Source organism: Juglans microcarpa x Juglans regia, chromosome 7S (assembly GCF_004785595.1).
Source record: "Juglans microcarpa x Juglans regia isolate MS1-56 chromosome 7S, Jm3101_v1.0, whole genome shotgun sequence".
In the NCBI taxonomy this organism is placed as follows: Eukaryota; Viridiplantae; Streptophyta; class Magnoliopsida; order Fagales; family Juglandaceae; genus Juglans; species Juglans microcarpa x Juglans regia.
In genome coordinates, this window is record NC_054607.1 from 20791428 (window position 1) to 20935606 (window position 144179).

Consider the following 144179-nt stretch of genomic DNA (forward strand, 5'->3'; position numbering starts at 1 on the left):
CATTCCAAAAAGGATTCTTGTTGAGAGTGCAACGTGCAGCATAGACAGCTGCAGCGGCAATCATTGATGGGCAGTACAAAATGGTTGTTGGATAATTCATGAGACCCAATTCAGCTAGAAAATAGACCATATTCTCCATCTACATCAGTAGAAAAACATCAGCAATTAGTCTGCCACTCAACCAGACTAAATGGGGGGAATTCACGAAATTGCAAAAAAAAAAACAGTACCTCCTGATCAGGTGCAATAGAAGCTTTGATGTAACGAACCAGAAAAACATACGGTGTAGGAACTGTCAAATACCACTCCAAATTCTCCAAAATTGATTTCTCCATGACAAGTATCTGATTACTTGTATAAGCATAGTCTGATATGCAAACCAGGTTATAAACCTGCAAATTCCAAAACTACCTATCAGAGTGAAGTTTTAAAACATGAGCAGTGGGAAGACAATTCCAACATATTATGAGAGAATACTGCTAGCTACCTGTAGACAGTAACTTTCTTCGTACTTGCAGGCTAAGAGCATGGAACTTATGCCAACCAGTTGAAGGTCTCTCCTTGATACAATCTTCATGGAAAGGTACCGGTCGATTAAATTTATGGTGAGGTAGAGGGTTTCAGGCATGAGTTCAAATCTTCTATGAACCTCAATCAGCCAATCAATGAGAATAGCCCGCATCTTGACATTGATTTCAGGCTGCGAGTCCATGTAATCGTGCACTCCACTGTCATCCTAGATAAAAATAAAAACTTCAAATCATTATTATAGAGAGAGAGAGAGAGAGAGCATGAAATCAAAAGGAGGAGATGATTTCATTAGTAGAAAAAGTACTTCTGTGAGCTTGTAAAACTTGTAGATGTCATCTACATATTCGACTGCTGCCAAATCATTATTTACATCTCCTGCATCGATATTCACAATCAGACTTTCTGGCTTAAGCACAACCCCACAAGCAGCCTGAGGGAAATTAAGAATGGTACATTATTAAAACAAGGCAAGAAACTTTCAAACATGCTAGGACAAACGGCCAATCTACCTTGCTTCGAGCAGTGAGGATTGAAGTAAGAGTCTTGATCTCCTTCCTTGAGGACCTTTCTCTTGACTTTCTTCCATTGAGAGGTTTAACCTTTTCATCTTCATCGAAACTAACCACAACTTTAGTCTCAAGTTTGGGCCTATCAATTGCCTGCTTTTGAGCTTCCTTAACCTTTTTAGGGCCGCTCTTTCTTTGAATAGCTGCCTTATCATCTGGTACAACTGGGTTCTGCAATAATACATGATTCAGTGCATCGAGTATGTGCATTTCCAGTTTTAAGTATTCGTTCATATTGAAATGAGTGCCAAGGTCCACTACCTCGTTTTTCTCAGCTTCGGCTTGTGCATTTTTCAATAGTTGTGCGTGGAAACTCCTGCAAGGGCAAAAAACTCCCAATGTGAGTGTGTTTGTGTGTGGGGGGGGGGGGGGGGGGTTGTGCTGGGGGTTGAGAGAGAGAGAGATATACCTTGTAATGGGGCGCGAAATTTGCTTGCCATCCGCAATAGGAAACACCTCTAGATTACCAATGTCTCCAAGAACTCTCCGATTCCTTCTTTGTCCTTGCTGATTATTCACCTTACCTCCCCCTAACAAACAAGAAAATCTTGGATTTCAACTGGATGCATTGGAGATGTGCGAACAAGATTAAACAAAAAAAAAAAAAAAAAAAAAAGGATGAATAGATTTTTTCCAAAAAAAAAAAAAAAAAGCCCCAGAAAGCGTCGTGAAGTGTGAAACAAGTAGATTGAAACAATGGAACTTGGAAATCAAATTCCGAAATGTATTTACACAAAGCAAAGGAACTGTGAAGTTTTTCTATACAGACAGAGCCCACACAACTAATCCAAGTTCACCCACAAATATCATAGAATAAATGAATAAGATATCTAGAAAGAGAAGTACCCATAAAAACCATTCCATCCGGATTTCAATAATATAATTAAAGAAGTGGAAGATCCATATGCAAATTAATCACCCTACCCAGATGATCAGAACCAGTTGAGACGGATATATTAGAAGGACCCAAAACCCAAAAAATATCATCTACTGATGAGAACCGCAGTTCCAAGACTGCATGAATCACCGTCACCCATGAACTTGAAGAAACAAACAACATGAAAGAAGTCTGAAAAAGAGACTCTTGCTCCAGTTACCCAGCATTTAAAGGACGTATTAGACACCCTTATAAACCCAGATTGAAAATCACACAAATATATATAAAAATGATCTTTCAGAAAAACTAAATCTATGTTACTCAAAAGTTACACAACCAACCAAGTAAACCCACATAACTTTATAAAGAAGTGTTTTATAAGAACCAGACCCATTTCAATATTGAATAAATTTAAGACAGAAAGAAATCGAAGCTAATATGGGTCCAAACAAGACCAATCAAGAAAACCAACATGATTTTCATAGAAGAAATGAGTAGAACTTGCCCAAAAATGAAATCGGTTATTAATATAAAGGCAATGGCAAAACCTCTGGGTTTCTGCGGAAGATCGGCTCTAGCTTCCATCGCTTCTTGGTGATTGTGTCTGAAAAACTGATCTGGGTTTTGCTCTTTCTCTTTATTAGTTGTTAGTGCATAGTTGCTTGCTTTCTCATAAGCCTAATAAGGAAGCCGCCGAATCGACGCAATAAGCCTCAACGGTCATATTCTCTTTAATTTGAAAGCTGACCGGTGGATTTTCTAAGAGCATCCTACGGCGCAGAAGAACATCCAATGGATTAGGGTTACGAGAAGAATCTCAAATATACAAATTTTATTGTAAAAGCCTCAAAATGTACCAATTTATAGCTTTGAATTTACTTAGTAATAAGCCCCCCCAAAAAGTTTAAAAAAAAATCATTTATTTTCATGGAATTTACTTTTTTTTTTCGAATTGTCTAATGAAGGCTTGTCCACCTAAATTTTATAGCTAGTATTAATTCCATGAAAATTCATGATGCAGTAGATAGCCCAAATTAAGACCGTGCTTTGAAAAACACTCCAAGATTTGAAGATATTATTAGTCTTTTTATGCTTTTGCCATCAAAACCATTAACAATGCATTATGTGAAAAAACAATTAAACAAATAAATAACTAGAAACTGAAAAATAGTTTAAAAAATAAAAAGAAAAATATTAAATATGCTTAAAAAACTTTCTTGAAAATCATAAAAATTAAATACTATCAAAGTCTAGAATATTTATTTTGAACTCGCAACTTTTGTTTTCGAGTATTGGCCTCTTGTGCTTGTCACAATGGAAGGAGTAGCATTTAATTGTATTTCCAGCGGTGAGAAAAAAATTCAGAGATCTTTTCCGACTTAAAACAGCCGAAATATAAAGCAAAATTAGGCATAAATATTCAGAAAAGAGAAAGCGCACCAATTTGTTTGATCAGAAATACAAATTACTTGAATTAGCACTAGATTGATTAATGCAACACGTAGAGAGCTAAACAAACCCAACGAAATTCATCAAAAGGCGAAAAGATTTCTAATTAGCCATTAGAAATCCGCAGATTTACAGATCTAGATAAGAGAAACAGATAACCAGATTTAAAAATCTTAAAATGCAAGTAATTTCTCTACGCCCTCTCGCCCCTAATCCTACGAGCAAGCTGAATATCCTTGGGCATGATTGTGACCCTCTTGGCATGAATAGCGCACAGGTTGGTGTCCTCGAATAGCCCAACTAAGTAAGCCTCGGCCGCTTCCTGTAGAGCCGAAACGGCACTGCTCTGGAAGCGGAGATCGGTCTTGAAGTCCTGGGCAATCTCTCTCACCAGCCTCTGGAACGGAAGTTTCCGGATAAGAAGCTCCGTGCTCTTCTGGTACTTCCTGATCTCCCTCAGTGCCACCGTCCCGGGCCTGAACCTGTGTGGCTTTTTCACTCCTCCGGTAGCCGGAGCCGACTTCCGAGCAGCCTTGGTCGCCAGCTGCTTCCTCGGAGCCTTCCCTCCAGTAGACTTGCGAGCCGTCTGCTTGGTACGAGCCATTTGGAAATGGTAAAAGAGTTTTGAAGGATTGTTTGTTTTTTCTCGAGAAAGTGTAGAAAATCTCAGTGGTAGATAGAATACTGTGGTTTAAGGGAGTATTTATAGTGTGAAAAGGAGGAGGGAAACTGACGCCGCGGGAGGGAACTTGTAAAAATTTTGTGCGCTTCTTTTCAAATTTTTGGAGGAGTGAGTGTAGACCGTTGATAAGTGGGGTGATCGACGGCCTTAGATCTCCTAAAGAGTGTGACACGGATCACGATCCGTGGCAGTGCGAAACCACCCAATAAGCTTTTAGTTTCAGTTCTTAAAACTTTCGGTGAGATCTGATTGATGGGTTGTTTCAACTTTCATAGTTACCGCCAATTTGACCAAAAATTTTGAATATTATTCCTTACAAAATATTTATCCTTCTTATTTTTAATGCCTAGTGTTTTTTATTACTCTAATTTTCAAAGTTCTAGCAAAATTTCAAAAAATTATAATTCGTTCTTTTATCAAATTTATTTTTTAATAAAAAATTACTAAATCCTTATTTGGTTATACAGATAAGATGAAATGAAAGTTGAATATAATTATATTGTTAGAATATAATTTTTATTTTAAGATTTGAAAAAATTAAATTATTTATTATATTTTATGTTAGAATTTGATAAAATTGTAATGATTAAATAAAATGAGATGATTTATGTAACTAAACGAAGCATAAACGAGAATGTGTTATGCAATACCATTGGTATATTTTATTTTAATAAATAAATAAACTTGCTCCAAGAAAAGTAATGGGTTGAAATTAGCAAAGTTTAATTTCGTTTTGTTTTTGTTAAAATTAAAATTGTATCTAACATTTTTGTTTGTAATTTTGACGTATAAGTTGTGCAATTCATTTCTTTGCTCTTTATAAATCTCTACTTATTCCAACAAATTTGATAAGATTTTGCATTTCGAGAATTGCTAAAGGGACATTTGAGCACATTATTGAGAATTACCAAAGTAGGGAGATGGATTTTTTTTTTTTATAAGTAAAAATATTATATATATATATATATATCAATAGAAACTAAGTACACGAGATGTATACAAAAAAATCTCTAATCCATACTAGAGAGTTCCTACTATCCCAAAAAGCTATCGAAAAACTACCAAAAATACATCAAGTCCAAATTATAAAACACCACCTCCCCAACCCCAACCCCAACCCAATGTTTCCCATAGCCCAACCTTCACTCGAAACACCCTCTATGAGAAACAACCTCTATGCCCTCGACTCAAACTATCGCCCTTAGTGTCATAGTTGATTGTACGAAAAAGACGCTTCAATTACCTACTTTTCTTAAAGCTTGATTTAGTATTACGCGAGTAGCTCGCCTCAATCGTAATGAATAGTATTTTAAATTGGTCTTCACATCCTACACATGAGATTCTCATAATATATGCTGAATCTCATTAGCCTCTTGCAAAACCTAATCCGAAGATGATCCAACTATATTGTTTAATGGAAGAAGAAATATCAAGGGGACAACATCTTCCCCTGACATAGTTCCCAACATAGTTCCAAATGACACCAACAATAATTATTCAAATATCGTGCCTCCTCAACAACTCTATTGGTACTCTCTATTGATGATTTTGGATTGGCAGCAAGTCTATTCCTCTCTGTCGTGAACTTCTTAGATACCCAACGTGTCGCCTTCTCTGCCTTAATGATTGGGGGCAGTCTAGATATTGTCAACGACTTAGTCTGTGGCCCCCCAAGGTCATAAACCTCCCCCAAGTGTTCTGTAAAAGCTTGCGTACATTTCTTCGCTAGAGCTGTTGTCACTAACGAAGGATTGTCGGTATAGGGGTCATTGGGATTGACGATGAACGTTGATGGTGCCAAGATAAGGGTCTCCTTTGGCCAGTGTAATAGAAGTGGGTCCATAAGCCTAGGATTTCTGTTGAACCGTGAAACTGGCCTAGAAGTGAAGTCATTCTCAAACACGGGCCATGGAGCTTCAGCCTCCATTTCAGGTTTGGGAGGCGAAAGGATCTTATGCGGGCTAGCCCAAGAGGGATGGATTTTTGTAAAAACTCAAATGCCTACTTTTTTTTTTTTTTTTTAATTTTATTAAAACCCTCACCTATAATGGAAGAAAACAATGATAACAACCGAACATCTAAGGGTTATTCCAAACCCAAGCATCAAAATAAAAACAAACACTATTTTGTACAACCCAAAGAAAAAAAAAATACTATCGTCGTCGAATATAATGTAAGCCCCATTTATTAATACGTAGAAGTCCATGAAACCGTCCCTGTCCAAAACTATCCCCAAGAAAATCCAAAGAACATCCCTTGGCCCCTCCCTCTGCCAAAATATCTGCCACCATATTAACTTCTCTAAACACATGTTGCACTTGAACATTAAGAGTTTGAATGAGCCCTTATCCTTCCTCCCAAAAGTCCCATAATTACCTTTGTATTCCAATGATTTATGCCTTAAGCGTACAGCTTTTATGCGATTGCTGTGAAGAAAAGTGCCTGTTATCTTTGTATTCCAATGGTTGGTGCGCAGAGGAAGAAATCATGAGCATGTCGCGATGCAAATATGGTTGTCAAATGGGGGCCAAGTAGCAATATTACCCATATCATAATATATATGACCTTTTGCTGTTAGATTAGGACGACTTTACATCTTATCATGATATTTCTTTAAGATGATCACCACTTTTGACTGTGGAATGTTTTTTTCATTTTTTAGAACACTTTATTGAAAACACTCTCATTTAAGGTAAAGAAATATCGTAAATACAATCCAAACAGTTTTGGGACTAATTATGACCCCAAAACCAAAATACAAAAGAAAAATACTAAATGTACTTAAAAAAAACTTAAAACTTACTTCTCCATATGTCAGTTAATGATATGTTGAAAATCATGAAATTTGAAATTTAAATTTTGAATTTTAAAAGAAAACTAATAAAATGAGTCTTGTAAATAAAACAGTAAGTACATGTAGCACTACTCAATACAAAAACATTAACCAACAATATAAATCATTTACGTTGGAATGTGGAATGTAATTGGGAGGCCAACACTACATAAATCAATCAGTTAAAAGTTAAAATTGGAATGCGGAATGTAATTGGGAGGCCAACACTACAGAGATCAATCAATTAAAAGTTAAAACACTACTTCATATTACTCAAATGTACATCCTATTTGGCATGTACCTATTTTTTTCTTTTCTTCGGACCTTACATGTTCGTCTTTCTTTGTTTTCAAGGAAAAAATTCATACAGTACGATGATCAAATTAAAGTTCAAAGCATGGGAAACCTAGAAATTATTACTTGCTAGGACTTTACATATATAATGGGATTCAAACCGATGCATGTTTGAAAAGACACGACAGTGTGCAGCCCACTGATATCATTGCTTGCGACATGAAACCACAAAGCATTCTAAAGAGCATGGAAAGCAATGATTCGGAGGATTTTGTGTTGGCAGTGCAGTGAAATATAGTGGAACTAATTATAGTACTCACAGTGATCATGTTGACAAATGGTTGCTTTTGGAAACTTTAGCCATTTTGGTGAACTTGAGCTTTGGCTATATTACAGTCAAAAGCTACTCTTTTTCTTTGACAACAAAGACAAAAGATCATTAATTTGGTTTGAGATACCCTCTCTCTCTCTCTCTCTCTCTCTCTCTCTCTCTCTCTCTCCGGCCCAATTTTCTGGTTCTCTTATATTCTGCACTAGATATGATCTTCTTCTCTGCAAGTGCGATCCAATCGTTGGATACCCACATGTCAACCTCTCTTCTTCATTTTGGGTTTCATATGTTCTGAACTTTGTATCATAGTTATTGTTTTCTTTTGGTTTTACATGAATTGCTGTGTTTTGTTCTGGTTCATTCATGGCTGCTGCTACTACTGCCTCCCAGATCTTTGAGAACCATAACATCAGCAGCAGCAGCAACACCGACCATGAAATCAGCAAGCAAGAAATCCAAGCTGCCATTGCCAAAGTAGTGGAGCTGAGAGCTCTTCATGCTGCGTTAATGCAAGGGAATAGCCTCACCAATGTGAGATTCCCGTCTCCTTTCCCTGCTTCACTCCCTGGTACTCAGTTTTCGGCCAAAGATTACCCTGTTTTCACACCTACTGTGAGTATAAATCTTATTAATCTTGTCCACAAGTTTTTTCTTTCTTTTGTTTCTGTTGACTGCATCTTGTGTGGTTAATTTACTTGGTATTTGTTTTTTGTTTTGAAGTTAAAAACAAATTTTCAGATTTTGTCGACAATTTAAGTTGTTAGCTTTCGCCTGAAATAATATAAGTAATATCATCTTGTGTGTAACCCATGAAGAATTTTTCTATGTTCTTGAAAATTTACATTGTTCAAGAATGATGTAGAGTTTCTGAATTTGGAATATATTGACAGAGCTATGAAGAGGAACCTCTGTCAGGGTATCAAGAAATTCAACTAGAAGAAGGAACATTATCAGAAAGTTGGGATGAGTACGGGCTTGAAGGAAATGACAACGAAACTTTTTTATCAGATTATAAGGAAAATTCATCCTCAAGAAAGGTATTGCCTTTTGGTTTGGCCAGCTTAGAATCCCATATTTGCCCAGCTGAGGATCACAACTCTGTCACTGGTTCTGGTGCAAACCACACTGCTGTGCTTCAAACGTCACCCGGGAATGACTATTTCAAGTTAAGCAGAAGAATTAATGGTATGGGGTACTTCGAATCGGTGTCAACCTGCAATAGGTGCAAGCCTGCAATTATCACTACCGAATCTAAAAATGCAACAAGGAAGAGCAAGAATTCTAATACTGTTTTCCCATTAAAATCACAACCGAAGAATCGGGGACGGGGAGTGATTGCATGGCTGTTTCCTAAGTTAAAGAAGAAGCATAAGAACAAGAATTCCTCGAATCGAATAGAATCCGAGGAAGTGTCCCGGATCTTTAAAGACTTGGGGATAGTGTCAATTGATATATTGAAGAAAGAGCTCATAGAAGCAAATGAAAATGGAGACGCGGCCTTAATGGAAGTTGCTGACATGAAATCTTCAATGGAGGAGCTTAAACAGAAGCTAGAGTATTTGGAGACTTACTGTGAAGAGCTGAAGGAAGCTTTGAGACAAGCTACGCAGGCGAAGGATTCCCAAGTTCCTGAAAATTTTGAAACTTCTGGTTATAGAGGGAAATCCTTAGATGGAAATGGAGAAAATTGGATGTCTGTGAGCAAGGAAGTAATGGAGGAAGGTTTCTTGCAGATGGTATTAGAAGCAAGATTGTCTGTAAAGCAATTCTGCAAGACCCTTGTTGGCCAGATTGAAGAAGCTGAGCACAGTTTAATAAACAACTTGAATAAGCTTCTTCAACCGTATGAACTGTGTTTAAATTCCAAATACTCAGAGGCAGTGTCATACCATTTGGAAGCTTTCATAAACCAGGCATTCTACCAAGACTTCGAGAACTGTGTATATCAGAAGAATGGGACGCCAAAGTTCTTAGATCCCAAACAAGATCGGCAAAAGCAATTCTCATCATTTGTTGCACTGAAGAACCTAAGTTGGAATGAGGTATTGAGGAAGGGGACTCGGTATTACAGTGAAGAATTCAGTAAATTTTGTGACCAGAAAATGAGTTGCATTGTTGCCATGCTGAATTGGACAAGAATATGGCCTGAACAGCTGCTTCAAGCATTCTTTGTTGCAGCCAAGTGCATATGGTTGCTTCATTTGCTTGCCTTTTCCTTCAACCCTCCATTGGGAATTTTAAGGGTTGAAGAGAATAAAAGCTTTGATCCCTATTACATGGAGGAGGATATGTTCATGGAGAGGCAGAGGTCACACAGTCCTAGCCGAGTTAAGATCATGGTGATGCCAGGGTTTTATGTTCAAGAACGGATTCTGAGGTGTAAAGTTCTTTGTAGGTATTGTTAAGATCAGCTAAAAGAAATGAAGAAAAAAGTTTGAATTTTTGAGTAATGATATATCTGCAATTATTATCAACTTATTTTACGATCGACCAATCTAATATTCATGCTTTTTCATTAATAATGATAGGGTTACTATCTTATTATTATTCATCTATTACTTTTTTTATATTTAATTTTTTTTTAAATTTTTTATTTTATTTAATGATTAAGAAAGTGAGTATTAGTAAAGTTATATTTTTTTTTAAACTTTTTTCTTAGTGATTAAGGATATTAAAAAAATACTTAAAAAAATAATATAAAAATAAAAAAATTTAAAATGCACTTAAATAGTAGGGAGATAGTAATAGGGTAGTAACCGTTTTCCATTTAAGGATAAATTCCAATTTACAAAATTATTGTTCATAAACCGTTTAATATATCGTCGGAATGCTTTTTATTTTGGATCGTGCTATCATGCGAGATGCTACCGACAACGCCAAATGGTTTTTTTCTTTTTAAAACTCTTAAATTTTTTTTAAAAAAAAAAATTAACAACAACATTAAAAAATATTTCTTTAATAATTAAGTAAAAAATAATAATAAAATAATAATAACTAATCAAATCGATAAGGACTATCCTTTGTATTTTTATTTGTTCTGAAGAGAAATATTACATTTACAAAGAAATCTCACGAAAATATTTATAAATTGACGTTGATTCATATGATACGTAATATTTATTTTATAATAAAATTAATCTTACAATCAGACGTATTATTTATGAAAAAATCTATTTATTATCCATTTATTATCATTCTCTCATTATCTTATGATGTGATATTAGATGATAGGTTCACAAGTAAAATATAATTAATAGTATCTAATAATTTAATACTAAATCATAAGATGATAAGAAGATGATAAAAATTAAGATGATGAGTATTACTCATTATTTATAAGAAACATATATATATATATATATTAAAAGTTATAGTATAGACTCTATCGTAACTAGCACTCATTGTTGTCGTGCCATTATGAAAAATTTTACTTATTATTCTTATACACAATATATTATATATAATTTTTTTTTCTTTTATCAAATATGTGGTGTAAGGATGATGAGTAAAATAATTCAATTAATTTAAAAAGAATAAAATTAAAAATAATTTTTAAAAAATAAAATAAAAAAAAAGTATGATGCGAGGGATTTGAGAATTATATTATTGTACCGTTTACAGATTATTGTCATGCAGTGATCAAATTGATTAATTTCCTTTGCGGCTTTTGCGGAAGAATAATGATAGTTATTGCAGCAACTGTCAACATACCCGCAACACAAATTGAGCCGACTTGTAAGCATTAGTATTGGTTTATGTATATGTATATGTAAAGTCATATTTATATAATATGATCTTGAAATCTTTCATATTGACTTATGCATATCTAAATATTTAGTTATTTATAAACAGTACTTATCCAAATTTGAATAATTACTATTCACTCTACAAATCATATTTTAATCATTATCTCTCTCTCCTCCCACTCTCTCTCTCACAATCATTTCTTTTTCTTCCTCTTTCAACAACACAACAAACCTTCACTTGTACATTCATTTTATTATTATAATATATTATATATATATATTTTTCATTTTATTATATTTCTAATATAATATATAAAAAAAAATTATTTTTTATTATTGCATTTGTATTATTAATGTCAAATGTATGTAGTAAATGCTAATTGCAAAATATATATAAAAAAATTGATTTTAGCAAAAAATTAATAATGATATTATTTTGTCTCAAATATACATAAGTTAATGTAGGAATTTTACTTGAATGGCAAAGTGGATATGTAAAAGATGTGATTTTACATATGTATATGTATAGACCAATACTAATGCTTGGCAGAGTTTGGTATAGTCCCTGCCGTGGGGTGGGGGGAACCATACTATAATAATTTTTGTTTTTATATATATAATCTGTATCTTTCAATATATTAATACAAAAATGACACATAAAATATTCACATCTTATCTTTACATTATCAAAGGATTTTGCACTTTGCATCCCAAATTATAAAAACTGATATTTTCAAATTAGTAAAAATTAATATTTTGAATCCCAGGTTGATGACCCTAAGGTTAATCTAATATTGTGTAAGCTAACTGGTTCACATGGTTTTATTTTCCTTGTTTTCTATACTAAGAGCATTAGAGAAATGCATGGGATCTCGATAATGGATACTGAGCATTTCGGCCTGATAGTGTTTTTCTTTTTTACTTAGTGATTAAGAAAATATTTTTTAATGATATTATGATTTCTTTTCTTTTTTAAAAAATATATTAAGTATACCAAAAAAATGAATGAAAATAAATCAGCAAAATAAAAAAACTTTTGTTTGCCTTCTCGGAGATCCTCGGGCTACACTACTCAAGAGGATTAATACTGCATCACTACTGTAGTTATGGTCGCTTTTGTCGTTGTTCATTTCTGATTGTTATTATTATCATTTTTTAATAAATAGGCTCGTTTGTTTTTAGAAATGAGATTAAAATTAAAAAATTAAAAAAATATTATTAGAATATATATTTTTAATATGATTTTATTTTAGAATTTGAAAAAGTTGAATTGTTTATTTTATTTTATGTGAAGATTTGAGAAAGTTGTAATGATGAGATGAAATGAGATTAGATGTTTTTTAAAAACAAACGAGGCATGAACAAGAAGAGATTGAGGTTGCTTTTGAATGCCAAGATGATCTTAGAAATTTAAATTGATATTTGAATAATAATATTTTGTGGGTCACATTGAGATGTGCCAAAATATAAATATATTGAGATATGTATTTAAATGTATGAAGTAGGTCGTTGAATTGTGTTTAACTTTTTCATAAAAAGTTGAAAAAATAAAAAAAATTTCATAAATAATTGATTTGAGATTGATTGACGTGAGTATGTGTTTTAAACATAGCCTAAGGTTGCATTTGGATGTTGAAATGAGTTGAGTTGAGATGATAAAATATTGTTAGAATATTATTTTTTAATATTATTAATATTTTAGAATTTGAAAAAGTTGAATTGTTTATTATATTTTGTGTTAAAATTTAAAAAAATTATAATAATGAGTTAAAATAAATTGAGTTGTATTTAGGTTCCAAACGTACCCTGTGTGTCAAATATGAGTCGCAAGAGTTCTATACTTGAAAACCACATGAGAATAGTGTGAGCCGCAATGCATCTAATAAGATTGTGCCCATAAAAATTGACACTTTTATGTAACTTATGAATAGATTAGGAGGAGGATTCTTTTAGGAGATTGATCCCTTGACGGGAGAAAATATATTTGTAATTGTGAGTTGTACAATTGTCACGTAATCACTTTAAAAAAAGTGAATAAAATATAAGATTCATATAAAAAAATTAATTTTTTAATAATAAACTTTACTATTTTTTAAAATGATTATACAGTATTTACATATTTTATAATTATACGTAGAATTACTCTCTTGACAAACCCAAGGATTCTCCAATTGTTTCCCTACGGAGAGTGGTTTATTAGGGTCATATATTTGGCGAAAGAGGGGTCCTTGCGCTCGCACTGATTTATTAAGGATATTTTATTTTAGGAATGTTATTAATCTTCTAGCAACTCAAAAGCACTAGACCTCATTTAAGTAGTCAAATGAGATGAAAAATTTATAAATAGTAGTTAGATGATTTGTAAATAATAATAAAATAGTTTGAGTTAAAAATTTTATTAAATTTTGAAAAGAAGAGAAAAAAGTTGAATAAGAATATTATTAAATTAAAATTTTATTCGAATATAATTTTTTTAATATAATGTTTTTTTAGAAATTTGAAAAAATTGATTTATTTTTTGTGTTTTATATGAAAGTTTAAGAAAGTTATAATGATTAATTGAAAAAGTAGAAAAAATAAATTAAAAAATATTTATATTTTATCAATATTTGAATATTGAGACGAGTAACGCGAGACGAGATGAGATCAAGTGCATATTCAAACGGGGCCCTAATTTTCAGTTATTTAGTTAAATCTTCTTAAATTTGGGATTAATTAAGAGATGGCAGTGGTGAATTAAAAAATTTAGTTTGATTCTTCAATGGGGCCTTTAATTTTTCAGGTACGATTAAGAGGCACCAAATTCATGCGCTTGCCGCCTTCTTAATTAGTTATAATAGAGGGAGCCGCCCTACACTATCGTATATTCTTCCAAATCCTTGCATTTAAACCTGTCGTAAGTTTTAAAAGTTAACAACGCCCACAGTTCCAGTACTTCCTCCAGTTCCACCGTCTCGCATTTAAACCCATAGGACCATAGGTTTTAAAAGTTTTATTTTCATCCCAACTGCGTGCATGTGCCACTGTTTCTCAATATAGATCAAGTGTTTAATTTCCAAAAAGTAATCTAGATTTCATCCACCTAACTAAGATAGTAATAGTGTTTTCAGGTTCCCCAACGACCCACTCAATTGCTAGAACTTCCCCATCCTATTAATAGATCACACTCTTGGTTGAGAAGAATGCATCAGCTTCTGATTCTTGGCATCCAAACACAGACAGCACAATGTCAGAGACAAAAGAACACTTCATCCTGTTCCCATTCATGGCAGAAGGCCATATAATCCCTTTCTTGGCTTTAGCCCTTCGACTTGTGGAGAAAAAGGGTTGCACCATAACCTTTATCAACACCCCTCTCAACATCAAGAAAATCAGTGCCAAGCTCCCTCCAAACCCTTATATGCGCCTTGTTGAAATCCCTTTCAACCCCACCGACCATGGCCTCCCTGCAGATGCTGAGAACACCAACTCTCTTCCTTACCATCTTATACTCAGTCTTTTCGAAGCTTCTGATTCCTTTAAACCCATTATCAGAAAACTCATCCACAACATTTTCCACGAAGAAAATGGTTGTCCTCCACCACATTGTTTTATCTCCGACTTGTATTTTGGGTGGTGCGCCGATATTGCCCACGAGTTTGGCATGTTCCACACCATGTTTTCCGCGGCTGGAGCCTTTGGTATGGCTTGTTATTTCTCCATTTGTCTGAACTTTCCGCAGAGGAAAGCGGAATCTGAGGAATTCACATTGCCTGATTTCCCTGAAGCATCTACTATTCACATATCACAGCTCTCACAAAGTCTTAAGGCGGCTGATGGTAACGATGCTTTTTCACGGTACATGACAAAACTGATTCGTCAGTGTCTGAATTCTGATGGAATGTTGGTTAATACGGTGGAGGGACTTGACATTATTGGACTGGACTACTTCAGACGAAAGTTCAAAAAGCCGATTTGGGCAGTGGGGCCACTTCTTCTACCTCCATCAGGCGAAAGGCGAGCTGCGAAAGAATCTCAAAACTCTCCAGAGTATATCACAAGTTGGCTTGATTCGAAACCTCCCAAGTCTGTGTTATACATATCCTTTGGGTCGCAGAATACGATGTCTATTTCCCAGATGAATCAACTAGCTAAGGGATTGGATGTTAGTGGAAAGAATTTCATTTGGGTTGTCCGACCACCTATGGAGTATGACATAAATTCAGCATTCAACTTCAAGGAATGGTTGCCAGAGGGATTTGCACAGAAGATTAGAGATCAAAAGAGAGGGCTGATTCTGGATGAATGGGCACCCCAGAAAGAAATCCTATCCCATGAAGCAACTTCCGCCTTCTTAAGTCATTGCGGATGGAATTCAGTGCTGGAATGCCTTCTCCACGGCATGCCTTTGATTGGGTGGCCAATGGCAACAGAACAGTTCTACAATGCTAAGCATATGGTAGAGCAAGTTGGGGTTTGTGTGGAGGTGGCAAGGGGAAGACCTGCAAGGTTAAGCATGAAGACATAGCAGCAAAGATCGAGTTGGTGATGAATGAGACCGAGAAAGCTGGGAAAACAATGAGAAGGAAAGCTCTTGAGGCCAGAGAAATACTTTTTGATGCCCTGAAAGATGAGGATGGTTATAAAGGGTCGTCTGTCAAAGCCATGGATGACTTCTTGAGCGCTGCAGAGTTGATGAGTGACAAGACAAAGAGGGTACCAAACATTTGAAGAGCCCCAACGTGACTAGTTTCAGATATACAATAAAATCAAAAGGGTTTATGAACCTAGGAATGGATGATCGAGCGATTCAATTTCAAACTATATTTCTTTCGCTTTTATCGTTTAAGGCAGTAAAATAAAATGCAACATTGCAACTCTTGGAGGGTGCGCCTCGAAGAATTAATTGGGTTTATATCTTAATTATCTTAATTAACTCTAATTTGGTCAGTGAAAGTTTCTCATTTTATTTAATCTTATCTCATCTTATTTTATTATTATAATTTTTTTAATTTCTAAAATAATAATAATATTAAAAAATAATAATATAATAATATTTTAATCAACTTTTAATTTTTATCTCATCTTAACTCAATATGAAATGCTCACCTAAATCTTGGCCACTTCTACTCTCAATAGCCATACTTTGTTGCATTATCATTTCCCAAATATTATTTAAGCCTTTTTTTTTTTTTAATGCATGCGAGAAGAACTTCCACGAAAATCACAAACAAAAAACAATCAAACACTCTCGGAGGCTATTTAATTATCTTCTCCTATAATTTCTTGCAGGAAATGGCTTTTTTATCTGAAATTTTGTTATTTTTTTATCTATCTATTGTTTCATATTTCAACAAAAATTTTTATTTAAATTACTAATTTATAATGAACTCCACAATATTTATGCTTGTCCAAGTGAGTTTTGTGAACAACATTTAGGCTCGGTTTGGTTTGGATGGCCAAATGTCTGGTCTGTATGGTGAGAGGGTTTTGAACATCCAAGCGGTTAGTACGTATTTTATCTATAAATTTTTAAACTCATCTCAAACGTTTCAAACAAATCTCAAAAAGTCAAAATCATCTCATCTCATCTCACTATCTAAATATATATATTTTTTTACAAATTATCTCATCTCATCTTAAGTCAAAAAATCTTATTGCTATTCAAGCATCTTATCTTAGCTAATCTTATATGAACTGCTGATCCAAATCGGGCCTAAGTTTCTAGTAAATACTACAAGGCACATTTGATATGTTTATCTGTCTCACCATAGATAGACTGAGAGTGAGATCTCCATCCATAACCCGGAGTGAGAATTTAGAGCAGCAATTTTGTTTCTGCATTGACCTGTGATCATTGATGGGGGAATTTCGTACTCGAAACTCATAGTAATGGTATGCCAAGGATGGGATGGAGGGGGAAGATCAAGAGCTACGAGATGAGAGATGGCAATATGGTTATATGTTTATTACAATTAATTTTGCATACTCATACATGCATATGGCCGGTTTAACCGCCTTTTTATTTTGTGCTTGCATAATTTAATTATTGTGCAATTTATTCAGTTTCTTCCATTCCCTTCCTTCTCTTCTTCTTCAGTCAGCTTCGGCTTTCATTCTTTCCGCTGTTTTGGTATCAGAGCCAATCTGGTATCTAATTGTTGTAAATTGTTTCTTCTTTGTTGAACTTATTTTGTTTTCTGACAACCCCCACCAGGAGTTTCTACTTTGGTTAGTTCAGGATCATCTTTCGACAGGTAGGTCAGGAACCCGGAGGTGTAAGTCCCATTTTGAAACCAGGGAGGCGAGTGTAGGGCAGCTATAGGTTCAAACCTGAGGGTCGAGAGTGGTAAGTTTGCAGACCCCTGAGATGCGACGGTCGGTGTTGTCCTAGGACAAAATGCGTTGGATGAATAGATCCAATTCAACAATTAGTTCCAGGTCGGCTATGCCGCCTGACATTGTTAATGAGGAAGACTGTGCTTTTGAAGCAACTGAGTCGTCTGTGCTGGGATCATGGAAGATTCCAAAACTTGATGTTAGCACGATCTATCGAACCAATTGGTTTGAGAGATCTATGCACACACAGTTTTGTGTGCGTACTGTTGAACAAACTTATGCTATTTCCAAAACCCAAGAAAAATGTTATCTTTTTCAAGAAAAACAGATAACCAAATTCTTGGAGCAAGGTTTTAGATATATTCATATTAGATCTGTTCAAATTGCTGCTAAACCTTTAACAAGGAGAGGCATCAATGCATCCATACTATTTTGTTTAAAGGATGCCAGATTCAATAATTTTGAAACAAGTATTCTCAGAATGATCCAATCCTCTCTAACGGATGGACCGATCCATTTTAATTGTTATCCTGATTTAACACTTGCTCTTGATGATAAACATATTTTAAAATGTTTGACTTTAAATATTTTAACTTCTGATTATGATATGCTTAAGGGTAACAAACCCCTTACTTTGATTTACAGGATTTATTATCGTCTTTTAAAAACGAGTTTAAATCCAAAGGCTATTACAAAACCCATCCAAGGAAAAACTCTTTTGATCCAGAGTTCAACCCCAGATGGGGATGTTTCAACTCCAAAAATGATTTTTTGGAAAGATATAATTCTTCCCAAAGAATGGATTTTGGAAGATGAGGTTCCTTCTATTCCTCAAAACCCTGTTGACAGTTATCCAAGTAACATTCAACAGTATTTTGATGGAACCATTAAAATTAGCTTTGATGAGACTAGATCTCCAGGGCTAAGAAGAAATTCTTTTGCTGGATCTAGTTCTTCTTTTGAAGGGTCGGAAATTCCAGTAAGAAGAGACCAAAATCTCAAACAATTTCTGGAAGATTCTGTTAAAACAGCCCAACCTGTTAATCCTGTTTTAAAACTGAAAGGACTCTCTACGTCCTCTCAAGTAACCTCTGCATTTTACTCTGCACAGGATGCTGGATCCTCTAAAGACCAGCCTATTCATAATGAAGCCGATAAAGAAGATGACTCATCTTTATCACCTACAGTTTCAGATATGGTAGCTCCTGTTGCACCACAAGTTCATCACAGTTTAACTGTGATGAATAAACCATTTGCGTTTGATCTTGTTTATCTTTTTAAAGAATACAAACTTTCAAAAAATAGTGCTAGGCGAAAAGCCTACCATGCAAAGTATTCTGAAAAAGAAAAACAACGTGTTAAACGGAAATGGAAAGAAGAAATGAATAAGCAGTAAAAGCATATTCTTTTCTTCGATTTTGTTAAAAATATTTATATTTCTAACAATACTTTGAATGTTGTTAAAACTGATTTTGTCAAGGAAGAAGGCAAAATGGTAGTTCAGTCTAGCCATCCGCCTTTGGAGACTGTTCTCATCACCCATAAATGGGTTGAGATATCTGCTTCATCTTTCAAAATCTCGGAAACTGTTTCCAGAGATCCAAATAAGGACAAGATTCTCAAAGAAACAAAAAAGGTTATTTCTCAAAATAACTTTGTGAATCTTGCTCTTCATATGATCGGACAACAGTTAGATCGGATTGAAGAAAAGGTTGAAAAACCTGATCCTATTCCTTTGGTTTTGAATACAGATCAACCAAAGAAAATAATTGAAAAACCTTTGATTATTTTACCTGAAAGTCGAGCCAAAATCGATTTTAAAAATCCCCAGGCAAAGACTTTAGATAAGATTGATCAAATGCTTAATGATCTGAAAAGAGAACAGCTTTCTACTAGTGCTTTGTCTAACAAAGAAATAGAAGAAGAAGTTCTTGTTGAAACTACAGATGAGTCTTCTAACGAACACTCTTCTGAAGAAAAGGATCTTGATTTACTTGAAAAGAATTTTCAAGATATTGTTTTAAAACCTGAAATTGCCAGATTCTCTTCAAAATGACCCAAACTAATGAGTCTGACGAAGAACTGGTATTTCAAGCCTACTCCTCCAGATTTACAGTTTGAAGAAAAAGTTTTTCAAAACCAATCTTCTTACTCTGCTGACAAGGTTTACGAGTGGAATATTGATGGTTTCTCTGAACAAGAGATCATGAATACCATGAGTAAAATGTCCCTTGTAGCAAATGCTTATGTGAACAATAATATCAGACAACCTGATATTGTTAAAATTTTAACACAAGGATTTTTCGGTGTTTTGAGGAACTGGTGGGATAAACACCTAACCAGAGATGCCAAGGAAACCATTCAGAACGCTGTCAAGTGTAATGATGAAGGGTTACCTATTTTTGATGAATCCATTGGATCTGCCCAATCTGATGGAGTTAATACTTTGATTTATACAATTTTAAAGCATTTTATTGGCACTCCATTTGATATAACTAGCCGCATCAGTGACCAGTTAAATAATCTCAGATGTCATCAGATGTCTGATTATAGATGATACCAAGATGTTTTCATTTCCAAAGTAATGCTTCGGGATGATAGCCAGAAGTCTTATTGGAAAGAAAAATTTATTGATGGTTTACCTCGCTTGTTTGCTTACAAAGTGAAGGATGGACTTACTATTGCTGGGTCTCTTAATTACGACGCATACACTTATGGTGATATTTGTGCAGTAATCAAGAAACTTGGTATTAGTATGTGTAATGATCAAAGAATGCTTCAAGAGCAGATGAGAAATAGCAAGAAAGCCAAATACGAAATGAGAACATTTTGTGAACAATTTGGACTTCCTGCTATAGCTCCCTCTAAAAGAAAGCACAAGTTTTATAAACCTCATGGCGGTATCAGGAGAAAACCTCGTGATGAATTTTATAAGAAAACTTATAAAAAACTATTTTCTAAGCTATTTTCTAAGAAAAAAGAAATTTAAGGATTTTTCTCAAGGAAAATGTTTTATTTGTGGCAATCCAGGACATTTCGCTGATAAATTCCCTCAGAAAACCAAAAAAGATAAAAAAATTAAAAAAGAAACTTAATCAGTTGAATATTGATTACAATGATAAAGAAGAACTATTTCGACTCATAGAAATAGCTTCGTCTTCATCATCTGATATCCTTGAGTTCAGTTCTAGTGATTCAGAATATCACTTAGAAACTGAATCTCCAGATTCTACTTGTCCTAAACTAGGTTGTAATTGTAATGATACTTGTTGCCAGACAAAGGGTAAGACAATCCATGTCTTATCTAAATCTGAAGAACAAGAAAACCTATTGCTAACCTTGATTTCTCAAGTAACAAATCCTGAGCTTAAAGAAGAATATCTTCTTAAGTTAAGAAAGGTTATGGCTCGCCAAGAACCAGAACCCTCTAAGCAAAGGATTATTTTTCAAGAAACCTTGGAGAGTTTTCAAAAGAAAAAACCCAAGGAAATTTCTACAAATGATTTACAACACGAAATAAATCTTGTTAAAAAAGAAATCGTTGAACTTAGATCTGAGGTTAACAACCTTAAGTCTGAAAATGAGATTTTAAAACAAGAATTTTTAGTGTTTAAAATCGATAAACAACTTGATCAGGATATTCCTTCTGACAATGAGCAAACAAATGATTCTGGTTCAAGCCAACATGAGTTAGCTGCTGATAACCAGATTTGTTTGATCCATCATACAATTCCTCCAAAATGATTTTCAAGGGTTACCATTGTAGTCGCCTATGATTTTCAATTTTCTGTTATTGCTATAATTGATTCCGGATCAGACCTGAATTGCATTCAGGAAGGACTCATTCTTAGTAAATATTTTGAAAAATCATCTGAGAGATTATTTTCTACAAATAGATCTCAGATGAAAATCACATATGAGCTTAATAATGCTCATATTTGTCAAAATAATGTTTGCTTTGAAATCCCTTCTGTTTTAGTTAAAAACATGTCTGATAAAGTGATTTTAGGCATTCCATTTATTTCTGTTTTATATCTTTTTTTGATTGAAAAAGACGGTATTACTACCGACCCTTTTGGTCAAAAGGTCAAATTCAAATTTGCATCTCGACAAGAGATTGATCAAGATAAAAGTTTGAAATCTTTATTTTTTGCAAAACAAAAACATCTGAATTTCCTTCAGCAGGAAATCAGGTACAAAAAGATTTCTGAACAATTATCTTCGCTAATTTTAATTTCAAAAATTGATAATTTTAACAAGCGTCTTGTTTTTTATATTTGTTCTGATTTACCAAATGCTTTTTGGCATAGGAAGAAACACATCGTTTCTCTTCCCTATATCAAAAATTTTGATGAAAACACTATTCCTACTAAAGCCAGACCAATTCAGATGAATAGTCAGATTTTAGAATTCTGCAAAAAGGAAATTGCAGATCTTTTGAAAAAATGCATAATTAGAGATAGCAAGTCCCTTGCTCTTGTCTAGCTTTTTATGTCCGAAAAAATGCTGAACTAGAAAGAGGCACTCCTCGTCTAGTCATTAATTACAAACCTTTAAACAAAGTCTTACAGTGGATTAGATACCCTATTCCCAACAAAAATGACTTAATTCATAGGTTGAGTGATGCTGTAGTCTTTTCCAAATTTGACCTCAAATCTGGGTTTTGGCAAATCCAGATAGCCGAGTCAGACCAGTACAAGATAGCCTTTGTAACCCCCTTTGGTCATTTCGAATGGAATGTGATGCCATTCGGTCTCAAAAATGTCCCTATTGAGTTCCAACATATCATGAACGACGTCTTCGATTCGTTCTCTGCTTTTACCATCGTCTATATAGATGATGTCCTTGTCTTTTCTAAATCTATTGATGAACACTGGAAACATTTGAATTCGTTTCTGGATATCATTAGAATCAATGGTCTTGTCGTCTCTGCGAAGAAGATCAAACTGTTTCAAACCAAGATCAGATTCCTTGGTTATGATATTTTTGAAGGGAAAATCAGGCCTATCTAAAGAGCCATTGATTTTGCCGACAAATTACCTAATGTCAGTCTTGACAAAAATCAATTACAGAGATTCTTAGGATCTCTTAATTATGTTGCTGATTTCTATAAGGATATGAGGAAACAATGTCGTCCCTTGTTCAAACGACTTCTTTCTAATCCTCTCCCTTGGACAGAAATCCATACTAAAATTGTGAGGAAAATCAAAACACACGTCAAGACTCTTCCGTGCCTTGGTATCCCCACTTCCGATTCTTTTTAAATTGTTGAAACAAATGCCTCAAACATTTGTTATGGTGGCATTCTGAAACAATCTGTTTCATCAGGTTCTTCTGAACAAATTGTTCGCTTCCATTCTGGAACCTGGAATCCTGCACAAAAAAAATATAGTACTATTAAACAAGAAATTTTATCTATAGTACTATGTATTTCTAAATTTCAATCTGATTTGTTAAACAAGAAGTTTTTACTTCGTATTGATTGCATAAGTGCTAAATTTGTTCTAGAAAAAGATGTTGAAAACATTGCATCAAAATATATTTTTGCACGATGGCAAGGTATTTTAAGTGTTTTTGATTTTGATATTGAATACATCAAAGATACTGATAATTCTATCCCTGATTTTCTTACCAGAGAGTTCTTACAGACACCCAACCACGAGCGTAAGCAAGAAGAAAGGAAAAGAGAAACAGAGAGTAAACCCCCACCTCCAATACCCAGTATAAAACTCATCAAGAATGAGTCTGGATCCTCCACTGTGCCCAGTGTCTCCTCAACAGCACTGGATATTGCCAATAGGTTCACACCTCTTGGTAAAATTGTGCAACCAGCGACCTTCGCGTCTACGGTTTCTACACTTTTTGATCCATATATGAAAGCAATTGCATCAAAAGGTCCTACTTTGATCACTCCTCAGTTTTTCCTCATAAACGGAAAATCTGAATATTTGAAGAAGCCATTTATTACTCATTTGTTTCATATAGAACCTAACCGTTCTAATTTAACAGATCCATTCAAAATAGCCTCTTCCTATTTCCCCCCTAATTTTCACTGGATACCTGAAGATTCTTCCAAAAATCTCCAGTACTATTCCAGTATCTTGATTCTCACCAACTCTCTTGTCATAAAACCCATTTATGATAAGAATGATTCCACCAAATTAATTTACCACAGTGCTTATATCCTCCGAATCATGATAGAAGACCAATGGGGAACAAACCCATGGACTCCCAAAAGACTCTCAGATTCTGAATTGAGTTATAATTATTTTGATTACATAATTACCTAGAGACGTTTCATATTCTTTCAGGTACCTGATATGAGCCATTCATGGTTCATCAATTTTGATACAAGATTCAAAGGAACTTTCCCCTACTGGTTTCTCCAATGGTGGGACCAATTTGGATTAATTTCATAGAATCTTCCTGAGCAGCTCGCCAGAGCTTTTACATTTTATCAACAAGTTGCTGGTACAAAACTGAACCGGCATTCACAGATGTTTCCTTATGAGCTCCATTTTTGCAAGAACTACAAATTACCGTGGATCTTTAAATGGACTTATGAGAAAAATGCTGATATAATTGACCGAGTTTATTTCACAAAATGGTGAGATAAGTTTGGATATACTGAAAAAGTGATCAACCAAATGATTAAAGATTTTCCTCAAGTCGCTCCTGATTTGCAAGACAAGAAGGAATTCTCAGCAATCAAATCTGGTTCATCAGTCCCCGAATACCCCCTGATAGTTCGGGCCCCTAATTCACCAACTGCTTCATCAAGAGGAAAAGCCGCTAGCTCATCCTCAAAGAAATCTTCTAAGTCTGCTAAAGATAATATCCTCAACAGACTTGGTAAAAAAGATTTAATAAAATTATTGGAGCAACAATTGTCTAAGTCTACGAGTGATAATTCTGAAAACGATGAGAATTCAGAAGCATCCTCAGAGGCTTCATACAGAAGACTGACCATAGTCCTATTTGAGAAGGCATTCCAAAGCTGGAAGATGATTGACTACTACTTGAGTTCAAAGAAGACTGACCATAGTCCTATTTGAGATATTTGTCATCTTGTGCCTAAAGCAGCCGCCCACAGAGACAGTTGGAAGACACAGAGATGACCGAATAGTATTTTGTCATTTTGTGCCTAAAGTAGCCGCTCACGAGGATAGCTGGAGAGACACAATAATGATACCTTGAGCCCCGTGCCTAAACAGTTCTCACTGTTCACTCACGGATTGATTTACTGTTTTACTTTAATAATTGTAAACAGGAACTCCTTATGCTATAAAAGGAGAACCTTATTCTGAGTTAAGGCAGAACTCAAACCCGAACTCACTCGAGAGAAACCTGACCCTCTCTTATCTGTTCTTGAGTCTCCTTATTTACCCTGATTTCTGTAAGTGCAAATCTGCACTACCTTGCACCTGTAATTACTTTTAGCTTGTTAATTTTAATAAAACTTATATGTTTATTACAATTAATTTTGCATACTCATACATGCATATGGCCGGTTTAACCGCCTGTTTATTTTGTGCTTGCATAATTTAATTATTGTGCAATTTATTCAGTTTCTTCCATTCCCTTCATTCTCTTCTTTTTCAGCCAGCTTCGACTTTTCTTCTTTCCGCTGTTTTGGTATCTATTCGCAATAGAAAAGTTAGGAGAAAGCAATTGTCTTAAATCGAATTTAAGTTATAGCTTAGACGTAAGTAGAACTAAGAAATTCAAGAAATCTTTAACGGGTTAATACTAATGGTATAGGGCGAATCCATATTCAAGTTTGTGCATCGTACCGAGTACATCTTAATTCATATAAGAGTAATCTAAGAATTATTGACCCACCACTTATTCTTATTATTATTCGAAAGATATTTTTGATAAGTCAAATTAAGGTCCTGTTTGAATAGTAAAAATGTTTCATCTCATCATTATAATTTTTTTAAATTTCTACATAAAATATAATAAATAATTCAACTTTTTCAAATCTCAAAATAATAATAACATTAAAATATAATATTATAATAATATTTTATTTAAATTTAAGTTTTTATTTTTTTATATCAACTCATAGTCTTTTTTTATTTTTTTCTTTTTCTAAAGTGACTTCATTAGAGAAAAACATTAGTACAAGAGTAGATTATATTATAAACCATCTCATGAGAACATGCTTCTAATACTTAAGGGAGGGTCCTTCTCACTGTAAAAAGCTAATAAACATGGTGGTATTTCTACCAGAGGGATTTTTCTAAACTTATTGTTGGAATATGCCCATTGCGTATATGAACATATCGATTTTGTGATCGATGTATCTTGACTGCTCTCCATTCTTCCAAGTCTTTTAACAAAAATCTAGTATCCCTTACTCCTCTTTCTGATACCCAATGTTTGATTTTTGTGGATGATTAATTTTGTTGATGCATTCAGCGAATCTCCTTCTATGATCACTTTTCTGATATTTCTTGTGAATGCTTCTTGAGCTCCTACGTAGGCTGCCATTGCTTCACTCTGATTTCAATCTGTACTCCATACAAACCTTGTCACTATAAATTGAACTTCTCCATTATTTGATCTGCAAACTGCTGCTGATGTACTACCATGTTGTCTCACTGCAGCATCAAACGTGATATCAACTCGCTGTCTAAACGAAACAATAATATTTTGGCTTGAAAGCCACCGCATTTTTGCGCATTCCTAGCTATAAAGGAAAGGAATAGCTCTACTTGTCTTCCTAGCTACAAATGGAAGCCAAGCCACCCTACAAAGTCATACTCTGCACTCTACCCGGTTCTTCCCCCTGTTCCACCCTCTCGCATTTAAACCCATAGGTTTTAAAAGTTTGATTTTCATTCCAATCGCGGGCATGGGCTACTATCTAGATTTCATCCACCTAACTAAGATAGTAATAGTGTTTTCGGGTTCCCCAACGACCCACTCAATTGCTAGCTCTTCCCCTTCCTATTAATAGATCACACTCTTGGTTGAGAAGAACGCATCAGCTTCTGATTCTTGGCATTCAAACACAGACAGCACAATGTCAGAGACAAAAGAACACTTCATCCTGTTCCCATTCATGGCAGAAGGCCATATAATCCCTTTCTTGGCTTTAGCCCTTCGACTCGTGGAGAAAAAGGGTTGCACCATAACCTTTATCAACACCCCTCTCAACATCAAGAAAATCAGTGCCAAGCTCCCTCCAAACCCTTATATGCGCCTTGTTGAAATCCCTTTCAACCCCACCGACCATGGCCTCCCTGCAGATGCAGAGAACACCAACTCTCTTCCTTACCATCTTATCCTCAGTCTTTTCGAAGCTTCTGATTCCTTTAAACCCATTATAAGAAAACTCATCCACAACATTTTCCACGAAGAAAATGGTTGTCCTCCACCACATTGTTTTATCTCCGACTTGTATTTTGGGTGGTGCGCCGATATTGCCCACGAGTTTGGCATGTTCCACACCATGTTTTCCGTGGTTGGAGCCTTTGGCATGGCTTGTTATTTCTCCATTTGTCTGAACTTTCCGCAGAGGAAAGCGGAATCTGAGGAATTCACATTACCTGATTTTCCTGAAGCATCTACTATTCACATATCACAGCTCTCACAAAGTCTTAAGGCGGCTGATGGTAACGATGCTTTTTCACGGTACATGACAAAACTGATTCCTCAGTGTCTGAATTCCGATGGAATGTTGGTTAATACGGTGGAGGGACTTGACACTATTGGACTGGACTACTTCAGGCGAAGGTTCAACAAGCCGATTTGGGCAGTGGGGCCACTTCTTCTACCTCCATCAGGCGAAAGGCGAGTTGCGAAAGACTCTCAAAACTCTCCAGAGTTTATCACAAGTTGGCTTGATTCGAAACCTCCCAAGTCTGTGTTATACATATCCTTTGGGTCGCAGAATACGATGTCTATTTCCCAGATGATGCAACTAGCTATGGGATTGGATGTTAGTGGCAAGAATTTCATTTGGGTTGTCCGACCACCTATGGAGTATGACATAAATTCAGAATTCAACTTCAAGGAATGGTTGCCAGAGGGATTTGCACAGAAGATTAGAGATCAAAAGAGAGGGCTGATTCTGGATAAATGGGCACCCCAGAAAGAAATCCTATCCCATGAAGCAACTTCCGCCTTCTTAAGTCAATGCGGATGGAATTCAGTGCTGGAATGCCTTATCCACGGCAAGCCTTTGATTGGGTGGCCAATGGCAACAGAACAGTTCTACACTGCTAAGCAAATGGTAGAGCAAGTTGGGGTTTGTGTGGAGGTGGCAAGGGGGAAGACCTGCGAGGTTAAGCATGAAGACATAGCTGCAAAGATTGAGTTGGTGATGAATGAGACCGAGAAAGCTGGGAAAACAATGAGAAGGAAAGCTCTTGAGGCCAGAGAAATTCTTTTTGATGCCCTGAAAGATGAGGATGGTTATAAAGGGTCGTCTGTCAAAGCCATGGATGACTTCTTGAGCGCTGCAGAGTTGATGAGTGACGAGACAGAGGGGACCAAACATTTGAAGAGCCTCAACGATGATTAGTTTCAGATATACAATAAAATCAAGGGGTTTAAGAACCTGGGAATGGATGATCGAGCGATTTAATTTCAAACTATATTTCTTTCGGCTTTATCGTTTAAGGCAGTAAAATAAAATGCAACATTGCAACTCTTCGAAGGTGCGCCTCAAAGAATTTAATTGGGTTTATATCTTAATTAACTCTAATTTGGTCAGTGAAGTGTCTCAATTATTTAATCTTATCTCATCTTATTTTATTATTATAATTTTTTAAATTTTCATATAAAATATAATAAATAATTTAACTTTTTCAATTTTTAAAATAATGATAATATTAAAAATTAATATTTTAATAATATTTTATTTAATTTTTAATTTTTAATTTTTATCTCATCTCAACTCAATATGAAATGCTCAACTAAATCTTGGCCACTTGTACTCGCAATAGCCATACTCTGTTGCATTATCATTTCCCAAATATTATTTAAGCCTTTTTTTTTTTTTAATGCATGCGAGAAGAAATTCCACGAAAATCACATACAAAAAACAATCAATATACACTCTCGGAGGCTATTTAATTATCTTCTCCTTTAATTTATTGCAGGAAAATGGGTTTTTTTTTTTTTCTGAAATTTTATTTTATTTTTTTTATCACACTATCTATTGTTTCATATTTCAAATAATTTTTTTATTTAAATTATTAATTTATAATGAACTCCACAACATTTATACTTGTCCAAGTGAGTTTCGCGAACAACATTAGCATCCAGTAAATACAATGAGGCACATTTTATATGTTTATCTATGTTTCACCGTCGAAAGACTGAGATCTCCATCCATAATCCGGAGTGGAAATTTAGAGCAACAATTTTGTTTCTACATTTTTAACCCATGATCAATGATGGGTGAATTTCGTGCTCAAAGCGAGCATTCTCAATGATTATTTATAATACAAAACATGTAAATTATTTGAAGAATTATTCATAAAATGAGTTTCATCTAATTATGTAAAAGAACATGTAAAATATAAATAGCTACACTAACCCACTACATGTAGCGGGTATTGTTCATTCTTCAAACAAATTTTAAATTATTTATGTTTCATTTATTCTTTCATTTCCTTTTACTTTTACATTTCAATACAAATTCTTTTTATTGATCATCCTTTAAAACATTTTTATTTTATTTTTTTCTAAAAAATATCTTGGAAATATTATTTATCCAATTTTTTCATTTTTTAATATTTTTAATTTTTATTTGGCTTATATATTTTTATTTCTTGTGTATAAGATTGAATTATATTACATTGTATATAATAATATATTGCAAATATAAAAAATATATGGATATTACAAATTTATTGGTAGAAAGGAAATATTTAAAAAGAATAAAAAAAATATATTTAAATTATATGAATAAAAAATAAATAAATTGATATATGATATTTTGTTAAAATCAGTACGTGAAATAGAAAAAATGAAATTTGGTAATAATATGAATGCTATAGTCACAGTATGCCAATGATGGGATGGCCACCGAAATCCAGGCAGTTTATCCAAATCTAGTTGCTGGAGGAGAAGGTTATAAAGATGGGAGTTTGGGTGGAGAGGGAAGATCAAGAGCTACGAGGTAAGAGATGGCCATGGCTGTAAAAACTGTGTTGGTGACGAAGGAAATGGGATGGAAAGCTAGAGTAGTTAGAGGAAAATTCATGCGAAGAAAATAGATCCGCGATCAAGTAGGTGTGAAGAGAACTAACTCATGAAAGCTATAGCCAAAACAAAAACATGTTAAAAAAAAAAATGCTATGTACGTAACAAAATTATATAAAAATAAATTTATAAATTGATATAATTTTATAAAATCCGTTAATTCTACTTTTTAATAAAAGTAATTTTATAATTTGATGTATCACATCAGTTTGTAAATTTACTTTTGTATAATTCCTTTATGTCTAAAATATTTTTCTAAAAAAACAATATTAAAAAAAAGGAATAACAAGGTTGAGATCTACTTGGTTAGCACAAATTGCTTTTCAAGGTCTTACAGACACACATATATACATATGCATACATACTCTATTATTGAGATTCACATGCAGACACATATATACACATATCAATAATGATATATATAAATTTAAAATGTACAAATTTTGGGTAGTTCTTCCTTAAAAAAATGGACTACCTGGTGTAAAAAATTTACTTTTTCTGTTTATGGTGGGCCTATTTTGTTTTTTATTAAAAACTTGTGCAAAGTCTTATATGTATTGGACTTGGTAGTATTACTCTGTATGTATATGCATGAGAAGTGCTCAATTATAACAAGATTTCAAAAAAATAAACTCACAAATTGACATAATTTTATATGATATATTAGATCTACTTTATAATAAAAGTAACTTTATAATCTAACTTATTAAGTCAAGACATATTATTTTATGGATTTACTTTTATAAAATTTTTGAACGATTAAAGAATTTCTCTATATAGGCATATATATATATATATATATTATTTCTTGATAGCCAAAACACATTCATTTCACACCAAACATTACAAATGTTTTCAAGACCAGATGACTTGTGCATTACATTCTGGAAAAGATCCCCACCACACACAAATATCATCTACATTCCAAACAAATTTTGCTAATTTATGGGCAGTCTCATTGCCCTCACGAATGGTATGTTGGATAGTGCAGCTGTGAAACATCTTCATTAGATCCTTAATCTCCATTACGAGGTTTCCTAGGAGAGACATAGAGCACCCTGCAACTTTTATAGCATTAACCATCAACAAAGAATCAATTTCTAGAATAAAATCTTAGATTCCTTGATGATGACAAAGTTGCAGGCCTCTAAATATTGCCAAAAGTTCAATGTCAATAGCATCATTCACTTCATTTTCCTTCTTACTGGCTGTCATAATAACCTCACATTTGCAGTCTCTTAGAATTGCTCCCATACCTGCTCTTAGCTGATCCTTGAAGTTGCACCATCTATATTAAATTTCAAAATACAGTCAACCGGCTGAATACATCTACACTGCACTCTTGAGTCTCTACTTCTTCAACAAAGTCACCTCTTTATGAAGTTTTAAGAAAGACAAAGCATGATCCCCCACCTAGTTTGCAGTAAGATTTTTATCAAGTGGGTGTGAGGAGAACTAACTCATGAAAGCTATAACTAAAACAACATGTTAAAAAAGAAAAAAAAAAAAGAAGAAGAGAATTGGTACATATATAAAGAGGTTACACAGAAATAAACTTATAAAATGATGTGATTTTATGAAATCCGTTAAATCTATTTTATAATAAAAGTAATTTTACAATCTGACGTATCACATCAAACCATATCAATTTATGACTTTATTTGGATAACACAAATTGCTTTTCAAGGTCTCACAATCATAGACACACATATATACACATGCATACATACTCTATTATTAAGTAGATAAGTAGACATACACATATGTATATATACATATATATGAATAATGATATATACAAATTTAAAATGAACAAACTTTGAGTAGTTCTCTTTAAAAAATGGGCTCTATCACAAAAGTGTAAAAAATTTATTTATTTTTATTTTTATGGCGAGACCTACCTTTTTAGTAAAAAATTGTGCAAAGTTTTATATGTATTGGACTTTGTAGAATTACTCCCCGTGCGCGTCTATATATACATATGCATTTATATATATATATATATATATATATGAGAATTGTTATAATTATAAATAATTTTAGAAAAATAAATTTATAAATTGACATAATTTTATATGATATATTAGATCTATTTTATAATAAAAATAATTTTATAATTTAACAAATCAAAACGTATCATTTTATAAATTTATTTTTATAAAATTTTTCAAAAGAATTTCTCCATATAGATATAAAGATTCGAAGGAAAGAGTAGTACGGGCCAATTTGATTCTTGGTCGCCGTAGTAAATAAGAAAGGAGAGAAAATAGAATTTGTTTCGTGGCAAAAGGTCCTCACACAGACGCAGTCTATATATATTAATGAAAAATGCTTAAGCCATGGAATAATTAGAGTTTTTACGATTTGAATTTTATTTATTTATTTTTAAAATATTTTTTTAATTGGTAATTTTATAAAAAAAATATAAATTAAAAAAAAATTGCATTGTACATTTTCGACGGAAACTCTCGGGACCACCTGGCCCTAACAGTTTCCTGTATTAATATAGACTGCGTTTGTGTCAGGACCTTATATCATTATTCTATCTATATATATATATATATATATATTTGGTTTTTGTCAGATAAAAAAATTCCGGTCTGTTTCCGGGAAAGCACTACAGTCCGACAGACAGTTGGGGCCCTCGGTGTCAATCGTCAACTTATATGTTGTCATGGACTCATTGCCATTACTCGAAAGGCCGGCCGTCTTGGAGTTGGAGTCGTGGAAAGGACCACCAATTCCAAAAGCCGAAAAGTAGGTGACATACTTTTGCAGCACCCTTTTCTTCTTTTTGACTCTGGCTGAGTGGACCATGGAACCGTTGCAAATACTAATCAATCTGGTGCCGAAGATACAGGCTGTTCAACTACTCTGCCTCCACCAGTAATCAAAACGAGCTTTCGAACTCTCTTCTTCACAGCTACAATCTCGGTTCATAAGCATAAATATACTCAAAGCCCCCCTGCATATATGGTCCTTTGAAAGAGCAGTATAATATGGCACAGAGAAAAGAGAACATTGTTCTTTTCCCTTTCATGATGCAAGGCCATATCATCCCTTTCCTGGCTTTAGCCCTCCACATAGAACAAAGAACGGACTACTCCATTACCTTTGTCAACACCCCTCTTAACATCAAGAAGCTCAGGTACTCTCTCCCTCCTGAATCCTCCATTAACCTTGTTGAGATCCCCTTCTCCAGCTCCGACCATGGTCTCCCACCCAATACCGAGAACACCGACGCCCTTCCCTACCACCTCGTCATCCGCCTCCTAGAAGCTTCTGTCTCTCTCGAACCAGCTTTCAAGAAACTCATCCAGAATCTCATCGAAGAGCAACAAGGCCGTCCCCCGCTTTGCATTATCGTCGATATTTTCTTTGGATGGGCTGCAAACGTTGCCAGAGAGCTAAACGTGTTCCAGGCAATCTTCAGCGGCGCAAGTGGGTGCGGCTTGGCCTACTACTATTCCCTTTGGATGAACCTTCCTCACAGGAAGGTCGATTCCGATGAGTTTTCGTTGCCTGATTTTCCAGAAGCTTCAAGAGTTCATATTACACAGTTGCCAACAAATATACTTGAAGCTGATGGTGGAGATGCTTGGTCAGTCTTTCAGAAGAAGAATCTTTCTGGGTGGATGAAATCTGATGGGATATTGTTCAACACTGTGGAGCAATTTGACCATATTGGATTGTCGTACTTTAGGGACAAACTGGGCCGGCCTGCCTGGTCGATTGGACCGGTCCTGTTATCTGCGGAAAACCGATCACCTTTTGGGAAGGAAGGTGGCATTAGTCCGGAGCTTTGTATCGAATGGCTGAGTACAAAACCTCTGAATTCTGTTTTGTACGTGTCTTTTGGGTCGATGAATACGATCTCTGCAAAACAGATGATGCAGTTGGCTACGGGGTTGGAGGCTAGTGGCAAGAATTTCATCTGGGTTGTTAGGCCACCGGTTGGGTTTGACATAAACTCGGATTTCAATGCCAAAGAATGGTTACCAGAAGGATTCGAAGAGAGGACCAAGAATTCAGGAAGGGGATTACTGGTGCAGAAATGGGCACCCCAGGAGGAAATTTTGAGCCACAAGTCTGTTTGTGCATTTTTGACCCATTGTGGGTGGAATTCAGTGCTCGAAGCTCTTAGTCACGGCGTGCCAATGATTGGATGGCCGATGGCAGCGGAGCAGTTTTTCAACGTCAAGTTGCTGCAGGAACAAGTTGGAGTTTGTGTGGAGTTAGCTAGGGGGAAGAGCTGTGAGGTTAGACATGAAGATATAGTTTCAAAAGTTCAGTTGGTGATGAACGAGACACAGGAAGGGAATGAAATGAGAAGGAAAGCTTCTCAAGTGATGAAGACCATAAGGAATGCCATGAAAGATGAGGAAGGTTTCAGGGGGTCTTCCATCAAAGCAATGGACAACTTTTTCAGTGCTGCAGAGTCCAAGAGGCAGCAGACTCAGATAGAAAATAATGTTGCCGCTTGCTTCAAGCAGCACTAGTGCTATATATCGCCATATTTAGCTAATTGCAGTTTGACTACGTTTGAGGTTCAAATATGTACCCCAATGTGTGCAGAGTTTCAATTCTGATTAGATATCTGAAGCATTTCACCAGCATAAATGATTATAATTAAAATTAGGAAGTCTTATTTCCAAATTTACATTTTTTGCATACTGCTTGATTGGCAATTGAGAAATTTGAAGCAGAAACTTTCTATTTTGAATATAATCTGTGTATCATCTTATTACTAAAACAGTATTCAGAATGTAAATTCCAGCAATGCTGTGATACTAGACATCAGGGAGAATTAGGAGGACCTAGCTACTTCGACATCTACTGCTAGAGGCAAACCAGATTAAAGGCAACAGGGATCTTTTCATAACTGGTGCTTAAGCTGATACGCAGTAATGAACATGTGAAAATGATGCTACATGACAATGACATTTTTGCAGCATGGGATAGAAAAACAGAGCATCCTCCAAAGACAGGGCATGCCTCTTGGCTACAAGTTCCGAAGACAGAGACTCAAGGGGCAAAGACCACCTGTTGGGTGCTGCGAGAGCTGAAAAATCTCTCTTCACTTGAGCTTGGTGAGATGCAAATAACTTATTCACAACCAGCTATAACAAGACAATACAAGTTTTGTAGTACATAACATTTTCCATGAAAGTGATAATTTTTTTTTTTTTATAAGAAATGCCACTGGGGGCCAACAAAAGAATTATTGAATTTTAGTGCGTCGATGAAATCCAGAACAGATTTACAAATCAAGAAAGAAGATGAAATAAAAATCCATGAGGACTCCCACTACATATTTGAAAAGGGTAGGTGAGAGTTTCTTTCTTTTGAAAATCAGGAAATGGAACATTTGAGTTATTGTTTGTTTTGACAGATGAGATAAATTGAGATTAAAGTTAAAATTTAAATAAAAAATTATTAAAATATATTTTTTTAATATTATTTTTGTTTTGAGATTCGAAAAAATTAAATTGTTTACTTTATTTTGTGTGTGAATTTGAGAAATTTATAATAATGATATGAGATAAGTTGAAATGAATTGTGAAAACAAACCGAGCCTTAATCAGAGTAGTAGTTAGGGTTTTTATATTCTTATTGATATAATTAATCACCAAAACCTATTCAAACAGACAAAAACCTTCGGTTTCATAGTCACCAAGAAAATCAAAGTGGTTTTTTTCCTCAACTAGTTTGAAAAAGTCTATCTACAAGTCTGCTTACTGACATACTAAAAGTAAATACATTATTGATGTGAAAATTTATCACATCAATTAACATAAAAAAGTGTTTATATTTTTTGAAATTTTTATGAATATTTTGGATCCAACAACAAGTGGCATATTTATATAATATATATTGATTGGTAACTAACCGAACTCGTTGATTTTCTATCATTCTCTTCGTCAAACTAGTATACTCATGAACTTCAACTATCATCATGTTCTCATATTCAACATAAAAAAAATCTAATTCAATGCAATTAATGCTTTGTGTTATAATCTAAAAACGGTCATCAATTGTGAGATGGGAAAGTGATTGATAAAATCCAAACAACCCGGCCAATAAAATGGTTTGTTTCAATGACTTTACCGTCCAAACAACCCACCATTTTATACCCATATTTGAAAAAAATAAAATAAAAGTCCCTGATTTTGAATTAATTAGCGGCCAATCCATGAACAAGATCATGAATCATTGCTTTCAGGGTCAATCTCGCTCCGTTTAGATACCAAAATCATCTCAATTCATTTCATCTCATTATTATAACTTTCTCAAATTTTTATAAAAAATATAATAAATAATTTAATTTTTTTAAATTCTAAAACAATGATATTATTAAAATATAATATTTTAATTATATTTTATTTAACTTTTAATTTTTATCTCAATTTACTGTTCAAATAATCAGTTTTTTTTTTTTTTTTTTAGGTATAAGGAATCAGATTTGAAGTTGGAGGAGTATACTAATTAATAAAAGCTGTCAAGCATATATTCGTTCTTCAATTCCCCTATCTTTGTTCAAGAAATCAGACCTTTCCGACAGAGTACGTGGGACAACATATCTTGGCTGATAAAATACAATGCAAAATTGGGTAGACAGCAATGCCATATGATATGATAAAACCCATTTGACTACAACAATACACGGAATTTTTTGGAAATTGGAGTACCCATGTTGTTTCCAATCAATTATAGAGGAAAAGAATCTGTATAAAGTTCCCAATAGAATAAAAATCTAATTGCATAATATTCTAAAATATTATATAGTTATATGTCTCGAAAGTTTAAATTGATAAAAATAAATAAATTTAATTATTTAGTTTATATTCTAGCTAGTATCTCCTCACACTTGCATCATTTTTTTTTTTTAAATGGATATGACGTGTTAAACTACGAATTAAAATAAGGAGATGAATCGTAGAATTAAGATTCGAATTTAAAACATGTAGATTAAAACCATATGTTAAATTTCCGATTATCGCAAAAATTTAAAGTAGCTATAAATTTGAACAACCAGTATATGTTTTTAAGTAGATCCTCCAAATATAAGGGAGTAGATCCCCCCACATTCAGCATGTTTGGCATTTAATTTATACTTCTTTATACAGATTCTTTTTATTAGACCACTATATGTTTGAGAACTTATTTGGAAACATGAGAATTAATATTTGCAGTTATAAAGTGTGCAAGTGTCGTGCACTTATTTGAAAAATAGTGAGTAAATATAGAACCTATATGAAAAAAATTAAATTTTTAATGGTGAATCTCATTTTTTTTAAAAGAAGTGCGCGATGCTTACATATTTAATGACTGTATCTAGCATTACTCTTTCCTTATAGGGTAAGACATCCGCAAACTGAATGTGGATGTCCATAAACAAATTTTCACTGCAAGCTTAAGAAGAAATTAAGAGATGATGGGTCTGATGATCAAGAATAGGGAACAAATGATTAAGGAGTGCATTCTGCGCTACTGATTTTAGAGAAGATAATCACTAGACAATACCTACTCCCTGCTCATGATTCAGAATTTACTAGCAACTTGCCCTTTCATAGGTAACAAGAGATTCAATAGGAATTTGAACAGAATCTAAATTCGAATCAATAATCATATATTTTTATTAACGTTATCGACAATTACAGAGTCCTAATTTCACTAGTTGAATAAGAACATTGGGGAGGGGTGTTAAAAAAGAGTAATTCTCTTCAGCAGCTGGTCCATAAAAGCACACTGCACACCCCTCTAACATGGCAAAAAATGTGATCAGACTTGTTAGCACCGATGATCAGCCTGATTTGAGGTATATTATTGATGTGGAGCCCAATGGAAACTACTCAATTTAGTTACACTCTGCAGAAATTGATTCTTCAATAGCCGATGTAGGGCAAAGGGTATTTGAGTTTTGATTAATGGTGATGTTAATGGAAGAAGAGCAGACACTAACCTTACATCCTATAAAGAAACGTTTGTACATTTACCAAGGAGTCAAGGACAAAAACATGTTCCACAAATTACATTCTCACAAAACTAGCCCCAATAGTTCGAAAACAACCATTGCTACAAATTTCATTGCCACAACAAATTGAAAATGTAACATTATCACATTAAAAGCTTACAAAAACTCCGCAAATTACGAACAACTTTAATTATATATATGAATACCCTTTTATGGAAGAGTGAGTTACAACATGGCTCCGGCGATTACGGGCGATTTTGTGTAACCGTTTTTAACTGCTTCATGTCCCAGGAGCGGTTTCTTCTCTCTATTGCATGAGAGTGTCTTTCTCTCTTCATGAGAGTTCGATTACCAGTTTGCGTCTGGTTCAGTTGTTCAATAGTGATTAAATTGTTCTAGTACTTTGGCCATCATTCTTCATCGCAATGGTGGAGGATATTTCTGAAAAATGGAAGGACCTGTCATTATCGGCTTCTGAGAAAACAATTATCAACTTATCTGATCGGTTGGACTCGAATAAGGCTTTTGCTATGGATCAATGTCTCCTCTTCAAGCTTCTCACTGGGAAGTTCTTTAATATAGAGGCTTTTAAGACAATGATGCTTAAGTTATGGCGTCCCTGTAGTGGGTTCCGAATCTATGATATGGGCGATAATCTCTTCTTGGCTACTTTCGCGAAGCAGGGAGAAAAGGAGCGAGTTATGAATAACGGTCCATGGATGTTCAGTAACTGGTTGGTGGTATTGGCTGAGTATGATGGCTCGTTACAGGTCTCCAAAATACCTCTCTCTATGGCTTCCTTCTGAGTACGATTTTATGATTTGCCAATGGATGGGATGAACACAAGAGCGGTCAGAAAGATTGCAGAGACCTTGGGCTCAGTTGTGGATATTGATTTGAAGGAGTCTCAACCTGGATGGGGAGAATTTGTACGTGTTCGCATATCCTTGGATATCAACGTGCCATTGCCGCGTGGTAAGCAAATTTCAATGGGCAACAAGGAAAATGTGTGGATCCATTTCAAATACGAGAGGCTACCGCAGTTTTGCTACTGCTGTGGTTTACTTGGGCATGGTGATCGGGACTGTCTGCTATGGAATACAAATAAGAAGAAGTTTGAGGTGGAGGGTTTTCCTTATGGCCCTTGGTTACGGGTTGGAGGGCCTTTGGTTCGCAGTCACTTCAGAGGCAAGGTGAAACACAACATGATGGATGGGTCCATATCAGGGGAGGAGTCGCTGGGGGACATGAAGGGTCTCCATCTCCGGTGCGGTCTTTGGTGGGAGTGCATTCGGTAACTCCTTCTTCTCCCGCGATTTCGGCTGCGGAACAAAATTCTCTGGGTGATAGTTTGCCGCTGCTACGTGATCACATGGAGGTGGGCTTGAGGCCTCATGTTGACTTAAGTGGGCCACGTTTGGAGCCTGGCCCAGTACTTTCTATTGTTGCCCTACCCGACTGTGTATTGGGGGATATCTCTAATTCGCAAAGGGGTAAGGGGAAGTTGCAGATCGGGGAGCTCGGGTGCGGCGTGGGGCTTCTCAGCGGGGAACATCGGTTCCGTCCAAACAGAGCCATTGCCACGGTGCGTCTCCTTCGCTTTCTTTGAGTTCCCTCAAAAAATTAAAGTGTCTCGATTAAGGGGTATTGTTAGACGTTCCGATTATATCGACGGAGGCTGAGGTGGAGGCTCAGCCCCGCCGGACGCCATGAAGCTGAGTTGGAACTCCCGAGGGCTTGGGAACCCTCGGGGCGTTCGTGCACTCCGTGATCTGGTACGGAGAGAAGATCCCGACGTGGTCTTCGTTATGGAGACGCATTGTGATGTTCGTTGTATGGAAAGGCTTAAATTTCTGCTGGGTGTTTTTGGTTGTCTTGCTGTGCCTAGCACTGGACGTAGTGGGGGGGCTCGGCCTTTTTTGGCGCCGTGAGGTAAATCTCATTCTTCGCTCTTTTTCCAAATTTCACTTTGATGCTAGTGTTTCGGACCCTGTTAATTCTATTACTTGGAGACTATCTGCCATATATGGTCAACCTGTTACTCACCTTAGACATCAAACATGAGATTTGTTGCGCCATCTGAAATCTCAGTCGAATGAGCCGTGGCTGGCTTTTGGTGACTTTAATGAAATAGTTTCTCATTCTGAGAAGCTGGGTGGACGGGTAAGGCCATTTCGGCAGATGTTTGACTTTCGGGATGCTTTGGATTATTGTCAATTGAAGAGTCTTGCTACATTGGGTTCTCATTTTACATGGAGCAATTTGAGGGAAGGGGGAGAACTAATACAAGAAAGATTGGATCGGTTTACTAGTACCATTGACTGGCTTGATCAATATCCTAGCTGTAGGATCAGAAATAGTCCTTTGTCAGTTTCTGATCACAGTTGTCTGCTTCTGAATACTTTGGATAGGGTTGGTTCTAGTTCTAGTCCTGTCCGTTTATTTAAATTTGAAGCTATGTGGGTAGGTACGAGGGGATGTGACACAACAATTGAGCAAATATGGGATATGTATCAAAATGCTCCGTTAGTTGAGACTCTGAAGCATTGTGGGGCTGGTCTACGAGATTGGAGTCGGGCCCATTTTGGTAATATCCGGAGAGACTTGGATGTTAAAAGGAGGAAGCTGGGTTCTCTTCAAGCCTCTCCCATACCTTCCCACCAAGCCTTGTGTGAGGTGAAGAAGGATATAAATTATTTGCTAGAAAAGGAGGAATTGATGTGGAGACAGAGGTCCAAAGTACACTGGTTGGGAGCTGGCGACCAGAACACGAAGTTCTTTCATTTTAAAGCTTCTCAGCGCTGTCGTCGCAACAATATTAGTAGTCTTCAAGATGAATCTGGCCGAGTTTATGAAGGGTGTTCTTTGGGTCCTGTGGTTACACATTATTTTGCTGATTTATTTAAGTCCACTAATCCCATTGATGTTGATGTTGTGTTGAGTAATGTACAACAGTGTGTTTCGGATTCTATGAATGCTGAGCTCACCATGCCGTTCACTGATGTTGAGATAAGAAGTGCAGTTTTTCAGATGCAAGCTCACAAAGCCCCGGGTCCGGATGGGATGCCGCCATTATTTTTCCAGAAGTATTGGCATGTGGTGGGTGGAAAAGTGCTGGATACGGTGCGGCAGGTCTTAAATTTTGGTATTATGCCTACTGACTTGAACTTAACCCATATTGTGTTGATCCTGAAAAAAAGACAGCCTGTGTTTATTAAGGATTATAGGCCCATTAGTTTATGTAATGTGGTTTATAAAATCATTGCTAAGGTCTTAGCCAACCGGTTAAAGTTTGTGCTCCCTTCTGTCATATCACCATCTCAATGTGCTTTTATCCCGGGACGTCTTATTACAGATAATGTTCTGGTGGCTTATGAGGTAGTAGATGCTATACGGAGGAGGAAAAGGGGCAAAACAGGCTGTATGTCGATTAAATTAGATATGAGCAAGGCTTATGATAGGGTGGAATGGGTGTTCTTAGAGAAGATTTTGTCTAAGATGCACTTTGCTCCTAATTTTATTCGGCTTCTTATGATGTGTATTTCTACAGCCTCGTATAAGGTCCTTATTAATGGGTTACCTTCAAATTTAATTATCCCAACACGTGGACTAAGACAAGGGTGCCCACTTTCGCCATACCTCTTTGTTTTATGTGCCGAGGCTTTGTCTTCAATGTTACAGCAGGCTGGATCTAGTCATTTGATGAGAGGGGTTCGTGTTTGTAATAGAGCTCCATGGATTAGTCATTTATTCTTTGCTGATGACAGTATTGTTTTTTGTTGAGCTACAGTGGCAGAAAATGTACATTTGCGAGATATCTTGAATCTTTATGGGGCTGCCTCAGGACAATTGTTAAATATGGAGAAAACTGAGTTATTATTTAGCCGAAATGTGGATGGGAGAGTAAGGACTGCCATTCAGGAGCTTTGGGGAGTTAATTCTATCCAGTCTCATGAGAGATATCTTGGACATCCCTCATTTGTTGGCAAGTCAAAACTTAGTACTTTTTGGGATATAAAAGACAAGGTATGGGCGAAGTTACAAGGCTGGAAAGAGAAACTTTTGTCACAAGCTAGTCGTGAAATCTTGATAAAAGCAGTTGTTCAAGCCATACCCACATATGCAATGAGTTGTTTTAAAATTCCTAAGGGTTTATGTAGTGAGTTAGAGGGAATGATTGCTCGGTTTTGGTGGGGGCAAAGGGAGCAAATGAGGAAGATTCATTGGATGAGCTGGAAACGATTGTGTCATTCTAAATTTTCTGGTGGGATGGGCTTTCAGGACTTGGAAGCTTTTAATTTGACTCTCTTGGCAAAACAAGGATGGTGTTTGCAAACCCATTCTAATTCTCTGTTTTACCTTATTTTCAAGGCTAAATATTTCCCACATTGTGATTTCTTATCTTCCTCTATTGGCTCTAATCATTCTTATGTGTGGCGTAGCATATATGAGTCCCAACCTATTATCCAGGCTGGTCATCTATGGCGCATTGCAAATGGTGAAAAAGTGAAGATTTGGAGGGATCATTGGCTGCCCAATTCCCCGAGCAGGAGAATAATCACAAACAGTAATCATCCCAATACTGATGCTCGTGTTAGTGATTTAATTGACATGTCTTTGCTGAGAAGGTGGAAAGCTGACTTAGTGCATCAGGTATTCCTTCATTTTGAAGCTTGGGAGATTCTTAACATTCCTTTATTTTCTCATTGGCCTGTTGATAAAATGGTGTGGGGTTGCACGCGTAACGGGCAGTTTAGTGTGAAGTTTGCCTACCATTTAGTGCTTCAGCTGAGAATTAATGCTGTTGCTGTAAGTAGCTCCCTTGTAGGCCTGCATAAAGGGTTTTGGAAAAACATTTGGCATTTAAATCTCCCAAATAAAGTCAAGCATTTTTTGTGGAAAGCATGTACTAATGGCTTACCCACAAAAAATCAGTTGCACTATCGTAGAATAGTTGATTCTGATCTGTGTGAGTTATGCCATGTTGCTCATGAGGATGTGTATCACTCTCTTTGTAAATGTCCCAGCAGTGCAAGTGTGTGGGGGAAATATTTTGGCAAATATCTTCATATGTTGAATTCCTTTTTTCGGATTGACAACTTGGTTGAGGCTATTCTGGACTTACATGATCCCGATGCTATTTCTTGCTTTGCTATTGTTTCCTGGGGTGTTTGGAAGTTTAGGAATCTAAAGATTTTCCAGAATTCTTTAGAAACAGTCACTGATGTTGTGAAGGGGTGCTTTTCCTTTGTTGATTGTTTTCTATTGGTTCTGCAATGCATGCTAGTGGTACAGCCTGAAACTCGGTTGTGTTGGCAACCTCCTCCTTTTGGGCAGCTGAAGTTAAACTTTGACGGAGCAATCTTCTACCAGGAAGTCAGATCTAGCGTGGGTGCTGTATTAAGTGATGATAAGGGAGGGCTGATTATGGCCATGTCTAGAATGGAAGAAGGTATCCTATTGGTAGAGGATGTTGAAGCTATGGCAGCTTTACTGGCCCTTCAATTTGTTTCCCACTTGGGTATATCTCACTTGATCTTGGAGGGAGATTCACTTGTTGTAGTTGAGGCCATTCAGTCACACTCTATTGAAGAGTTTAGCTACAGTCCTATTATTAGGGAGATAAAATTGTTTGTTAAGTCTGGGTGTTAGTTTTGTGCTTTGTATTGCACTTACATTTTCTTCATAATGAATGAAGTTCTTTGGTTCTCAAAAAAAAAAAAAAAAAACTCCGCAAATTACATTCTCATAAGGACATCCCCTATAGTTTTACAAGTGGTAAATGAGCCTCACGCCTCCTCATCGCCCGATAGTCTTGATTGTAAAGAACTTTTTTTTTTGTGTGATAATACTATACTGGGTTCCAACAATAAAACCATCAACACTAGCTCCAAGTTGAGATAGTGGGAGCTAACTTGAATGAGATTCATCATCAAAAATTTTTCTGCAAGTCTATATTCAGGATTAAAAAAAATTAGACATCTATTAGCAAGGAATATGTATGCAGTTCAATATATATATATATACAATTGCAAAGATAAAAAAGTATTACCTGTTTTTTCTTTCTTGGATATGTATTACCTGTTTTCGGATAAAATAAAAGTATCATTGGATTAAAAAACAGTTCGCTACTTTCCATGGTTCACAATTTTTTTTTTTTTTTTGATAGGTACCTTCCATGGTTTACAAAATTAAAGATGAATTGGTGGTGGGTCCCACATCGAATATATATAAAAACTTATACAAGCTTATATACTATAGTTCCCGACCAATGATCGTCCGGTTAGAGTCGATTAAAAGTGGCGTGGTGCATACTTGGTATGGTGTGATGTGGATATGATTAAACTGGCTCGGTTTAAAAACAAAATTTTTTGAAACTTTTATATACAAATATTGATCTTTATTATTTTAATATAATATTTTATAGAATTATTAATATTTGTATAAATGATATTTAAAATTAGACACAATTTTTTTAAATTGATTTTTTTTAAAAAAAGAACTGGACATTATAAACATTGTAATGCAAATAATTCTAAAATTGATCTTCTTAGGGTGCGTTTGGTTACCAAACTCACCTCAACTCATCTCAACTCATCATTACAACTTTTTCAAATCTCAATACAAAATATAATAAACAATTCAACTTTTTCAAATTTTAAAATAATAATAATATTAAAAATAATATTCTAATAATATTTTATCATCACAACTCAACTCAACTCAACTCACTTCAACATCCAAACACACCCTAACGATGCAGTAAAGCTTCTATGGGTTTATATAAACATTGTACCACATTGATCTTTTTACATAAACACTGTACGTACCTCATCGAATATATATAGGTTTATCTTATAATAATGTCGCTTTCTTTTATATGGATGGTGCTGATTGTTTTTTTTTTTTTTTAAATATTTTTTAACATTTTTAATTATTAAAAAAATAAAAAAATTAAAATGCATGAACAATAAAATTGAGCGGTAAGTTTGAGGATCTCCACTAGCATTTTGCCTTTCGTATACCCAAATTTTTAAAATTTATTTTAATTTTTAAATCAAATACAAATAACGTTGTAACATTTTAAAACTATTCCTATAGTTAGTGTCAAAACTTTATTGGATGCGTTTGTATAAATTTGACACACAATATACGCTGTAATACCAACTTTTTTTAAATTAATTTTTTTAAAACTAGACGCACAATAAATGGCTGATGAATTTTTAATAATTTTGAGTTTTTTTTCCGGGTTAATGTATGTATAAATGATATGTAAAACTAGACACAAGATAAAAGCTGTAATACCGACTTTTTAAATCCTTTTTTTTTTTTTTTTTTTAAACTAGACAGGATAAACGCTGTAATATGCAAAATTTATTGGAATAATATAGTGTTCGTACAAATGATAGATGGCTGGTGAAATTCTAATTTTTTCTATTATTTGAATGTCACACTTTAATGTATTGAATGCCGTGATACTATAATATTTGTATAAAGGATAAATGGCCGATGAAATTCTAATATTTTTCTTCAACAGATTGAACATATCAAGCAATGTTGTATTAATATGGTGTTTGTATGAAGGATGGACGGGTGATGGAATTCTAATGTTTTTTTTATAAGTCTATCTATGTACAGTCTCCTATTTACGGTGACTGCGTACTTTTCCGATCGGTCATCTTTTCTTATCATATTATTTTGAATTATTTTCCGTAATTTATAAATTATTTTTATATAATTAATTTGTGGTTAAAATATTTCTAGTTTAGTGTAAATACAAGCTACAGCTGAAGCTGAATTTCAAACCAAATTTCTCTTGTTTCTTCTCAATTTGAGCTCTGTTCATCGGCTTGTAGTGATCTTCTCCTCCACCAACGTGCATTAAAATTCTCGGAAGAAAGTCTGAGGATCCCAAGCATTATTTTATTAAAAATTTTATGTATAGTCATTTTTACGTATTTTTTTACGCATTCTTTTGCACATAAGCCGATGTGATTGGCTGTGTCAGTTTTTTATTCAATATAAAATAATTGTTGAGTTTTGCAATGCTAATGAAATGTGCAAAGAGTACGCGTAATTGACTATATATTAATAGTAATTAGCTTTAAAATTAACCACTCTCTCGTACTAGAATTAGAGACTACACAAGAATCTACAAATTATAACGTAAATCTTGTCACCCCAATCACATCAAGTGGCGTCAATTTATAAATTTATTTTTATAAAATTATTTTTTGGATAAAACATATCTCATCTAATTTATCTTGTATTATATAATACTCCTTTTATAGACTCCTCTCAACTGCACCTTTTACAAAATTATCCGTACGCTTAAAACTAATAAGATTTTAAAGAAATCTTGTCTATAAAATTATATAAATATATTTTATCACTTTTGATTCGTTGATTTTGAATGCAGTGGGCGTGAATTAAACTCTTGCATCATTCGTCAAATGCAGAGCCTCGTTTTCTTTAGAAAAGCACGATATTGAGGGCATTTTTAAATACTACCGCGAAAAGGGCACGACTCTGTACGTCTGAGCAGTGAGCACTAATTGACAATAGCTTATGCATTTTCATATTTATCTTTATATTTGTATAATATTTTTTTAAATTAGTCTATATTAGATTATGTATTTTCAAAATTTTACATAGTTATGAATAGTGATATTCACTCTCCAAACATTATTTTACTATGTTTTCTCTTTCCTATCCATTAAAATCAATATTGTAGAATTTGTATTAAGATGATTTTGATATATGAAATTTGAATTAAGTTGATTATACAAAGTGTTTTTTAGTACATATTAATATTTATTGATAAAATTGATCATTTTGATATATGAAATTGATAATATTTAGATATATGTAATTGGTATTTTTGAGCACATAGTACTAATTGTAAAATATATAAAAATAATAATTTTAAGAATAAAATAAAAATTAAAAAGTAATAATATTTTATTATTATTTAGTTCAAAGATACATAATCCAATGTGAAAATTTTTCTTGATATGCAAAATCAATCTTCAAAAGATATGATTTTGAAGATGTTTATAAATAAACTAATGCTAGTGCTCTAACATTGGATTCTTTTTTTGTTCGTGCCTGTTTATGGAAACCGGGGATAATTGGCATAGCTAGAAGTTCGAATGGCTTAACCGCCGGCGAATGGCTTAAATAAAAGCTCCATCCTGCAAGCAGTCAATTTCCCATATCCGTTAACTGCTCGTGGGAATGGTCAGACCGTTGTCAATGGAATTGAAATTGGATGCTTCCTGCTTTAAACCTTAGCCAATAAAGCCTTTATGCCCAAAGATCGGATCGTACTAATTTCGTGCATATTAAAAAATTTACATAGTTATGAACAATATTTCTTCAAACTTAAAGATATACTGTTCACTCTCCAAATCTTATTTTACTATTTTTTCTCTCTCCTCCTCTCTCTCTCTCTCTCTCAACACCAACAAAAAAAAGTCCTAAAGAAAAAAATAATTTGGAAAAAAATAATTTTATTATTATTTGACACATATGCATAATCAAATGTAGGAATTTTTCTTAATATGCAAAATAATCTCTAAAAAATATGATTTTAATCTGCGTATAGAGAAATCAATACTAATGCTCGCAACAGTTGTGCAGCAATTGTATAATACGTAGGGTTATGATTCCCATGTTCACTTGGGCATGCATTTTGGATTTAGTACTCAACTAATAATCTACGATCCCTCTTTCTCCTTCCCCTCCCCCTTCTCGTCTATCCATGTTATTTTTAGTTTTTATTTTTTGTTTTTCAGGCCGAATAAGGGAGGATTACCATTCAGGTCTTCGCAGGAGTCGCCCTCCTACACGTGTCTCACCGAGATGAAGCCCAGCTGCCGATCTTCAAGACCACCAAATATGGCGTTCATTGGAGTGGAGCGTAACCAGCACGCGTGGGACGAAACTCCAGATCTCGAAGAAGCGTGCCTATCGCGCCACCGCGGAGCCCTCTGCCGATGCCACGCTCGGCTTCTCTGGACTCATTGACTCCAGAACTTCCAAGATTGACCGTCGATTTTCCTCCCTGAGTGACTAGTACCCTGCACGCGCCACTGCCGACGCATCGTGCATTGTTCATTCGCTTTGGTCTTCTGTTTCTTTGTTGTTCTTTTCCAGTATTTTGTTGCGTTTGTTTTTATGTTCTTCTGTTCTTTTGTTGACCCAAGTGAGGTGTTGTGCCTTTGGATCGTACGTAATCTGGGCCAAGAGCTGTTCGAGAGTGGGGGGCGATGTCACGATCGGTGATATCGTACGACCAGTGCTCGCGCGTAGGTGCTACCTACGTAGTGGAGGCTGTTGTGTCCGTGCGTGAGTTAGGTGCTCGTGTCGTCAGGACTCGAGATGCCGATGTTTGCAGTGAGTGTGACGTCCGGGTCACACCAAGGCTTGTGGTTTTGTAGTTTAGTTGTTAGTTAGTAGTTGTTAGTTGGTTAATGTGTTTCATTTGTTATTTTAGTTTTTAATATAATAGAAATAGGCTATTGGATTTAGTGTCCATAGCAGTGTCCCGTACTTTCCCTCCATAGGAGGATAGGGGGGCCTTCAAGTTCTGTTTACAGAACGCTTTCTCTGTTTGGAGAGAGTTTATTGAGAAGTTAAGACAATGTCCGTCATAAATAAATTTGTATGTGGGGAAGCTCTAGAGGTTAGGCGTAGTTGGCTTATAGTCTGAATTTTTTCATGTATTGATAAGTCACAGTTATAACTTCGATTCATTAATGAAATGAGACTATTTCCATAAATAAAAAAAAAAACTAATAATCTACAACCTTTTGTATCCCTCCCAAGAATTATTGAAAGATGAGAAAAAAAAAAAAAATAAAAGACATCATATACTAAATGAAACTCATGACTAAGTTGGATGGTGGATTTTTTGAGTAATACTATATACACCATATTTCTATTACGCTTTCGTCTCATTATTTAAGATATGATACATTTATCATTATTAGATAAAAAAAGAATTATCTTAACATGAAAATGAGATGATAGTGCGGTATATAGAATTTTTCAAATTTTTTAGTGCTAAAAAAGAGAAGAAAAATCTAGTAATCCCAAGATAATTCAAGAAGAAAAATGATAAACATACATTACACAATCATGTTTTAAAACGAAGCATTTTTTTTTTTTGTAAAATACCTTATAAAAATAACATCATTTTACAAAAGTACTCTCACTTTAAAACATGCCAAGTTGTGAAATGTGTTACGTGAGTATCATTACTCTTTTAAAAAACATAACGCCAAATGATCACGAGGATTCAACAGTCGACGACAAATAAATCATAATCTAAAAATGTGATTGGTCTGAAGATATTTATAAGAGAATTGAAGAGGCCATAAAAAAGGATAAGGTTCATGAGGAGATCCCAACAATGCTGGCGGAGACATCAGTAAACTTAGGAATCTCACTTGGAAAGAACAAACTATTATCCATTTTTTCTAGGTCCAACCGTCCGGACATAATATGTTAATTGGAGAAGACATCCTTAGCCAAAGTAGTACGGATTAAATTTAAGAAAAATGTTATCATATGCATGCGTGTCCATCATGTTGAGCGTGGGTTAACTTAGTAATTAGATCATAATGGATGGATGATATGTGCATCAAAGCCAAAACAATGCATAGGAACTCTACCAACACGTGTTATAGGTGTTATAAATTTCATGACATAATTTATCACTAACTACAAAGTCAATATTCATTGTATTGTTCATCACCCATCACCAAATCACATAGAATTTATATGATTCTTATGCAGTAAAACTTGTAGTATGTTTAATTCTTTCCTTTCGGTAAAAAAAGGAATAATGATGAGTAAAAATCAACAAAAAATTATCTATTTCCCATTCTATTATTAGAATATATATATATATATATATATAGAAAACAAAATGGTCATATTTTGAGTATAAAATAAATGAAATTGAATAATATTTGTTGACTTGGGATATAATAAAATGAAAATATTACATGAAAGTCTTACTCCACGTACCTCTACGTAATCAATATGTGATTAGTCATTTTTATCTTTTTATCTTAATATTTAAATATATATGTGTTTAAATAGAAGACAAATGACAAATCACATATTGGTTAGACGAATATGTATAATATAAGACTTTCTTATATCATTTCTCTAATAAAATTGTAAAGCAAAGAGTTGTTCTTCATCTCTAATTTAACAATAATAGGCTTGCAACTTAAAATAGCTATAAAGTACATATTTACTTATTTTTCCATTTTCTCTAAATGATCTTTGTATGTTCATTTGAAGGAAAGTAACTGAAGACTCTTCAAACTCAGCAAGCCCTTTCTTTTTTATTACTAATTTGTATGTTCATTATGCAAATCCAAGAAGTCACTTAAAAAAATAGTACACATCCTAAAAAAGTATATAATAAATAATATTTTTATTTAAGACAAATACTCTTTAAAGATTTTACGGATGGGTTTGGATATACAAAACAGCTCATCTTGTCTCATCATTACAACTTTCTCAAATTCTTATATAAAAATATAATAAACAATTCAACTTTTTCAAATTTTAAAATAAAAATAATATTAAAAAATAATATTCTAATAATATTTTGTTCAACTTTTAACAAAATATTTCATCTCATCTAAACTTTCTATCCAAATCCACCCGTCATACACCGTTATGCATAATACATGTTCCAAACCAAACTTATATATATCGTAATTATTATGTTTTAATAGAAAATACTTTAATTACAAATTTGTTTTTTCTAAAAATATTTTTAAGTAGATATAACGCATTGAGAGAAGCCTCATGGGTCCCAACGAGGAGTACTGAAATACGACGCACCAGATTTCGCCCGAGGTGGTGTCGTAGTGTCAACTATCGTGAATGGCTGCCTCCGAGGTGGTTTTGTCCCTTTTTGACACCAACTAGCACCTTTAGCCGCCTTCTCTCTCTCTCTCTCTCTCTCTGTGAAATTTCCAGCTACTTTCTGTGGCACAAGTCGCATCCCTCTTTTGGATTCATCTTTTATCTTCCTCTCTTATATATTGTCAACTCTTCAAAAGGAAAAAGGATATCGAAAAGCCAACTTTGCGGGATTGCGAATTCATTTTCAACTCTGGGATTCCTAAAAACATGAGATGATTGAAGGAAGTTGGAGATATTGGTGCTGAAATTTGGTAAGGGTTATTTTTGTTGCTTTAATTTTGCAATTACCAATCATAATCTTGTGGATTTTATGCCTATCATGCATTTTTTTTTTTCTTTTCAATTATCTGCGGAGTGGTTGAATAACTGTTGGTTCTGTTTTTGGGATTATCTACTTGTAATAACGTAGAATTTGCGTTTTTTATTCGAGGTACCATGGAACTATTTTATTTCTATCGTCTAAAAAGATTCAGTTCATGGAAATTTTGATAGGAGGTTTAAAAATCTGGTATGGGATTTATGGCCTTGTGTATTTGTTTCTTATATATGTTCTGAGGCCTTTGATTAAATTTTTATAGGTACTGGTTTTTTTTTTCCCTTTCGGACGAGGTAGCGGCTGTTGGAGATAATAAGAAAGATTGATTTTTTATGGAATAAAGCCAGAGGATTGTTCGACCGCATATTTGGGAGCTCTTTGGATTTTGTCAATAATCATACCTGTTTGGCTGCCGAGAAACGCTAAGAATACAAGAGAAGTCAACATTTTGGGGATTTGATTGTGGGTTGGTTTGATACCCGATAGAAGTTAACCTTGAGCGTTTATGGAGCCTGATTCAACCGTTTGTTCTAGTCCGAGAGAAGGTTTTATATCTTGGGGACTAAAACCACAAATGTTGTAAGATTGTAAATTAGGTTTTCTTTCTTTTCTTTTCTTTTTTATTTCTCAGTAGCCAAGTAAGGGCTTTTGTAATTTGACTCAATGGAGCAGCACCTTATGATGGTTGATGACACATTGGGCTACAGTTCAGATATAGAAGTTGACGACATAAGGTATGAAAACATAGCGGAGAAAGATGTTAGTGATGAAGAGATTGAAGCAGAAGAATTGGAGAAGCGGATGTGGAAAGACTGTGTCAAACTCAAAAGGATTAAGGAAAGACAAAAACTTGTAGTGCAGCAAGCTGCAGACAAGCAGAAGCCAAAGTCGACCACTGATCTGGCTCAACGGAAGAAGATGTCTAGAGCACAAGATGGCATTCTCAAGTATATGCTGAAGCTGATGGAAGTGTGCAAAGCTCGCGGATTTGTGTATGGTATCATTCCTGAGAAGGGTAAGCCAGTGAGTGGTGCTTCAGATAACATTAGAGCTTGGTGGAAAGAAAAGGTGAAGTTTGATAAGAATGGGCTAGCAGCCATAGCCAAGTATGAAGCTGAGTGCCTTGCCATGAGTGAGGCAGATGATATACGAAATGGGAACTCTCAAAGCATTCTCCAAGATCTGCAAGATGCAACTCTCGGATCGCTTTTATCTTCTTTGATGCAACACTGTGATCCCCCTCAAAGGAAGTTCCCACTAGATAAGGGACTTGCGCCTCCTTGGTGGCCAACTGGAAATGAAGATTGGTGGGCGAAATTAGCATTGCCCCATGGTCAAAGCCCTCCTTATAAGAAACCACATGATTTAAAGAAGATGTGGAAAGTTGGAGTGTTAACAGCTGTAATAAAGCATATGTCTCCTGATATTGCAAAGATAAGGAGGCATGTCCGCCAGTCAAAGTGCTTACAGGATAAGATGACAGCCAAGGAGAGTGCAATATGGTTGGGAGTTTTAAGCAGAGAGGAAGCCCTCATTCAGCAGCCAAGTAGTGATAATGGGACATCTGGTGTAACTGATTTGCGACGAGGTGGCCATGGTGGAAATAAGCGAGCTGCAATTAGTAGTGAGAGTGACTATGATGTAGATGGCGTTGGTGATGGTGTTGGTTCTGTTTCATCTAAAGATGGTCGGAGAAATCAACTGACAGATGTAGAAACTTCAGACAATCAACACAATACTACTCCTGTCCAAGATGAAGATACAGGGGAAAAACGAAATAGGAGAAAAAGAGGCCGTTTCAGATCAAAATTTGCTGATCAATTGCCTGCAACGTCTCACAATGAACATCCACATATTGAGCCAAGAATCACTGTGCCTCATGTAAACCACACTGAAGGGCAGTTAGTTGGATTCCAGACCCATGGTGATCAGCAGGAAGATGAAACAATGACAGATTTGAGGCCCCTGGAGAAAAATATTGGCCAACTCCAGTTGCCTGCTTCTGAATCGAATCATTTCTCGTCTCTACCTTCTGAAAATGTAGTTTCCACCCAGAGCATGCATGTGGATGGGAGGCCTTTGCTTTATCCTGTGGTGCAAAACACAGAGATCCTTCATGGAAATGCCGGCAACTTTTATAGTCCATCGGTGAAATACGGGAACACTCATGACTGGCAGCAGTCGCAGATTAGGCCAGAGGAAGTTGGAGTCCATGCACCAACAACGGATAGAAGTGGAAATGAGATTCCTGTTGGAGATTTGCACTACTATGCAAAGGACACGTTTAATAACGAGCAACATCAACATATTGATCCGCAGTTTGGGTCTGCCATTGATACCCTGTCATCGGACTGTGGAGGATTGAACAGCCCCTTCGATTTTGGAATTGATGGCATAAGTCAATTTGATGACCTTTTACGCGACGAAGATTTGATCCAATACTTTGGTGCTTAAGAAGCATTACAGTTGATACTTCAGAGCTTAGATTGTAAGTGATGTTTCTTGCTAACATGCATCTGAATTTAGTACTCGCTTCAAGGATTTTGCCTTGCGACTCTTGTTTTGCTACCCGATATTCATCGCCTTGCATCTATTTGGAGAATCCTTCATCCATCAGAGAGGATTTGTAGAGGTGGAAGGGATTTTGTAATTTCATTACAAAATTTACGTCTTGATTAGTAAATAAAATAAGGAAGGAAGAGTATTCGAGGTGAGTTCATCAAAGTGGAAAGTAATGGCAAAGGTGTACACGCCATTCATACGGGCTTTTCTCTAGCACGAGAAATTGTCTTCGGCCATCATTTTATTGTCACAATTCATGAACATGTAGAAAGAACAAATAGACAAGATTGAAGTAAAAGAGAATGTTCCTGTAAAACAAGAACAGGAAGAAGAAAACTATTAATTCTTGATCATCTGCTCGTAAATTTTTATAATTTCATTCTCAAATCATTTTATAATTTCATTCTCAATACCTTTTAAATTTTTAACTTTTTTATTTAATCATTATCTAAGCACAAAGATCAATACAATTTTAAAACTTCAAATTAACACATAAATTATTATAACTTTTTCAAACTTTAAATCAACAATAATTTTTTTTTTTAACTTTTAGTATTTTTATTTAAATTTTTATATATTTTTTTAAAATTCAATAAAATGTTTTAATTCAAATAATTTCATTATTATTGAAAGAATGGAATTGCTACTATACCCGATGACATTTGACCGAACTATGCGACCGATAGTGCATTACTCTGTATTTAATAACAATAAAAAAAAGGCAAATGACTGTCCATCACATACTTTATACTTCGATCAAATGCATTAAATGCATCGGGATATTAGCAAAAAATAATAATAAATAATAATAAAATTTAAGTAAAAAATAATAATAAAATTCCAAACACTCCACTACCCAACGGAGTGTTTGTCCGCGATTCTCTTCCAGGGCATACCTCAATCATTCAAGGTAACGGCTACGAATAGGAAGAAGCCTCCCATTCACCACCAAAGTTCATGAAATCTGCAATTAAACTTAACCGTATTTCAATTGCGAAAACAGTACTTCATCCGCCAAACCCACCCACCCAAAAAGAAACTATTTTGAATCAGCTGAAGAAATGTTCTAGCGTGAAGAACCTGGAATATGTATATGCCTCAATGATCAAAACCAATGCAAACCAAGATTGTTTCTTGCTGAACCAGTTTGTGGGTGCCTGTTCGGCCCTTTCGAAAATAGACTATGCAGTTTCAGCATTTCTACAGATGGAAAATCCAAATGTTTTTGTCTATAATGCGATGATAAGAGCCTTTTCTCATTGTTTTTACCCAGCTCAAGCTTTCGAGTGTTACGTAGATATGTTAAGAGCTGATGTTATGCCAACGAGTTATACATTCTCGTCGTTGATTAAGGCTTGTAGCTCAGTATCGGCTCTTGGGTTCGGTGAAGCTATACAGTGTCAAGTTTGGAAAAATGGGTTTAGTTCACATGTGTTTGTTCAGACTGCTTTGATTGATTTCTACTCGAATTTGGGTAAAATTGGTACATCGAAAAGGGTGTTTGATGAAATGGTTGAAAGAGATGTTTTCACATGGACCGTGATGGTTTCGGCTCATGTTCGGGCATGGGATTTGAGTTCTGCGAGGAGATTGTTTGAGGAGATGCCTGAGAGGAATACTGCTACATGGAACACTATAATTGATGGGTACGCAAGAGTGGGGAATGTGGAGTCTGCGGAGTTGCTGTTCAATCAGATGCCCGCAAGGGATATAATCTCGTGGACGACCATGATCACCTGCTATACTCAGAACAGGAGATATAGAGAAGCATTGGCAGTATTTAATGAAATGACAAGCAATGGGATCAGTCCTGACCAAGTGACCATGGCAACTGTTATATCGGCTTGTGCCCATCTTGGAGCACTCGATTTAGGAAATGAAATATATCTTTATGTATTGCAGAATGGGTTTGATCTTGATGTTTATATTGGGTCTGCATTGATTGATATGTATGCCAAGTGTGGGAGCTTAGATAGATCACTTTTGGTGTTCTTCAAGTTGCGGGAAAAGAACCTGTTTTGTTGGAATTCAGTAATTGAAGGGCTTGCAGTTCACGGATTTGCATATGAAGCACTAAAGATGTTTAGTAGGATGGAGATGGAGAAGATCAAACCAAATGGGGTCACTTTTATCAGTGTTCTCAGCGCCTGCACACACGCAGGACTAGTTGAAGAAGGTCGTAGGAGGTTTCTGAGCATGGGCAGTGATTATTCGATCCCGCACGAAGTTGGACACTACGGATGCATGGTTGATCTACTGAGCAAAGCGGGCTTGCTTAGAGATGCACTAGAGTTGATAAGAACCATGAAAGTTGAACCCAACTCCGCTGTCTGGGGTGCCTTGTTGGGTGGGTGTAAGCTTCATAGGAACTTGGAGATTGCTCAAGTTGCTGTTAATGAACTGATGGTTTTAGAGCCAAACAACAGTGGCTATTACAACCTTGTGGTTAATATGTATGCCGAGGTAAATAGATGGGGTGAGGTTGCAAAAATCCGGGCAGCCATGAAATATCTAGGGGTAGAAAAGAGTAGTCCTGGATCCAGTTGTATTGAAATGGGAAGGAAGATTCATCAGTTTGCAGCATCTGATAAAACTCACCCAGCTTATAATGAAATTTACTTGGTGCTGGCTCAGTTGGAAGGGCTGCTGAAGCTAGCTGGCTATGTACCTGAACTAACATGGGGGATTTAGGCTGAGTTCCCCACGCATATGGGGGAATGTAACAACATACTAATTCTTTTGGGCTTCTCACTTGATTTCTGTGATAACAAGTGATCAGTCATTGTACAATATGGAAGAGAAGCTGATTTATTTGTGGTAACATATATATATATATATATTTATAAGTAAATTTGTGGTAACATATTAAAATCATTGCATGTCAATCAATAGGAATAAATTGGATTTTTGAGAACAATCCTTTGAATGTTCAAAGACAAACATGGAAGAGGTTACAATCCTTGGTTGGCTCTTTGGTTGGCTCTTCAGCTATGCCCTGCTTCATAAACAATATTTATTCCCTTTATCCGTTCCCATAGACATAGAACCATATCATTAGATTGTGTTAGTGTCGAGAAACCTCAAACCACACAACTGCCTGCTGTTGACAGAGTGTAATATATTAATGTGATCCCTTTGCAGTGCCTCAACAAATCCCGTCTCTCTGTAGGTACCTAAAGCAGTTTCTTTTCATCTATATTGACATTCGAATATGCCTTGTTTTTCTTTCAGTACATCCCGGTTGAACATTCACATGCCTGTTGCTGGCTTGTTGCATGTTTCCAGTCTCTTTAGCTCTGTTAGAGCATTGACATTGGCTTCATCAAAATCATTTTCCAAATTTGATAAAAAATACACGTTTTCCATAAAACCAAAGCCTCCATATCCATAACCCCACATTGTATTAACTATTGAATTTATCAAAATAATAATGTAATATTATTTTTTTATTTTTTTTTTCATATTTTGTAATTATACTAACCATATGTACATTAATAATTTAATTTGATGCTTAAATTATTGTTTCCCAACTAATTGTTTTTCCTCAACCTAATTACCCAACAAACACATTTCACAAACTAATTTTCAAATCCAAACTAGTAGTCTGCTGCATATCTCCATAAATCGAGAATTTTGCTGCCATCACACAAAATAAATAATAAGCATCTTCTCTCTCGAGCAATCATTTCACAAATCAGATGTCTAGGAAGAAATCAAGGAAATACACGAGAATTTTCTATAGAAGCAAATCCAAGCATTAGCTAAAAACTCATCCTTGAATGACAAAAGGAGGGCCAGACGCTAGTGCTCAAACTTCGAACAGTGGCCGTACAATATTTTTACGCGTCTGCATTTTTTACATTTGCAAAGCTCCCAGCAGACTCCATTTTTTTTTTCAGAAGAAATAATTGATACCACCTATAACCTAAATATCGAAGGACTAATATTCAGATGGAATGAGATCAAAACTATGAATTGCTTATATGTTTAGCATCAATGGCCATGTTGATGGCCCATAGAATTAATTCGAGAGTTAATATTGTGATGATCAAACATGGGATCTCCATAATTGACAGGCTTTATCACCACAGCTTCACGTTTTCCATCCTACTCCTGAACTGCCCAAAAGAGAATCTCATTGGTTTTCTCACAGCTCTGCTCATAGTAAGTGTATGAGATGGATGAATGATGCCTACGATGATGCTGTTGTTTCTGCTGGTGGTGGTGGTGCTGAAGATCACTATCCCACCCATTAGAGAAAACTCGACTTTGCCGCAATTGGTGCATCTTTTCTGCATCCTTGGACATGAAAGGGTAGGTTTTACGTGAAGTGGGAGTTCTGGTGTCAATTGAAGGGGGTTCATCTTCATCAGGTATTACAAAGCTCTCTTGCATGGGCCAAGCATTTGAGTGCTTGTGTTGCTGCTGTTGGCTTTGATATTTGATAGGTTATTGGCTTCTTTCTAAACCCCGGAAATATTCCTCCTAAATCTCCACTACTGACACCCCTGTGTTGATAAGAAGCTTTCCAATAGATCCAAAGAAGCCTTCTTCTTGCTTCTCTGGTTCATCTTCTGTTGGGATTAATGGTGGCCTGACTGACTTTAGAGGCTTCTGATATGGACTTGGTGGAATGCTCTTCTCTGTTGCATCCTGATCCTTCAAAAGCATGAGATAAAAGGCGACTGACTGTTTCATGTCGTAATAAAAGGTGCTAGGAGACTAGATTTATGCTAAGGGAATACAGGAGTATTTTGGACTTCAAAATATGCATCTACTTTTACTCTCATGCTAAAGTTCCTTATGCAAAACGGTAATATGCATATCATGAAATCATGGTGTGAAATCAGTACTAAAAAAATTACTTTCCAACATCTTAACAAACAGATTTTGTTTACAAGTAACAGCTTTTTCTTTAGGTACAAGATGTAAACTAGACTGGAAGGTATTCCCAGATAAAAAATTTCAACTTCCAAACACAGCCAAGATATCACCAGCAAGTAGAAGACAGGATTAAATACTCACATTATTTTTTTTGATAAGTATTAAATACTCACATTATGGATAGACACGATTGTACCCACTCTACCTTGCAGCAATGCAAGCATATAACCAAATAAGCCAGCCCCAACAAGCATTGCAATTCCTGTAACGATTGAAAAGAGTATATTGTTCTGTAGTATAGAAAAATATTGAAGGGTGAAATTTGGATGAACTAGATTACCAAGAGGAAAACCATTTCCATATTGATAAAGAAAAATATACTATGGCTTTAACAAGCATCTTCTCTACCAGTTCTCCACTATGGGTTTGACAAAACAAAAAAAAAAAAAAAAAAATCCACCATGGCCTAAGGAGTACCATAAGGCTAATATCTGAAACTGAACACATTTCTACTTACAAAAGAATGATTTCATTATCTGGATATTGTCAGATATGAAATAACATGCAAGAAACCTCCTACAACCCAACTACCAAAACCGAACCTGGAAGAAGATAACCCATTGAACGACATTACACACAATAAGTTGGAACCGAGTTTGTCTTACAACCTCAAGCAAAATGGTGCAAATAGCATTGTAGCATTTAATTCCAGTGCCAATACAGCATCTATATATAATTATTTATGAAACAACCAAGAATTATTTCAACTTAAGCTATTAACATTATATATCCCACTGGAAACTATTGAAAACAGAAAATATACAGGAGAAAAAAATATCAAATAATTTGTTTCTGAAATTTAAGCTAGTGGGACATTATAATTTACACATTAAATATCTGGGCATGCCAGAAAAGTTTAATTTTTCTTTGAACAACCAACCAAAAGATGGCCGCCATTGTTAAAACTTCGATTTTTCATTGAACAACCAACCAAATGATTGAAAAAGATAGAAAAAAAAAAATAACAAAAACAGCGACAGTCAAGAACTCAAAGGAATTTAGTTAAAACAATCCACCCCAATTAGTGTCAGTAATCTTTTTTTCGTAAGGAAAATCAACTGTTACCAAATGAGAGATCAGATAAAAAGTTCAAAAAGATCAAACAATGGCAGTCAACTAAACATCAAGCATTCTAAATAATTCACATAGGCACAAAAGTGCAGTTATTGGCATCCATGGAACCAAATAACTCAGACTTTACTACCTGTACATAAATGGAAAATGATAGGGATCCTGCTCATTTTCCCACTCTCATTTTTTTTTTTAGTTTTTTTTTTTTTTTTTTTACTTAGTGATTAAGAAAATATTGTTTAATAATATGGTGAATTTTTTTTAAAAAAATATTTAAAAGTGTTGAAAAAATGATGTGAAAAAAAAGTTTTAAACACTTTTAAATATTTTTAAAAAAAGAAAAAAGAAATTCAAAATATTATTAAACAACATTTTCTTAATCACTAAGTAAAAAAAAAAAAAAAGCAAGTGGTAAAATGAACGGGATCCCCTAGCGGGATCCCTAGCATTGTCCTACATAAATTAGGGTATATGTGTGAACTCTTTGTTTCAAACAACTCAATATATATATTTTGCCCGTAAAGAAACAACAGAATGATTGAAAAAAAGGATTGAAAAAACAACTCTTTGTTTCAAACAACTCAAACAACAAAAGGATTGAAAAACTCAGACTTTACTACCTGTACATAAATTAGGGTAAAGTGATGAGAGGCCTTTTGGGTTTTATAAACTCAGACCAACAATAAAACTATGCACTCTCCATCTTTGGGCGCGCATTGCAATTGACACCAAATTGAAATCAGACTAAGTAAAAGCACATCCAAGAAAGGCCATAAATACATACTACACAAACATACATACATAAGCATACATGGAGAGCAAAATTTCTCATACATGCATATATGATGAATATATAAAGACGGAGAGAGAGTGAACTCACAGAGATAGAGAACTTTTGGAGCGGAGAATCGAAGAAGTGAAGGGAGCAGTAATGGTGCACCTATGGAGGTGATGAAGGTCCTCTTTCACTTGAAACACCCGGCAGGAACTTGAACTTCGGTGGAGGTTTAATTTCGTCAGACGAAGATGAACTGGTGACTCACGACAAAGGGAATGGATAGCTTGGCGAAAAAAACCGAGAGGAAACAGAGAGGAAAAAATGGAGAGGAAGAAAAAGGGGATTTCGGGTGAGGAAGAAAGACAAAGGAAGAGAAAGGGGGAGAAAGCAACGACATCACGGGCGAAAGATTTGGTTTTGCTAATAAAATAATCTGGATAGCAATGAACAATTGGTCTTCAAATTTGAAGATGGATTGGAATGTCCTGTAGCTCAAAGTTTCAGATTTTAGTATATGGTAAATCCAATGCAGTGATTTTAAAGCCAAATTCATTTTGAAGATTGAACTTATTTGATGAGTCCAATGCCAATGCTCTCATTGGCTTTCCCTTTCACGTCCTTGAGCAAAACTTTAAATATAGATTTTAGAAAGAAAATCCCATCTCATTTGATAACCATGCAGAATCCAACGAATCTAGGCTTGGTCTCCTCTCATGTAAAAGCCCATGTATCTCATCACGTCACAGAACACATAGCCCTTTGTCACTCACTCTTTAAGTAAAAGGGCGGCGCCATCTTTAAAAACGAAGCACCCTTAGAATTACCAATTCGATGTGGTACCTTTTCAGCAGAAAAATGGCTGAAAGAATGTGATGCACAGGAGCCAAATTCTTGTATATTGTAATATGAGATTGGCTTGGATCCATTGCAAACCCGATCTTTATGTCTACCAATAGTCTTTACAAGAACAGATTCCCTTTTTAAAATGGTGATATCTAATCCTGTCCCTGACAATAATCTCTCGATCATAAACTTTGGAGATGAACTTTGTTGCTTCATGGCAGTCCCCACAAACTCGTAAGTTCTTTACAATTCGAATTGGGGTGTGGGGTGCTGTGTTCATCAAGCCAAAAGCAATAGCTAACTTCTCACTATGTTTAGATAGGGCTGTCTCTTTATCTTCCTCATCATCAATATCAAGCAAAACGTCTCCAAATTGTGGAACATAACCAGCAATCTTCAACTTAGTTGTCATCTCATCTAAGAACAAGTAGAGCTGTTTAGTCTGGGGATGGGATCTATCTCCCACAAGGAATTGATGGAACACACCATTTAATTCAATGGAGCTGCAACCTGGGATTTTCTTTCTTCCATTTAATTCAATCTCCTCTCTCACAACCTTTGCTTCATTCCATCTCCTGGAAGTAGAATAAATATTAGCCAAAAGAACACGACAGCCGATATGGTTAGGATCCAGTTCTTTTAATATCTTTCCTATTCTCTCTCCCCTTTCCATGTCTCTATGGATTCTACAAGCACCAAGTAATGCTCCCCATATGGCAGCATCTGGAGCCATTGGCATGCTAGATATGATCTCTTCAGCTTCCTCCAAGAATCCAGCACGGCCCAGTAGATCTACCATACACCCATAATGCTCTATCTCAGGCTCAATTCCATAACAACTTGCCATGGACTCAAAATAACCTCTTCCTTCATCGACCATATTTCCGTGGCTGCAAGCATTTAACATGGCAATAAAAGTCACCTTATTCGGAGAAACTTTTTCAAGCTTCATTTGTTCAAAAATTTCAATTGCTTCCTTGGATTTTCCATGCATTGAAAAACCACCAATTACGGCATTCCAAGGCCAAACCTTCCTCCTTAGACCACGTCCATTGCAGAAAACCTTTGATGCAAATTCGATCTGTCCACACTTTGCATACATGTCTATTAGGCTAGCTAGCAATTGCTCATTCATCTTGATATCACCCCTTTCAATATAGACATGGATCCACCTTCCTTGATCCAATGCCACTAGATTTGCACAGGCTGCCAGGACACTTACCAGGGTAAACTCATTGGGTTTAGGACCTGTTTGCAGCATCTTGTGGAAGAGATCCAAGGCCTCCAGGAAACAACCCACCTGAAGATAACAACCACTAACTATTTTAAACAAAGCCACCGGCCATAAAAATGTTTAATAAAAGAAAAACAACATTTTTGGACTGGTAACTCTTTATGTTCATTCCAACAAGACTCTAGAGGTGCAAAGGTAATTTGTAAACAATGGGGGATGTTGTTCTGAAATGAAAAGGAAAACAATGCATTGCAACAGCATTCTTGACCAAGGTGTCAAAAAAACATTTGAAGCATGCATACGAGGTAGTCAGTTTTTTTTTTCACATACAGTTACCTGGACGTAACCAGCTATGATAGTACTCCATGATACAACATCTCGTTCAGGCATTCGATCAAACCACTCCAGAGCTCGATCCATATTACCTGTCCCTACGTACCCACCAACCATAATATTCCATGAATACAAATCCCGCTCCACGCTGCAATCAAACATCCTTCTGGCCTCCTCAACCAAGCCCCAATTCGCATACATCCCAATCAATGCATTGTTAACAAACACATTATTCTCCATCCCAACTTTTATGGCATGAACTCGAACTTGCTCACCCTCCAATAACCCCAAACTGTTCCCACATGCTTTAAACAAAAACACAAAAGTGTAACGATTAGGCGTAAGGCTCAGACGCCGGACCACTGACCGAAATATAATCATAGAGTCGTAGGAAGAAGTGGAAGACAGTGAATGAGCTTTGATCATTGTGTTGTGGAGGAAGAGGTCTGGAAAAGGGATTTGATCAAACACTTGGCGTGCATACAGGATGGAGCCAAAGCTTGAAAAGGCAAGCTTTTCAAGGAATTTATTGGCTCGGATAGGGCTCAGGAGAAGGCCGGTGGTGATCAGGTGGGCATGTGCTTGCTTGATCTGTTCCATTGATTTACATGAATCGAGAAGAGAGATGGGTTTATGATATGAAGGAAAGGGTCCTTTGAAGGGGGAGTAACAACGTTTCATTGTAACGGTGAAAATCGGGGAAATGTTAGGCCAATGGCCCATTCATTGCAGTGGTCGAACCCTACCCAGCACCCCAATGCATGCATGCCCCACTTTCTAACTTGTAATGTTTTCCAGAATAGATGAAAGGAGTTAACCAAGATCCAATAAATGAAAGGAATATCATATCAAAGAACGTACCAAGAAATAAAGCAGGAGGAGCAGTGAGCGTGGGTTGTAATCATGTTGCGGAGAAAAGGTGTGTGTTTTTCAAAAGAAATCCCACATCGACAGTATATCAAACCTTCTTCAAGACGTTTATATATTACAGACATTAGACATCTATCATTTATGCGAACACTATATAAATAACACATCAATTAAAATTTTGTATATTAGAGTTTATTTGTGTGTCTAGTTTCAAACAAATCATTTTTTACATTCACACATATCTTCTTAAATACTTATTTTCCAAAAAAAAAGTTGAAATCAATTCTACTATATTTTTACAGCCATATAAGTTGAATTGAAATCAGATTGTTAAAAAATGGCCTTATTTAGTTATTGAAATGAACTCATTCTTTCTTCTATTAAAAAAAAAAAAAAAAAACTCATTATTTCAACTTGACTCGTTGACACTAATAGATGATATGTCAAATTACTTGATTAAAAGCTTGATGTGTCCTGATTTATTAATTTTGCTTTAAACTCAGTGTAAAAGGAAATTAAAAATATGTACTTGTTGTTTGGATTGTGACAGGAAATAGAACTTTTCCTACCATTCATTAGTAGTACTTTTTAATTATAGAGCTTTACTAAAAAAGCTACTATCAAATTTTTATTTATTTTTTATTGTTTTGTAAATATGTACTTAAAAACGTTTTTAAAGTTAGTTAGGACGGTTTTTTAAAAAATGTAACATTACTTTTTCAACAAAAGATTCGATTTGTATTTTTTTATATGGATTCTTAGTTTTTTTCAAGTTCTTAAAGTACTTTTTAGTTTTTATAAATTTACCAAGTAAATTATTTTTTCTTTAATAGAGCTTTTAAACTGTTAAAAAACATCTTTTAAACCCCCATGCTCAAACCTAAAAACGTCTTAGTCACTGAATTATGAGTAATGTGGACCGTCTCATGACTAAAGTAAGATTGTCCCTAAACAAAAAGGCCAATTATATATGGGATTTACTATGTAACTACTATTCACTCTCACACTCCACACTTATAACTTTTTCATAAGGTGTGAAGTGGTGAATAATAACTGATAATAAGAATTTTTCATTATATATATATATATATAAATATATGTTGCCCACATAATGACACCACAATTTTTATTTTTAGAAATAAATACAGACAAAAAAAAAAAAAAATACAAGAGACTGATCAGGAATCACATCATGCCATTGCCCAAGCATCATTTTGGAAGATGTGGAAGTCACACATCAAATGTCCAAATAGCAGAAATATTTTGAACTCTTCCACCTCTATATCTCCTGGACGAATCTACAAAGATTCACAACAGATTATATTTTGAAATTTCACATCCCAAGTTAAAAATTAATTTTAAAATTCTTTGAATAGAGAAAAGGTCACAACAGATTATATGCTGAAATTCATAGTGACATTAACAAGAATAGCTGCATTAAAATTGCTGGCATGAGACAGAGCTGTAATACATAAAATTTTGTTGAAAAATATTAAATTGGTTTCAATAACTTGTTGGCTTAAAGCATACACACACACACTATAACCACATGATCTCATCCACTTCAATTGGCTATACAGATAGGAGTTCATGCCAATTTCCTCTCTCTTAAAAATAGTTATAAAGAAATTACAGAAAAATAGGTTCACAAATTGATATGATTTCATATAATTCATTAATTCTACTACTTATATTTTGATGTATTACATCAATTTGTAAATTTATTTTTGTATAATCATTATGGTATGCTTGGAAAGTGGGATGAGACACAAAATTCTCATATCATCTCATCTCATCTTATCATTACAATTTTTTCAAATTTCAACATAAAATATAATAAACAATTCAATTTTTTTAAATCCTAATTTAATTTTTTCAAATCTAAAAACAATAATAATATTAAAAAATAATATTTTAAATTTTCATTTTAAACCAAAAATTATCATCTAATTATCTAAATCTACTTCAAGTATTTCTCTATAATATATCATTTGTAGACGCAAATGCGTGTATTGTTTTTGTTAGATATAGGAATATTCATCCAAACAATACTATATGACACACAAGGATACTTTTATCTAAAAACTATAGATAATAACTACTTTTTGACACCCGTGCTTAGTTTTTCAAGAGAACAAAGCTATTTTGCCTCCCAACTTTGACCGCTCCATTTGACTGCTGGTCAAAATTTTTTTTACTTAGTAATTAAAGAAGTGATTTTAAGTGTATTGGTGTATTTTTTTTATTTTTTAAAAATATTTAAATGTATTAAAAAAATGTAAAAAAAAAAAAGAAAGAAAAAAACGCTAGGCGTACCCGCCCAGCGGTAAGAGTGGGGCGGCAGAGTAGCCTCACTCTTTTCAAGAACTTCTACCACCACAATTACCATAACCGGTCCCAACGCAACCGGCGCACCCACTAGGGCCACTACAGACCCATTAACAACCTGCCATTGCCCGATCTCAACGCAAATTATAGATTTTTAAATTTTTACTCAATCAAAAAAACACGACAAAGAGGTGGAACCATCATTCAACATGTCATCTATCATTCCATGCATGCAATATAGTTATTTGATTTCCCATCACAACTTGATGAATATTACATTCACACATCTCTAAAGAAAGGGATTGATGGATGGGCCAAAAATCTTGTTAGGGAAGTCTTAAGTAGTTATTTAAAGAAAAAAAAAAGGTTAAATTGAAATCAGATTTAGGGTCTCTTTGGAGTTGCGTTAGGAGTTTTTAAAAGTGCTTAAATAGCCTAAACTCTTTAATGGAAAAATTAAGTTGTTTGAGTATTATATATTAAAGTATTTTTTAATTTCAAATAAGCTAAAAAATATGTTTGAGGAAAAGCATCATTTTGGTGCTTTGCCTCAAACGTACTTTTCTGAATAATGCGAGATATAATTCGAATTTTAAAAAAACTGTCAATCGGCGAAAATACCTATACAACTTTAAGATAATTACAATTTTTTAAACTTTCAAGAATATGTTTATAATCTATAAAAAAAAAAAAAGAATCCATGATCGTCTTTTCTACATCATAAAATATTTTTTTAATTTGTTTCCAAACAAATGAAACATGTTTGAAGTGTTTTAAACACATGGTTACCAAACAATAAATAAATTTTTAATAGTAGAATTTATTAGTTAAGTTATAAGTTATAAGCCCTAAAGCCATAAGTTATATTTTCCACCGCAATTCCAAATATGTACTCATACGATTTTACAACTATATTGTTAAGGACGTGTTTCACACCACCAATTGCACGGATGTCCAGCAATAGATGAGATGGCGGTGCGGGGTGCACGATGGAACTCAAATGCCTAAGTTAAGAGAGAAGTGATCTTAATATAAATATATGAATGAATGTCAAATACGTTACCTTTAGGTATTATTTATAAAAATATGAAGGTGTTGATAACGACTAGCTCCAGAGTTTATCTTGGATAATCATTGAATAAATTGGTAGGAAAGCTTTTCTGATCCATCAGAGGCGTTATCTATTTTCTATATTATCTATCACGTGTCAATAGGTTCAATCCCTGGGCATACATATCAGCCCCAATTTTTGATGTCTCAGACTTGGGCCCTTCAACAAATGAGTTTCTTCCTTGAGGCCCAAAATATCCCTTCCACATGCAAATAAGTTGAATTGAAATCAGATTCACGACTTGACTCGTTGACACCAATAGATGATATGTCAAATTACTTGGTTGAAAACTTGATGCAGCATGATTTAATAATTTTGCTTTAAACTCGACATTAACAATAGGTATTGGTTGTTTGAGATTGCGGCAGAAAATAAAACTTTTTGTAGTATTCATAGTAGTTCTTTTTAATTATAGAGCTTTACTAAAAAAAACTCTACTATAGAAAAGGCTTTTATTGTTTGGTAAATATGTATTTAAAATGTTTTTAAAGTTAGATACGATGATTTTTTTTTTAAAATGTAACATTACTTTTTTAACAAAAGCTTCCATTTGGTTTAAAAGAGCTTTTAAACAGTTAAAAACATTTTTTAAACCTCCGAAATCAAACCTAAAAACGTCTTAGCTACTGGCCATAAATGACTTAAGCTAAAGGACTCGCAAAATTTTAAATATTTAGAAGACTACATTACAAGTATCGGCACCACAATTTTTATTTTTAGAAAGAAATACAGACAAAAAAAAAAAAGGATCATGCTATAGCTCCCGCTGGAGCTTCCCGTTGGGAGCTCCCGCTGGGGGTGTAGTATTATTTTATGTGTTTATTTAAAGTAATTTTTTATATAGATTTTTTTAATATTTTTAAATATTTTAAAAAAATAAAATAAATTTAGAACATTATTAAAAAAACATTTCCTTAATCAGAAAGTAAAAAAAAAATTATTAAAACATACTTCCTTAATCACAAAGTAAAATAAAAAATTATAAAAAATTTTTTATAATTTTTTATTTTGCTTCATGATTAAGAAAATATTTTTTAATAATATTATAATATTTTTTTTTTATTTTTTTAAAATATTTAAAATTATTAAAAAAAATTATATAAAAAAATAACTTAAAAAAATACTGCTAAACCCCAACAGGAGCTCCTAGCGGGAGGTCTAGCATTTTCCAAAAAAAAAAATACAAGAGACTGATGATATGAAAGATTGTGATTCTTTAATGATCAGGAATCACATCATGCCATGGCCCAACCACCATTTTGGAAGAGCCAAATTATATCTCCTTCAACCGAATGATCGACAAGGAGCCATAGAGATGCATGTGAGATACAAATACATGTATAGCCTAATAAACAAAAGCAAATGCGTTTCACAGCAAATTATATTTTTAAATTTCACATCCCAAGTTCAATTAATATTAACTTTTTTGAAAAAAATATTATATGCTGAAACTCAGAGTGACATCAACAAGAATAACTTCATTAAAATTGCTGGCATGAGACAGAGCTGCAGACTGCAGTACATAAAATTTTGTTGAAAAATACTAAATTGGTTTAAGTAATTGTAGAACGATTTGCATTCAAAATTGCTTGCCACTTACTGAATTTCCAAACAGCTTTGCTTGTGGAGAAGAAATTTGGAACTTGAGGCAGAGTTGCTATTCTTCACAAAAACTTCATCAATTTTAGGGAAATGAACATGTGGTCAATTTACAGGGGAGCAGTCTGAATCAGAAGATGAAGGACTAGTAGCAGTATCCATGTCATATAGGAGATTATCTGTCATATGTATGGATGTTGCTCAAAGTTTGAGTTCGAGTCTGAGGCAGCGAAAAAAGATCTCCGAAGCCTTGGGAAGTGCACAACCTGCTTTCATATATATATTTGTTGTAAATTCATAACATGATGACTATCTTCTTTTAGACATTACACTGGATTTTTTTTTTATTTTTTATTTTTATAGTTAAAGAAGAAGGAGGAGGAGGAGCAGTATCTGCATTCAGATTTCTTGCCGCACTTGCTAAACCCATCTCTTCTAGGGGAATAGCTAGTTAGATGTCGCATTGTACTCTTTCTTGAATTCCCGAAATCTAGTTGCCTTTCCTTGGGAAAATAAATGGTATTGAATTTCGATTTTGTAGATATTTTCTTAGAGTGACTTACCGATCAAGGTTTCGATCTGTTTGTCTCACAAAGGAACTTGAGGCTTTTCTTGGTACTGCTATATAATTTGTTGTAGAAGCGGAGTTGCTATTCTTAACAGAAATTTCCTCAATTTCAGCAATAGGTAAAATGTTGCCCGCTGTTTATGTTTGAATCTGAAGCATCACCTGCTTTCAAATATATTTTGGTGTGAAATTCTGAACATGATGACCATCCTCTTTTTGAAATTACACATGAATTCTTCTTTCATAATAAAAATCACACAGGAATTTTCTAACGAGCAAACATCAGCAAATAGAGTTTCATATTTGCTCATTCATTTATATATATATATATATATATATGCTATGGCCAGTATTGCAGAGCATGAGAGCAATGAAATAGCGATGTGTAGTAATTACAGTTTCGATGAGGTTCATTGGTACTAATTGTCATTTTAGTAAGATAAGAATATAATTTGGTTTGAAGAATATAACACCAGTTATTAAGGATTGATAGTGATCAAACTGAGATGTAGTGAAAGAAACTTGCAGACCATATCAGAGATACTCAACAACATGTTTCACCAAAGATAGTTTTAAGCGAACCTAAAATAAAAATGATGAATTATATTGATAAATGGTTGGGAAAACAAATACCTTACTTTGAAAGGTGAATGTACAGTCGCTGCCATCCACTTGTAGTTCATATGGTTGCCTTGTAGAGGAAGCCATTCAAATCGTTTTATAAGTAATCCTTATGTGGGAGATGTGAGCAACCTTGCGCCATTCTTTTCCTTTTTTATTTTGTAACAATTTCTCCAATAGTGGACATTTGCTGATATCTAGTAAAGAAATGGAGACAAGAAACCCATCTTTTGGCAAGAACTTCAGATTAGGACAATCATAGATCCACATGCTCTCAAGAGAGGTGAGGTGTTGAAGGCCCAAGTTGTCCAAAGATGTCATAATTGGAATTCCAGAGATGGTAAGATGGATCAGAGTAGAAATGGAGTCAAACAGTCTCTCTTCTGGCATGAACTTTAGCCTTGGGAGGTCATAGATATACAATTTTTCAAGAACAGTGAGGTGTTGAAGGCACTTCTTGTCTAGAGATGTCATATTTGAAAATCCAGAGATAGTAAGACTAGTTATGGTTATGGGCACCGACGCCGGCTCTGGAAAAGATTCCATATCTTTGCATTTGCCATGGATGTACAATTCTTGAAGAGAGGAGAGTTTTTGCAGACCCCATGTCGTTCGAGAGGCAACGAGTTTGTCACAATGTTTGATGGAAATCGATTTTAAATTGGTAGGCAAGTCCCCTTCACCAAATGATTGTAGCATTGGACACTCACTGATAAATAGTGACTTAAGAGATGGAAGGAGTAGGTGCATCTTGTTAGGCAATGACCTTAAACTCCCACAACCATTTATCTCAAATGTTTTCAATTTTTGGGCACGCAGGCCTCCATCTGGAAATGATACGAAATTAGGGCAATTCTCGATTCTTATAATCGAGGCGGCTGAATCACTTTCATGTTGTTCTGAATCAGTAAGAGACTCCAGATTCTCAAATCCATAGATGGTGAAAATATCGATCTCTACAATTAAGTTTACTGGAAAGCACTTAAGAGAATCACAACTATTTCCCAAGTACAACTGTTTGAGGGATGAATAGTTGAAGTGCACTGGGAATTCTAACTTCTTACAGTTTGAAATCTTAAGAGTTTCTAATGTGGAGGGTAGACCATCATCGGAAAGTAACATGAGCGAGCAACAACCATCGATTTCCAATTCTTGAAGAGGACTGCTGGAACCCATCATTCCCTCCGGTAGGGACCGTAATGCAACACATCCTTTAAGTACTACTTTTTGCAATAATCCAGATGGCAATTCATTTAACAGAACCTCATTAAAATTCGTTAACATCATTTGATGTAGAGTAGGAGACCTTGGGAGTGAGGCCTCCAGCTGCAAACATTCAACAATCTCAAGTTTGGCTAAAGAAGGAAGATGGATGGGCAACCCTCCTGTTAGCTCGGGGCACTTAAGAATATAAAGCTCTTCAAGACGAGGAAAAGCTTCACCTTCATTTTCAGAATCAAAACATAACCAATTTTTCCAATCTGGCATGTCTCGGAACTTTAGAACTTTCAAGGCTTCGAATGGCTTAAACGTAGAAGAACCGCTACCATAGAACTCCATACCCACTCTAGCAATTCCATGAAACCCAATGGAATTCGAGATCTTTTGCTCTACACATAGCAAAAGTACCATAATCCAGTACTAATTTACATCACTGAGAATGGTAATTATTTTGTCTCAAATCATGATTATCTTCTCATCACACTCCGGAATTCGAAAAGAAGTTGTAGTTATTACATGTCCATTAGAAGCTAAATGCAACTATGAATTCTAGGAATTGATGAGTTCAATAATGCCACCTTGTCACTAGAGGAGGCTCTTGTGGACAACCAAAGAATTGAATACTATTTTAGTCATCTTTGGTATCTTCTGAAGGTTATCACGTAAGTGCTTAATAATAGTTCTCTCTCTCACTCTCTCTCAAATCTAGCTGACTCTGGCTCATTAATTTTTTGTTTTGAATAGGAATGGTGTCAGTGTTAAGGGATACTTTGCATGGTCCTTGTTGGACAACTTTAAATGGAATTCTGGTTACACTGTTTGGTTTGGCATCATCTATGTAGACTACAAGGATGGATGTAAAAGACACCCTAAACTTTCAGCTCATTGGTTCACGAATTTTCTCAAGAAATAGATTATAGATTCGATGTTCATGTGAGTAACTTATGTGAAGGCCATTTCTTTTCCATCTATACGCCATGCATAAACTCAAATGCATATTAAATTAATAATAAATTCCGTAATCCATAATAACTTCCTCTTCGACAATCAATGTACTAATTCCGCCATCATTTTATTTCGGGGTTTGTGTAATTTTGTCAAATGTTTTCATCTTTTGAAATTCTACAAATGGATCAAGGTAGTTTCGGTGGTTCTTACAAATTTAATTCAACATATAAAAAAATAATGGCAGTTTATGGGATGACTTGTATTAGATTTTGATCATTACGTTTACAACTCGGATTGTATTTTACGTTCTCCTCTGAATAATGCATCATTCTCATATACTTGGGCATTTGTCTGCCTCTATATATTTTGAAGCTTCATATGAATACAAGATGATTCACAAGCACTATAAATTGTGAATTGTGTATTTTCTTTTGTGCCCAAAAACAATTGGATAGATTAGTGATTCTTTGCTTGATCTTTGAGATTATTAGGTCCATTTGCTGTCATTGATTCGCACTTCAATTCAATACTTCCAAATTGTTACGATGCAATTGACTTAATGCTCATATTCTGGTTTCTAATCAGCACCAGGTAGTGTTCCAAGCTTTGATCATTCCTATTTTTACTTCTTAATGTTCTCTGTTGTTTCATGTTGTATTTTGATTATATCATATGGGCTTAGAAATAGCAGTTCTGATTTGTAGTGAAGTGTCCATATTTCATTACTCAAACTGTGTTGAATGGTGATTCTGGTTGTGGTTGATTTGTAACTAATGTTTTACTTTTCAGCTCACAATGTCACGGCGACGGTTCCATGCTTGGATTTAATATTTAAACAAGGTCAGTTATTTTTTAATATAGTTGCTAAGTCTAACTTTTGAGCTGCCCAACGATGATTCAAATTTCTGTCTAAAGATACATTGGCACAATTTGTAACTTGGAAGAGAGACTACCTCTGATGCTAGAAAAGGAGTGAGATAACTTTTTTTGATAGGTAGAAAATGAGCGGTATAACTAGGAAAATGATTAAGGATCACAACATATAAAAATATTTTTTTGTCTCCAGTTAATTTCTCCATTGTTGGGGTCATTAATTTTTTTAAATCATAGACAAAGTATATATGTATATATTCTTCCTTGAATAAATACAGGAGAACTTACCATTCGAACTTCATTGCTTGGTTCGTCCTTCTTGTCGGCATAGTCAACTGTTTGAATTTCCGTCCACCATGATTGGAGCTCTTGATCAGACCCCACCAGGCTAGGGTCAGAGTAGTAGTGTTTGACATAGTCTATGACCCATTATTTGATGGAATCCCAGAGGATGAGACCATCATTGGCGTAAGGGTTGTCTTTTTATTTTTGATAGGGAAATCAGAAAATTATATCATCATGAACTGGAAAAATACATAGACTTTTCAGTCCAAATGAGGTTCTGAATACATAGGGGAACAAAATCCCACCAAACAACTAAATCATGAACATTTCTTGCATATCTAGCAAGTGTGTGTGCTGCAACATTTGAAAATCTGCAAACATGTTCAATTGTGCATTGCCAAAATCTTTGCATCATTTGTTGGACATCTAAGACCAGATTTTCTAACAAAGAATCCGATGGTTGTAAATCTTGAACTTCTGTTACCACTAAGAGAGCATCACTTTCAATAATCAAATTGTGTATTCCAAGTGGTAGACATAATTGTAAGACTCTAAAAATAGCAAGCAATTCTATATTAGAAGATTCTTGAACTGCTGCCTCTCTTTTTGTTGCTGTCATGATAACTTCTCCTGCACTGTCCCTCAGTATCACACCAATACCAGCATACCCTTGTTCATGAAAATTGGTTCCATCTATATTAAGCGTAGGGGTAGTCTTTGATTGTTAGTCTTAGTGCATGAGGAGCAGTTGGATCCTCAACGGCCATTCCCCTGCGTACATAGTTGCAAAAGAGTCGATCGATCTTAAAATTTGATGTATGCGAATTAGATTATACACATTATTGAAAAGCTATAATATGCCATGCACTGGATTGCCAGTAAGTTGCAAAGCAACAAGTTTTCTATTTGTTAGAGTACTTCTACTTATAGTTGATGTGTATTATTCATCTTCAATGATTTGATTTAGGATAGCGTTTTCCTCCAAACTGGTTTGAAAAAAGTTTCCTCTAACCCCCATCTATAAAAATTGCAAGTGTTCTTAGAACATATGAAAATTTATAAGCATCTGCATTTTTGGAAGGCAAGTGTTCTTGGAAGGATTCAGTGCATTAGGTCTAGTTGCAGTTGAAGCATTGGATTGCAAAGATTGGTGAAAAATTAAAGTAAAAAAAACTACAAACAGCAAGAGATATTGCCATTTTACAGGAATTCCAAGTTCCAGTCAAGGCCCCGAAACAGAGGCTACCTAGGTTGGTAAGATGGGTCCGACCAATGGAAGGAAGGGTGAAGTTAAATGTGGATGGTGCTTCTAGAGGGAATCCGGGAGTAGCAGGAGCAGGGGGTGTGGTGATTAATTCGGATGGAAATATCGTTGTGGCTTTCTCGGTAGCGCTGGGAATTGGCACTAACAATTATACAGAATTGATGGGGTTATTGCACAGACTTCGATTAGTAAAAGAATTGGGATTAATTGAGGTTGATGTCGAGCTTGATTCCTTGCTAGTAGTGCAGTGGCTATTGGAAAAAAAATGTTCAACCTGGTACCTTGAGGATTATTGGGACAAGGTACTGGAGGAGTTACAGGGCCTTAACGTTCGTAGCTCTCACATTTTCCGGGAAGGGAATAAATCTGCCGATTATTGGGACATGGTTGGGGGCGGAGGGTGCTAGTAATCAATGGAGATCTACTCGGGAGCTGCCTATAATACTCAAAGGAATTTTGCGTTTAGAAAAATCTGGGCTTCCCAATATACGGCTGGGTTAGTTAGTGTTGGCTATTGCTCGGTTTTCTTAGTTGATTAGATTTTCAATGGTTATTGCTCTGTTGGTTATTGCTTTATTTTGGTCGTTGTAATGGTTTTCCCCTACCATAAAGGGGGTCCCTAATAAATAAACAGCATGTTGTTTAAAAAAAAAAAAGATGCCTTTTTGAAAATCTAAATTTAGAAACTGTATATGATGTCATGTGCCCCTTCATTAAGAAAATATGTGTTTCTTTGCATGCTCAAGGACACATGAAAAATTTTTAAATGGGTTGGAGGATCGGTTTGGAGGAAAACTCTTTTATTTGATTTTTTTATTTTTGAAAATCTAAAAGATTGGCTAGTTGGAAAGTAGGTACCTGCTAATTAAGTCAGCAGGAGGTGACTCCGGGTCTTAACCCCACTGGAGATCATAGGCGGTAGAGCAGATTTCCATGGAATATTTGCCAGTTGCCAATGCAAGCTCAATGGTGACACTTGCATTGATAAGTGCTTCTCGAGCCAGAGCATTGATCTCCTCCATTGTGTAACGAAAATGAGGGTGCAACAGTCTGTAGATTGGAAAAAAGATCAGTCAAATCATTTCCCTCATTAATATAAATCATATTGAGTTTTGAAGGAAAAACCATAGCAAATAATTAGTTTATAATATATACCAGTGACTAACGAGCTGCTGATAGCCAGAGTCATGGGCAAGAACATGAGCTTTTAGCCAAACTTCTGTTGAATGCCAATAAGGTGCATAAACTTGCTTTCACTGCAGCTTTCCATCCATAACAATAATATGAAAAACAAAAACAAATAACCACTGAGAGCAGAGATTGTTAGGAAAGAAACTTTGCAATCGAACCAAGAAGCTGAAAACAGGCAATTTCTACAAATAAGTTATGCAACTGAAAATAGTTATTTAGGACACTGCCAAAAGTACTGAACCATAAAAATATGAACTTACCAAACTGCATTCAGATTTCTTGAATTTACTCTTTCTTGAATTCTCGAAATCTAGCTGGTTTTTCTTAAGAAAAAAAATGGTATAAGATTTCGATGTTGAAGATATTTCTTTATAAGGACTTACTGATAAGCTTTTCCTGGCACTGACATCTGATTTGTTGTAGAAGCCGAGTTGCTATTCTTAACAGAAATTTCCTCAATTTCAGCAACAGATAAAGGTTGGCCACCTGCTTTCAAGTATATTTTGTTTCATAATCAGATGATGACCATCTTCTTTTAGAAATTACACAACAACTTTTCTTTCATAATAAAAAATCACACAGGAATTCTCTAACGAGTAAACATAAGCAAATAAAGTTGCATATTGCTCATTCATTGATATATATATATATATATATAATCTATAGTACTATGTATTTCTAAATTTCAATCTGATTTATTAAACAAGAAGTTTTTACTTCGTATTGATTGCATGAGTGCTAAATTTGTTTTAGAACAAGATGTTCAAAACATTGCATCAAAACATATTTTTGCACGATGGCAAAGTATTTTAAGTGTTTTTTGATTTTGATATTGAATACATCAAAGGCACTGATAATTCTATCCCTGATTTTCTTACCAGAGAATTCTTGCAGACACCCAACCATGAGCGTCAGCAAAAAGAAAGGAAAAGAAAAACAGAGAGTGAATCCCCCACCTCCAATACCTAGTATAAAACTCATCAAGAATGAGTCTAGGACATCTACTGTACCTGTGCCCAGTGCCCCTTCAACGGCATTGGATATTACCAATAGGTTTACACCTCTTGGTCAAATTGTGCAACCGTCGACCTTCGCGTCTACGGTTTCTACCCCTTTTGATCCATATGCGAAAGCAATTGCATCAAAAGGACCTACTTTAATTACTCCACAGTTTTTCCTCCCAAAAGGAAATTCTTTGTATATGAAGAAGCCAACTTTGACCCATCTGTTCCACATAGAACCCTGCCGTTCTAATACTACAGATCCGTTCAAAATAGCCTCTTCTTATTTTCCAACCAATTTCCACTGGATACCTGAAGATTCCTCCAAAAATCTTCAATTCTATTCCAGTATCCTGATTCTCACCAACTCTCTTATCATTAAACCCATTTATGATAAGAATGACTCCACCATCTAAATACTGTTGAATGTTACTTGGGTAACTATCAACAGGATTTCGAGGAATAGAGGCAGGGGGAACAGCCTCTTCTAAAATCCATTCATTAGGAAGAATAATATCCTTCCAGAAAATCATCTTTGGAACTGAAACTTCCGCATCTGGGGTTGAACTCTGGATCAGTAGAGTTTTTCCCTGGATGGGTTTTGCAATAGCACGAGGATTTAAATTCGTTTTTAAAAGACGATAATAAATCCTGTAAATCAAAGTGAGGGGTTTACTTCCCTCCAGCATGTCATAACCAGTAGTTAAAATATTTAAAGTTAAACACTTTGAAATGTGTTTATCATCAATAGAAAGAGTTAAATCAGGGAAACAATTAAAATGGACTGGTCCGTTCGTTAAAGACGATTGGATCATTCCGAGAATACTTGTTTCAAATTGATTGAATCTGGCATCCCTAAGACAGAAAAGAACGGATGCATCGATACCTCGCCTAGTTAAAGGTTTGGCAGCGATTTGGACAGATCCAATATGAATATACCTAAATCCTTCCTGGAAAAATTTTGTCATCTGTTCTTGGGGGAACAGGCAACATTTTTCTTGGGATTTGGATATAGCATAAGATTGTTCAACAGTACGCACGCAGTGTTGTGTGTGCAAGGTTTTCTCGAACCAATTGGTCCGATACAGTTTGCTAACATTAAGGGTTGGGATCTTCCAAGACCCAAAATTAGAAGACTCAACTGCTTCGAAAGCACAGTCTTCCTCATTCACTATGTCAGGCGGCATAGCCGACCTGGAACTAATTGTTGAATTGGATCTACCTATCCAACTCATTTTGTCCTAGGACAACACCGACCGTTGCATCTCAGGGGTCTGCGAACTTACCACTCTCGGCCCTCGGGTTTGCACCACTAACTGCCCTCAACGCCAACCTAGGCTTAACACGGGACTTACCTGGGTACCTCACCTACTTGTCGAAAGATGATCCTGAACCAACCAAAGTAGAAACTCCGGGTGGGGGTTGTCTGAAAACAAAATAAGTTCAACAGGGGAGAAATAATTCACAACAATTAGATACCAGATTGGCTCTGATACCAAGACAGCGAGAAGAAGGAAAGGGCGGAGCCTGACCGAAGAAGAAGAGGAGAAAGGGGAGGAAGATCAACAGAAGATCAGAGAAAGAAAGAAGGATGGAAGATATATTGCACAATAATTAAATTATGCAAGCACAAAATAAATAGGCGGTTAAACCGACCATATGCATGTATGCGTATGCAAAGATAATTGTAATAAACATATAAACTTTATTAAAATTAACAAGCTTAAAGTAATTACAAGCAGTAGTGGGTAGTGCAGATTTGCACTTACAAATATTGGGGTAGATAGGGAGAGTCAAGAACAAGGTTGAGAGGATTAAGGGTTTCTCTCGAATGAGTTCTAAATGTTGTTAAAACTGATTTTGTCCAGGAAGAAGGCAAGATGGTAGTTCAGTCAAGCCATCCACCTTTGGAGACTGTTCTCATCACCCACAAGGGAGTTGAGATATCTGCTTCGCCTTTCAAAATCTCGGAAACTGTTTCCAGAGATCCTGAGAAGGACAAGATTCTCAAAGAAACTAAAAAAGTTATTTCTCAAAATAACTTTGTGAATCTTGCTCTTCATACGATCGGACAACAGTTAGATCGAATTGAAGAAAAGGTTGAAAAACCTGATCCTATTCCTTTGGTTTCAAACACAGATCAACCAAAGAAAACAATTGAAAAACCTTTGATTATCTTACCCGAAAGTCGAGCCAAAATTGATTTTAAAATACCTCAGGCACAGACTTTAGATAAGATTGATCAAATGCTTAAAGATCTGAAGAAAGAACTGCCTTCTACTAGTGCTTTGTCTAACAAAGAAATAGAAGAAGAAGTTCTAGCAGAATCCACAGATGAGTCTTCTGATGAACACTCCTCTGATGAAAAGGATCTTGATCTACTTGAAAACAATTTTCAAGATATTGTTTTAAAACCTGAAATTGCCAGATTTTCTTCAAAAGGACCTCAACCAATGAGTCTGACGAAGAATTGGTATTCCAGGCCTACTCCCCCTGATTTACAGTTTGAAGAAAAAGTTTTTCAAAACCAATCTTCTTACTCTGCTGACAAAGTTTACGAGTGGAATATTGATGGTTTCTCTGAATAAGAGATCATGAATACCATGAGTAAAATGTCATTGATTTCAAATGCTTATGTTAATAATAATATCAGACAACCTGATATTGTTAAGATTTTAACACAAGGTTTTTCCGGTGTTTTAAGAAACTGGTGGGATAAACACCTAACCAGAGATGCCAAGGAATCTATTCAGAACGCTGTCAAGTGTAATGATGAAGGATTCCCTATTTTTGATGAATCCATTGGTTCTGCTCAGGCTGATGGAGTTAATACTTTGATTTATACAATTTTAAAGCATTTTATTGGCACACCATCTGACATAACCAGTCGTATCAGCGACCAGTTAAATAATCTTAGATGTCATCAGATGTCTGATTATAGATGGTACCAAGATGTTTTTATTTCAAAAGTAATGCTGCGTGACGACAGTCAAAAGCCTTACTGGAAGGAGAAATATATTGATGGTTTACCTCGCTTATTTGCTTACAAAGTGAAGGATGAACTTACTGTTGCTGGGTCTCTAAATTACGACGCATACACTTATGGTGACATATGCGCAGTAATAAAGAAACTTGGTATTAGTATGTGTAATGATCAAAGAATGCTCCGAGAGCAGATGAGAAATAGCAAGAAAGCCAAATACGAAATGGGAACATTTTGTGAACAATTTGGACTTCCTGCTATAGCTCCCTCTAAAAGGAGACACAAGTTTTCTAAACCTCATAGGGATATCAGGAGAAAACCCCGTGATGAATTTTACAAGAAAACTTATAAAAAACCATTTTCTAAACCATTTTCCAAAAATAAGAAATCTAAAGATTCTTCTAAAGGAAAATGTTATATCTGTGGCAAGACAGGGCATTTTGCTAATAAATGTCCCCAGAAAGCCAAAAAAGATAATAAGTTTAAAAAGAAGCTTAATCAGCTGAATATTGATAACAATGATAAAGAAGAACTATTTCGACTCCTAGAAATAGCTTCATCTTCATCATCTGATATCCTTGAGTTCAGTTCAAGTGATTCAGAATATCACTCCGAAACTGAATCTCCAGATTCTGCTGGTCCAAAGCTAGGTTGCAATTGTAATGACACTTGTTGCCAGACTAAAAGAAAAACAGTCCATGTTTTATCTAAGTCTGAAGAACAAGAAAATCTATTGCTAACCTTGATTTCTCAAATTACAAATCCTGAGCTCAAAGAAGAATATCTTCTTAAGCTAAAGAAACTTCTGGGTCGTCAAGAACCAGAACCTTCTAAACACAGGATTAGTTTTCAAGAAACCTTGGAAAGATTTCAAAAGAAAAAACCCAAGGATATTTCTACAAATGATTTGCAACACGAAATAAATCTTGTTAAAAAAGAAATCGTTGAACTCAGATCTGAGGTTAACAACCTTAAGTCTGAAAATGAGATTTTAAAACAAGAATTTTTAGTGTTCAAAATTGATAAACAACTTGATCAGGAAATTCCTTCTTGTCTTCTAAATCAGGGGCGACTTGAGGGAAATCCTTAATCATCTGACTGATTACTTTTTCAGTATAACCGTACCTATCCCACCATTTTGTGAAATAAGCTCGGTCCAGCAAGTTGGCATTTCTCTCGTAAGTCCATTTGAAGATCCACGGTAGTTTGTAGGTCTTGCAGAAATGGAGCTCAGGAGGGAACATCTGGTTATGCCGGTTCAATTTTGTACCAGCAAATTGTTTATAAAATTCAAAAGCTCTGGCGAGCTGCTCAGGGAGATTCTGGGGAATTAGTCCAAATAGGTCCCACCATTGTAGGAACCAGTAAGGGAAAGTTCCTTTGAATCTTTTGTCAAAATTGAAGAACCATGAATGGCTCATATCAGGTACCTGAAAGAACATGAAACGTCTCCAGGCAGTTACATAATCAAAATAATTATAACTCAGCGCAGAGTCATGGAGTTTTTTGAGGGTAGATGGGTTTGTGGCCCATTCTTCTTCTGTAATAACTCGCAAGATATAAGCACTGTGATAAATTAGTTTGGTGGAGTCATTCTTATCATAAATGGGTTTAATGATAAGAGAGTTGGTGAGAATCAGGATACTGGAATAGAATTGTTGTGATACCACAACGGTCGGTGTTGTCCTAGGACAAAATGAATTGGATCTGATACCAAGACAGCGAGAAGAAGGAAAGGGCGGAGCCTGACCGAAGAAGAAGAGGAGAAAGGGGAGGAAGATCAACAGAAGATCAGAGAAAGAAAGAAGGATGGAAGATATATTGCACAATAATTAAATTATGCAAGCACAAAATAAGGAGGCGGTTAAACCGACCATATGCATGTATGGGTATGCAAAGATAATTGTAATAAACATATAAGCTTCATTGAAATTAACAAGCTTAAAGTAATTACAAGCAGTAGTGGGTAGTGCAGATTTGTCCTAGAGCTCATTCTAGAACTCATTCGAGAGAAACCCTTAATCCTCTCAACCTTGTTCTTGACTCTCCCTATCTACCCCAATATTTGTAAGTGCAAATCTGCACTACCCACTACTGCCTGTAATTACTTTAAGCTTGTTAATTTCAATAAAGCTTATATGTTCATTACAATTATCTTTGCATACCCATACATGCATATGGTCGGTTTAACCGCCTGCTTATTTTGTGCTTGCATAATTTAATTATTGTGCAATATATCTTCCATCCTTCTTTCTTTCTCTGATCTTCTGTTGATCTTCCTCCCCTTTCTCCTCTTCTTCTTCGGTCAGGCTCCGCCCTTTCCTTCTTCTCGCTGTCTTGGTATCAGAGCTGGACCGAGCTTATTTCACAAAATGGTGGGATAGGTACGGTTATACTGAAAAAGTAATCAGTCAGATGATTAAGGATTTCCCTCAAGTCGCCCCTGATTTAGAAGACAAGAAGGAATTTCCTGCCATTAAGACTGGTTCAACAATACCTGAATACCCCCTGGTAATTCAGGCCCCTGATTCACCAACAGCTTCATCAAGAGGAAAAGCCACCAGCTCATCCTCTAAGAAATCTTCCAAGTCTGTCAAAGATAATATCCTCAGCAGACTCGGTAAAAAAGATTTATTAAAATTGTTGGAACAACAACTGTCCAAGTCTACGAGTGATAATTCTGAAGAAAACTCAGAGGCATCATCAGAGGCTTCGTACAGTAATATTTTTGGTCATGATTCGGAAGGCATCCCAAAGCTAGAAGATGATTGACTACTACTTGAGTTCAAAGAAGACCGACAGTCCTCTTTGAAGATAATTGACACTCTGCGCCAAAATCAGCCGCCCCTAGAGACAGCTGGACGTCACAGAGTGGACCGAATCCTAATTTGTCATCTTATGCCCAAAGCAGACAGCTGGAGGACAGAATGATGACACCCCTGTGCCCCGTGCTTAAACAGTTCCCACTGTGCACCCATGGGTTTTTACTTTAATGATTGTAAACAGGAACTCCTTATTCTATAAAAGGAGAACCTCACTTGCTGAGAAGGGCAGAGCTCATTCTAGAACTCACTCGAGAGAAACCCTTAATCCTCTCAACCTTGTTCTTGACTCTCCCTATCTACCCTAATACTTGTAAGTGCAAATCTGCACTACCAACTACTGCCTGTAATTACTTTAAGCTTGTTAATTTCAATAAAGCTTATATGTTTATTACAATTATCTTTGCATACCCATACATGCATATGGTCGGTTTAACCGCCTATTTATTTTGTGCTTGCATAATTTAATTTATTTTGTGCTTGCATAATTTAATTATTGTGCAATATATCTTCCATCCTTCTTTCTTTCTCTGATCTTCTGTTGATCTTCCTCCCCTTTCTCCTCTTCTTCTTCGGTCAGGCTCCTTTCGAAGGGTCAGAAATTCCAGTAAGAAGAGACCAAAATCTCAAACAATTTCTGGAAGATTCTGTTAAAACCGCCCAACCAGTTAAACCTGTTTTAAAACTGAAAGGACTTTCTACGTCCTCTCAAGTTACTTCTGCTTTTTATTCGGCAAAGGATGTTGGGCCTTCTAAAGACCAACCTATTCATAACGAAGCTGACAAGGATGATGAATCTTCTTCATCTCCGACAGCCTCAGAAATGGTAGCCCCTGTTGCCCCCCAGGTTCATCACAGTCTAACTGTGTTGAATAAACCATTTGCGTTTGATCTTGTTTATCTTTTTGAAGAATACAAGCTTTCAAAAAATAGTGCTCGGAGAAAAGCCTATCACTCAAAGTATTCTGAAAAAGAAAAACAACGTGTTAAACGGAAGTGGAAAGAAGAAATGAATAAGCAACAGCAGCATATTCTTTTCTTCGATTTTGTTGAAAATATTTATGTTTCAAACAACACTTTAAATGTTGTTAAAACTAATTATCAGTGCCTTTGATGTATTCAATATCAAAATCAAAAACACTTAAAATACTTTGCCATCGTGCAAAAATATGTTTTGATACAATGTTTTGAACATCTTGTTCTAAAACAAATTTAGCACTCATGCAATCAATACGAAGTAAAAACTTCTTGTTTAATAAATCAGATTGAAATTTAGAAATACATAGTACTATAGATAATATTTCTTGTTTAATAGTACTATATTTTTCTTGTGCAGGGTTCCAGGTTCCAGAATGGAATCGAACGATTTGTTCAGAAGAACCTGGTGAAACAGTTTGTTTCAGAATGCCACCATAACCAATGTTTGAGGCATCTGTTTCAACTATTTTGAATGAATCAGAAGTGGGGATACCAAGGCACGGCAAAGTTTTAACATGTGCTTTGATTTTCCTCACTATTTTAGTATGTATTTCTGTCCAAGGAGGAGGATTAGAAAGAAGTCGTTTGAACAAAGGACGTGCCACAGATATAACATTTTCCTTTAGAAGAATCTTTAGATTTCTTATTTTTGGAAAATGGTTTAGAAAATGGTTTTTTATAAGTTTTCTTGTAAAATTCATCACGGGGTTTTCTCCTGATATCCCTATGAGGTTTAGAAAACTTGTGTCTCCTTTTAGAGGGAGCTATAGCAGGAAGTCCAAATTGTTCACAAAATGTTCCCATTTCGTATTTGGCTTTCTTGCTATTTCTCATCTGCTTTCGGAGCATTCTTTGATCATTACACATACTAATACCAAGTTTCTTTATTACTGCGCATATGTCACCATAAGTGTATGCGTCGTAATTTAGAGACCCAGCAACAGTAAGTTCATCCTTCACTTTGTAAGCAAATAAGCGAGGTAAACCATCAATATATTTCTCCTTCCAGTAAGGCTTTTGACTGTCGTCACGCAGCATTACTTTTGAAATAAAAACATCTTGGTACCATCTATAATCAGACATCTGATGACATCTAAGATTATTTAACTGGTCGCTGATACGACTGGTTATGTCAGATGGTGTGCCAATAAAATGCTTTAAAATTGTATAAATCAAAGTATTAACTCCATCAGCCTGAGCAGAACCAATGGATTCATCAAAAATAGAGCATTTTATTGGCACACCATCTGACATAACCAGTCGTATCAGCGACCAGTTAAATAATCTTAGATGTCATCAGATGTCTGATTATAGATGGTACCAAGATGTTTTTATTTCAAAAGTAATGCTGCGTGACGACAGTCAAAAGCCTTACTGGAAGGAGAAATATATTGATGGTTTACCTCGCTTATTTGCTTACAAAGTGAAGGATGAACTTACTGTTGCTGGGTCTCTAAATTACGACGCATACACTTATGGTGACATATGCGCAGTAATAAAGAAACTTGGTATCAGAGCCTATCTGGTATCAGAGCCAATCTGGTATCTAATTGTTGTGAATTATTTCTCCCCTGTTGAACTTATTTTGTTTTCAGACAACCCCCACCCGGAGTTTCTACTTTGGTTGGTTCAGGATCATCTTTCGACAAGTAGGTGAGGTACCCAGGTAAGTCCCGTGTTAAGCCTAGGTTGGCGTTGAGGGCAGTTAGTGGTGCAAACCCGAGGGCCGAGAGTGGTAAGTTCGCAGACCCCTGAGATGCAACGGTCGGTGTTGTCCTAGGACAAAATGAGTTGGATAGGTAGATCCAATTCAACAATTAGTTCCAGGTCGGCTATGCCGCCTGACATTGTGAATGAGGAAGACTGTGCTTTCGAAGCAGTTGAGTCTTCTAATTTTGGGTCTTGGAAGATCCCAACCCTTAATATCAACAAACTGTATCGGACCAATTGGTTCGAGAAAACCTTGCACACACAACACTGCGTGCGTACTGTTGAACAATCTTACGCTATATCCAAATCCCAAGAAAAATGTTGCCTGTTCCCCCAAGAACAGATGACTAAATTTTTCCAGGAAGGATTTAGGTATATTCATATTGGATCTGTCCAGATCGCTGCCAAACCTTTAACTAGGCGAGGTATCGATGCATCCGTTCTTTTCTGTCTTAGGGATGCCAGATTCAACCAATTTGAAACAAGTATTCTCGGAATGATCCAATCGTCTTTAACGAACGGACCAGTCCATTTTAATTGTTTCCCTGATTTAACTCTTTCTATTGATGATAAACACATTTCAAAGTGTTTAACTTTAAATATTTTAACTACTGGTTATGACATGCTGGAGGGAAGCAAACCCCTCACTTTGATTTACAGGATTTATTATCGTCTTTTAAAAACAAATTTAAATCCTCGTGCTATTGCAAAACCCATCCAGGGAAAAACTCTACTGATCCAGAGTTCAACCCCAGATGCGGAAGTTTCAGTTCCAAAGATGATTTTCTGGAAGGATATTATTCTTCCTAATGAATGGATTTTAGAAGAGGCTGTTCCCCCTGCCTCTATTCCTCGAAATCCTGTTGATAGTTACCCAAGTAACATTCAACAGTATTTAGATGGAACTGTTAAAATTTGTTTTGACCAGAACAGATCTCCAGGGCTGAGAAGAAATTCTTATGCTGGATCTAGTTCTTCTTTCGAAGGGTCAGAAATTCCAGTAAGAAGAGACCAAAATCTCAAACAATTTCTGGAAGATTCTGTTAAAACCGCCCAACCAGTTAAACCTGTTTTAAAACTGAAAGGACTTTCTACGTCCTCTCAAGTTACTTCTGCTTTTTATTCGGCAAAGGATGTTGGGCCTTCTAAAGACCAACCTATTCATAACGAAGCTGACAAGGATGATGAATCTTCTTCATCTCCGACAGCCTCAGAAATGGTAGCCCCTGTTGCCCCCAGGTTCATCACAGTTTAACTGTGTTGAATAAACCATTTGCGTTTGATCTTGTTTATCTTTTTGAAGAATACAAACTTTCAAAAAATAGTGCTAGGCGCAAAGCCTATCATGCAAAGTATTCTGAAAAAGAAAAACAACGTGTTAAACGGAAATGGAAAGAAGAAATGAATAAGCAACAGCAGCATATTCTTTTCTTCGATTTTGTTGAAAATATTTATGTTTCAAACAACACTTTAAATGTTGTTAAAACTGATTTTGTCCAGGAAGAAGGCAAGATGGTAGTTCAGTCAAGCCATCCACCTTTGGAGACTGTTCTCATCACCCACAAGGGAGTTGAGATATCTGCTTCACCTTTCAAAATCTCGGAAACTGTTTCCAGAGATCCTGAGAAGGACAAGATTCTCAAAGAAACTAAAAAAGTTATTTCTCAAAATAACTTTGTGAATCTTGCTCTTCATACGATCGGACAACAGTTAGATCGAATTGAAGAAAAGGTTGAAAAACCTGATCCTATTCCTTTGGTTTCAAACACAGATCAACCAAAGAAAACAATTGAAAAACCTTTGATTATCTTACCCGAAAGTCGAGCCAAAATTGATTTTAAAATACCTCAGGCACAGACTTTAGATAAGATTGATCAAATGCTTAAAGATCTGAAGAAAGAACTGCCTTCTACTAGTGCTTTGTCTAACAAAGAAATAGAAGAAGAAGTTCTAGCAGAATCCACAGATGAGTCTTCTGATGAACACTCCTCTGATGAAAAGGATCTTGATCTACTTGAAAACAATTTTCAAGATATTGTTTTAAAACCTGAAATTGCCAGATTTTCTTCAAAAGGACCTCAACCAATGTGTCTGACGAAGAATTGGTATTCCAGGCCTACTCCCCCTGATTTACAGTTTGAAGAAAAAGTTTTTCAAAACCAATCTTCTTACTCTGCTGACAAAGTTTACGAGTGGAATATTGATGGTTTCTCTGAACAAGAGATCATGAATACCATGAGTAAAATGTCATTGATTTCAAATGCTTATGTTAATAATAATATCAGACAACCTGATATTGTTAAGATTTTAACACAAGGTTTTTCCGGTGTTTTAAGAAACTGGTGGGATAAACACATAACCAGAGATGCCAAGGAATCTATTCAGAACGCTGTCAAGTGTAATGATGAAGGATTCCCTATTTTTGATGAATCCATTGGTTCTGCTCAGGCTGATGGAGTTAATACTTTGATTTATACAATTTTAAAGCATTTTATTGGCACACCATCTGATATAACCAGTCGTATCAGCGACCAGTTAAATAATCTTAGATGTCATCAGATGTCTGATTATAGATGGTACCAAGATGTTTTTATTTCAAAAGTAATGCTGCGTGACGACAGTCAAAAGCCTTACTGGAAGGAGAAATATATTGATGGTTTACCTCGCTTATTTGCTTACAAAGTGAAGGATGAACTTACTGTTGCTGGGTCTCTAAATTACGACGCATACACTTATGGTGACATATGCGCAGTAATAAAGAAACTTGGTATTAGTATGTGTAATGATCAAAGAATGCTCCGAGAGCAGATGAGAAATAGCAAGAAAGCCAAATACGAAATGGGAACATTTTGTGAACAATTTGGACTTCCTGCTATAGCTCCCTCTAAAAGGAGACACAAGTTTTCTAAACCTCATAGGGATATCAGGAGAAAACCCCGTGATGAATTTTACAAGAAAACTTATAAAAAACCATTTTCTAAACCATTTTCCAAAAATAAGAAATCTAAAGATTCTTCTAAAGGAAAATGTTATATCTGTGGCAAGACAGGGCATTTTGCTAATAAATGTCCCCAGAAAGCCAAAAAAGATAATAAGTTTAAAAAGAAGCTTAATCAGCTGAATATTGATAACAATGATAAAGAAGAACTATTTCGACTCCTAGAAATAGCTTCATCTTCATCATCTGATATCCTTGAGTTCAGTTCAAGTGATTCAGAATATCACTCCGAAACTGAATCTCCAGATTCTGCTGGTCCAAAGCTAGGTTGCAATTGTAATGACACTTGTTGCCAGACTAAAAGAAAAACAGTCCATGTTTTATCTAAGTCTGAAGAACAAGAAAATCTATTGCTAACCTTGATTTCTCAAATTACAAATCCTGAGCTCAAAGAAGAATATCTTCTTAAGCTAAAGAAACTTCTGGGTCGTCAAGAACCAGAACCTTCTAAACACAGGATTAGTTTTCAAGAAACCTTGGAAAGATTTCAAAAGAAAAAACCCAAGGATATTTCTACAAATGATTTGCAACACGAAATAAATCTTGTTAAAAAAGAAATCGTTGAACTCAGATCTGAGGTTAACAACCTTAAGTCTGAAAATGAGATTTTAAAACAAGAATTTTTAGTGTTCAAAATTGATAAACAACTTGATCAGGACATCCCTTCTGATAATGAGCAAACAAACGACTCTGGTTCTAGCCAACATGAGTTAGCTGCTGATAACCAGATCTGTTTAATCCATCATACCATTCCTCCGAAATGGTTTTCAAGAGTGACTATTGTAGTTGCTCATGATTTTCAATTTTCTGTTGTTGCTATGATTGATTCCGGATCAGACCTGAATTGTATTCAGGAAGGACTCATTCCCAGCAAATATTTTGAAAAATCTACTGAGAGACTCTTTTCTGCTAATGCTTCTCAGATGAAAATTACTTTTGAGCTCAACAACGCTCATGTTTGCCAAAATAATGTTTGTTTTAAAATCCCTTCTGTTTTAGTCAGAAACATGTCTGACAAAGTGATTTTAGGCATTCCTTTTATTTCGGCTTTATACCCTTTTTTGACTGAAAAAGACGGTATCACTACCGACCCTTTTGGTCAAAAAGTCAAATTCAAATTTGCATCTCGTCAAGAGATTGATCAAGATAAAGGTTTGAAATCTTTGCTTTTTGCAAAACAAAAACATCTGAATTTCCTTAAACAGGAAATAAGATACAAAAAGATTTCTGAACATTTATCTTCCCCAAATTTAATTTCAAAAATTGATGATTTTAACAAACGTCTTGTTTTTGATGTTTGTTCTGATTTACCAAATGCTTTCTGGCATAGGAAGAAACACATCGTTTCTCTTCCCTATATCAAAAATTTTGATGAACGCACAATCCCCACTAAAGCCAGACCAATTCAAATGAATAGTCAGACTTTAGAATTTTGTAAATTGGAGATTAGTGACCTAATGAAAAAAGGCATAATTAGAGAGAGTAAGTCCCCCTGGTCTTGCCCAGCTTTTTATGTCAGAAAAAAGGCAGAACTAGAGAGAGGTACCCCCGTCTAGTCATTAATTACAAACCCTTGAACAAAGTCTTGCAGGGATTAGGTACCCTATTCCCAACAAAAATGACTTAATTCATAGGTTGACTGATGCTGTAGTGTTTTCCAAATTTGACCTCAAGTCCGGGTTTTGGCAAATCCAGATAGCTGAGTCAGATAGGTACAAAACAGCCTTTGTTACTCCCTTTGGTCATTACGAATGGAATGTGATGCCATTCGGTCTCAAAAATGCCCCCAGTGAGTTCCAACATATTATGAACGACATTTTCAATTCGTTCACTGCTTTCACCATCGTCTACATAGATGATGTTCTTGTTTTTTCAAAATCTATTGATGAGCACTGGAAACATTTAAATTCGTTTCTTGACATCATTAGATTCAATGGTCTTGTCGTTTCTGCGAAAAAGATCAAATTATTCCAAACCAAGATCAGATTCCTTGGTTATGATATTTCTGAAGGAAAAATCAGGCCCATCCAAAGAGCCATTGATTTTGCTGACAAATTCCCTGATGTCATTCTTGACAAAAACCAGTTACAGAGATTCTTAGGATCTCTTAACTATGTTGCTGATTTCTACAAGGATATGAGGAAACAATGTCGTCCTTTGTTCAAACGACTTCTTTCTAATCCTCCTCCTTGGACAGAAATACATACTAAAATAGTGAGGAAAATCAAAGCACATGTTAAAACCTTGCCGTGCCTTGGTATCCCCACTTCTGATTCATTCAAAATAGTTGAAACAGATGCCTCAAACATTGGTTATGGTGGCATTCTGAAACAAACTGTTTCACCAGGTTCTTCTGAACAAATCGTTCGATTCCATTCTGGAACCTGGAACCCTGCACAAGAAAAATATAGTACTATTAAACAAGAAATATTATCTATAGTACTATGTATTTCTAAATTTCAATCTGATTTATTAAACAAGAAGTTTTTACTTCGTATTGATTGTATGAGTGCTAAATTTGTTTTAGAACAAGATGTTCAAAACATTGCATCAAAACATATTTTTGCACGATGGCAAAGTATTTTAAGTGTTTTTGATTTTGATATTGAATACATCAAAGGCACTGATAATTCTATCCCTGATTTTCTTACCAGAGAATTCTTGCAGACACCCAACCATGAGCGTCAGCAAAAAGAAAGGAAAAGAAAAACAGAGAGTGAATCCTCCACCCCAATACCTAGTATAAAACTCATCAAGAATGAGTCTAGGACATCTACCGTACCTGTGCCCAGTGCCCCTTCAACGGCATTGGATATTGCCAATAGGTTTACACCTCTTGGTCAAATTGTGCAACCGTCGACCTTCGCGTCTACGGTTTCTACCCCTTTTGATCCATATGCGAAAGCAATTGCATCAAAAGGACCTACTTTAATTACTCCACAGTTTTTCCTCCCAAAAGGAAATTCTTTGTATATGAAGAAGCCAACTTTGACCCATCTGTTCCACATAGAACCCTGCCGTTCTAATACTACAGATCCGTTCAAAATAGCCTCTTCTTATTTTCCAACCAATTTCCACTGGATACCTGAAGATTCCTCCAAAAATCTTCAATTCTATTCCAGTATCCTGATTCTCACCAACTCTCTTATCATTAAACCCATTTATGATAAGAATGACTCCACCAAACTAATTTATCACAGTGCTTATATCTTGCGAGTTATTACAGAAGAAGAATGGGCCACAAACCCATCTACCCTCAAAAAACTCCATGACTCTGCACTGAGTTATAATTATTTTGATTATGTAACTGCCTGGAGACGTTTCATGTTCTTTCAGGTACCTGATATGAGCCATTCATGGTTCTTCAATTTTGACAAAAGATTCAAAGGAACTTTCCCTTACTGGTTCCTACAATGGTGGGACCTATTTGGACTAATTCCCCAGAATCTCCCTGAGCAGCTCGCCAGAGCTTTTGAATTTTATAAACAATTTGCTGGTACAAAATTGAACCGGCATAACCAGATGTTCCCTCCTGAGCTCCATTTCTGCAAGACCTACAAACTACCGTGGATCTTCAAATGGACTTACGAGAGAAATGCCAACTTGCTGGACCGAGCTTATTTCACAAAATGGTGGGATAGGTACGGTTATACTGAAAAAGTAATCAGTCAGATGATTAAGGATTTCCCTCAAGTCGCCCCTGATTTAGAAGACAAGAAGGAATTTCCTGCCATTAAGACTGGTTCAACAATACCTGAATACCCCCTGGTAATTCAGGCCCCTGATTCACCAACAGCTTCATCAAGAGGAAAAGCCACCAGCTCATCCTCTAAGAAATCTTCCAAGTCTGTCAAAGATAATATCCTCAGCAGACTCGGTAAAAAAGATTTATTAAAATTGTTGGAACAACAACTGTCCAAGTCTACGAGTGATAATTCTGAAGAAAACTCAGAGGCATCATCAGAGGCTTCGTACAGTAATATTTTTGGTCATGATTCGGAAGGCATCCCAAAGCTAGAAGATGATTGACTACTACTTGAGTTCAAAGAAGACCGACAGTCCTCTTTGAAGATAATTGACACTCTGCGCCAAAATCAGCCGCCCCTAGAGACAGCTGGACGTCACAGAGTGGACCGAATCCTAATTTGTCATCTTATGCCCAAAGCAGACAGCTGGAGGACAGAATGATGACACCCCTGTGCCCGTGCTTAAACAGTTCCCACTGTGCACCCACGGGTTTTTACTTTAATGATTGTAAACAGGAACTCCTTATTCTATAAAAGGAGAACCTCACTTGCTGAGAAGGGCAGAGCTCATTCTAGAACTCATTCGAGAGAAACCCTTAATCCTCTCAACCTTGTTCTTGACTCTCCCTATCTACCCCAATATTTGTAAGTGCAAATCTGCACTACCCACTACTGCTTGTAATTACTTTAAGCTTGTTAATTTTAATAAAGCTTATATGTTTATTACAATTATCTTTGCATACGCATACATGCATATGGTCGGTTTAACCGCCTGCTTATTTTGTGCTTGCATAATTTAATTATTGTGCAATATATCTTCCATCCTTCTTTCTTTCTCTGATCTTCTGTTGATCTTCCTCCCCTTTCTCCTCTTCTTCTTCGGTCAGGCTCCGCCCTTTCCTTCTTCTCGCTGTCTTGGTATCAGATACCAAGACAGCGAGAAGAAGGAAAGGGCTGATACCAAGACAGCGAGAAGAAGGAAAGGGCGGAGCCTGACCGAAGAAGAAGAGGAGAAAGGGGAGGAAGATCAACAGAAGATCAGAGAAAGAAAGAAGGATGGAAGATATATTGCACAATAATTAAATTATGCAAGCACAAAATAAGCAGGCGGTTAAACCGACCATATGCATGTATGCGTATGCAAAGATAATTGTAATAAACATATAAGCTTTATTAAAATTAACAAGCTTAAAGTAATTACAAGCAGTAGTGGGTAGTGCAGATTTGCACTTACAAATATTGGGGTAGATAGGGAGAGTCAAGAACAAGGTTGAGAGGATTAAGGGTTTCTCTCGAATGAGTTCTAGAATGAGCTCTGCCCTTCTCAGCAAGTGAGGTTCTCCTTTTATAGAATAAGGAGTTCCTGTTTACAATCATTAAAGTAAAAACCCGTGGGTGCACAGTGGGAACTGTTTAAGCACGGGGCACAGGGGTGTCATCATTCTGTCCTCCAGCTGTCTGCTTTGGGCATAAGATGACAAATTAGGATTCGGTCCACTCTGTGACGTCCAGCTGTCTCTAGGGGCGGCTGATTTTGGCGCAGAGTGTCAATTATCTTCAAAGAGGACTGTCGGTCTTCTTTGAACTCAAGTAGTAGTCAATCATCTTCTAGCTTTGGGATGCCTTCCGAATCATGACCAAAAATATTACTGTACGAAGCCTCTGATGATGCCTCTGAGTTTTCTTCAGAATTATCACTCGTAGACTTGGACAGTTGTTGTTCCAACAATTTTAATAAATCTTTTTTACCGAGTCTGCTGAGGATATTATCTTTGACAGACTTGGAAGATTTCTTAGAGGATGAGCTGGTGGCTTTTCCTCTTGATGAAGCTGTTGGTGAATCAGGGGCCTGAATTACCAGGGGGTATTCAGGTATTGTTGAACCAGTCTTAATGGCAGGAAATTCCTTCTTGTCTTCTAAATCAGGGGCGACTTGAGGGAAATCCTTAATCATCTGACTGATTACTTTTTCAGTATAACCGTACCTATCCCACCATTTTGTGAAATAAGCTCGGTCCAGCAAGTTGGCATTTCTCTCGTAAGTCCATTTGAAGATCCACGGTAGTTTGTAGGTCTTGCAGAAATGGAGCTCAGGAGGGAACATCTGGTTATGCCGGTTCAATTTTGTACCAGCAAATTGTTTATAAAATTCAAAAGCTCTGGCGAGCTGCTCAGGGAGATTCTGGGGAATTAGTCCAAATAGGTCCCACCATTGTAGGAACCAGTAAGGGAAAGTTCCTTTGAATCTTTTGTCAAAATTGAAGAACCATGAATGGCTCATATCAGGTACCTGAAAGAACATGAAACGTCTCCAGGCAGTTACATAATCAAAATAATTATAACTCAGTGCAGAGTCATGGAGTTTTTTGAGGGTAGATGGGTTTGTGGCCCATTCTTCTTCTGTAATAACTCGCAAGATATAAGCACTGTGATAAATTAGTTTGGTGGAGTCATTCTTATCATAAATGGGTTTAATGATAAGAGAGTTGGTGAGAATCAGGATACTGGAATAGAATTGAAGATTTTTGGAGGAATCTTCAGGTATCCAGTGGAAATTGGTTGGAAAATAAGAAGAGACTATTTTGAACGGATCTGTAGTATTAGAACGGCAGGGTTCTATGTGGAACAGATGGGTCAAAGTTGGCTTCTTCATATACAAAGAATTTCCTTTTGGGAGGAAAAACTGTGGAGTAATTAAAGTAGGTCCTTTTGATGCAATTGCTTTCGCATATGGATCAAAAGGGGTAGAAACCGTAGACGCGAAGGTCGACGGTTGCACAATTTGACCAAGAGGTGTAAACCTATTGGCAATATCCAATGCCGTTGAAGGGGCACTGGGCACAGGTACGGTAGATGTCCTAGACTCATTCTTGATGAGTTTTATACTAGGTATTGGGGGTGGAGGATTCACTCTCTGTTTTTCTTTTCCTTTCTTTTTGCTGACGCTCATGGTTGGGTGTCTGCAAGAATTCTCTGGTAAGAAAATCAGGGATAGAATTATCAGTGCCTTTGATGTATTCAATATCAAAATCAAAAACACTTAAAATACTTTGCCATCGTGCAAAAATATGTTTTGATGCAATGTTTTGAACATCTTGTTCTAAAACAAATTTAGCACTCATGCAATCAATACGAAGTAAAAACTTCTTGTTTAATAAATCAGATTGAAATTTAGAAATACATAGTACTATAGATAATATTTCTTATTTAATAGTACTATATTTTTCTTGTGCAGGGTTCCAGGTTCCAGAATGGAATCAAACGATTTGTTCAGAAGAACCTGGTGAAACAGTTTGTTTCAGAATGCCACCATAACCAATGTTTGAGGCATCTGTTTCAACTATTTTGAATGAATCAGAAGTGGGGATACCAAGGCACGGCAAAGTTTTAACATGTGCTTTGATTTTCCTCACTATTTTAGTATGTATTTCTGTCCAAGGAGGAGGATTAGAAAGAAGTCGTTTGAACAAAGGACGACATTGTTTCCTCATATCCTTGTAGAAATCAGCAACATAGTTAAGAGATCCTAAGAATCTCTGTAACTGGTTTTTGTCAAGAATGACATCAGGGAATTTGTCAGCAAAATCAATGACTCTTTGGATGGGCCTGATTTTACCTTCAGCAATATATATATATATATATATATATATATATATGCTATGGCCAGTACTGCGGATCAATGATATAAACGTTTTTTTTCCCATTAATTGTCTTTTTAGTACTGAAACTGAGATCTATTCAAACGCATGCAATCGAAAGAAACGTGCAGACCATGCGAAAGAGAATTAAGCGTACTTAAAAAATAAAAGATAGATTTAAAAAATAAAAGATAGATTTAAATCAAAGATAGATTTAAGCGTACTTAAAAAATAAAAGAGTAACGCTATGTATAAGTCTCAAATATATGAGTTTCGAGTCGGTTCTTTATAAAAAAGAAAAATGAATTCCACTAAAAGCAAATAATTTTTTTATTTTACATTTTTACAAAGAGACCGCTGGAAGTTTGACTATTTGATAATTTTATAAATCATTTTGCTCAAAATAAAAATAATCGAATTATATTGATAAATGGTTGGAAAAGCTAATACGTACCTAACTTTGAAAGGTGAATCATGTACAGTTGCTGCCATCCACTTGTAGTTCATATGGTTGGCTTTTAGAAGAAGCCATTCAAATCCTTAAATAATTCATCCATAAGTTGGGGATGTAAGCAACCTTGCGCCATTCTTTTCCTTTTCTATTTTGCAACTGTTTATCCAACTGTGGACATCCGCCGATCTCTAAAGAAGAAATGGAGGCAGGAAATCCATCTTTTGGCAAGAACTTCAGATTAGGACAATCATAGATCTCCATCGTCTTCAGAGAGGTGAGGTGTTGAATGCCCATGCTGTCTAAAGATGTCATAATTGGAATTCCATCGATGGCAAGATGGATCAGAGTAGAAATGGAGTCGAACAATCTCTCTTCTGGCGTGAACTTTAGCCTTGGGAGGTTACGGATATACAATTTTTCAAGAAAGGTGAGGTGTTGAAGGCCCTTCTTGTCTAGAGATGTCATATTAGGAAATCCAAAGATGGTAAGACTGGTTATAGTCATGGGCAGCAACGCCGGCTCCGGAAAAGACTCCACATCTTCGCATTTGCCACCGATTGACACTTCTTGAAGAGAGGGGAGGTTTTGCAGACCCATGTTCTTCGACAAGCAAAGAGTTTATCACAATCTACGATGGAAATCGATTTTAAATTGGTAGGCAAGCCCCCTTTACCGAATGATTGCAGCATTGGACACGTACTGATAAATAATGACTCAAGAGATGGTAGGAGTAGGTGCATCTTGTCAGGCAATGACCTTAAACTCCCACAACCATTTATCTCAAATGTTTTCAATTTTTGAGCACGCGATCCTCCATCTGGAAATGATACGAAATTAGGGCATTTCTGGATTCTTATAATCGAGGCGGCTGAATCAGTTTCTTGTTGTTCTGAATCAGTAAGAGACTCCAAATTCTCACATTTCTCGATGGTAAAAATATCGATCTCTGCAATTAAGTTTACTGGAAAGCACCTGAGAGAATCACAACTATTTTGCAAGTACAACTCTTTGAGGGATGAATCGTTGAAGTGCACTGGGAATTCTAACTTCTTACATTTTGAGATCTTAAGAGTTTCTAAGGTGGAGGGTAGACCGTCATCAGAAAGTAACATGAGCGAGCAACAATCATAGATTTCCAATTCTTGAAGAGGACTGCTGGAATCCATCATTCCCTTTGGTAGGGACCGTAATGTATCAGATTCTCCAAGTACTACTTTTTGCAATAATCTAGATGGCAATTCATTTAACAGAACCTCCTTAAAATTTGTTAACTTCAACTCACGTAGAGCAGGAGACCTTGGGAGTGAGGCCGCCAGTTGCGAACAATCAACAATCACAAGTTTGACTAAAGAAGGAAGATGGATGGGCAACACTCCTGTTAGCTTGTAGCACCTAACAATCTGAAGCTCTTCAAGACAAGGAAAAGCTTCACCTTCATTTTCAGAATCAAAACATAACCAATTTTCCCATTCTGGCATGTCTTTGAACCTTAGATATTTCAAGGCTTCGAATGGCTTAAACGTAGAAGAACCGCTACCATAGAACTCCATACCCACTCTAGCAATTCCACGAAACTGACTGATAGAGAGCCGCTGAAGAGAGTGTAGTTGTCCAAATGATGGCAAGATGTGGCAATATTTACAATCATAGAGAGAAAGATTTTCTATCTTAGTAAACGAATGATCAGCGATCCAATCCGGAAAGCTTTTACCACCATAATATTGGATACAGAGTCTTTTCAAGTTTGTATGGGGTTGGAGATTCTCCAATACAGTTATTTGATCACTTTCTGAAATATTGCTACTTATAGCGTCCCATCCCAACGTCAAGTCCTCAAGGTGCTTCTTATCCTTCAACCTTGCATCCAATGCATCGGCAGGAGATTTGACATTTTGGAGCTTCCTAATAGAGAGAAACCCCCAATATCTTCAAGATTCCCCAACTCCCCAATGCTCGATCCACAATGTTTTTCACTGACAACAAATATATCCAAAGTCTGTAGACATTTTAGTCTACCCAGATGTAACGACATCTCCGTTATGGCAGTTCCATCTAAATTAAGATGACGCAAACTAACGAGTTTATGCATATCTCTAGGCAATGCAGTAAGATTCTGACAACGCCATAATCTCAATGTTTGCAAATTGCACAATTTACATATAGAATCAGGTAGTTTTCTAATTGGTGTGAAAGACAGATTCAAATATTGTAGATGTCTAATTTTGCCAATTGAACCAGGCAACTCAGTTAAATTTCTATTCCTTGCAAAGGAAAGCACTCGTAAGAATCTCAACATGGGCAACGAAACATGTGGGAATATTCCACCATATATTGGGAGAAAAGTGCGCAATCCCTTGGCCTCGTAAAGTGCCTCTAACTTCTTTGGGATGGTTTCAACAATTGATATATGGCGAGTCTTGTTCGTAACTTGGAGCAAATTGCCACCCTCCAATCTAAAGATAAATTGCCCAGATACAAATCTTGCTAAATCATTGACAAGATCATGCATTCCGAATGTTGAAGGCCTTGAATAATTGCCCAGATATTTATGACTTGATTGTTGAAATAATAACGATCTCGATACCAGATCAAAAAAGTAATCATGACCAACTTGCTCCATTGTTTTGTAGTTAGACATTTGCAAGAAACCTTCTGCCATCCACAATAAGACTAATTCCTCTTCTTCGAAAAAATAATCTTTTGGAAATATCGAACAATAAGCAAAGCATCGCTTTAAATGTGAGGGCAAATATTTATAACTTAATCTTAGAGCAGGAATAATTTCAGTCGACATGTCCCACAACTCGCTCTTTAATTTTTCATTCCAATTATCAGCATCTACGTTAAACGACAAGAGAGCTCCAATTGTCTTGACTGCTAAAGGGAGACCTTTGCATTTTTCCACGATCTGTCTTCCAATTGCTTCTAGCTCTGGATGGATACTGCCACGAAACGCATGTCTTACAAAAAGTGACCAACATTCTTTTTCTGGTAGTGACTTCAAATTGTAAATTTCAGCTTTCATAACCGATGCTACTCGTTCTTCACGTGTGGTTACCAAAATTCTGCTCCCTTGTGCTCCAAATTTGAAGGGTTTACTTAAGGCCTCCCAATTAATAGAATTGTCATTCCAAACATCATCTAAAACAAGTAGAAGTTTCTTTCCCGTCAAACTCTCCTTTAGTCTATTTTGATGCCAATTTAGAGTCGTATCATCACCATTAGCGGAGGAACCTACTTCCTTTAGAATTGCTTTTGTTATCTTAAAGACGTCAAAGTCATCCGAAACACAAGCCCATGCTTTAAGGTCAAAATGTTTCTTCACGCTCTCGTCATTGTATACAAGCTGAGCAAGGGTGGTCTTGCCAAGTCCCCCCATACCAACAATAGCAATCACAAACAACTTATTGCCACTTACATCAACTGAGAACAAGGAATCAATTATTTTCTCCGTATCATCTTCTCTACCACAAATATCAGATTCTTCAACCAAAGAAGTTGTGGGCAATCTTTCGGATGGCTTCCCTTGAACGCCTTCTTTTAGACCCATGTGTTTCTTTTGTCTTACAAGATACTCCAATCTGTCAAGCACTTGTTTTATCTTTGGTTCTATTTTCTTGACAAAAGGGTTAAATAAAGAATTAGAGAAGGCTTTTCGTACCTTGCTTGTATCCAACTGGCAACGCATGACTTCGGTATCAATCTCATCCAAGATGTCCTCTGCATCATAGACAACATCTTTCAACTTATCGAGCCAGTTTTTGACGTTGGGATTTGCCACTTGTTTTTCCTCTGCATCTTCAAACACAGCATTCACAGACAACAATGATATCTCCAGTTTTTCCAAGAGTGCTTGGTTGAGTTTTTGTCTACGAAAAAAGTCAACAAATTCACCAGATGTCACCCTTTCAAAAAACGTTTGGAGGAGTGGGGAGAGAAATAAGCCTGCAAGCTCGGCCATGGTTATGGTTTCTGCTTTGTAATGGAAGGAATCAAAGGAAATGAAGCAAAGTGATAAGAATAGTGGAGAGAAATAAGATTATGATGAGCTTGACGCTAAAGGCAAAACTGAAGTGAAGAAATTAATGAGAAATTAGTAAAATAAATAAATCAATGAGATCAAGGCGAGTTAGCTAGAGTGGAGGCCAACTCATTCATTCACGTACTTTATTCGCGAATCACATTACCCAACACAAGCATTCTTCTTGCTTTATTTATTAATTTGTAATATTATTGGCGGAAACCAACTTTCTTTGTTAATTAGCGGTACTCTTGGCATATTGCATGTGGCCGACAAACAAAGCAAAAGGGAAAGGAACCAAAAGAAAAACGACAAACCATCATTCAACATGCAATAATATAGTTTGGTTTTTTTAATTCATTCCAAGCTTGACTTCCCATCACGACTTGACGAATATTAAATTCACATGACGTCTCGGCAGAATGGGCTGTTAGGCTTGCTTGGTTTGTTAGTTGGGCTGAGCAAAGGGTTGGATGGGCCTAAAATCTTGTTAGAGAACTCTTTAAGTAGTTAAGTCCACCTGATATTTTCTTCTAGAAAGAGAACCGTGTAATCAAATCATAATATATATTTTTTTTAGAAGAGGATGATATTTTAAATTTATTGATAACTCTCATTTATAACAGAAGAAAACCGTGGTTACAAGGATACACATGGGTTACAAATCTAACAAGAAGTATGAAAAATAAAAATGCATTCTAAAGATGCTAATAGCTGGAAGTATCCAAAAGTGCTTTTCACAAGCTTCCAATTGTCCAGTGGCGGTTGGAGAGTGAGTGACTCAGCCTTTCATTTATTCAACATTAACATCCACCTTAATAGGTGTCATTCAGGCAGCAACAAGAATATCATGATGTTCTGCCATTGATTAACATCTACCATAGAACAATTATTTTCAAATGCACTACTACAAGATCAGATCAGCACAAAGACTGTTGGGATGAGGATTCACGTAGTATATTGATAAGAGATCAGATGCTACTCATCATTCTCACATCGTAATTTATCATTTTTATCATTTTATTTAAATACAAATATTTATACATCAAACCACTATGACAAAAAATTAAATTATGAGATAACCTTCTAACCGGATTCAGCGTAAAAGCTTGCTTTACACCACCTAATAACAGATTGACATATCAGCCCTTGTGTTCTTTTTAGAAACAAATGAGACGCATAGGATTTGGTTCCAAAATTAAACTAAAATCAAGTCGATTTCTCGTCTTCCATTCAAGACTATCGGTTGGTTTACGGAGTAAGATAAGATGATAATATTTTGAAGAGAAATAATACTATGCCCCTTCACTCTTATCATTCTATTTGACCGCTGGACAAATTTTTTTTTTTTATTTATTTAGTGATTAAGAAAGTTATTTTAAGTGTATTACTGTTTTTTTTAAAAATATTTAAATGTATTAAAAATATAAAGAAAAAAAAATATTGGACGGTACGTTCAGCGGTAAGAGTAGGGCAACATAGTAACCCCACTCTTTTTTGAATAGTAATGAGATAATTTTAGTTAAGTATTTTTTAGATTTTGAGAAATAAGAGAGAAAAATTAAATATAAAATATTATAAAATTAAGATATTATAAGAATATAATTTTATAATATTATTTTGTTTGAGTATTTAAAAAAATTAAATTTATTTTTTATTTTTTATTTAAAAATTTAAAAAAATTATAATAATAAGTTTGAATAGTTTGTATTTGAAATATTGAGTCCAACTCATTCATTCACGTGCGTTATTCGCAAATCACTTTACCTAACACAAGCATGTGGCCGACACTCAACATTATGTGTTGGAGCAAATGAATCAAACAAAAAAGGGAAAGCAACCAAAGGAAAGACGACATGCATCTACCATTCCATGCATAGTGTAGTTTGTTTTTTAAAAAAATGATATTTGTACTCATAAATGTATAAATATTTTATAATTATTTTGAAAAAAATAAATAAATAAATATAATATTTATATGAAAAAAATTAATTTTTTAATAATAAATTTTACTCTTTTTTAAAATAATTATATAATATTTATATACTCTACAATTGTGTAGCATTAGTTTTTTTTTTTTTTTTTAATTCATTTCAAGCTTGACTTCCCATCACCACATGAGGAATATTAAATTCACACGTCTCTGAAGAATGGGGGTGTTAAGCTTTTCGGTTTGTTAGTTGGGCTGAGCAAAGGGCTAGATGGGCCTACATTCTTGAAAGCAGCTACATGTAACGCATAATGAAGTGTGAAAGAGTGATATAGATTATAGAATTAAAAAAAAAAAAATGCAGTTTTAAGATGCTAATAGCTGAAGGTATATTAAAAGAGTAATTCAATATATAATTATGAAGTACATAAATGTCGCATAATTATTTTAAAAAAGAGTGAGATTCACTATCAAAAATCATACACATTTTAAAAAACGATTATGCGGTAATTGTACAATTCACAATTATAAATATCTTTTCTCATAATTAAAATCAATTCTTCTTTTAAAATCAAGTTGAATGAACCTACCTAGATCATGTTGGAGATATTTGCTAGTTTTAGTTGACGCATTTCTATGGTGAAATTGCAGATAGGATACAAGATGCAGGCAGTAATCGAGACGTAGCAGTTGATCAATAACATCACTATAAGGTATCGTGCACAGTACAAAAAGAAAAAAGTAGAGTCACTCATATTAACCTTTGAGTACATATTAGCTATTGAAGTCCATTTCGATCATAACTTGGAAATTTCTAGCTTTTGGAAATTCTGGATATATGATTTTGCGACAATATTTTTGATCCTTCTACTTTTTTTATGGCACATTGGGATTATGAAGGAAACGGGTTTAGATGCATACAGGTTCTCAATCTCATGGTCCCGAGTTTTACTAAGTAAGATTATGATATGAATTGACATGTTATAAGAATTCAGGAAAAATTCGAAGGCAAGAAAAGGGAAAAAACAACTTATATATTTCCTATATATCTACTGTAATGTAAAAAAATAGAAAAAATTATATTCTTAAACCGGTGTGTAGAGCACACTTCATAAAGTGCATAAATGACATAATTTGATTTGAAAAATAAATTTTGAATCTTACAAATTAAATCTTATCATTTAAGTGATATGAATTATGTATTCTACATACCGGTTTGATAATAGAATAATTCAAAAAAAATATTTAAGAATTTTTTTCAGAAGATTATCAATTTTTTTTCTTATCCTAACAAGTGAATCATGTTAATTTCTTAAATACACAAGCTATATTGGAAACCATTCAAAACCACCAATTATTTGAGACATACAGTCTCTTTGAATGCAAATGAAAATGCTATATGGAATTCCTTTTCCCGATACGCCAGGGTTGGAAAATGTCTTCAAAAGCTCATACGGCATAACCCTCACTCCTACTCTATTCTTCAAACTATTATTCGTATTCCTTTCATCAATTATCTGTTCAAGTTTCCTCAATCTCCCATAGAACCTCTCAAATGCTTCCTTTATGAATGGATCTTCAGCTTACGATGGCTCACTTTTCTCCCTAAGATATTCCTCGTTGGGTGAATGATTAGACAATATGTCCAAAAAGGCCATCACTCTTGTTGCTTGAAGCTGCGAAGGGAAGTGTTGCAAAAGTGCACACTCAAGTTTTTTCATGAACTTTTTACATTCTTCTTTGGTTGGGTCTTCTATGGCCATGTTGGTTCTTGCAATAGTTAGCCGATTTGGAAAGTAGCCACCATAAGCATATTAACCGAAGTTTACGGTGGCATGGTGGCCAGAAGTCACCCAAGTGATCGTTGTGAGGATGTCGATTAGGTCTTTTTAGATTTTTAGAATCGACAACAATGGTTCTTCCTTCTTGTCAGCATGGCCAATTGTTCAAATTTCATTCCATCATGATTGGAGCTCTTGATCAGACTCTGCAAGTCTAGGGTCAGGGTAATAATGGTTGACATAGTTTGTGACCCATTGTTTGATGGCATCCCAGTGGATGCGACCATCATTGCCATAGGGGTAGTCTTTGATTGTTAGCCTTAGTACATAAGGAGCAGTTAGATCCTCAACGACCATTCCCCTATGAACTCAATTGCAAAAGAGCCGATCGATCTTAAAATTTGATATATGAAAGTAAATTATACAAATTAATGAAAAGCTATAATATGCCACTTGATTGCCAATATGTTGCAAAATAACAAGTTTTTAGCTATTTGTTAGAGTACTCAATCTCTTATTGTTGATGTAGATGTTGTTGGTGATGGTGTTGGTTCTGTTTCACTTAAAGATGATCGGAGAAATCAACTGACAGATGTCGAAACTTCAGAAAATCGACACAATACCACTCTTGTCCAAGAGAAAGATACAAGGGAAAAACAAAATAGAAGAAAAATAGGCCATTTCAGATCAAAATTTGCTGATCCATTTTCTGCAACATCTCATAATGAACATCCACATATTGAGCCAAGAATCACTGTGCCTAATGTAAACCACACTAATGGGCAGTTAGTTTGATTCCAAACCCATGGTGATCAACAAGAAGATGATACAATGACAGATTTGAGGCCCTTGGAGAAAAATATTGGGCAACTCCAATTACCTGCGTCTTTCTCGTCTCTACCTTCTGAAAATGTAGTTTCCACCCAGAGCATGCTTGTGGATGGGAGGCCGTTGTTTCATCCAGTGGTGCAAAACACTGAAATGCATTATGGAAATGTCGGTAACTTTTATAGTCCATCAGTGCAATACGAGAACTGCACTCATGACTGGCAGCAGTCGCAGAATGCGATGACTAAACTTCAAATTAAAAAAAATGATGATAATATATAAATTCAAGATTGAAAAGACAACTTTAGTTGAATCTTAACGATCAAGTCTTAAGAAAAAAAAGCAGAATGCCATTCTTTTTTATTATTTGAAGATATAATATCTCAACCCTACTACCTTCAAATGCCTAATAATGAAACTTACTTGGTGCAGGCTCAGTTGGATGGGCTGTTGAAGCTAGCTGGCTATGTGCCTGAACTAACATGGAGGGATTTAGGTTGAGTTCCCCACCCATATGGGGGAATGTAACATATTAATTCTTTTAGGGTTCTCACTTGATTTTTCTGATAACAAGTGATTAGTCATTGTAGAATATGGAAGAGAAGATGATTTATTTGTGGTAACATATTAAAATCATTACATGTCAATCAATAAGAATAAAGTGGATTTTTTAGAACAATCATTTGTTCCCTTTATCCGTTCTCATAGACATAGAACCATATCATTAGATTGTGTTAGTGTCGAGAAACCTCTAACCACACAACTGCCGGCCGTATACAGAGTGTAATATATTAATGTGATCCTTTTCAGTGCCTCCACAAATCCCGTCTTTCTGCAGGTTTCTAAAGCAGTTTCTTTTCATCTATATTGACAATTCCAATATGCCTTGTTTTGCTTCCAGCACATCCCGGTTGAACATTCAAATGCCTGTTGCTAGCTTGTTCCATGTTTCCAGTCTCTGTAGCTATGTCATTGGCTTTCCCTTTCATGTCCCTAGCAAAACTTTACATGCAGATTTTAGAAAGAAAATCCCATCTCATTTAATAACCATGCAGAATCCAATAAATCTAGGCTTCATCTCTGTTGGAAAACAATAGGAAAACAAAGTATTGCATAGAGACTTCAGTCAACAACTTGTTTGATTGATTCTAAATGTTCTTTACTTTAGACGTCCAAACGTATAGATATATAAAGACACCTTGTAACTCACAACAACATTAATCAAAACAACTTCCAAGATTAGCTATTAAATAACATAGTCTAAATATAATAAACTAGGCTATTAATTGAGATTATTGAAAAATAGTAGCACACAACTCATCAGCTTCAATACTCCTTGATGTGTTTTTCTGAAACTCCAAGCATCAATCTGAGGAATTGAAACTTGTCTTTAGGGATAGCTTTTGTGAAGATATCTGCAAATTGATCTTTAGAGCGACATAATTTTAACTCAATTTCACCACTTGCTTCCACTTCACGCAGAAAATGATTCTTAATTGCTATGTGCTTTGTGCTACTGTGATGGACAGGATTCTTAGCAATTTTGTTGTCACAAAAAATCTCAATTGGACCTTGCTGATTTTCTCCCATATCCTCCAGAATTCTCTTTAACCAAATGGCTTGATTTGCTACCCCAGTTACAACAACATATTCAGCCTCAACAGTGGACTAAGCTACATTTCCTTACTTCTTTGAACTCCATGAAAACATACCAAATCCAAGACCAAAACAATGTCCTGAAGTACTCCGCTTGTTGTCAATAGATCCAACCCAATCACTATCAGTGAAACCAACTAATTTTGATTCTGGTCTTTTCTCATACCATATGCCAAAACTGATTGTTCCTTGCAAATATCTGAGAACTCTCTTAGCAGCTCCAAAATGAACTTGACTTGGACTTTGCATAAACCCTGACAACAAACTTGTGGCAAACAAGATATCTGGTATGGTATTGCACAAGTAAAGCAGACTTCCTACAAGACTCTTGTAGTTTATGCATCCACTTTATTGACACCATCTTCTTTTCTCAATTTCTCATTAGGAACCAACGGTGTTGCTATTGACTTACAACCTAACATGTTTGATTTCTCCTGCAAGTCCTCTACATATTTCTTCTGTGAACGAAAAATTCCATCTTCTTCTTAGATAACTTCCATTACGAGAAAATAATGCATCAATCCCAAGTCGCTCATCCCAAAGTTAGCCATCATATCATTTTTAAACTTCTCAATCATCACTAGATTATTTCCAGTAAAGATCAAGTCATTAACATACAATGATAAAATGAGAATTTTAGCATTACCTTGAGACTTTATGTACAAAGTTGGTTCAATTTTGCTCCTCTTGAAACCTTGGTCTGAAAAATATCCATCTATCTTCTCATACCAGGCTCGGGGTGCTTGCTTCAGCCCATATAATGCTTTTGTCAATCTAAAAACTTTTCCTTTTTCTTCTATGAAGCCCTCTGGTTGATAATCATAAACTTCTTTCTCTAGAATTCCATTTAAGAATGTTGGCTTAACATCAAGTTGGTAAATTTTTCAACTTTCTTAGCTGCAAGTACAACAAGTGCTCGAATTGTATCCATCCTTGCAACTAGTGCAAAGGTTTCGTTGTAGTCGACTCCTGGTTGTTGTACATAACCCTGGGCTACTAGCCTTGCTTTATGCTTCAAGATTGAACCATCTAGATTCAGCTTGATCTTGAAGATCCATTTAACTCCAATGATCTCTTTGTTTGCAGGTCGAGCAACCAATTCCCAAGCTCCATTCTTTTCAATCATTTTTTTCTCCTCCTCCATTGCTTTCACCCAAAATTCTTCCCTTGAAGCCGCTGCAAAATTCTTTGGTTCAAGAGAAGAGTAATTGCAATGTTCATAAATTTCACTCAATAGTCTTGTTCTTCTTATAGGAGATTTTGGTGAAGAATCATCATCTCTATTAGAAGATGCTAATTGTTGAGTTGATATAGGACTACTTGTCTTATCCTCTATATGACTACTAATGTCATCCTCAAACTCTTCTTCTATCTCAAGTGGTTGAGAAATTGGAACTTCAACATTCTGTTGAATCACCTTCTCAGCTTCCCAATCCCAGGAAGCATGCTCATTAAATTTCACATCACGACTGGTAACCAGCTTCTTAGTTTCCATGTTGAAGATCCGAAAACCTTTTGACATATTATTGTATCCCAGAAAAATGCCCTTCTCGGTCTTCTCTTCCAGCTTGTGCCTTTTCTGACATGGAACATGAATATAACATATACAACCAAACACTCTTCGAAAACTTGCAGAGGGTTTTATGCCACTCCAAGCCTCATAAGGTGTCTGCTATTCTACAGCTTTTGTTGGTACTTTGTTGAGCAAAAATACAGAAGTGTTAACTGCTTTAGCCCAAAATCTTTTAGACTAACACTTTTCCAGCAACATAGATCTTGCCATCTCCATCAATGTTCTGTTTTTGCGTTTAGAAACTCTATTCTGTTGGCGCAAGTATGCAGTAATTAGTTGATGCTCCAACCCTTCTTCTTCACAGAATTTCTCAAACTCGTTAGAGTTATACTCAGTGCCACGATCACTTCTCAGAGTTTTAATTTTTTGCCCACACTAATTTTCAACCAGCAAATTGAACTTCTTGAAAGTTCCAAAATCTTATGATTTCTCACGAAGAAAATACACCCAAGTCATTTTGGTAAAATCATCTATGAAAAGAATGAAATACTTATTTTGATTGTGGGTATGATTTCTCATTGGACCACACACATCAGTGTGAACAAGCTCTAACTTCTCATTTGCTCTCCATGTACTTTCAGAGGAAAAAGGTTGCTTGTGCTACTTCCCAAGCATACATCTCATATTTTTGTCTTCCTTTCTAACAGAGGTAGATCTCTTATCATTTCCTTCTGATGTAGCAAACTTAGAGAGTTGAAGTTGCAGTGCCCAAACCTCTGATGCCATAACATTGAATCTTCCACCGAAGCCACCATAGCTTTAGGAAAACTACATTGAAGGGGGGAAAGTTTATGCTTCTTCCCATTTGAACTTTAGCAAGTTCCACTTTATTCTTCTCATCATAGATTTTGCACATATTACTCTCAAAGTATATAGAGTAACCGTTCTCCATCATTTGACCAACACTTAATAGATTTTGATCAAGACTTGAAGCAAGTAAAACATCTTTAATAAATCTCGTACCTTTCTTTGTCAGAATAACCACTGTGCCTTTGCCTTTAGATTCAACCAATTCTCTATTTCCCATCTTGACTTTGATTTTGACAGAGGAATCCAAATCAATAAAAATGCTTTCATCTGATGCCATATGGTTGCTACAACCACTATTAATAAACCAGAAATCTTCATTCTTTACAAGAGCTTGGCAAGCAAAAAACAAATCCTCCTTGTCTTATTTTTCTTCTGAATAATGGGCTTGATGATTGTTTTTTAATCGACAATCTTTTTCCTTATGACCAAACTTATTGCATTTCCAGCATTAAGGCTTCCTGAGATGATAACAATCATTCTCAAGATGGTTGGTCTTCTTGCAGGTGCCATTAGGTGGGAACTTCCTTGTGGTTGCCTTGTGACTTCTTCTTATAATCCATTAACTTCTTATTATTCATATTGACTTTGGATTGGAAAGCATGCTCCAAAAAACCATCACTTCTTCTTGCAATTCTTTGTTCATGAGCTTACAATGATCCCATCAATTCTTTAATAATCAAGATTTGTAGATCCCTTGATTCTTCAATTGTAGCAACAACGTGATCATATTTTTCTGAGAGACTAATCAAAATCTTCTGAATGATTCTGTGATCAATAACTTCTTCACCATAGGCACGCATTTGATTGACAACTTCAATCAATCTAGAACAATAATCTTTTGCATCTTCTGATTCCTTCATTTTTCAGTTTTCAAGCTCTCTTCTTAATCCTTGAAACTTGATTACTTTACTTTAGCATTTCCTTGAAACTCCAATTGTAGAATTCCCAAGTCGCCTTTGAAGTAGAAGCCCTCATCAATCTAGGAAAAATGGATTCACTCACGGCTTGCTGTAGTATGAACAAAGACTTGGCATCCTTAGTATTCTCCTATTTGAGTTGAGCAGAATCTGAAGCTCCTTCTGCAGGGGTTGAAACACCTTTTTCTACCACATCCCAGAGATCATAAGATAGGAAGAAAATCTTCATTTTAATGCTCCAATAATCATAATTCTCACCACCAAAGATGGGAACTATTGTAGATGTTCCGAGATTAGCCATTAACGACCGTTCAGATTAACCTGGTTCGCTTGGTACCGATTGTTGGAAAATAATAGGAAAATAGAGTATTGCAGAAAGACTTCAGTCAACAACTTGTTTGATTGATTCTAAATATTCTCTACTTTACACTTCCAAACATACAAATATATAAAGACATCTTGTAACTCACAACAACATTAATTGAAACAACTTCCAAGATTAGCTAATAAACAACATAATCTAAATATAATAAACTAGGCTATTAATAGAGATTATTGAAAAACAGCAGCACACAACGTATTAGCTTCAATAGTCTCCTCTCATATAAAAGCCCATGTATCTCATCACGTCACAGAACATATAGCCCTTTGCCACTCACTCTCTAAGCAAAAGGGATTTGCCATCTTAAAAAACGAAACACCCTTAGAATTACCAATTCGATGTGGTACCCTTTTAGCAGAAAAATGGCTGAAAGAATGTGATGCACAAAAGCCAGATTCTTGTATATTGTGCAAGAAAGTAGGACAACTTACAATCTGAGATTGGCTTGGATCCATTGCAAACCCGATTTTTATGTCTACCAATAGTCTTTACAAGAACAGCTTCCCTTTTTAAAATGGTGATATCTAATCATGTCCTTGACAATAATCTCTCGATCATAAACTTTGGAGATGAACTTTGTTGCTTCGTGGCAGTTCCCACAAACTCGTAAGTTCTTTACAATTCAAATTGGGGTTTGGGGTGTTGTGTTCATCAAGCCAAAAGCAACTACTAACTTCTCACTATGTTTAGATAGAGTTGTCTCCTTATCTTCCTCATCATCAATATTGAGTAGAACGTCTCCAAATTGTGGAACATAACCAGCAATCTTCAACTTAGTTGTCATCTCATCCAAGAACAGGTAGAGCTGTTTAGTCTGAGGATGGGATCTATTTCCCACAAGGAATTCATGGAACAAACCATTTAATTTAATAGAGCTGCAACCAGGGATTTTCTTCCTTCCATTTAGTTCAATCTCCTCTCTCACAACCTTTACTTCACTCCATGTGAGCTATTGGGGAGGAATACAAGATCTCTTGCTACAGCAAAAAAGTTCCATGCCTGTTTGAAAAAGTGCATGTTTAATCCACTTATTTACATGGCTGAGAATGGCAAAACTCCTTAGAATGTCTCAATTATTTTTGCCCTAGTTAGGTCATGTTACCATAAAAATAAAATGAAAAAAAACTTGCTAGCTAGCTATAAGATTTTCTTCTGAATTTGATCAAGTACATATCATGCTTACATTATTATTGACACGTTTAATGTGTGGTCTATTGGAACATAATCTCAATGTAAAAAGAAACCTTATATTAACCTAATGATTTGCCTAAAGTTATGTAAAAAATACTTTTCACAAAAGTCTAAAAAAGTCGATCTTGAAAGTAGGGGTGGGCAGTGGGGCCCCGCATCCAACTATCCCGCCCCCGTCCACCCCGCTTCTACGTGGTGGGGAAGGCAACCTCACTCGCCCTTGCTTAAGTGATTTTTTGTATTGCTTAAGTGAGACTCTTGTATTGTCTTGACCTCCTCCATAAATGTTACATTAGGCTACATTAACTTACTCATAATATGCACTAACAAATTTATGATTATATTTACAAATTTAAATTTATAATTTTGGGTTAAAAAATGTGTTCCTAGTCACTTTTAGGCACATGAGGGGCGGATGAAGGGTTCGACCCTTCCCCTCGGCACCGAAGCGGGGTGTGGGGGTGAAAACCCCACCCTTCGCCCATGCAGGGGCAGGGTGCGGGTAATGGTCTACGCTGCCCCCCCATGGGCGGGTAGCACCCCTACTTGAAAAAATTATATTCAAATAGTCTTTAAAATCTACTTACTTACTTAGGAAAATCAATAAAAAAATATCTATAAAAACCTTTAATCCAAACAACTTATATATTTCCTATCTACTTCCATGAAATACAGTAAAAAGAAATAGAAAAATTATATTTTGAAGCTGGTGTGTAGAGCATACTTAGTAAAGTATTTAGATGACATAATTTGATTTGGAAGAATATTTTTAAAATCCAAATCCTACAAATTAAATCTTACAATTAAGTGATGTGATTGGTGTGCTCTACCCACTAACTTGAGAATAGAATAATTACCAAAAAAAATATGCTAAAAACTTTTTAAAAGATTGTCAAATTTTTTTCTTATCCTAACAAGCGAATCATGTTATTTTCCTAACCAAGCATGCTATTATTAGAAACCATTCAAAACCACTAAGTTTGAAATGTATAGTCTCTTCTAATTGATCAAATAGAAATGCTATATGGAACTCCTTTTCCAGTTACGCCAGGGCTGGAAAATGGCTTCAAAAGCTCATACGGCACAACCCCAGCTCCTACTCTATTCTTCAAACTATTGTTCTCATTCCTTTCATCAATTATCCGTTCAAGTTCCCTCAATCTCCCATGGAACCTCTCAAATGCTTCTTTTATGAACGAATCTTCAGCCCACGATGGCTCACTTTTCTCCCCAAGATATTCCTCGTCAGGTGAATGATTAGACAATATATCCAAAACAGCCATCACTCTTGTTGCTTGAAGCTGTGAAGGGAAGCATTGCAAAAGTGCGTGTTCAGGTTTTTTCATGAACTTTTTCCATTCTTCTTCAGTTGGGTCTTCTGTGGGCATGTTGGTTCTAGCAATGGTTGGTCGATTTGGAAAGTAGCCCCCGTAAGCATATTGACCGAAGTTGGCAGCGGCATGGTGGCCGGAAGTCACCCAAGTGATCGTTGTGAGGATGTCAATTAGGTCTTTTTGGGTTTTGAGAACCGGCCACCATGGTTCATCCTTCTTGTCAGCGTGGCCAACTATTCGAATTTCCGTCCACCATGATTGGAGCTCTTGATCAGACTCCACAAGGTTAGGGTTAGGGTAGTAATGGTTGACATAGTCTGTGACCCATTGGTTGATGGCATCCCAGAGGATGAGACCATCATTGGCGTAGGGGTAGTCTTTGATAGTTAGCCTTAGTCCATGAGGAGCAGTTGGATCCTCAACGGCCATTCCCCTGCATACACAATTGCAAAAGAGTCGATCGATCTTAAAATATGATATATGGGAATTAGATTATACCCATTAATGAAAAGCTATAATATGCCATTTGATTTCCAATAAGTTGCAAAACAAGTTTTTTGTTTGTTAGAGTAGTACTTCTATTTATAATTGATGTGTATTATTCATCTTCTACTAATATAATTGTGTTATTCATCTTAGAACATATGAGAATTTAATTATAAGCAAATGCCATTTTAAAAATCTAAATTTAAAAACTGTATATGATGTCATGTGTCCCTTCATTAAGAAAATATGTGTTTCTTTGCATGCTCGAAGGACACATGAAAAATTTTTAAATGGGTTGGAGGAGCAGTTTGGAAGAAAACAGTTTTAATTATTTGATTTTTTATTTTTGAAAATCTAAAAGATTGGCTAATTGGAAACTAGGTACCTGTTAATTAGGTCAGCAGGAAGTGACTCCCGATCGAACCGCCACTGGAGATCATAGGCGGCAGAGCAGATTTCCATGGAATATTTACCAGGTGCAAATGCAGACTCAATGGTGCCACCTGCATTGATAAGTGCTTCTCGAGCCAGAGCATTGATCTCCATTGTGTAACGAAAATGAGGGTGCAACAGTCTGTAGATTGGATGAATCACGCTAAGTTGCCTATTTGTCGCAATTACATAAGGCTCTGTTACACAATGAGTTCTTAGCCTGTAAAAGAGACCAGTAAAATCATTTCCCTCATTAATATAAATCATATTGAGTTTTGAAGGAAAACCCATAGCAAATAATTAGTTTATAAAGTAGTGGGAAATAATATATACCAATGACTAACGAGCTGGTGATAGCCAGAGTCATGGGCAAGGACATGAGCTTTAGCAATCCTCCATAGCCAAACTTCTGTTGAATGCCAAGAAGGTGCATAAACTTGCTTCCACTGCGGCTTTCCGTCCATAGGTGGCCGAGTCAGTTCAATCGCCAGCGGCCTCAAGGTGCCATCTTTAGTTAAGAAGAATAGTGTGCGTGAGCCGTACAGTGTGGTGCCCTTAATCTGTCTTACTTTGCTGACGAATGGTAATAACAGGTCGTGATAATCTAGCATAAACAGCTTCTTTTCTTTTAAGGCCTGCATGCATACATTCAGGACAATATAATACAGATTTATTTATGATATTTATTTAGTTGAGTGATGGCCAATATTCCTGCCTGAAATTTACACGATATGTGTTATATTCTTCTTACCTTTTCAACAGTCATTAGGCCTCCAATTTCTTCCTCAATAATTTCTGTCGTGATGGCTGACTCTGGTGGACCGTAGATCTCAGGATCAAGTTTACTCTTCAATGGCCACTCCTGCATAACTTTTTATGCAACTTTAAAGCATGCATGGAGTAAAGTAATTGCTTTCTTTAAACAATGCATGCTAGGTACGAATGCGCAGCTTTTTCCAGTAAATTTAAGCAAATTAGTCGCAAATCATACCGTGATCAACCGTATGCTATATGGGTTGAGACCAGCAAGAGTCTGTCGAGCAAATTCCTCGTCCCTAAACCAAAAGAACTTGTCCCCTGCAAATCCAAAACAACACATCAATATGTATATAATTGCCATCTCATTTAGATCAGAAAGTTCTGCGTGTGTTTGTTTGCATGTGTTTGTGAAGTTTAATTTGTGTTGGGGGAGGGGAGTGCGGGATTCTCACTGTTCATAGTTTCGGGGGTCTCAAAGCGGAGCACATCTCCTCCGGTTTTGGAAATGGTTTTTACAAGCCTGGGCATGATTGCTTTGAGAAACCCTTCTTGGTCTTCTTCCGATGGCAAGTTAACCCCTTCTGTAAAAAGCGAGTCTATGGCTGTGAAGTATGGGAATCCAAGATCCCTATCCGAAATCACAACTCCTAGTGATGGCACCAATACTCGCAACACTGAGTATACGGTCTTCGCCGAGAATGTTAGCTGCTTTATCTCCGAGAAGCATTCGTCTCGAGGAACATAAAACCTACTAGTTTTCCTCGTCTCTGACTGTGGATCTGCATATATATATTAACGCCGATAGCATGCATGTTCAATGATCAAAGCGAATAATTAAAAAAAGAAAGAATACGGACCGGATATATATATATATATATATATATATATATATATGATCCCTACATTATTTTGATAAAATTATTTTCTGTCGATCGGCTCAAGATATGAACATGAAGCTCTACATAAATATGACTATAGACCAGGCCGAAAATTATGCAGATCTCTTAAACTTTCTATCCGAACTTTATATATATATATATCTGTCTACATTTTTAGACCGACGTATGAATGTGTCGATGTAGTCATGTACGTATTGCTTATTGGGTTTAATTTCAACTATCAAGCGGAAAAAATATGAAACAAACAATTGCAAAAATCAGTTCAATCAATTATTGGCGAATCCATTCTTTAATTTAATGATCACTATAGAATATTCATGAGTAAAGTACTTGAGCAATAAGAAAAAGATTGAATCAAATTATGTGATCTTATCTGAATACTACTATTCTAAAGCCTCTACACCACACATTGCGTGCTTACGTGGCATAATGTGATTTTAATAATAAATTTTAAAATTGAATCTTACAAATCAAATTAATTTTACCATAAGATAGCCATATGCTTTGCATACCAATCTAAGAATATGATAACTCCTTAAATACCTAATCAGAGAGTGTAATTTTAGTGCTATAATGCTGGCAAATGTTTGTTATTTATGAAATTAATAGGCCAATCTTCTCATATATATATGTGGATCCTAAATTATCCTTTTAGTAATTACAATATCATTGGATTGATAAAAATACCTGCTTCGGAAAGGGGGCGTCCGGTCCTGCAACGTCGAGGATAGGGGTACTCTTTGCCACCAAGTACTGGTCTTTGAAGTTCGAGGCTCTTATCGGGTTCCCCAAGATCATTGTACACATCATAGTCGTATATCCTCTCAAATCTCTTAGGTTCTCCTTCACCATTTCCTCGCAAACTCTCCAGGTCTTCTTCTCTTAGCCTCCTCAATCCACTTGGTGTTTGTGAGGGCAAGTATGACTGCTCTATTCGAATACGTACACGAACTCAGATATTTATAAAAAAAAAAATGTATAGTTTTTGTTTTCCATGTTTTTGGGTATTCTTATGTGCCTGATATATATATGTTCTACGTGCATTACGTGCATCATGATCCTTCGGGTACGTTTGGAAACCAAACCAAACTTAACTCATTAATATAATTTTTTCAAATCCTAATACAAAATATAATAAACAATTCAATTTTTTCAAATTTCAAAATAATAATAATATTAAAAAATAATATTCTGATAATATTTTATCATTTCAACTCAACTCAGTTCAACATCTAAACGTAGTATAAAAATTTTTATTTGAATTAATTTAGAAATGAGAGAGAGAGAGAGAGGAAACCAATCATGAACCAACCGTACGTGAGAGATCATACCGGAACCTGCATGATCCTTATAAATATAAACGAACTATATATGTTTTTCTTGTTCCTTATTGCATATAATTACATGTTAGTGATCATGCATATAATTCCAAGTAATTGGACCACATCGTATTGCAGTTTTGGAGTCTATCTTTGTCGAATTGGTCACCCTTTTATGGTAGAACGCCCGATGATCGATATTAGTAATCCAAGGCCGCTAGCTAGTTTAAATTAAAGTTAATATTCATGTAATAATCTAAATCTTAAGTTTAATTTGTTAAGGCAAAAACTTGTTGAAGTAACTGCGTACCATTTCTATTACTAAAAAGAGAAATAATTTGTACAGTTTTAAGTATACAAGTGATCATGCGCACTCATTTAAAAAAAATTAAGTAAATATGAGATTCACATAAATAAAAAAAAAAATCAATTTTTTTATTGTAGACTTCACTATTTTTTAAATGGAATGTAGCATTACTTATCAAATAATTAATTAAGATGATAATTATTACAAGAAGCTAGGTGATCGATATACATGATATATATGCATCATGATGCATGCAGTAGTACGTTATACGTACGTACCTTATTGGTAAAAAATACCCTCTTGACAGGATTGTCGAACTTGGAGTGAACCCAGGAGCAACAGGTCACATTTATGGGGCCTTGAGGGAAGCCATGGATGAGTATAGTCTCTACGAACATCTCCCTGTGGTGCTCATTTTCAACCAACACAGCCCCAACCTCTCCAAAATCAACTGGCACTTCAAATTCCGTCTCGTACTTCACCCCCTCCTCCCCTTTCCCCGCCTTGTGTGCATATGCCTCAACACTTTCTTTCTCTAATCCCGTCTCTAATTCAATATATACGTACGTACATGCGCATGTAATAATTAATTCACCAAATTAGCCTAATTATAAATAAATAAATATATATATATATATTAAACAAAACAGAATTTATATTAAAAATTAAAGGGTCATCCTATTTTTCTTGTTCCATAATTAACTCAACATTAGTCTTTTTGTTGACTTATTTTTATCCTTTTTAGAAATAATATGTTTCGAGATCTCTCTAATGATACCCGATCGATAAATCCAAAGATGTTGGAATTTTATAATTAACTTATATTAATCATTATATATATATATATATGAAAGATGCATGCTTAAAGGACCTTTTTTAAAATTACTGGCAGGACTCACGGTAATTTAGAATTAATTAATTTGATAATTAGTATTTAGAACGATTTCAAAAATTTTTACCCAACAAAATAACTTGTGAATTTTATTGGCATGCATATATTATGACGACGTCTTCCCTATTCTACAGTACGTCTGTCTGTTGGGACCAAATTATTAGGGACCAGCGCCTGTGTTCTCTGATTGATCATTTGTCTTCATCTTGTTGCTTTCTAGCTTGTGAAAACTTATATACGTACAAATTTAAGCTTAATTTCTATATATATGTGTGTGTGTATATATATATATATATATATATATATATATATATCTTTCTAGCTATATATGATCATTATGTGAAGTACTAGAAAAGCATGCAATAAATATTAGTCTCTAATTAATAATTAGTTTCTATGGCCAATATATATTTATCAAGAGGATTGGAATGTTATGTATCAGCTACTATTTATTCTCACATCTCATATTTATAGTTTTTTCATAAGGTGTGGAGGTATTTTTTATAGAATATAAGAGTGTTTTTCATAGAGTGTGAAGTGTGAAGTAATAAATAATGACTGATGAAAAGAATTTTTTATTTATCAAACAACAGAAAAATCACGAACCCCTAGCCAACTTTACTATGATCATCCCAGTAAATCCATTAATTTTTTTTTCCAAAAATGACCAAAGAAAATTAAATAAATCTTTCAATATTATTCTCTATAACTTAATTTCTCAAATATCGATCCGTCGATCCTAGCTTATGGATCGGAAAACTCGATCGGAACACACCTTTTTCACCTTAATTTGTACTTGAATATCTTTGGAGAATTAAGCACGTTATAACTTATTATAAGTTCCTGACCATGCTATATAATATATATAGTACTTGATATATAATGAAACAAAAAAGATTGTACAAGCTGAACTAATCTCATGTCGTCCTGTTATTCAAACAGTAACGTCGCATAATAAGAACATCAAAACTCACTGAATCAAAATTAAAAAAAAAAATAGCTGGAAAAAGATTCGATCATTAACCCATGCAGAAAATTAAGTAAGAAATAATTCTTAATCATCGCAGCAAGCTGCCAAAAGTTTCAGCTTAGCTGAAAATAGTAGAGTTTTTAAACAACAAATTAATTAAAGGAAACCTGCGGACTGAAATTCAGACCAAAAAGCTTTGATTATTTAAAAAAATAAAAAATAAAATAAATAAATTCAAATACCATAATTAAGGGAATTAAAAAAATAAGCATAAACATGCAAGTTTCAGTAGTAAATTAACCTAATTTTTCATCCGATATATTGAGTTGGTACGTAGTTGATAGCTTAGCTAATTAATTAATTATTAAAAGAAGACTTACCGGAATCAAGCTCGGAGCTAACTAACTCCAGGAGGAGTGTTTTACCAAGCAAATCTTTGATATCATCAAGCCCTCGCTGTATCCCAAGGTTTGACAAAAACCCACGAACCGTTGGTTTCACGATTACAACGGCTTGAACTCTAATAACAGACTTCTCGGTAGCCTTGGACGCCGTAGACGTTGTAGTAGGAGTAGTACTAGTGCTAGCTACACTTTTTATGTTGCTAGAAATGAACCCAGTACAGTGAATGGCTTTGTTGTACTTCTTGCCGATGGAGGATCTTGACCAAATTGGAAGCGAAGAGCTGCCATTGATATGGATGAATGGCTTCTGCAACAGGCCGAAGAGCAGGTCGGTTTCAGAACTGCGTGGCTGGCAAATTCGAGGCAACATTGTTTTAGGGTTTACAGTAGAAGATACCCGAGTATTTAAGGAACCAGAGGTCATGAAGCTGGCTATACGATAATATGTAGTTCTTGGATAACTGGAATTTGGTATGTGGTTGCTAAGCATGCACTGATCTCTGTATATATTGAGAGAGACAAGACCACGATTTCCATTTGCTCTCATAGTACTGTAAGTTTATTTCACGTGAAAATGATGATATATGGAATAATTTGGCAGGATTTGCAAAAGGATCCAAGCGAGTTTCATTCAAGAGCTTGATGTACATGACATGACTACCCCTGCACCCCAGGAATTTGGTCCCCAACCTAGACCTCCCAAAACGTCTAATTTTCTTTTTTGTTTTTGGTTAATTTAGAGTTCAGATAGCTAGGCAATTGGAAAATTATGAGTTGCAGGCAGGCCGATATATACCATGTACATGTAATCTTTACTTGAATGCATACATGCTGGCTACTTCCTGGCTTCTAGTTTCAGCCCGGTTCAAGTGTATATATAGAGCGATAAAAAATAGACATACTTTAAGATAGAGATCATACACGTAAAGTATAAGGTCTCACAATTTACAAATACATGGAGTAATCTAATTACTTTAAAAGGCAAAGAATGGGAACCAATTTAGTAATTAAATATTACCCTTATAATCAAATGAAATAGTACTTTATGAAATAAATTAGTATACCTTGAAGCATTATTTTTTTTTAGAAAGAGAATATTGGTTATCCAATTTTATTAATAAATTAACCTATCAGCTTAAAGCACCATATTATAATTGATAGAACTTTTAAAAGAGTGTTTTTTGTTTTTTTTAAGGTAGAACAAACTTCATTCATTCATAACGGGGCATTACAACTTTGACATGTGACATACAGAATACAAGTCAACTACTGATTTTAAGGCTCTCCAATACACAAATTTCTTTGTGACTGACATCTGGTCTAGTCCATTACTATAACTCTCTACAGACAAATCTTCTAAAAGACAGCACTTTGTCCTAAGATAGATTTAGCAAACCACACATTTTGTCCTAAGATAGAATTAAACAATCGCACACTCTGTCTAAGACGGAGTTGAAGATACACTCTATAGACAAAAATCCAAGAGACTATATTTTTTTTTTTTTTTATATACCTAAAACAAAGTAAATAACATGAAACATAAAAGAAACATAGGAAAATAGCAAATTACAACTTGAAAAGCTGTAGATAAGCATTTTCAACGTTAGAAGAAATTAAAATGCAAACACTGAGACTATGGTGGCACGTGAGGGACACGCGTCACTCGGGAAGTACAACAAAACGTCAGGTTTGAAGAAGTCAATGGCCTCGATCCCAAAAAGCCGCACGTGGCGGCGATAAAACTCCCATTGCGGTGGCGCGTGGATGTCACGCACACACTTTGGGCCACGCGTGTGGTTCGCACACTACTTCGTTCGAGGAGATTCTTTATCTGTTTGAAGGATTGGCGTCTTGAAAATCTTGTGGTGGGGTGTGTGGTGGTCGCTTGACTCCAAAGAACAACAAATCTGTATTTTACCCTAGAGTGAAAGAAAAAACAAATAAAACTAAAAAAAAATAAAAGAAAAACTAAAGAGAAAATGAAGGTGGGAATAGGGAGGAGGGAAGGAGGAGCCAAAGCTCCAACCACCCTCCTCTGGTCTTAGTTTTTTTAGGGTTAATACTAGTCTTTTGGTCTACGAATTAATCTTAATTAGTTAAGTAAATTGATCTTGTATGCCCTTACTCTTCTTTGTTTTTATATATGTTAGTGCCAAATTAACGTTGAAAACATTAATGTTGACCAAAGACGTACAAGACGTTTATGGTAAATAATTATATGGGCTCTCTGTCTCTTTTTAAATACAATAACACTTGGTGAGTTTATTGGTTACAAAAACCAAGAAGATAGGGAGAAAATGGTAATCTACCATATTTGTGCCAATTGGATATATAAAAAGTTACCCCTTCAAAAGAAGGAAATTGATATATATATATATATATATATATATATATATATATATTGATGTGTAGCCAATACACCATCCACGTCATTTACATAGTTATAAAATTTAATTTATAAAATTTAAATTTTAAAATTTATTTTCTACATAAAATCATATCATATAAGCACTTAATTATTAGGTGCGCATACTGACTTAAAAATAAAATTTCTTAAGATATATAATAGATATATATATATATATATATATATATATATATATATATATAATCAGTCTGACTCGCATCAAATGAACAATGTCGTCTAATACGTACGTAAACTCCAGCTATTTAGAAAATCATAATTCTATCCTTTATCCCCAAGTTTAAATTAGGGAAAACTGAAAAGTCTTACATATTGTTATGAGTAATGCTACGTATAATTGTGAAGTGCTTAAGTGGCACACAATCATTTTAAAAAAGAGTAAAATTAACTATTAAATAATTAATTATTTTATATGAGTCTCGTATTTACTTATTTTTTTCAAAAAGATTGTGTGGCGCTTATTCACTCCACGACGATAAATATCATTTCTTATTGTCAAATATAAGGTCTGGATCATAATGTTACTACAATAAATCAGGGTTTTCTCGACGATTTTTAAAGCATTGCAATTAAAATCACTGTAAAAGATTATTTTTCCCGTCGATTCTCAACGAGTTTTTTGAATTGCCAAAATTGATTAAAAACGGCTTTAGGATTCCGTTGAACCTGCAGCGATTAAAAATCGCCGAAATTGATCAAATGTAGCGATTTTGTAAGGTATTTGCGACTATTTTGAGTGCTAAAAAATATCTGATTTCTTATAATGTGTCTATAATGCCCATTAAGTATGATCAATAAAGTGATATAATTGGACTTTTGACACATCTCTAGAAGTCCATAATTTGGTTAGATCATGAATATTAAAGTGGTACGAGTTCAATTCATCTGTAGAGACCATTAATTAAAGACCCATATAAATTCATTATTTTATGATGGGCAAGATTGGAATTCAGATATTATATATAGGTTATGGTTACCACTCCAGATTAATTTATTTTGACTCTACACATCCTATCGCAGTGACTTTTATTTTATTTTATTTATAGAGGATGAACATTGGATGTTGAAGACTAATCCGTTGAGATATGCTCTCTCTACCAAATTTCTACGTGAACGTACGGTTTAACATAAGATTTTGGGGTATTCGGATTCTCCAAATGCAACAACACAACGATTGCCACTGTAATCTAAACGATTTGGAAGATAGGAATAATAGAATCTGTAGAGAAAAATGTATTTTGAAGGATATATATCGTTCCATAATAAATTTTGCATGAAAATCAAACTAAATTTCTCATATAAATATATATATATATTATATATAAAATATATAAAGGTTTAAGGGAGGTTTGGATAGTAAGTTGAATTGAGATGCAAAGATCATATAAGAGTTGAAAGTTACATAAAATATTATTAGAATATTATTTTTTAATGTTTTTTTTATTTTAAAATTTGAAAAAATTGAATTATTTATTATATTTTATGTAAAAATTTAAAAAATTGTAATGATTATATAAAATTACATCAATACTTACACTACAAAATAGGAGGCTCAGTAGGATATTCATAATTGAGTGATGCTACTCTGTTGCCTAAGTAGCACCGCTCGAATTGACTGTTAGATAAAATTAAATTTTTTTTATTCATTTTTTATCATTTTAAAATATTTTTAAAAAATTAATATATTAATAATTACTTCTTTAATTATTAAAAAAATAAAAATAAAAATAAAAATAAAAATCAAATTTAAGTGTCAAAGATTTCCTTTCGTAATTTACTGTATTAATTGCATGCCGGGCATGCTTGAGCTCCAAGTTATCTTTTTACTATTAATTTGCTGCTGTACGAACGTACGTGTTTTGGCTTTGATTTTGCATCATGTATTAGTCGCGTGTTGTCTAGATCATATGCTACCATCCTGATCATGTCATATATACATGTGCAGTTGTACCTACAGGCTACGTACTGATATATATATATATATATATATACTTATAATGCAACAAAAAGATATATATATATATATAGATATTAATGAAGGCGTAATTAATTAGGTGCGCATGATGCATTATATGTATATCCCCACACGAATGCTCTTGTCAAATTCAAATTATAAACAAGTACTACATATTATATATCATGTACTCGACATATAATTTTGCAGATTCTTTGTCGGAGAAAGGACTTCAATCACGTGTATCCCATCGATATTGCATGGACCACCTGGGCGGGAAATCAAGTGGATGTTCATCCTCCACGCATGCAGATCTACGATAGCTAGCAGCTAGCTCCATGCTTTGATCTCGATCGGCCTCTCTCTTTTTGACAATATAACCAGCTAGCTGGGGATTAATTAATAATATTATTAACTGATCCCACAGACGATCAGTCAAATTAACGACAGATCATCAGCCGGCCTAGTACGTGATCAGTACTGATCAGTTGAAAGTGTGAAAACCAAGAAAGTTTTATTGTATTTTTTCCACGACAGATCATCAGCCGGCCTAGTTCGTGATCAGTACTGATCAGTTGAAAGTGTGAAAAGCACGCAAGACTTTTTTGTGGGAAAAAATAAACATAGTCTTTGTCTTCGATCTTTCTTTTTCTTTTTTGACTTTTTCTTCTCCCTGTCTTTTACGCAACCACCATTTCGAAGGCCGTACCTTTTTGCATTATTTGAAATTTACGATAGAAAAATACTACTCTTCCTGCTAATTTTTACCATTAATTTTTATTGCTGTGAATTTTTTATTTTTTTATTATTATTTTTTTATTTAATGATTAAATAAATATTTTTTAATAATATTATAATATTTTTTATTTTTTAAATATATTTAAATGTGTTAAAAAATATATATAAAAATATATAAACCACGTGTACATTCACATAATTCTAACCTAGATAAATATATATATATGAAAAATACTATTTTATCTCTTATTTTGACCGTTTAAAATGATTGCTTAATTTTTTTTATTTAATAATTAAGAAAATAATTTTAAATATATTAATATATTTTTTTATTTTTTTAAAATATTTAAATATATTAAAAAATATTAAAAAAAAAAACTGTAAAGGTGGAGGCGGCACATAGCCCCACCCTATATATATACATGTGTGGTTTGGGTGCGTAAGTTACCAAAAAAACATATATACATGGGAAAAAATACTAACTTTTATATTTTCAATCTTATGAAAAAAAAGACTTTTAAAATTTTATTCAAATTTTGAAAATTCTTAGAGGACCAAGGCCTCCCAAGCCTCTTGATAGAATTAATAGGAAATATATAATCACAAATAAATAGTTTTTTTTGTGATATGGCACTTCTATATATATAATATGTATATAATAGTTTTTTAATCTAGAATCGAGTTTATAATATCATTTTACATATAATTGTATAGATGACAAATATACGTTATTTAAAAATAACAAAATATATTTAATTAATAAATGATATTGGTCATCGGTGGAACGATCCTCCAAAAACTTTTTACATATATATATATATATATATTAGGATGGTTGTAACGTATAAATTATCTAGTCAGGTAAATATTTTTTTAATAAAAAGTATATGATTTGGTAAAAAGAAAAATTGATTCTTAAATAATTTAAAGTTTAGAAAATAAATTTTAATAAATATGTTTGGATAATGATAGTTTAGTGACAAAGGCTTTTTTTTTTTTTTTTTTTTTAATTTTAGTGACGAAGGCTTTAATCCTTATATTGTCTTGTCATATTAGGAAACCTAGAAAAGTCTACACGTAAGCTACAGCATCTTAAATGTCATCTTCTCGAGAAAGGTACTGTTCTAAAAAGTTTTATCTAGAATGTCGAATCGCGTTAACTATTCGTATCCTATAAAGATTTGTATGTTATACTATATTAATTAATTTTAATACAATTTATTAAATTTATTATATCAAAATCTCAATAACCACTCAATTTTGATCCATTTATATAAATTGATTAAACAAATCTAAAATTAATCCGTTGAATTTAGTTAAATTTAACGTAATTTTATATAAATATTAAAATCATAACATCTATAAAAAAATATAAAACTAATTTTATATAAATATTAAAATCATAACATCTATAAAAAAATATAAAACTAACTATAAATCTAAAATTACAAATTCAAATAATAAAAATATCAAAATAAAAATATCAACAATTTTAATTTTTAAATATAAGGATGTAATTATAACTTTAATTTTCTGAACGAGTCAAAACGGATTGACCTGTTATCAATTCGTTAAGTAATTATATCTTAACGGATCAACACGTTTTGATCCGAACTCGTTAAGGTTAAACCATAACCCGCATTTATCAAGTTGTATTTATGTTAAATTAACAGATCGTGTCATATATTATCATTCTTAATTCTATCATACCAATTATTGTCATCACAAAAAAAAATAAAAAATAAAAAGACAAAAAAAAAAAAATCAAAAGAAATAGAAACCCATCTTCTAGTCATCTCGTGGACTCGTTTAACGAAAATGATAGAAATTCAATTTTTTTTTATAATTTTTTATATAATTATATTTTAAACAAGAGATAATTTTATAAAAATAATATAATTTTATATAAATACACTTATTTTAAAATATAATTGTATAAAAAGTTATAAAAATGATTGTAAATGTATCTTTACTCTTGATGCATATAATTCGTTTACATCAATTTAGATTTTAATAATGAGAAATAATATTTACAGTCATACAATATGTAAGCACCGTATACTAATTTAAAAATAAATAAATAAATATAAAATACATATGAAAAAATTAATTATTTAATTAAGAATTTCATTATTTTTTAAGATAAATACATAATGTTTGTACAATTCATAATTGTATATAACATTATTTGATTATTTTATCACTTTTGAATAAAAAGATGAGATGGAGCCATTCCTTAAACCATGGCCCTAGGATTACCCAATATATGATGCTTGTACGTATGTCTGTAAATGAATCAATTTGTTCAATAGCTCACTTGGTATTCACCCAATTAAACTTGAATTGAACTCAACTTGTGAAAAAAAAAAAAACTCTCTGATGAAAGCAGATACTCCCGTTCAATTAGTAAATGACACATATGCGACAAAACTAGACTTGACTCAGCTAAGGCCCTTTAAGGCCCGCTCGTTTATGCTCAAGTTGACTCGTTAGCTCGACTTGATTGAAGTTCATTCATATATTAATATATATATAGATATATTAGATAATAATATAAGCTAACACTTTTATAATTAAATATATAATATGCAACCTAATTACTTATGTCTATATATTGAATATATTTTATAGTTATATTTTAAAATTTGTATAATAATTAATCGATAAGATTTAATAATTTCATATACTAGTATGTAAGAACCACATATGAAATAGATATATGATATCATATTATGTGTATATATTAATAATATATGTAGGCATATAATATATTGTTATTATGGATAAATATCAACTAGTTAAATATTAATTATTTATAAATTTATAAAAATCTTTTAATTCAATAAATGTTTTATTTGTTAGTTGTACAAATTCAATATTAGATTTTTTATTTATCTAATTTATTAATTATTAAATCTTATTAAAAATTTTTAAAAAAAAAAACAATTCAAGCTCATTGACTCGAGCTCGTTTGTAGAACGATTTTGAATTGAGAGTTTAGCTTACCAAATCAAACTCGAACAAAGAATAAATAAAAATCTCAAATTCGGGATCAAGTTTAAGCCCAAATATTTTAAGTCTAGCCAAGATGGGCAAGCCAAAGACTACCGCGGCTCTACTACTTGTACGTTGTCTTAAGATAGGGCTCATCTCTATGCAGTTTGGCCATAGACATGCATGCAATGGACATGGGGGAGGGGGGGACTACTAGGGCTCTAGTTTATTATGCCCGATCCACTTATTCCATCATTGGGATGTTGATAACATCCTTCTTAATTGATGACAATAATTGACATTTTTTAAGACCTTAAAAATCATGTTCGAGATTGCCCTAAACAAATGATACAACACGAAGTACTTTCAAGCTATGGTTTTTGTAAGGGGGTTTTTCTCTGACCCAACGAGCCTGAGAATAACAACTAAGGAAACTAGAACCGAAGGCTCAGCCTAGAATGAATAAAGTCTTCAACCAATGGGTAGGCTCCTTTCGACACAACTTGTAGGAGGGAGCGTGCTATAGGGGATGTGACTCATCGATTTGGAAACCCCTCATGTAGTGTCCAGCTCTCGAGTGCTCGCTCACGTAGTAGGCATAATATACATGGAACCCTCAATCCTCTGACAGGAAGGGTATCAACGAACAACCAAAGATACTAGCTAGGAGAGAGAAATCAAAAAGCTATGCTGCATTAATGATACCACTACTTGAACTATACGGCACATTAATGACGTCGTTGCAGAGCGACGCAGTATTAAAAAACTTTGACAAAGGGAATAGTTCTAAGGACACAGAGTCCATGGGGACAGACACGATCTATCGCCCCAGGCTAATGGTATAAATAGCAAATCTTAGGTACGCAGAAATCTCTCTAATTCCTAAACTTTTTCACTTATTTACAAACTTTCAAGAGAATTTACTAACTTTTGCATCAGAGACTCCCTAGCCCCAATACTGCCCCTCCTAGTTGCATTCTCTCGTATCTTTTGCAGGCCCATTTCTGAAGACCTGAGTTGTCGAAGCCTGGCCTAAAGGTGTGCGAAGCACGATGTTAACAGTGGTGTCATCTATGGAAGTTCCCAGTAGGCCAAGTGAGTTATCGCGAGTTTCCGATCCGGACGAACTAGGGGAGGATTCCAGAGGACAAAGCAGTGAGCTTGATGAGGCACGACGCATTGCAATTGTTCGATAGTGGGTGAAGAAAAACCACTATAGCATCTTTTCAGAAGGGAGGGCCTAAGGGATTCTCTGTCTCTCTTTAGCCACATTTCTTTTGATGACAAGGTGACCGTTGCTCTGCCCCGAGTTGTTGCTGCTCGAAAGCATCCCTCGTACCCTTTTCTGCCAGGTAAGGAGAAGAAGCCTCATCTAGAGGATACCTGAGTTGACAACAAGCCCCCTTCTAGAGCCCTGGTTCCTCCACGACGGGAGTCAACTACTCCTGAGGTATGCCTTCCTATCGCTCCGCCTTCCTATCGCTCCGGCAACGTCGATGGAGGTGCAGGCGAGGGGTTCTCTAGTAGACGCTCCCTCCACGATGTCACCGCCGGCTGGTGTTGCTGAGGTGTCCCCGGACACAGTTGAAATAGATGCCCTACTCTAGGGATTATTTGGGGTTGAGGTCCCTAAGTGGACTGTTGAGGAGCAACGTTCTTTTCATGGATTTATCCTCCTTCCTCATCTTGCTTTGTTGCCGATAGTTACTCCATTGGAGACGAGACCGAGGCTTGCTCGGGAGGTTTGGATGCTGCTAATGAGAGGGCGGTAGCTGCTACTTCCAACAACCGTGTAGAGATAGAGTGTTGCATAGGAGGCAACTCCCTTTTAGATGTTGCAGTCCGCTTGGGTTTGAGGAGTCCGTGCGACGACCCACCTAGCCAGGCAGGGCACCAAGAGCCAAGAAGGGGGTGATTTCCTTCTAAATGTTATAGTCGGCTCTGGTGCGAGGAGTCAAGAGGAGCGCGATGAATTGCCTACCTAGGTGAGGCACCGAACGAAGGGTGATGTGCTTCTGGATGTTGTAGTCAGCTTTGGTCCGAGAGGTTCTTGTGAAGGCCTAACCACGCTCCTCCTAAGGTGGCCGTATAAATGTTTGAGGCCGAGGGCTTAATAGAAGTCATCCCTCCTTTGTCTCGGTTGGAACTGAGAGGGAGCCGTGCGGAGGCCATCAGCCATGTTGTCAAGTGCTTGTCCGGATTTTTCCACGAGGTTCATCCATTTCTTTCTGTCCTTTTTCTTTCTCTCGCTATTTAGTCTTCATTTACTGATAGTTGTATGTCGGCTCTTCTTGTTGTCAGGGTACCTCTCAACTAGCGGCCTTTATTGTTGACTGCCAAGAAGCCGTTGAGCAAGAGAACCTGGACCTTCGTTCGTTGACCCACACCACCCTTCACTATGCTAATGGTGAGGGGGAAGAGAGAGAGTGGCTGGAGCAAGAGTTGAAGAGGGTACAACTTGTTTTAAAGGATGAGCATATGAGGAATAGGAAATTGATTCGCTACCTAGAGAAGTTCAAGTGGAAGGCGAAGGAAGAGAGGGAACAATTAGAGCGGCTTAACGCTAACCTTCGGGATGAATTATCTCAAGTGCAGGAGGTCGCCACCCACCTGGATAGGCAGCTGAAGTTGGTCCCAAGATTTCATGATCAAGTGTGGGGGCATGGGTGTGCCGAGGGGCTACAAGTCAATGCGGGACCATCTCTTGGGGAGTCTGTAGCTGCATTCGAGGACTTTCACGAACTATCTACAGGGCCTTAACCTTGCCAACATTCCCGTCAACAAGGCATCCTTTGCGTTCAGTCACAAATTGGGAGGAAAGAGATCCTTGTTGCTTTCTTGGGTCCGGCCGTTCCCTAGATCGGTACTCCTGGCGTCGAGACCTAACGGTTCCATGTCCTAGATCCCCGATGTTGCTGCGGCTCTTTTGTTTTGTTCTTCCCTTTCTTTTCTTTTCGGCTGAATGTATGTACCTATATGTTGTCGCCCAGCGACTTATATACAAATTTAATCAATGAAAGTACTTCACACCTTTGTCGTCTCAGGCTATCCATTCTGTTTTCTTTTCGTGCATTCTCTCTCCACATTTTTTTTTCCTTACAGCCGACCTGAGTGAATTTTGGTGCAGGAAATGGTAGGATTCCTAACCACCCAGCTAGCCGCCCTCTTATTTGTATGCGTTGCGTTCGCTTGCCCTTATTGGATAGTCATCCTTCCGGGACCTCCATGTGATTTTACTTGACGATGCCTTCCCAATTTTCTGTCATACCTGCTAGCTTTAGTCGCCTAGCATTGCATTAGTTGTTTTATGCTGTACTTGGGCTCTTCATAATTTCAGGGCCACATGTTGCGATTGTCTATGATATGATAATACTACTTTTTTTTTTTATTATTTTTGGCTATGCCTCTTCGCACTTTCCTTTTCCGTTGTTTCATTATTTTTCCTTTTGTGGCTGGCCTGGGGTGGTTTGGTCACGAGGATTTACCACACAGGGTTTTACGGTCCACCCCGTTAGTGCTCAGCCTATGCTTGATGACCTCGCTAGTCGGCAACTTTCCTATTTGTGCCACTTTCGTTGGCCTTTATCATGTAATCGTTCTCTTAGGACCTTAGCGACTTTTTTTAGCGAGGTTAGTGTTCTCCACATTCTCCTTGCATTGATTTTCTTTATTCTTCTGTTTGCTTTCTAGTTGCATTTTACCTCACCTGGTTCTTTTATTTTTTGGGTAGTCGTGGGGCTAATCATACCATCCGCCGTAGGGAGACAAAACGGCCTCGAGCTCGACTTGCCTTCTTGGTCTGTGGGGAGGTAAGTTGTCAAGGCAGTTCGAGACTGTACCCGTCTTCCTACAATAACATTTTGTATTTGATTCTTGGTCGGAAGATAGGGATGTTGTCATTATTCTGCTTCTTAAGGGCAGGAGTTAGTTTTGTAAACCTAGGTCTTTCGGCCTATATCGCGTTGTCTCTGTTGTTTTCTTCCATGCAACTGTTGTCTGTATTGTTGATGTCCGTGCCTTTCACTCCTGTAATTGGGCGGTTAATAGACTTGGCCTACTCTCTGCCGGAGAGAGGTCTGGCCGCCTTAGGCCAAGCTACCTCTTCAAATCCCTGAGGAGGTAATTTCTTCGAGTGCCTGTGAGCCAACTTGTTCTTTATTGCAGTGGGAACCGGTGTAAGTATTCGGGCAGCTTGAAGGCTAGGCTCGTTGTCCTTTGCGGGATGGTCTAAGTGGCCTCTAGTTCGACTCGTCCCGCTCGTTAACACTGTGTAGCTCCCCGTGCGATGCTTTTCCTCTTTGGATACTTTGTTTATGTCGGGTAGTTGAAAGGCCATACCCGCACTCTATTGAGGAGAGGTTAAGATGCCTCAAGTAAACCCACCTATTTGGTTCCCCAATAAGGTAACTTATTCGGATGGCCATAGGACCAATTTGTTCTTTCGCCGTAACGGGAGTCGGGGTAAGTATTCTGGTGGCCTAAAGGCCGAACCCGCTTTCCTCCTTGGGAGGGTCAGAGTGGCCTTTAGCTCGACTCGCCCCTGTTATCCCACAGTGAGGTAATTTTTTTGAGCATTTTGAAACTGAACTAGCGTTACAGTTTGTTCGCAGTGGAGGTTGGGATAAGTATTCGGGCCACCTAAAGGTTAGAACTGCTCTCCTCCGCTAGAGGGTCCAAGTCGCCCTTGGCTCGACTTGTCCCTATTACCCCACGATGAGGTAATTTTTTCGAGTAATTTGTAATTGGACTCGTTCTCAATTGTTGACGCTTACGAGGAATGTAAAGTCTTTTGTTTTCAGGTAGCTAATGGCTAACCCGCACTCCATCATGGGAGGGATAAGCAACATTTAGTTCTACATTTCCCTATGGTATCCTACAGGAAGATAAATTTGGACAACAATATAACTAGTCTGTTCTTTGTCGCCATAGGAGTTGTGATAAGCTATTCGGGCCGCCGGGGGGGCATGATCAGCTTTCCATTGCAAGAGGGGTAGAATAACATTCGGCCTAGTTCTCCATTTTGGTCCCACGGAAGGTACGTTGTTTGGGCAGTTTGAGATTGGTCCTGCACTCACTCGTTGATATCGCAAGGAATGTAAGTATTGGGTTAGACTGGTGCTAATTCCTCTTTTCATTGTAGCGGAGGGACAAAGCTGCCCTTTGGCCTACCTTTTTCTTTGGTATCCCCCGGGGGAAGTAATTTATTTGGACAGTGATGTGACTGGTTCACTCTTTGTTGCGATGAGGGTCGGGATAAGTTATTTGGGCTGCCGAGGGGGTAAGACCTGCTCTCCATCACGAGAGGGATAGAGCGGCCTTCGGCCTAGCCTTTCCCTTTTACCTCGCGGGAGGTACGTTATTCAGGTAGTTCAGGACTGGACCTGCTTCTATCTGCTGACATTGCATAGAAGGTAAACATTAATCTATTGATGACTTTGTCGTTGCAGATTTCATTAATCGTAGGTTATCTTATTGGTGTTTTGTTGATAATACAAAAGTTTGAAGTGGGTGCGTTGTACTATCCTGGAAGATCATGTTTTTCATTAAATAATAGAAATTTTATAGATTTGAAATAACATACTACAAAATAAAGGGGAACGAAACTTTCGGCCGGGAGGTTTAATTTGTTTTGCCTTTGCTTCATGGGATATGCGCCCTCTCACCCCCCCTCGAGTCCAGTAGGAAGAGTCGCAAAAGAAGGCCTGCCTGGGCTCTCCAAGAGGCGCACGACCTATTATTTCTTAGAGGTGCCGTCCGATATAAGCCCACCATCATTTTGTTTTAGCTCTTGGACGTAGTATTATTTTGCCAAGACCTTCTCGCCTCTGATTTCTCCCATTCTGTGGGGAGTTAGAAACTTCATCTTGAGATGATAAGTTGACGTTATGACTTGCAAGCTGTTAGCTTGCCTTTTGATAATTTTGATGGTGTCTTTTCAAGCTCATTAATGTTAGGGGTGTCAGGTTGCTTTTTACATTTATGTCGCTTCTTAGACTACACTCATCAAACTTCGGCACCGTGTACACGTCAACAGAAGGATCCCGACCTTAGCAACAAGACAATCTCGAATGATGATAATTCTCATCGTACTTGTCTGGTGAAAATTAGTAGGGGATTTCCCCTCCCCCTTCTCAGACCCAGTGGGTCTGAGAATAACAAGTAAGGGAACTAAAACTGAAGGTTTAGCCCATAATGAATAAAGTCTCCAATCCAGCCCATGGGTAAGCTCTTCTGAACGCAACCTGCAAGAGGGAGCATGCTGTAGGAGATGAGACTCATCAATTTGGAAACCCCCTCAAGTAGTGTCCAGTTTTCGAGTACTCATCCGTGCAGTGGGTGTCATGTACGAGGAATTCTCAATCCTTTGACATGAAGGGTATCAACGGACCACCAAGGATACTAGCTGGGAGAGGGAAATCGAAAAAATACAAAACATTAAAGGCACTACTACTCAAGCTACACGCCACATTAATGACACCGTTGCAGAGTCACGTTGTATTAAAGAACTCTGACAAATGAAACAGTACGAAGGACACAGACTTCATGGGGGCATACACAATTTGTCCCTCAGGCTGATGGTATAAATAACAAATCCTATGTATAATAAAAATCTCTATTTTCTCTAGATTCTTTTATTTATTTACAAAATTTTAAGAGAATTTATTAATTTTGGCATTGGAGATTCTCCAGTCCCAAGGTCGCACTTTCCTAGTTGCCTTCTCTTGTATCTTTTGGAGGCCCATTTCTAAAGACTTGAATTATCAGAGTCTGGTTCAAAAGTGTGTGAAACATAATGTTAACAGTTTTTGTTATTTTGTTAATTACGATCAAGCTGATCACATGCTCAGATCAATCAAATGATTTTGCATATTATATGTAATGATTCATAGTTTCATGGAAGTTTAAAAAGCAAGTTAATTACGATCACTAGATCTTCAGCTGAGGCTATCGATTGATGGTTTCTACTTGTGAATTACTGTACTGGCTTAATGTTACCTACTTTGTTTAAGGATTTGTCAGCAAATGTTCCATCAGCTTACTCTTTTATGAAAACAAATTAAATTAGGTTGTACATTCAATATATTGTTGCCAACCTATGACACTGTTCCACGAGAGGACGAAACATATGGATATAGGTTGCCATTTAGTTTAGGACTCGGTGCATTAATTGATGAAATCGAGGCTGCATATATATATATACAATACTCATGCTAGATATGCATGACTGTATATCTGCAACTTGGTAATATGGATTCCTTTATAATAATAATGTTAAATATAATTATGAGTTATATAATTATTGTGCATTTATTTAAAAATAAAAAAGTAGAGTTTATTATTAAATAATAACAATTGTCTATACATTTAGACGAGATAGGTGTGCTTAACATCCATGACATTCCATACGGAGCATTCATGATACTCTACAATAACAAGTTTGGCTTAATTATTAACGTTGATGGCTTTTCGTCTTACTATATCTAAGTTTTTCTAATTGAGATGTTCTGAATAATCCCGAGAGTAATTGATTACCCAAGTATCATATGATCATGATTAGTCTTTGTGAAGCGTTTTAATTATAAGATCTTTTCTGAAATCTTTGCCAATAGTTTATCTTCTATGATTTCTTCCCGATTTATTACTTAAATTGAGACATTCTTATATTGGAGCAAGCTAACTTTCCCCATGATGTTTGAACCTCTTTTGTTGAAAATCGACAAAAAAAGAAAAAGAAAAAAAAAGAGTTTTGGATGAAAGAGTGATCAATTTCTGATCTCTGCCGGCCAGTAGATTAATGCTCATTTAGATTTTTTTGCATCATGCTTTTGCCTATTCTTTTAGGGTATTTTTTATGAAGGCAATGCAAAAAAAATGGCTAAGGATGTCATCATGTAAACCTGCTAATGAAGTTGGTACATGGCCAGCATTCAAAACACATATTATAGCACCTGATCATGAATCATGACATATTACGCATGCATTAGCTTGAAGTGAAGAGTGACCGACCATTCGGATTAAAAAATGAGTTGAGATGATTTTAAATAAGTTAAATAAAATATTGTTAGAATATTATTTTTTAATATTATTATTATTTTGATATTTAAAAAAGTTAAATTATTTATTATATTTTGTGTAAGAGTTTAAAAAAGTTATAATGATGAGAGATGAGTTGAGATGTGTTTCCAATCTAAACCGAGAGTTAGTTTTTCATCATCAAAGATTCAAAAGTATCTTAAAAATGATTTTTCTTTGGATGTTATAACTCCAAACCCCTTCATTCTCATGTTTGAAATTCAATTTGCAATTTTCCCTTTAATCTAGAAAAATGTCTAGGGAACTAGTTCACGGAGAGTTCTAGAAAAAGAAGGGTTAGATTTACACAGATTTTACAAAAAATATATATACAATGATATAATTTAATGTCATGTTAAATCTAATAATTTTTTAATTATATGATTTCACAAGCTTGTAAGAAAAAATCTATTTATTATTTTTTTATTATCATCTTTTTGACATCTTTTAAAGTAATATTAAATGATAAATTTATAAGTAAAATATAATAAATAATTTTTAATAATTTAATATCACATCATAAAATTAAAAAAATATGATGAAATAAATGATGAATAGCATTAGTAATAGCATTGAGCCAACCACTTGTTAAAGACATGAAACATTTTTATCATTAAGCAAAAGGCAAAAAAAAAAAAAAACAAAAAAAAAATTTATCAGTACAGAAATGTTGACCGTTGGATAGAAATAAACGTCAAAATGGACCGCACAACCACATCATCCGCCTTGAGTACGGACACACGGCCCACACCTTAGTTAAAGTGGCCGTTCCTAACCCTCGAGGTAAAAGACAACCCTCTAGCTTTCAGAGTTGAAATTCTTCGCGGCATTTCTATGGAGACCGGAGGTAGCAGCGAGAGCCAAGCGGAGCCTAAGAAAGGCAAAACCAAGACCCCCAGGAAACCTAAGGAAAGCCTTCTCAAGCAGAGTCAGTATTTCTCTTTCTCTCGCACATGCAAACTATATATGTATTTATGTACCGTCTACATATCCATTGGGATGATTTGGTTTGCTTGTCGCTTGCAGAGTCTCCTGCTGAGTTCTTTGCAGAGAACAAGAACATTGCTGGGTTTGATAACGTTAGTCTCATTCACTTGTTTTTTCTTTTAATATTCTTTCCTTTCATTTTAATTTTAGTAAGCTTTAAGCGAATTTTTTTAGTTAACGATATCATCAAATTTGAAAAAAATTGTTCTCTGTGTTAATCTGATTTTTGGGAATTGGTTGGTGGTGAATTTTGAAAGAAAATTCCAATTTTGAGTGTCGAAATTTGAGTCGGAATTTAGCAATTCACGGTTTTTTATTTTTATTTTTATTTTTTTATAGGTTCTCATCAATGTACTTTTTTTTGATAAGTAAAACTCATCAATGTACTTTATGATCGACTCAAACCTCGTCCAGAAGGAAACATACTGTTTAACATTTTATAAACCTTAAGTTTGTTATACGTTAATATTCAGAGGTTGCAGACCAGATGGAGGTCGTAAATTATTAGGCATTTCCATCCCTATTGAAAACCACCGAGTTTGAAGTAACGCTTGCTTGTTTTTGTTTTCTTTTCCGTTCGTCTGCTATGTTTTTTCTATTTCTGTTTATCATTATTATTTTGTGGATTTCAGCCTGGAAAATGCCTTTACACCACTGTTAGAGAACTTGTTGAGAACTCACTTGATTCTGCAGAGTCCATATCTGAGCTTCCCTTGGTAGAAGTAACGATGTAAGTGTACTTGTTCATGAACGGATGATCATGCAAAGCAAAGGGAATTATGCATAATAGTTGAAATATTTGTTATAACTGAGAACTGTTGTATGTAATTTCACTAATAAATGATGTGCCTAAGAAGTATGGCTTTCGCTGAGTCATTTCAAGCAGAAATATATGAGTGTGAATCTACAGTATGTTATCTTGAAATTGACTTGGCTGTTGCAGAGAAGAGATACGGAAAAGCCAGTTTAATTCCATGATTGGTCTTGTTGATCGGGAACGAGTTGATGAGGAATTATATGATGACTATGAGACAGCTAAGGCTCGAGAGGTGAGTATGCTTGTATTTGGTCTTTTCTTTTTTTCTCCCAAATTGGTAGAAAATTCATCATGTTGTCTTTTGTTTTCTGGCATGCAGAAACGTTTAGCCAAGGAAGCTCGAGCTCAAGAAACACAAGCAAAGAATGCTACCCTTGGGAAGAAAGTCAAAGAGCCTCCAGTTTCAAAGGGTATGAAGGGCCGAGGTGAGGCTTCGTTTTACAAGGTGACATGCAAGGTGTGACCAACTTTCCTTCTCGACTTGCTTCTTCCATGCAAATGCTTAATTTGCGTGGTCTTTTGTTTGCTGATTATATTGGTCTGATTAGTGGACTGATTCCAAACTTGTTTCTGAAGCTGTAAAATCGCATCTGTAAATGATTTTATTTGTAGGATAATGGGAGAGGAATGCCACATGATGACATCCCAAATATGTTTGGACGAGGTTTCATTCTTGCTTGCTGGCTCAACTTTCCATTTGACAGAGATTTGTATGCGCATGGGTTTCAATTGTTTTCTTAAATAGAAGAGCACTTGATACTTTGTTATACCTCTTGAACCTAGTTGCAACTGTGTTTATTCATGCAGTTCTATCTGGGACAAAATACGGCTTAAAGCAGACACGTGGAAAGTTTGGTCTTGGTGCAAAGATGGTGATTTTTTACTATTTCTTGCAAACATGCATGGCTCTTCATCTATTGTACCATATGCAACTATTCTGCTTTGCTCTCCAAATACAGATCTCAGCTTTATTTTCTGCACTTGCCAATAGCTTTAGGGTGCATTAAGTTGTCCCATGGGAATTTAATGACTGCACTGTATTTTACATAGAAATGGAGTTCCAAGGTATACTTTTGAAAAAAAAAAAAAAAACAGAGAATCCCAAGGTATGAATGAACCACCTTGATGTTAGGGGTGTGCTATGGGTGAATGACTACATGGCTGCATGGACGGCAAATAAGGAAGTTAATTGTTTTTATTTTAATCATGGGGACAGCTGGATAAGAATCATCAATGAAGTATTTTCCTTTCAAACCTTGGGTTTGATAGAGGCTAGATTACCTCTAAATAACTTCTCATTTCATATTTTCAAGCCAAAATAGGTGATAGACGCAACAAGGATCTGTCATGTTTTTTTTCGTTCAGCGTCTATAAATTCAATCTATTATGCAGCGTCGTAACAGGGTGTATGTTATATGTTAAAATGTCATAAAATACAGTGCGAAGGAAACCTACTAGCTTAGATTCCCACACAAAGAGAAGCTTAATTGCGTCTTCTAGTTGGTATGCTTGTCCCCCTGAAATTTAGAGCAGTGCACGATATAATTCAATTCATATTTGCTTATGCAGGCATTAATTTGGTCTAAGATGAGTACTGGACTTCCTATAGAGATCTCATCATCAATGAGGGGCCAAAATTATACTTCATTCTGCAGACTTGATATAGATATTCAACGGTATGACTTGACTTTTTAAAGATCACCAAGCTTTAACAAAGTTAATATCTATGTGACATCATGATGTTTTATCTGAAGTTCTATGTAAGTATGTTTGGTCATGGGACTTGTTTTAAGCTCCAAACATTACAAAAATGTTGTCAGTGGTTTAACTCATGTTCATAGTCATAAAGATGCCTCATGTAATTTTTCAGGAATATCCCTCACATTCATGTCCATGAGAAACGGGACAACATGAATCGTTGGCATGGAGCCGAAATTCAAGTAGTCATCGAGGGAAATTGGACAACGTACCGTGTATATTTCTTTCCCACTTCTAATGTATCATCTTAGATTCAGAACTTCCAGAGTACTCCAAACTTATGCAATATGATTTTATCATGTTTGACAATAATGATTGAGAAAGTTCATGGGTGCATTTTTATGTTAGCTAAAAAGTTTTCTATGGGTGTGCGCAGTCCAAAATCTTGCATTACATGCGACAAATGGCTGTTATAACCCCTTATGCCCAGTTCCTTTTTAAGTTTGTATCAGATACACCCGAGTAAGTCTCTCTCTCTCTCTCTCTCTCTCCCGAACCAGTACAGATGCACATAATTATCTTAATCTCTCTGTTGTACTTGCATGTTACATTTTTCATGTAGAAAGAATGTTACCATAAGATTTGCTCGGAGAACTGACGTAATGCCTCCAGTTCCTCTTGAGACGAAGCACCATCCCTCGTCTGTTGATTTGCTACTAATCAAACGTCTGATTGCGGAAACTTCAAAACAGAACCTTTTGCAGTTTCTGCAGCATGAATTTGTGAATATACCTAAAGCATACGCTGAACGATTGATTGGTGAGGATCAGCAACTAAGTTTTTTTAGTCGATTGGTAAGAGCACATGCTGCTCTGGCTGTAATTTTATGCTACTATTTTACATTGATAATGAAGCAAGTTTTGGAGGTCTTTGGTTTACTCGTCTGCCAGTGGCAGATAAAGCAGCTATAAAAGCTATACATGTCAATTGAGTTGGTGATTTTGGATTATCTGCTAGGATATTGGGTTGTTTTACTCTCTTTCAAACAGTAAACTTTTCAACCATCTTTGCTCATGCTAGTGCCCTCAGAATTTCTTGGATTTCATGCAATCTGTGATTGAATGCCATAAAATTTATTTGTATTATGCCTCTTACTGGTGCTGTTGGTAAATCTCCTCAGAAAGAGATTCTCTTTTATTGCTATAAAGCAGTTAGAATAGAAGTTTATATTGTCCAAATTTTATGGTGAATGCGGAGATCTTTTGAACAGAGCAACTATGTTCAAGAGGCTAGCATATTCTGTACAATTGTATGTTAGTGAAACTGAGAGTTGGCACAATGGCAGAACTCAAACAATTATATCAATATTGGATTATAGGGGAGCAAGAACAATCGATTGAGCTATGTACGTATATGCTCTACTTATCCCCTGCCTTATGAGGTCATATTATAATGAACAGATACCCGTGATTGGCTGATACTGATTTATTGCCTTCACCTCAGGATTCAAGTCCATCTTTCTTAAGATTTTTTTCTTCAACATATACTGAGGAAGCTCTTGGAGTGTTCCTTATTTTGACTGGGAAAAAAAAAGAAGAAAAGAGATGATATTGTAATGTGGCTTAAAGATCAAACCCCTTCTGCCAACATGGTTGGTAGCAGACAGTGGGTCAATGTTAAAATTCTTTAGACATCTATTTGTGTCAGGTCTTATATAGAGACTGGAATTGGATAAGAATCATTTAAGCATCTAATCAGAAATATCATTCTATCAAATAAATGTTTTACTGGTTCTTAGGAGTTCTTAGGAGGAATCAAAGATGTTGACCGACTTTTATCCATCTTGGATAACAAGAATGTGTATATCTTTTCTTAATTTTTCATCCATGCATTACTTTTTGATAGTTACTGACCTTTTGCTACCGATCAAAAAAGTTACCAAGCTTTTGAGGTTTTTGAGTTCTGCTAAAAATGGAAAAAAATAGAGGACAGCTAAAGTTCTTGTCCACCACAGCATGTTGTAGTGATGTGTGGCCAGGCTGTATAAGAACCCTACGGCAAATACTAGCAGAATCTGCTCCTTTTTATACCACCATTTTTGCTACATTTGATGCTTCGTTTTGATTGTTAAAACTGTGGAGCTGTTGCTAAATCTGAATAATTCAGCCTAATTGTCAATAAGTTTGAATTATTTGTTGCCTCTGTTATTGTTGCTTTCGTTGTTAGATGCCAAAGTTGATTTGTTGTGTGGTGATCTTTCTCAGGTGAAATGGGCCCAGAGTTTAACCCCAAAATGCCTGTCAAGTCTCTAACATCTCAACAGATAGTTCGCATTCATCAGTTGTTTCGTCAAGCTAAGTTTGATGACCCTAGTGGTGATGTAAGCCTTTGATCAGTAGCGTTCAGCTATTCTGTTAATTTGATTTTGGTCTCGTTTTAGTTTCTGATATGTTATGTTGCTTTACATATCCTTCATATTCATAGGCTTCACATATTATTTTTCTCATTTTTCGTATTACTTAGAACCTGTTTTCAGTGTCTTAGTCCTGCAGGTGAATACAATCTTCGTCTTGGGATTATAAAGGAGCTGCATCCAGACATGGTAGCAACTTATTCAGGCAGGTTGTATTTATACCTGAGTTTTCTAGATCTGTTATTTTTTAAGTTTCTTCTATTTTTTTATAAGCAACCAAATACTTTATTGAAAATTAAAAGGGTTTAGTCCAGATACATAGGATATAGTAAATTCCTTGTATATAGTATAGTAATACATTTTATGTATTTGAAGGAGTGTATATTGTCAGTGATAGATTGTTATCCTGCTAATTGATTTTGATTTCTTTACTTAATATACTGCTATTTAGTAAATGTGATTTTTCTCTTTTACCATAATATACAGTGCTCAAGTTTTTGAAGGCCACCCGTTTATTGTGGAAGCTGGTGTCAGTGTGGGAGGAAAAGATGTTAAGCAAGTATGTGAGATACACTGGGGACAAATAACTAATCGATCAAATCAGTTGTAGAAGCTTCAAAGCTGTTAGATATGATATTGTTCTTCATTATGTTGGTTTATTAAAGACCTTCTATATGAAATATCTTAGTTATTACAGAAATTAATTGATAAATAAAGTGGAAAAGGAGGCACTCTTCTCTTATTGTTCCTACCTTAAAACTTGTTTTCTTCACAATGAGGGACTGGTTGGTGTTGTATATAGGTGGATGTTTTGGCGCTTGTTCACAAGAGGTTTCTATTGTTAGTGTTGCATGTATCTAGACTTGAACAGGTGACAGATTGCAGTTTTACTGTATTCATCTGTACTTATAAGTCGAGTTTATATTGCAATAATTAGTAAGTAGAGAAGGTGGTTTCTTCACTTGGACAGCGGCTTTAGGGAAGATTCTTACCTTGGACAATGTGAGGAAGAAAAGGGTGTTGTATTGATCATTGGGTCTTGCATGTTTGATAAGAGTGCGGAATCTGTGGATCACCTTCTTTTCCACTATGAGGTTGCTAGTCTTCTAGGGAGCATTGTTTTTTAGAGTCTTTGGGATAGATTGGGTTATCCCTTCTGATCTGATAGATATCTCAACATGTTGGAAATGACAGTTTGGTAGCCATCAATGCGAACTTCTATGGATGATGACCCTATCATGCATATTTTGGTGTCTTTGGAGAGAAAAATGACTGTAATTCAAGAATTGCAAGAAATCAATTCTGGAGTTCAAGTCTTTCTTTCTTTACACCCTATTTCATCAGATTGTGGCCCAAATTAGTGCTGTTATATATATTCATACTTTTCAAGATTATTTAACACCTTTTCATTTTGCTATTTAGGTGGATCTCTAGTAATTTTCCTGTATATTGGAGTAACACATGACTATTTCGTGTTCATAAAATCTACCTTGTTGAAAAATGAAATCAGAAATATATATGATGATCAAAGTAAGAATAGCCTATGGAACCCCAGGGGGTTGGTTCGAATCCTCTTGGGTGCAAAACATTTGTAGGGTCCATCATTCTGGGGTGTTTTCCCATGAATTACCCAGGGGTGCACGGGTCCTTGGCAAGGAGTTTGAATAGCTTATGGAATACGGTTCTTTTGGCAAGTTTCTAATACTAGAATGTGATGTTATGTCAACCTGCTTTTAGCAGCTGAACAATCTAAGTGGTAGGATCGGTAAAATATAGAAGAATTTATTTGCACAATTGCACATATTGTCCGTAACTTTTGGATGTGACTAGCTGAGTATAGGCATATGTATTCCAACTCTTGTTTTCTTGAGCATGCTGTGTTGCTTAACCGTTAATTGGGCACAGTGGAAAGCTCGTTAGATGGCAATGTTCATATTTTTGCTCACTTTCTCATTGATTCAATGTTTATGAAGCATATTTTTCCTGTTTTAATGGCAGGGTTTGAACATATTCCGATTTGCAAATCGGATTCCGCTTCTTTTTGAGCAAGGTGCTGATGTTGTCACTAGGACTGCCCTTAAGAGAATCAAGTAAGATATGGTCCAGCAATCGAATAGTTTCTCTGGTTATCTTGCTTTTCTCTTATATATATATATATATATAATTTTTTCTTTTTTTTTTTTTGGGGGGGGGGGGGGGTCAATTATTGTTGTCATAATACCTCTGGCAATGAGAAAAGGAATGGGAGTTTTGAACAGAATCTCACTAAAATATCTTTTTCAGTTGGGGTAGCTACAAGATCAACCACATACAAGATAAAATCGGTGTTTTTGTGAGCATTGTGAGCACCAAAATCCCCTTTAAAGGCACTGGGAAAGAGTATATTGGAGATGATATAACTGAGATATCTACTGCTGTCAAGGTGAGGAGTTTTCAGTTTTCGTGTAACTCCATCACAAAAGGATTAAGTAAACTAACAAGCATCATGTCCTCCAGTCTGCTATTCAGCAATGTTGCATCCAGCTAAAATCCAAAATAGTGAAGAGGATGCAGGCACGTGAGCAGCAGGAGAGAAAACGAAATTTAAGCAAGTAAATCCAATGCTCATCTGTCCTGTGTGAATGAGTCTACTAAATGATGTTATTGTCTCATTTGCATGAATTTAATCAAGTTTGTATCCATTGGCAGGTATATCCCAGATGCTACAGGTGCTGTGTATGATGTTTTGAGAGAAATGGCGCAGTCACATGTGTCCAAGAAGAAACGTTATGATGATGAGGATGCAGAAGTATTAAGCAAAGTGTCTGCTCGGGTAATTACAAAAGAAACACTTAGGGAAAAGCTTGCTCAACACGTTGAACAGGTGAGATCTCAACTTGGATGGTTCCTGAAATTGTAGGAACTTGTGATGAACCTCAATGTTCAACAATACAAATTGGCTTTTGGAGACCTATTAAATTATAGGCCTTCAAGTACAAAATTCAGCTTTTTCAGATAAGGTATCCCTCCAGTTGAGCACAAACATCCTTCACTTAAAATTGAAAATTAGATGGATTGCTTTCATCTTTTTATTAGGTCTTTCAGGGGAAACATAAATGCTTGTTTGTGAATCAAACCTCGT

General features: G+C 35.5%; 12 protein-coding genes, 2 long non-coding RNA genes and 2 pseudogenes across 21 annotated transcripts in view; 9 read left to right on the top strand and 7 right to left on the bottom strand.

Moving 5' to 3' along the window:
* The window catches only part of LOC121241125 (G2/mitotic-specific cyclin S13-7-like), a 3475-nt gene extending 632 nt beyond the window's left edge, over positions 1-2843 (bottom strand). Inside the window, exons 1-8 of the mRNA XM_041138743.1 lie at positions 2523-2843; positions 1507-1627; positions 1359-1413; positions 1041-1268; positions 836-961; positions 488-736; positions 231-392; positions 1-139 (exon numbers count right to left, since the gene is read on the bottom strand). The exon at positions 1-139 is cut by the window's left edge and continues 43 nt beyond it. Coding sequence (XP_040994677.1) covers positions 1-139; positions 231-392; positions 488-736; positions 836-961; positions 1041-1268; positions 1359-1413; positions 1507-1627; positions 2523-2559 — 1117 coding nt within the window. The 5' untranslated portion in view covers positions 2560-2843. The remainder of the gene's footprint in view (positions 140-230; positions 393-487; positions 737-835; positions 962-1040; positions 1269-1358; positions 1414-1506; positions 1628-2522) is intronic.
* A 578-nt stretch (positions 2844-3421) lies between these two features.
* Positions 3422-4113, bottom strand: LOC121241126 (histone H3.2). Its single transcript, XM_041138744.1, has one exon. It carries the CDS (start codon positions 4025-4027, stop codon positions 3617-3619), a length of 411 nt encoding a protein of 136 aa, XP_040994678.1. The 5' UTR covers positions 4028-4113; the 3' UTR covers positions 3422-3616.
* A 3546-nt stretch (positions 4114-7659) lies between these two features.
* Positions 7660-10013, top strand: LOC121241121 (IRK-interacting protein). The gene is made up of 2 exons (XM_041138741.1): positions 7660-8175; positions 8454-10013. The coding sequence occupies exons 1-2, from the start codon at positions 7927-7929 to the stop codon at positions 9966-9968; spliced, it is 1764 nt and encodes a 587-aa protein (XP_040994675.1). The 5' UTR covers positions 7660-7926; the 3' UTR covers positions 9969-10013.
* A 4339-nt stretch (positions 10014-14352) lies between these two features.
* On the top strand, positions 14353-16167 carry LOC121241124 (annotated as a pseudogene).
* A 10454-nt stretch (positions 16168-26621) lies between these two features.
* Positions 26622-28355, top strand: LOC121241122 (UDP-glycosyltransferase 92A1-like). The gene has a single exon (XM_041138742.1). It carries the CDS (start codon positions 26659-26661, stop codon positions 28159-28161), a length of 1503 nt encoding a protein of 500 aa, XP_040994676.1. The 5' UTR covers positions 26622-26658; the 3' UTR covers positions 28162-28355.
* A 4247-nt stretch (positions 28356-32602) lies between these two features.
* LOC121241495 (UDP-glycosyltransferase 92A1-like) lies at positions 32603-35048 on the top strand. Of its 2 annotated transcripts, XR_005935724.1 has the most exons (3): positions 32603-34396; positions 34627-34710; positions 34802-35048. XR_005935724.1 is itself a non-coding variant. In XM_041139272.1 (1 exon), exon 1 carries the CDS (start codon positions 32849-32851, stop codon positions 34346-34348), a length of 1500 nt encoding a protein of 499 aa, XP_040995206.1. In that variant the 5' UTR covers positions 32603-32848; the 3' UTR covers positions 34349-34602. The 2 variants fall into 2 exon arrangements, 1 of the variants encoding a protein (XP_040995206.1); XM_041139272.1 differs by lacking the exons at positions 34627-34710; positions 34802-35048 and having other exon boundaries at positions 32603-34602.
* Positions 35049-45082: 10034 nt separating this feature from the next.
* LOC121241080 lies at positions 45083-70034 on the top strand. Its single transcript, XR_005935655.1, has 3 exons — positions 45083-45096; positions 45661-45664; positions 69913-70034. It is a non-coding gene; the product is annotated as an uncharacterized LOC121241080 (long non-coding RNA).
* LOC121241076 (ETHYLENE INSENSITIVE 3-like 3 protein) lies at positions 50717-53808 on the top strand. Its single transcript, XM_041138680.1, has 2 exons — positions 50717-51029; positions 51357-53808. Exon 2 carries the CDS (start codon positions 51758-51760, stop codon positions 53546-53548), a length of 1791 nt encoding a protein of 596 aa, XP_040994614.1. The 5' UTR covers positions 50717-51029; positions 51357-51757; the 3' UTR covers positions 53549-53808.
* On the top strand, positions 54523-56474 carry LOC121241077 (pentatricopeptide repeat-containing protein At1g06143). The gene has a single exon (XM_041138681.1). The coding sequence runs from the start codon at positions 54614-54616 to the stop codon at positions 56345-56347; it is 1734 nt and encodes a 577-aa protein (XP_040994615.1). The 5' UTR covers positions 54523-54613; the 3' UTR covers positions 56348-56474.
* LOC121241075 (pentatricopeptide repeat-containing protein At3g62890-like) lies at positions 58191-63896 on the bottom strand. 2 transcript variants are annotated; one of them, XM_041138679.1, is made up of 4 exons: positions 62863-63896; positions 60552-62592; positions 58714-58802; positions 58191-58309 (listed from the first exon to the last, which is right to left on the bottom strand). In XM_041138679.1, exons 1-2 carry the CDS (start codon positions 63580-63582, stop codon positions 61396-61398), a joined length of 1917 nt encoding a protein of 638 aa, XP_040994613.1. In that variant the 5' UTR covers positions 63583-63896; the 3' UTR covers positions 58191-58309; positions 58714-58802; positions 60552-61395. The 2 variants fall into 2 exon arrangements, with proteins under 2 accessions (XP_040994613.1, XP_040994612.1); XM_041138678.1 differs by having other exon boundaries at positions 58191-58315.
* LOC121241078 (putative disease resistance protein At3g14460) lies at positions 69234-71548 on the bottom strand. Its single transcript, XM_041138682.1, has 3 exons — positions 70426-71548; positions 69969-70272; positions 69234-69497 (listed from the first exon to the last, which is right to left on the bottom strand). The coding sequence occupies exons 1-2, from the start codon at positions 71514-71516 to the stop codon at positions 70044-70046; spliced, it is 1320 nt and encodes a 439-aa protein (XP_040994616.1). The 5' UTR covers positions 71517-71548; the 3' UTR covers positions 69234-69497; positions 69969-70043.
* Positions 71537-72995, top strand: LOC121241079. 2 transcript variants are annotated; one of them, XR_005935654.1, is made up of 3 exons: positions 71537-71619; positions 71731-71839; positions 72617-72995. It is a non-coding gene; the product is annotated as an uncharacterized LOC121241079 (long non-coding RNA). The 2 variants fall into 2 exon arrangements; XR_005935653.1 differs by lacking the exon at positions 72617-72995 and adding an exon at positions 71922-72206.
* Positions 72996-73578: 583 nt separating this feature from the next.
* LOC121241074 (putative disease resistance RPP13-like protein 1) lies at positions 73579-100327 on the bottom strand. Of its 5 annotated transcripts, none has more exons than XM_041138674.1 (5): positions 96069-100327; positions 76122-76224; positions 75710-75766; positions 75406-75431; positions 73579-74054 (listed from the first exon to the last, which is right to left on the bottom strand). In XM_041138674.1, the coding sequence occupies exon 1, from the start codon at positions 100027-100029 to the stop codon at positions 97921-97923; it is 2109 nt and encodes a 702-aa protein (XP_040994608.1). In that variant the 5' UTR covers positions 100030-100327; the 3' UTR covers positions 73579-74054; positions 75406-75431; positions 75710-75766; positions 76122-76224; positions 96069-97920. The 5 variants fall into 5 exon arrangements, with proteins under 5 accessions (XP_040994608.1, XP_040994607.1, XP_040994606.1 ...); XM_041138673.1 differs by having other exon boundaries at positions 75710-75809; XM_041138672.1 differs by having other exon boundaries at positions 75710-75903.
* Positions 100328-103344: 3017 nt separating this feature from the next.
* Positions 103345-104157, bottom strand: LOC121240935 (annotated as a pseudogene).
* A 7866-nt stretch (positions 104158-112023) lies between these two features.
* On the bottom strand, positions 112024-119521 carry LOC121241072 (linoleate 13S-lipoxygenase 2-1, chloroplastic-like). Its single transcript, XM_041138671.1, has 9 exons — positions 118936-119521; positions 116972-117240; positions 115755-115992; positions 114621-114947; positions 114401-114486; positions 114161-114271; positions 113743-114044; positions 113363-113629; positions 112024-112924 (listed from the first exon to the last, which is right to left on the bottom strand). Exons 1-9 carry the CDS (start codon positions 119504-119506, stop codon positions 112165-112167), a joined length of 2931 nt encoding a protein of 976 aa, XP_040994605.1. The 5' UTR covers positions 119507-119521; the 3' UTR covers positions 112024-112164.
* Positions 119522-135868: 16347 nt separating this feature from the next.
* Positions 135869-144179, top strand: part of LOC121241259 (DNA topoisomerase 6 subunit B) — a 9331-nt gene continuing 1020 nt past the window's right edge. The window contains exons 1-18 of the mRNA XM_041138954.1: positions 135869-136071; positions 136170-136222; positions 136763-136860; positions 137074-137179; positions 137267-137404; positions 137560-137611; positions 137755-137819; positions 138517-138623; positions 138818-138920; positions 139082-139167; positions 139268-139464; positions 140910-141025; positions 141182-141267; positions 141545-141617; positions 143057-143148; positions 143342-143480; positions 143555-143649; positions 143747-143921. Coding sequence (XP_040994888.1) covers positions 135978-136071; positions 136170-136222; positions 136763-136860; positions 137074-137179; positions 137267-137404; positions 137560-137611; positions 137755-137819; positions 138517-138623; positions 138818-138920; positions 139082-139167; positions 139268-139464; positions 140910-141025; positions 141182-141267; positions 141545-141617; positions 143057-143148; positions 143342-143480; positions 143555-143649; positions 143747-143921 — 1875 coding nt within the window. The 5' untranslated portion in view covers positions 135869-135977. The remainder of the gene's footprint in view (positions 136072-136169; positions 136223-136762; positions 136861-137073; positions 137180-137266; positions 137405-137559; positions 137612-137754; positions 137820-138516; positions 138624-138817; positions 138921-139081; positions 139168-139267; positions 139465-140909; positions 141026-141181; positions 141268-141544; positions 141618-143056; positions 143149-143341; positions 143481-143554; positions 143650-143746; positions 143922-144179) is intronic.

Excerpts from the sequence above, each read along its gene's own strand:
- LOC121241495 (XM_041139272.1), top strand. The coding sequence starts at position 32,849 with ATGGCACAGAGAAAAGAGAACATTGTTCTTTTCCCTTTCATGATGCAA.
- LOC121241077 (XM_041138681.1), top strand. The coding sequence starts at position 54,614 with ATGAAATCTGCAATTAAACTTAACCGTATTTCAATTGCGAAAACAGTA.
- LOC121241075 (XM_041138679.1), bottom strand. The coding sequence starts at position 63,582 with ATGGGCCATTGGCCTAACATTTCCCCGATTTTCACCGTTACAATGAAA. Across the intron at positions 62,593-62,862 it reads TCATAGCTGGTTACGTCCAG|GTGGGTTGTTTCCTGGAGGC; the intron begins GTAACTGTATGT and ends TGTTATCTTCAG.
- LOC121241121 (XM_041138741.1), top strand. The coding sequence starts at position 7,927 with ATGGCTGCTGCTACTACTGCCTCCCAGATCTTTGAGAACCATAACATC. Across the intron at positions 8,176-8,453 it reads ACCCTGTTTTCACACCTACT|AGCTATGAAGAGGAACCTCT; the intron begins GTGAGTATAAAT and ends ATATATTGACAG.
- LOC121241072 (XM_041138671.1), bottom strand. The coding sequence starts at position 119,506 with ATGAGAGCAAATGGAAATCGTGGTCTTGTCTCTCTCAATATATACAGA. Across the intron at positions 117,241-118,935 it reads TAGCTCCGAGCTTGATTCCG|AGACGGGATTAGAGAAAGAA; the intron begins GTAAGTCTTCTT and ends ATATTGAATTAG. Across the intron at positions 114,948-115,754 it reads ACGCCCCCTTTCCGAAGCAG|ATCCACAGTCAGAGACGAGG; the intron begins GTATTTTTATCA and ends ATATATATGCAG.
- LOC121241122 (XM_041138742.1), top strand. The coding sequence starts at position 26,659 with ATGTCAGAGACAAAAGAACACTTCATCCTGTTCCCATTCATGGCAGAA.
- LOC121241074 (XM_041138675.1), bottom strand. The coding sequence starts at position 100,029 with ATGGCCGAGCTTGCAGGCTTATTTCTCTCCCCACTCCTCCAAACGTTT.
- LOC121241126 (XM_041138744.1), bottom strand. The coding sequence starts at position 4,027 with ATGGCTCGTACCAAGCAGACGGCTCGCAAGTCTACTGGAGGGAAGGCT.
- LOC121241078 (XM_041138682.1), bottom strand. The coding sequence starts at position 71,516 with ATGGAGTTCTATGGTAGCGGTTCTTCTACGTTTAAGCCATTCGAAGCC. Across the intron at positions 70,273-70,425 it reads TCTGGATTTTCAAATATGAC|ATCTTTGGACAACTTGGGCC; the intron begins ATCTCTAGACAA and ends TCCAATTATGAC.
- LOC121241076 (XM_041138680.1), top strand. The coding sequence starts at position 51,758 with ATGGAGCAGCACCTTATGATGGTTGATGACACATTGGGCTACAGTTCA.